This window comes from Schistocerca americana, chromosome 3, assembly GCF_021461395.2.
Source record: "Schistocerca americana isolate TAMUIC-IGC-003095 chromosome 3, iqSchAmer2.1, whole genome shotgun sequence".
NCBI lineage: Eukaryota > Metazoa > Arthropoda > Insecta > Orthoptera > Acrididae > Schistocerca > Schistocerca americana.
In genome coordinates, this window is record NC_060121.1 from 889,241,620 (window position 1) to 889,349,961 (window position 108,342).

The 108,342-nt window shown below is 39.5% G+C and overlaps 1 protein-coding gene across 1 annotated transcript; it reads left to right on the plus strand.

The window, feature by feature from the left end:
- The first annotated feature begins 1,742 nt into the window (after positions 1 to 1,742).
- LOC124607305 (aprataxin) lies at positions 1,743 to 74,735 on the plus strand. The gene is made up of 4 exons (XM_047139599.1): positions 1,743 to 1,981; positions 61,365 to 61,504; positions 69,904 to 70,037; positions 74,425 to 74,735. The coding sequence occupies exons 1-4, from the start codon at positions 1,781 to 1,783 to the stop codon at positions 74,586 to 74,588; spliced, it is 639 nt and encodes a 212-aa protein (XP_046995555.1). The 5' UTR covers positions 1,743 to 1,780; the 3' UTR covers positions 74,589 to 74,735.
- Positions 74,736 to 108,342: the final 33,607 nt, after the last annotated feature.

Genomic DNA, 108,342 nt, shown 5'->3' on the forward strand with positions numbered 1-108,342 from the left:
TGTCCATTCTTTGGGTGGCCGCATGTTGATCAACACTGGTCGCTAATTGCATGTATTATCTGAATGTCACTGTCGTATGTTTCCAGAACTATTCGTCTTATTTTTTTCCACCTAGATACACTAGTTTATAGGCACTCTATCCCTCTTCCATATTCTCATTGTTATTTTATGATCCTGTTCCAATCATCAATTTCCTGGACCTATTTGTAAGTTTCTGGTAATTATCTTCTAGTCCACTCACTGATGTACTATTAGTATTAACCAGCACAACATTAAGACCTCTACATTTCCTATGTGAATCATTCACTATTTGAAGGTCACTTGTATAACATAATATCACCAGTTTATTTGTAAACTTTCTATATTTTTTCTAAATTGAATTTAAAAAGCTGAAGTGGTGGAGAAATAAAACGATTATAAAGAAGTAAACTAATAGAAAGCGGGAGGACGACATTAGGAAACTTACGTGAACAATATACAAGAGCTGAAGAGCGTAGCGCATGGAGGCCTCTGAAGGAAGATAACATCCAATAGTGGATATCAAATGGCTGGACCTGTTGCTGACACTGATGATCTCTGTTGTTGGGCTTAAGCCCGCTCCACACGCAACGATCTGTCTGCGGAGACATCGGCGCAGATGTCTGTACATGCAAAAGATCGCTGCAAATGTGGTGTGTTCACACGTCACAAACCCCAATCTACTACTCGTCCGCCATCTGTCGGTGTAGAAAAGAAATATCAGTGGCAAGAGACTACGCTCTCCGTAAACGTCAAAAATTTAATTCAGTTATTTTGAAATATAGAAATGGAGGAAGTTCTGTTGTGGTCTGTGTTCGCGACTTGTGTTGCAAAAAACATTCAGACAAACCGCAGGAAACAGAGAAAGCGGGCAAAATGGTGTACACAGTGGCTGCTACAGTGAAAGCAGTTTTCTCACGTAAATTTACTGCGAGATTTGCGGGGCGAACCTTAAGAAAGCCAAGCAGATCAAAATACCATAACGCTGGCTGGTATACTTGATCTACTTCTACACCAGTTCTTCTAGATTTCTGAACTTTGGATAACTCTTTTCGGTAAACAGTTAGCAACGAATTTTTTTTATTACTCTGGATGGATGTCCTAGCAAACAAACTCATGTTATGCGACTTGTTGGTCTGAGTGTGGCGGGTGTTTTGAGTGCTGAATTTGAGATGAGCAAAAGATCAGCAAGTGATGATGGACCACAGTCGAAAAAAACACCTGGATTTCTCTGTTTGCCGAGGCGTCAACTGCCCGCAATTTGTCAATTAGAGCATTGTATGGTGCTGTCTTTTTGTCTCGGTCACTATATTCTTTACTTTTAATCTTCCACAAACATGGGTAGTTTCTATATATTTCAATGAATTCACTAACAAACTCTCGAGAACACTGACGAGTATCAGCCATTTTAATGCCCTGTGCGCACAAATACAAACACTAGACTGAGCAAACAGCTGTTTCGCGCCAGATTTGCGGCGATCTCCTGTCCACAGGCCCCAACTTGTCTGCGCAGATGTTGTTTGAACCCACAGATTTGAGAGGTTTCGCTCAAACCTCCAACTTCCAGGTTTGCACACACCTAAGGGTGGTGAAAATCTTCTGTCCGCACGCAACGATCTCTCTACGCAGTTGCGATGTGCGTAGTAATTTGCGCAGACAGATCGTTGCGTGTGGATGGGCCCTTACCGTCGACCTATCATATCACAACAGTCGATACCTAATTGCAAAGTTTTGGATGTCCTAGCAAAAACAAACTCATGTTATGCGACGTGTTGGTCTGAGTGTGGCGGGTGTTTGGAGTGCTGAATTTGAGATGAGCAAAAGATCAGCAAGTGATGATGGACCGCAGTCGAAAAAAACACCTGGATTTTGGGCAAATGGCCTTTTAACGGCTATGAAGGACCCTACTTTAATTGTGAAGGAAGATAGCAAAGTTGTGGTTATAAAAGATAAATATCCAAAAGTGAGTTGTGCTCTCCGTATTCAATTAAAGTGTTTCCTTTTCAGTGGGCCTAGTAGGCAGTAAGAAGTAGCGAAATATACGCTTTAGTTTTCCAGTGCTGTCTGTACACATGTTGAAACTGGGTCAAAAGCTTTGACATTTATAAATCCCAATGGCAGTGGTAATGCATACTCATTCAAAATACCCACATGTACGAATGTTCCACCCACTTCTAAGTCCAACTTGTTTACGCTGAAGACTACGAAATCTTGTAATTATTTATAAAAATGAGAAAAATTGTTTCATAATCTCTGAATCCCTGTGCGCTTTTTGTGCAGAAATTTGTCTAATGTTGGGTATCGTCAAATTGGGTAGACACGAAGAATAATTCTGCTAATTTCATACAATTTTTCGCTAGAAGTTATGAAGTGGCACTCCTTTTGTATTTTTCGTAGTTGATACACGAAATACGTACATCATATGCGCAACAGCAATGTAATGCAGCTTTCCTGAATGTTTGTTGCAGTGTGAATGATTCACAGTGTAAAGTGATAAATATGGAGTGAATGTTGACCTCAGGCTATGAAGCAGATCTGTCAAGTACTACCACCTTTTTCACCACATGACAACCAATTTGTTACTTTCCAGTCTACCCTAGACCTCAAGCTATATTACAGATCTGTCTGTCACAGCCAAGATTTACGGGGTAGGCACTAACACATGCTGTTACTTCTCCATGTTGCCTAATATTGTATTTACTAATGGAAATTTATTGAAATCATCTCAGAGCTTGTGGTTTTATCACTCAAGTTTTAAAATAGTATTAAATGTTTTCAGTGTTATGTTACCCTCCTACAAGCATTATCGACCAGCACTGTTTACTGTATTACTGCCATCTGGGATAAGACTGACCCCTTATTTCATGATTTTGTAAAATACCTCTTGCAAATATATCAATTTCTATTAGGCCAAATGAAAAGTTTTATAATTGTACATTATTTCCATACAAACACCCATAATGCACACTAATATTTTTCATTGTTTAGTAACTAAAATAATCAAAAGGGGTCAATATTTCAAATCTGTTGTATTGTAAACGTGCAGAATGGTCACGAGATAAATGCTACTGTAGCGTACTATAATAATGACCCCTGTAAAGGGATCTCAATGATTCCCATTGATAATTGGATGTTTTGTAAAATATTGATAAGCTAGGTATTGTTGAAATACACATGTCTGCGAATAGAACTGTCCGTCCTTAAAACACACTACAAAAAACTGTTAAGAATTCGTTTTGGGCCAAGAAAGTTTTCCTCAATTTAATTTATAAGCAAATATTTAGAGCTTGCTTTAGAAAAATTTAACTACAAAGTGTGTGAAATCATATCAACAAATTATATTGTATTATTTGATACTTTTGTTTTCAAGATGATATATAAGTTTATCCAGAAATGGAAAGAAAAGGGTGAAATTGGCTCCTGGATCAGTGTTACTCTTAGGGGAGGGGGAGCTTCAGAATCACCCCTGTTGACACTATACCTATACCCAAATGGAAATGTAAGTGGCTGTATGAACTGAACTATTTAGCATTCACCCATACAACAAAATGTGTCTACACTTATACTCTGCAAACCACTGAGAAGTGATTGGCACAGGGTACATCCCACTGTGTCCGCCATGTTTGAGGATGAGTTACACACTGAAGCAATTTGGCCTTTCATGTGACACTTGTTGCAAACAGCCCAATGCTTAGGGTACACTGCACACTCCTATTGGATGAAGCAGTACAGGCGAGATGAAAATGGGCACACGGCCACTTTTGTGATGCGGCCTGTTGCTGCTGTGGTCATAACCGACTCTGCTCCATGGGACACTGAGTCTAAAGGTTACTGCTGCAATGACTTCCTCGTCATCATGAACACTAGCAGTGTGCCTAGAAGGTTGGCTGAACAACTTCCAATACCTCCCCCGACGCATCAATCTGATCGCCTGTGGCCCGTGACACTTCAAAGGACTGTGCTATATTGAGCACATCCATAAGTGTCAGATCCTCACATTCAAGGGCATTTTCACAGATCTCCCCATCCAGGGCCAGATGAACAATAACATGACGTGCCATGTAACCAGCGTAGGATTCATGATGGGTACTAGTGACAAGTTTATAATGATGGCGCAACCTGTGTAATTCTGCAGCCCAGGCTTTGCATGATTCGTTTGGGCGTTTCTGACAGTGGTAAAATTCTACGTGCATCGCAGTGACTTGCATACGTTGAGAGAAGCTTGCATATTTCATCAAAAGATGCTGCCCAGTTCTTGCAAAGGTGCAAGTTGGCACGACAAATGAGAAACACACAGTGAAAGCCAGGAAAGAAAGAAAGCCTTATACAGATTTGCATCTCCCACGTGAAAAACCTTGAAATGTTGGCGTAACCATGTCTTATAGGATTCCCAATCTTCAGCCGATTCAGCATATGGTGGAAAGGGCCACAGTTGCACTGATGGGAGAGTAACCAGCCACAAACCAGCAGGTGCCACTTGCTTGAGAGTGGTGGCAAGAGCCTGCTGCTGTTCCGTGAAAGTGCTGGGCAATGGTGCATTGGAGCATTTCTTCCATCAAGATTTTTATTGGGTGACTTAGCACTGACACTAACACATGGAGAAAATGTAACACTTTGTTGCCAAGTTTGCTGTAGCGAGAACAAACACGATTTATGAAGGGTTGTACTTCATAGAGCAACTTGTAAGATACAATGAAGTACAGGTTGTGTGTAGCACTGACACACTGACTGGACAATGGCAATACGGGTTACAGAATAGATCGAGCACTCATTTGCAATTGCTTAAATAACAATAGTTCTTTGGCGGCTTACCATAATGCCCCAGGGAGTCAACACAGTTGGCCTCCACAAGCAGACGTGTGAACTGTATGGATGTGCAATGTCTGAAATCGCAAGCTCATGAAAAGCAGTGAAGATCACATAATACTGTGTACAGAAAGCTGGTTGAAACCTGTAATTGATAGCAGTGAGATTTTTGGAGGAAATATAAGTGTATATCGAAATGATAGGCAAATGGGAAATGGAGGTGGTATATTTGTAATAGTAAACAAGAAACTTAAATCCATTGACGTAAAAATTGAAGCTGCATGTGAGATTGTGTGGGAAAGACTCAGTATTGTCTGCCAGACTTATCGCTTGATGTAAGCATAAACTTTAGAGAAAACTGCAGTTCACTTGTATGTAATTTACTCAATCATGCTGTAAACAATTGGTGGGGACTTTAATCACCCAATAAATAATTGGAAAAATTACAGTTTTGTTAGTGGTTGGCATGATGAGACTTCCTGAGAAAGAGTACTAAATGCCATCTCTGAAAACTGCCTAGAAGTGATAGTTAGGAATCCCACTAATGAAGGAAGTGTATTGGATCTAATGGCAACAAATAGACCTGACCTCTATGAGGATGTGCACATCAAAACTGGCATCAGTGACCATGATGTGATTGTGGCTACAGTGGTTACCAAAGTACAAAGGACAACCAAAACAAGCAGAAATATAGATATGTTCAGTAAACTAGATAAAAAATCAGTAGTGTCGTATCTCACTGAGGAACTTAAAACTTTCAGCACAGAGCAGGAACATGTACAGGAACTCTGGCTCAAATGTAAAAGAAAAGTTTACCATGTACTGGATAGATATGTACACAGTAGAACAGTTCATAATTGGAGAGAATCTCCAAGTTATACAGTCACTGTAAAGAAACTTCTAAAGAAACAGAGATTACTGCATTATGGGCATAAAACAAAGTGTATGGCTGTATAGAGAGAAGCTGAATGAATTGCCTTTGGCTGTCGAGAGTGCAATGCATGATGCATACAATGACTGCCGTAGCAGAATACTGTTAAGTGGTCTTTCACAGGACCCAAAGAGATTCTGGTAGACTGTTAGTCGCATTACATTAATACTTGTTCCATAGTCATGAATACAACATATTGTACTAATGTGGAACATGAAAGTTTAACATAACTTTTCTTTACATAATATAATTATTTTTTTTATTTTTACTACTTCATATCTAAAAATTCATCTACTGAGTGGCAAGAATTGTCATTCAGAGATTCTTTTGTTTTTAAATGTTGGTTGGCTATCTGGCAGACTTTTATTGCTATTTGGCAAAAAAGACCAAAGACTTCTGTGGCACCATAATTCACCCCTTTCTGTGTTAAAGTTAGTGTACAGTCCCTAGTGAATGCGACAGGAATTGAAATTGAGGGTAGTAAAACAAAAGCTTGAAATGCTTAACTCTGTTTTTAAATGTCTTTTACAAAGGAAAACCCAGGAGAATTACCCCAATTTAATCCTCGTACCACAGAAAAGATGAATGGAATAAGTATTAATGTCAGTGTTGTTGAGAAGCAACTGAACTCGTTGAAACTGAACAAAGCTCCAGGATCTGATGGAACCCCTGTCAGATTCTATACTGAATCTGCCGCTGAATTAGCCCCTTCTTTAACTATAATCTGTCGTAGATCACTTGAACGTGAAACTGTGCCCAGTTCTTGGAAAAAGGCACAGGTCACACATGTCAACAAGGACGGTAGTAGAAGTGATTCACAAAACTACCATTTAATATCCTTGACATCAATTTGTTGTGGAATCTTACAGTATATTCTAAGCTCAAACATAATGAGGTATCGTGAACATTTAATTAGGTATCTTGAACAGAATGACCTCCTCAGTGCCAGCAATCATGGATTTTGAAAACATCTACAAAGATACTCTGCAAATCACATTTAAGTGCTTGGCAGAGGGTTCATCGAACCACGTTCATGATTCTCTATTATTTAAATCTCGTATAGCACGCAGAAAGAACGAACACCTATATCTTTCCGTACGAGCTCTGATTTCCCTTATTTTATCACGGTGATATGTAGGTCAGCATCAACAAAATATTTTAGCATTTGGAGGAAAAAGTTGGTGATTGGAATTTCTGAGAAAATTCCTCTGCCCTTCTTTGAACTTTTTTGATGTACTCTGTCAATCATATCTGGCAAGGATCCCACACCAAGCAGCAGTATTCTAAAAGAGGACAGACAAGCATAGTGTAGGCAGTCTCCTTAGTAGATAAGTTGCATTTTCTAAGTGTCCCGCCAATAAAATGCAGTCTTTGGTTAGCCCTCCCCACAATATTTTCTATGTGTTCCTTCCAATTTGAGTTGTTCATAATTGTAATTCCTCGCTATTTAGTTGAATTTAGGGCCTTTAGATTTGACTGATATATTGTGTAACTGATGTTTAAGAAATTCCTTTTACCACTCATGTGGATGACCTCACACTTTTCACTATTTAGGGTCAATTGCCAATTTTCGCACCTAACAGATATCTTTTCTAAATTGTTTTGACTTTCTGATGACTTTACTAGTTGACAAATGACAGCGTCATCTGCAAATAACTTAATACTGCTGCTCAGATTGTCTCCCAAATTATTTATATAGATAAGGAACAGCAAAGGCCTGTAACACTGCCATGGGGAATGCCAGCATGCAATTTCACTAGAGGCTGCACTTCTGTGGTACAGTGTGAAAAACCTTCCACAGATCTTTGAGGTAATTCATAATGTTCGAACACGGTGTACATTCTAAAATCCTGCTGCATATCGACATTAATGATATGGTCCCGTAATTTAGTGGATTACTCCTACTACCTTTCTTGAATATTGGTGTGACCTGTGCAACTTTCCAGTCTTTGGGTATGGATCTATCGTCGAACGAATCGTTGTATATGATTAAGTATGGAGCTATTGCATCAGCATATTCTGGAAGGAACTTAATTGGTGTACAGTCTGGACCATCAATCATGTGAAACCCACTCACATTTTTCTCATGTGACATACTGAAAGCTTTGGATTAAAGCAATCAGGTAGAGGCGGTATTTTTTTGATACGCAAAAAGCATTTCACTCAAAACCACACCTACTTTTGTTGTCAAAAGTATGATAATATGGGGTATCAAGTAGGGTTGCCAGATTTCAGTGAGGGAAAATAGGAATACATTTATCAACTCTGACATTTTTTAGAATAATTATGTTTACCGCACTTTTTTCCATAGTACACTCAATACAATGGAGTACTTTTCAGTTAGCACGCAATTCTCAACATTTTTTTCAATTCTCAACATTTTTTTATTAGACAGTACTGTCTTATAAAAATCACTGCAACTTTCATCATAATTAAAATAAGTGTACAATTCATTTTATATTGGATCAACTAAACATGTTACGCTCATCCCTCCATTTAATGTTCATAGTGGAGAAAACACTCTCCTTGAATGCATTTGAAGGAAATATACTCAAAACAAATGTAACTACATCTAAAACACTGCACAATTTTATGTGCCAATCATTTTTATAATGTAGACCCATCTCTGTGGTCTTGTCATAGTGGCTAACTTTGCTTTTAAATGCCCATTGCCTTCCCTCCAAAACAAATCAGTAACCATAGCAACCTATGAATACATATTATGCATGAAGGAAATCAACAATACAAAGTGATTCAGCTAATTTCAAAGTATTTTGAAACTAAGGTGTCCCCCCCCCCCCCAAGTGATATGCAATCCATTAAGGAAAAAACATTACTCTCATCAAAATCAAACCATGTATTTAAATATTTCAGACAAACTTCATATATATGTCTGCATTCTTCCAGTTTCGTTTGTTTTTCACCTGGGATCAGATATTCCAATTTATCTAGCAACTGTTGCACCTTATAGCCAAAAAACAGATCGTTTATCCTATGTTCTAACTCCATTTTTATTTTCTCCAACACATGATATACTTCACAAATTGTCAGTTCATTTTTTTCTAAGTTGGGTTCACCCTTTGAAAAACTGTCAGTCAACTGCAAGGAAAACTGTAGAAATAATTCCATTCAAGTAAGTTGTTTTCCTGAACCAGACACACCTATCAAATTGTTCTTAATGAAGCTGGGGCAATCATCTACACTAGGAAAGTATGATATAATTGCAGGCAGATTTTTCAGCAACCTTTCTGTGGCAGGCTTTATGCATAAACAACATGTAGGTACATGTCTCAACAAAGCATTGTATTCTGTATCAACAAATTGAAAGAAATCTTTCAACTGAGGTACCCTTTTAACTGAATTTTAGGAATAGTTGAAAGTCAGAATTACTAACATTTTATCAGTTGACATAGTGTTCATATCAGATTTACAGCAATTATGCACTATATGTGCGTAGCAGTTTGATTCCACTACACCACAATTTTTCTTTTTAAGTGAACATAAACAGAGTTTTTCTTCCCATAGTTTGCATTTGTATAGTCTGCAGTAAAACTTGAAATCTGGGACAAATTCGGCTTGTGTTTTGGAATCCTTTTCAAGATCTGCTCAGACACTGCAGATGCAGATTCACCAGAACCCCCACAGAAATCTAGAATTCTGTGGGACGTGCTTGCTTGCATATCAAAGTATCTTACACAAATATGATAACACTTTTGATTACCTTTGTTGGAAGTGTCAAACCCCACACCAAAAAAAACTTGCTGTCCTTCAGCTTCTGAGTTAAATTATTGATTCTATTTGGTCCCAAAACACCAGTAATTAATGCCTCACATTTGAAATATTGAAATTAGCATGCACCTACTATGTACCTTGTTGCTTCAACAGAGTTCACCTTGTACTAGAGAGTTTTCATCAGTGTGGTTTCTACCGATGTCAAGCGTCTTGTTTGCGGTTGACACTGTTAAAATGATGCCCAACATTGGTTATGCCACAATGTGAAATGGAAAATCCCTCTCCAGTTTTTTCAACACGTAAGGTATTCTGGAAATTCTTTTTCCTGAATGATACACTTGTGGTCTTCTTTTCTGGTGTGTGCTGGTTGGAATATCTTATTTTTGTTTTGTGGAATTTTTTGCAGTCCCATCCATTTTGAACACACTACTTCCACAAAGAAATAAGTTCTAAAACGTGAAATGTATGATGGCTTGCAATAAAGTGTTGAACCTGCTCCCAAGATGAACAAAACAATGTGCTGTGTTGCATGGAGTCGAAGTACAGCTTGTTCACAAAAAGAAAAAAAATTCTATGGGGGTGTGGTGCTAGGAGAACAAGCCACACTCCCGTCACGCAGTGCTAGTACTACGCTCGCACTTACATAGCGATATCGACTTATGCCAAAACAAGTCTCCAATCGAAATTGAAAGTTTCATGTTGAATGATGGTGCTTTTTTGCTCCTAATTCCATATCACAGACAATTCGAAATTGAAAAGACCCAGTAATAAAACTTAGCCGAAGTTGACTGACTTCTGCCGAGCCAGAACTTGGCAGGTCTCGTTGATCTCTTTGTTAATAGACTGCACACACTGCACATCACATTTGTCCCACTCTGTCTCAGCTGACATCACATGTACACCCTAGCGTGAAAAACATAATCTGCATAGTAAAATCTGCTACTGGAAGATTAAAAAATATAAGTCATTAAACCTCATGTTCAAAATAGGAACATTTGGCGCACAGTTAAAGAAGTGCACTGTACCCGGAACAAAACAGGGAAATTTCATATTGTTCTGGCTAACACCATACATATGGCAAACCTAGAATCAAGTGAAATTTGTGACTGGATTGAGAACTTTTTTGTAGGGGGGACGCAGCATATTATTGTGAATGGAGTCATTGTTGGATGTAGAGGTAACTTTGGGTGTACTAAACACAAGTGTGTTGGGACCCACCCTTGCCGTTCATGTTGTATATTAATGACCATGCAGACAGTATTAATAGTATAAACAGGATTTTGGCAGATGATGCAGTTATGTATAATGAAGCTCTATGTGAAAGAAGTTGCATAAGTATTCAGTGTGATCTTGATAAGATTTCAACATGGTGCAGAGATTGACATCTTGCTTTAAATGTTTAAAAATGTAAAATTTTGCAATTCACAAAATGCAAAAACGGAGTATCTTATGACTATACTGTCAGTGAGTTACTGTTTTAATTGGCAAAGTCACATAAATACCAGGTAAAGCAGGTGGTAGACTTCAGTTTATTGGTAGAATACTGGGGAAATGCAGTCAATCTACAAAAGAGGGGCAGCACAAATTGCCACAGGTTTAAGTCCATGGGAGAGTGTCACAGATATACTGAAGGAACTGAACTGGCAGACTCTTGAAGATAGATGTAAACTATCCTGAGAAAGTCTATTAACAAAGTTTCAAAAGCTGGCTTTAAATGGTGATGCCGTGAATATGTTACAATGCTCTACATATTGCTCACATAGGGATCACTAAGAAAAGATAATAATAATTACTTCATGCACAGACACATTCAAACATTCTTCCCACTCTCCATACGTGGATGGAACAGGAAGAAACCGTAATAACTGGTACAGTTACCTCGTGGTGGTTTGCAGAGTATAGATGTAAATGTAGATGCAGAAGACACATCAATTTGTAGCAATCTCCTTTGTGGACTGATTGTGTTTCACCAGTATTCTGCTAATAAAGTGAGTTCTACCATTTGCTTTACCCATGATTGAGCCTATGTGATCATTCCATTTCATATATCTGCTAAGTTACACCTAGATATTAGTCAGCTGACAGGCTCCAACCATGAGTCACTGATAATCTAGTCATAAGATCCCATGCTGTTTTGTTTTATATAAAAGACTGTGGTATCTTATGCAGATGACATAAGATAATTTATCACAAGATGCCATTAGCGGTCTGTACAACATACTGTTGTGTGTATCTGATTCCATTTATATGCAAGGCACCCAAATGCCTTACTGATTGCAACATGTGTATGTGCCTCATTAAAAGTTCTCCATACTAATGTAATGTTTTAATCATTTGTTGTTTTGCATCACCTGTAACTTCCTGGAAAAACAATGATATACTTAACTAGTTCCTATGATCACAGGTACTAGTTCTTTGACTAGGAAAATACTTATTTCCTGGAAAATAATAAGATAAAAATCAACTTGCCGTTGGTCCTGGTATAATGTTTTCACTGCAGCATGTAATATATGTATCAGCTGAAACAGTCTTAGCTGATGAAACCTACTAGTACATCAAAATTGGTTGAAGTAAATCCTGCATGTACACAAATTAGAACTGTATCCCCTAGAAGTGGCATCACATCTAAATTCTTTGCTAGTGGTTTGTTGTGTGCATTAAAAATCAACCACAGAAGACAAACCTGTACTCAAAATTCATCTTTGTTAATCCAGTCACTTGGCACGGTACAGTGCACAGAAGGCAATTCAGTACAGGTGTGGGAAGTGAGGGTGGACTTTGATGAATTCTGAATATATTCTTATAGAGAAAACATCTCGGGAAAAGCAAAATTAAGCATAACTCTTACAGCACAGTTATGCAACTGAACAGAATGAAAAGATGCTCTACATCTTGCCCAATGCAGTAACAGTCTAAATCAGAAAGTGTTGCAATGAGTACCATATGCAACGTTGATTGAAATCCTGCAACAACATACAATGTACAAGGAAAATACTTTTTTTTTAATCTGTTGGCAGTACTGGAGTTTCACCTCCTTAAGGTAAGTAGTGGTCAGCCATTCTCAATTATTTTGTTTGAGCTATTCATTCATCTGATGTAATAAAGATCTAAGTAAAACATAAGTTCCTCAGCAAGCTAGTTATTAGTGCTGCTGGTCCATAATCCTCATTTCTCACTGACTGCTGGATATAATCCTCTTTCAGACTTTTCTGTACATTAGAATCTTCTCCTTTTTTATCCACATTTTACAAGTTTTTTGTACTCACTTTTGCCCTGCTTGTTTCTTTCTGACCCTTGTTATCAGGAAGAATCCAGAACGGAATGTCCTTTGTCCATCTCCCATTATTTTGCATCAGTGTCTGCCCATTTTATGATCTCACCACCTATTCTTTATATTACATGTTGTTGTTATTCTGTACATTCTTGTTATGTGCAGCAAGCACCCTTCTTTTGGTTGTTGGACACCCTTCAATTTTTGACTGTCTTCACATCTAATGTTTGCCCAAATTTCACATGTGTGAGTCAATACTGGTAGAATACACTGGTTATGGACTTTTCGTTCAAGCCTGGGTGCCTAAATCCTACATAACGGAGGTGCAGTCATCCCCCCCCCCCCTCTCCTTTGATGTTCTGCTCGCTAATGGAGTGAGGGAAAATGATGGTCTATATGCCTCTGCATGGTCCCTAATTTCATCTACATTGGTGGCAATAGAATCGTTCCGCAGTCAGCTTTAAATTCTGGTTCTCTAAAGTTTCTCAACATTGTTCCTCAAAAAAGAATATCGCCTTCCCTACAGGGATCACCATTTGAGTTTCCAAAGTACCTCCACAATAATTGTGTGTTGATTGAACGTACCAGTCACAAATCTAGCAGTCGGCCTCTGAACATCTCCTCCTTTTAATCCGACATGATAGGGATCTCAAACATTTGAGAAGTAGTCAGGAATGGGTCACACTATAGTATCTTGTGTAGGTGTGGAGAGCACAATTTATTTGGCTTATTACACTGACCCAGTAGAAACATACAGTAAACACGATAATGTAGAAGATCGATGTCACACGAACGGACAAAAGCAAGTCATCAACAGATAGTGGCCTGTAAGTGAAAATTCCATCAAGCAAATATACAAAGAGAATGAGTCTTTGTGTGGTAGGTGCGCAGATCGGAGGTCACGGGGTCCCACCAGATGACGTGACACGAGCTCTGGAAGTGAGACCTCTTCCGAAAGAGTCTTCCGGAGACAGCTTGTAGGCTGTGGCATGAGCAGTGGTGGGGGCTGGAGGTAGGAATCATTCTTAGACACTGTGACAGCTCCATGTCACTGTTGTAGTCTTTTAGTGCGTTCTGTACATCATCATCTTTACAGATGACCCACACTTTCCTAAAATTCTCCAGTAAACCAAAGTCAGTCATTCACTTTCCCTATGACAGTCCTTACAGGCTAGTTACATTTCATATATCTTTGCAATGTTACATCTTGATATTTAATCAACGTGACACTGTCAAGCAGCATATTATGAGTACTATATTTGAGCATTACAGGATTGTTTTTCCTACTCATTTGCATTAATTTACATTTTTCTACATTTAGATCTAGCTGTCATTCATCACACCAACTAGAAATTTCGTCAAAGTCATCTCGTATTCTCCTATAGTCACTTGACATCTTTCCGCACACCACATCATCAGCAAACAGCTGCAGATTGCTGCTAACCCCATGACCATCAGACCATTTATGTATATAGAAGATACAAGCAATCCTTTCATACTTCCACGTACTCCTGATGATATCCTCGTCTCTGATGAACACTAACTGTCAAGGACTGCATACCGAGTTCAAAGTCTTCAAGATACTCACATATTTGGGAACCTAATCCCAATGATTCTTTAACAGTCTGCAGTGGGCCACTGTCTCAAATGATGTTCGGAAATCTAGGAATACGGACTCTGCCTGTTACCCTTCATCCATGCCTTGCAGGGTATTGTGAGAGAAATGCCCAGCTGAGTTTCGCACGAGCAATGCTTTCTAAATCTGCACTGATTTATGCAAAAATATGTTGGCATTTACAAGTTTTTAATAAAGCTATAAGATTAAAATACACCTAATCCATGCACATGTTGATACCACTGTACATCGTGCAAACTGATGAAAGGCAGTACACAAATGTATCAAACAATTATCTTGATGAAGTGTTTCATCATTAAGAGAAGCAAATTTGAATCACACTCTAGCTCATAAGTTTTAATCTGCAAGGAAGTTTCATGCTAATAACAAATAATGAGTAGTGCTAATCTGCTAGGAAGTTTCATGCTAATCACAAATAATGAATAGTGCTAATCTGACAATTATGAGCAGTATATGTAGATTAGGAGAAAAACAGTCACTTTGGAAAAGCCACTGATCCACTTATACTACTCAGCTGCTGTTTGTATCCAATACATCAAAAATCTGTTTATGTGGCATTACATACACCACAATCAGCTTACTATACGCTGGTGAAGTACAATCTGTGAGACTTAAACATTAAAAGTTAAGCAGAATTTACAGCCTGGAGTTCAAATTTTCTCTTAAACTGTAGGAGTGTCTAATGAGATATTATTTTACTTGGATTTTGAATATCTGTGGATTTTCACTTTCTTGTTTGGTACGTTAGTAACTTTGTGTAGACTTTGTTTGGACCAGAATATAAAATTCCATTCTGAGTTCTAGATTAGGGGTTCATACTCTATCAAGACATTATTTTTCCTTGTGCTACTGTGGGTGTGAATTATACAGTTCATCCTAAATTCACCCCTCTTATTAACAAATAATACAAATAAGAAATATATTACTTATTGATACCTAAATGTAAGAATCTGTAGGTCCTTGAACAGACGTCTGCAAGGTGTATAGTTATCGAGTGTAAACATTATTCTTATTGCATGCTTCTGCAAGCATTACACAGAAGAATATCAAATGTCCTTATAATAGTATAAAGCTGACAGAACAGACTCATAACTGACACTAATATTTTCGTAAACTGCGTGAAAAGATGCAAAAATTTGTTGGTCATGGCACAGATAGGGTGGTCCTTATATGGGAATTATATGAAAATGTCAAGTGATTTGTGCACAAAACTCCTTATTTTTCTGTTTTTGGCGCACTTTGATAAAATGCCACATTTCATTGCAATTAATTAATATCAACCCATGGCTTAAATAGCTAAATAAGACTTCAGTACTGAAATAAGTGTGTGTATTCTTCTATTGGCCTATACAACTGAAATCGGCCTATATATATTTTGCAGATATGTGTAAACATTATTACATGGGAAAAATTTAAATATAACTATGTGACAGAACACACAGAATGTAGCATAAATCAATAATAGTGTAGCACAACTTACATTTTGGTGTCTCTTTTTTTCAGTTGGAGTATTGTCTCCAGTGACCTTGTTCACATTAAAAATGAATTCTCTTTGTTCTTTGTCAGCCATTAATAATCCACAGAAATTTTGCATTACCTTCACCCCTCTCTCTGTTGTATCATTTCTCATCTTAAGATTTTTCAAAGTCTCTTTGGCACTAAGGTAGCAATTGTTTGAATCTCAAGAAATAGCAATTTTATTTAAGAAGTCTAATTCTATGGTTGACTTCAACACGTCCAAATTCTTGACTGAAATGAACTCATCAATTTCTTTACCTGTAGTAATAGATTCACAGCATAATCTGTTTGGTAATATTCTGATACACTCTGAATAGCGTATGTGAAAGTGCTAAATGGAAATTTATAAAATTATATTATGTCCAAAAAGTTTTGTAACTTCAACAGGTAGAACATTGTACTATATGTGTTTTAGTGTCATTGCTAATGAGGTCATCAAACAGTGATAATACACAAAAATATCTCTTCATTTAAATACCACAAGTGCTGACAAAACTTCCTCAGAGTGCTCGAAGAAACTATTGCATTTACTTTTTTGTTCAGTTTTAGTTCTTGTAAAAAGCACAAATCATTGTAAAGTGCAGTGATTGTTGAGGAACTCAGAAACTGCCATTTTGCATATAATTTTAAAACATAGAAACAAGCATTCTTTAGGCCATCCACTTCACTAACACTGAGGCACAGCTGAGAACAATAGAATAAGCAGGTCAGTGGAGACCAGAAAAGGTCACAAATTTTTGTACAGTGGTAGAAAATAGTGCCATGAATAACATACTAAAAATCCCTGCTAGCTGTGTGTTGAGGTGTGGAGTGGTGCGGGGGAGGGGGCTTCAAAGGTTAGGTTTTTTATGGTTTTATTGAATAACTCAAAAACTGCAGCTTCTAGTGAAAATATTTCCCAGGATAAAATTAAACTAGATTAAATTTCATACAAAAAGGTCATATTATTTTTTTTCTCTACGACTAGAGTTGTGGCATGGAAAAATAAGGGATTATTAAAAATAATGTTTTAATGACTTAAAATTAATGTTTATTGTTAAATGAAGTGGATTAAGATCAAATATCAAATGTGTGTACTATGTCAAAGTGCAGTAGAGCCTTATTAACCCCTTAATGCCAAGTGTCACAAATTCACATCATACCAGTGTTGTGCTAATAACTGGAAGAATAACTTTTTGTGAATGCAAGTGTTGATAGGTGCTGATTCTTCATGAAGCTGCCAACACTCTGACAAGTGCTGCATTCTCCTGAGTGTTTTGGGTACCTCTAATGAACTATGACTCTTGATTTTTTTCTTTAATTTAGAAATTTATTCAGGCATTAGGGGTTAAGGGGTAAATTATGTAAAAGGGTGGAAGGTAGAATGTGAATGAAGATTGGTCGCCAGACTGTGTTCATCAGCTTTCCTCCTTCACAGGTCTGCAAACTGAAGAGCGAGCAAATGAATCTCCACTCTGTCTCCTCCACTATGCCACGAGAAACAACTACAGGTTGTTTCATAAGTTATACCGACCCTCCACAGCACTATGCAACGTACAGATATCACTAGGGGGAAGTAGGGGTGAGGGGGGACATGGGGGCTATTTTCCACAAACTGCATCAGTAACTCATATCTGTATTCCACAAACGTGACACACAGGTGTGAGATACTGCTAATGCAAGAAATACATATGAAAGGAATCTACATAAACCTCTGCACACTGTTCTAATTGTTAGAGGGGAAATTAATTCTTATCATCCCTTATGGTGGCTGTAGTGTTCTTCTGGGAAAGGCAACATCCCCCACCATGAGTGTGCTCGCTTTTCATTTTGCAAACTACACTTCGCCAGCACTTCCTGTCTAGTTCTCTTGTGTGAATATACAAAATAACTTCACTGAGTGCATGTTTATATATTGGAGCTACTTTCAGTTTATTAAATGAGCACTTATTTGCTATTGTTAAGTGAGCTATAATGTAAAAAAGTTAAACAGCTGGAGTTATCAACTGCATACCACACTAAAGAGCCTGTCCCAAGTGTAACATGCTGTCAGTATGTATTTGACAATTTTGATTTCATTCTTTCCTGTCACTGGCTGGAATACATACAGTATGAGGGGTTTCAAGTGCATCATCCAAGCCTCAGCTCTCCCCAAATCTCAAGACGCCCAGAGGCTTAAATTTTCTCTCTCTGCAACAGAAGTAGGTCACCTAAGTGTTCTGGAACTTCAGGTATTTCGACATAAGTTGAGTAATGCATTACAGCAGATTATTGTTCTAGACTTGAACATGATTATTCCATCAGAGGTGTTAGCAATTCGTGAATGGAAGAGATTTATGCAGTCTACCAGTAACACAATTAATGGTGGGAAGTACAACAACTTTGTGACCATTCATTAATTTATTGCCAAGTGACTATGACACAATTACATAGCTTTACAATGTGTTGTTGACAGCAGAAAGCAGCAAGTTGTCATATTTGCCCATCCAATCCATTTCCAACCAATACTTCAAAGGTCGCTGACAGCATCACACACAAAAATTATACACTTCACAGCCATTGTTTATAGGAACATGTTGTTGTTGTTGTCTTCAATCCTGAGACTGGTTTGATGCAGCTCTCCATGCTATTCTATCCTGTGCAAGCTCCTTCATCTCCCAGTACTTAATGCAACCTACATCCTTCTGAATCTGCTTAGTATATTCATCTCTTGGTCTCCCTCTACGATTTTAACCCTCCACGCTGCCCTCCAATGCTAAATTTGTGATCCCTTGATGCCTCAGAACATGTCTTACCAACCGGTCCTTCTTCTTGTCAAGTTGTGCCACAAACTCCTCTTCTCCCCAATTCTATTCAGTACCTCCTCATTAGTTATGTGATCTACCCATCTAATCCTCAGCATTCTTCTGTAGCACCACATTTTGAAAGCTTCAATTCTCTTCTTGTCCAAACTATTTATCGTCCATGTTTCACTTCCGTACATGACTACACTCCATACCTCCTGAAACTTAAATCTATACTCGATGTTAACAAATTTCTCTTCTTCAGAAACGCTTTCCATGCCATTACCAGACTACATTTTATATCCTCTCTACTTCGACCATCATCAGTTATTTTGCTCCCCAAATAGCAAAACCCCTTTACTACTTGAAGTGTCTCATTTCCTAATCTATTTCCCACAGCATCACCCGCCTTAATTTGACTACATTCCATTATCCTCGTTTTGCTTTTGTTGATGTTCATCTTATATCCTCCTTTCAAGACGCTGTCCATTGCGTTCAATTGCTCTTCCAAGTCCTTTGCTGTCTCTGACAGAATTACAATGTAATCGGCGAACTTCAACGTTTTTATTTCTTCTCCATGGACTTTAATACCTACTCTGAATATTTCTTTTGTTTCCTTTACTGCTTGCTCAATATACAGATTGAATAACATCGGGGACAGCCTACAGGCCTGTCTCACTCCCTTCCCAACCGCTGCTTCCCTTTCATGCCCCTCGACTCTTATAACTGCCATCTGGTTTCTGTACAAATTGAAAATAGCCTTTCGCTCCCTGTATTTTACCCCTGCCACCTTTAGAATTTGAAAGAGTATTCCAGTCAACATTGTCAAAAGATTCATCTAACTCAACAAATGCTAGAAACGTAGGTTTGCCTTTCCTTAATCTATTTTCTAAGATAAGTCGTAGGGTCAGTTTTGCCTCATGTGTTCCAACATTTCTGCGGAATCCAAACTGATCTTCCCCGAGGTCCGCTTCTACTAGTTTTTCCATTCGTCTGTAAAGAATTCGCGTTAGTATTTTGCAGCTGTGACTTATTAAACTGATAGTTCGGTAATTTTCACATCTGCCAACACCTGCTTTCTTTGGGATTGGAATTATTATATTCTTCTTGAAGTCTGAGGGTATTTCGCCTGTCTCATACATCTTGCTCACCAGATGGTAGAGTTTTGTCAGGACTGGCTCTCCCAAGGCCGTCAGTAGTTCTAATGGAATGTTATCTACTCCCGGGGCCTTGTTTCGACTCAGGTCTTTCAGTGCTCTGTCAAACTCTTCACGCAGTATCATATCTCCCATTTCATCTTCATCTACATCCTCTTCCATTTCCATATTGTCCTCAAGTACACCGCCCTTGTATAGACCCTCTATATACTCCTTCCACCTCTCTGCTTTCCCTTCTTTGCTAAGAACTGGGTTTCCATCAAAGCTCTTGATATTCATGCAAGTGGCTCTCTTTTCTCCAAAGATCTCTTTAATTTTCCTGTAGGCAGTATCTATCTTACCCCTAGTGAGATAAGCCTCTACATCCTTACATTTGTCTTCTAGCCATCCCTGCTTAGCCATTTTGCACTTCCTGTCGATCTCATTTTTGAGACGTTTGTATTCCTTTTTGCCTGCTTCATTTACTGCATTTTTGTATTTTCTCCTTTCATCAATTAAATTCAATATTTCTTCTGCTACCCAAGGATTTCTACTAGCCCTCATCTTTTTACCTACTTGATCATCTGCTGCCTTCACTACTTCGTCCCTCAGTGCTACCCATTCTTCTTCTACTGTATTTCTTTCCCCCATTCCTGTCAATTGTTCCGTTATGCTCTCCCTGAAACTCTGTACAACCTCTCGTTTAGTCAGTTTATCCAGGTCCCATCTCCTTAAATTCCCACCTTTATGCAGTTTCTTCAGTTTTAATCTACAGTTCATAACCAATAGATTGTGGTCAGAGTCCACATCTGCCCCTGGAAATGTCTTACAATTTAAAACCTGGTTCCTAAATCTCTGTCTTACCATTATATAATCTATCTGATACCTTCTAGTATCTCCAGGATTCTTCCATGTATACAACCTTCTTTTATGATTCTTGAACCAAGTGTTAGCTATGATTAGGTTATGGTCTGTGCAAAATTCTACCAGACGGCTTCCTCTTTCATTTCTCTCCCCCAATCCATATTCACCCACTATGTTTCCTTCTCTCCCTTTTCCTACTCTCGAATTCCAGTCACCCATGACTATTAAATTTTCGTCTCCCTTCACTACCTGAATAATTTCTTTTATCTCATCATACATTTCATCAATTTCTTCATCATCTGCAGAGCTAGTTGGCATATAAACTTGTACTACTGTAGTAGGCATGGGCTTCGTGTCTATCTTGGCCACAATAATGCGTTCACTATGCTGTTGGTAGTAGCTAACCCGCACTCCTATTTTTTTATTCATTATTAAACCTACGCCTGCATTACCCCTATTTGATATTGTATTTATAACCCTGTATTCACCTGACCAAAAGTCTTGTTCCTCCTGCCACTGAACTTCACTAATTCCCACTATATCTAACTTCAACCTACCCATTTCCCTTTTTAAATTTTCTAACCTACCTGCCCGATTACGGGATCTGACATTCCACGCTCCGATCCTTAGAACGCCAGTTTTCTTTCTCCTGATAACGACGTCCTCCTGAGTAGGCCCCGTCCGGAGATCCGAATGGGGGACTATTTTACCTCCGGAATATTTTATCCAAGAGGATGTCATCATCATTTAACCATACAGTAAAGCTGCATGCCCTCGGGAAAAATTACGGCTGTAGTTTCCCCTTGCTTTCAGCCGTTCGCAGTACCAGCACAGAAAGGCCGTTTTGGTTAGTGTTGCAAGGCCAGATCAGTCAATCATCCAGACTGTTGCTCCTGCAACTACTGAAAAGGCTGGTGCCCCTCTTCAAGAACCACACATTTGTCTGGCCTCTCAACAGATACCCCTCTGTTGTGGTTGCACCTACGGTACGGCCATCTGTATCGCTGAGGCACGCAAGCCTCCCCACCAACAGCAAGGTCCATGGTTCATGGGGTTAGTACTGTACCCAAAGTATAGGAACATATTTTAAATAAAAACTCATGTAACAATGGCAAATAAGCACTCGTGTAACAAACTGAAAATAACTATACTGTTGTATAAAACATGAACTCAGTGATGTTATTTTGTCTACTCCCATAACATAACAGAACAGGGCAGGAAGCTGCCGTACACGACGACAAAGATTGAATGTACTGTCTAGCAGCGTGGAACTGTGTAGAGAGATTTACAAAGATTCTGTACATAGCCATTTCTTGCATTAGTATTGATGGTAACTAGTACCATGATTTCGTGTAGCATTTCTGCACAGTGTGGAAAATAAGACTCCCTCCTGCCATATCTGTGCACTGTCATGTTTCGAAGATTTTGGTAAAAGGAAATGCACGACTACAATCTGGTGACCTACCTTCTTTCATTTGTCTCCACCATGTTACCTCCCCAAAACACTATTTATCCATTAAGAAGGCTCTGCTGCACTTACAGGCAATATACACATTTAATATCTGTTCTCAACCCGCTTAATTTAAAATAAATGTTAATTTTATTCAATTAAAACAATATTTTTAATAATCCGTGATTGGCCCTTCCCCTGCAACATGGAAACTGTTACCCGTAGAGAAAAAAATGAATACATCCTTTTTTTGTTTATAGGGAATCTGATCTAATTTAATTTTGTATTGGGAAATAGTTTTGAAAAAGATTTCATTTTTCGAGTTATTCAAGAAAACCACAAAAAAGTGATCTTTAAACTCCACTAACGCCATGCTCACACCCAACTGGTGGTATGCTGGTCATGACAACCCCTCTTAACACTGTACAAAAAATGTGAGACTATGCAATATTCCCCTTTAATTTTCCTTTGTTGACTGGACTAGAAGGACATCTTCACTGAATATTCCTTTGGCCATTGAGCTTGCATGATGCAAAGCTCCAGACAGTGCCACTTTAAGTCCACAGCTGTTCCCAGAAACATGATGCACTGTTCAGAGAGTGCACAGTACGGTAATCGTTTTTCAGTTGCTCTCCTTTTAGTAATTTTTTGAAGAAGTTAAGTGATCCATTAATTCTGAGATCCTGTAAAGACTCACATAGCTGTCAGTCTTCATAACTTGTTTTTTCCATGCCGTTTCATATTTCTCTAAGTTGTTGTTGTGTGTTTTTTTTTTTTTAAAAAAAAAGTTGAACTGTGACTAGCTGCCACTTGGGTATCACATTTTTGAACACATTTCATCTCAGTAGCTCATACATGTGACTGTTCCAACAAAGTAACAGCTCCACTGAAATGACATTTGTTGGTACCAGGTGGTATCACAACAAAGAATTTGAATTTTATCGTCCATTCTTCAACTTTTAGGGCATTGTAAACTGCTGTGATTATTCTTTTCCACTAGAATTCAGTAATGCAGGCACACCAATTACACTGTCCAATCACATGTGACCACCTGTTAAAAGCCAGAATAACCACTTCTGGCAGCGTGTACTGCTGCAAGATATGTAAGAACAGTGTCAATGAGGTTCTGGAAGGTATGGAGGAGATGTGGAGCCATGCCGGTACCATAGAGGCATACTTATGTTGATCCATCCAGAATGAAGATCACCCAGGGAAAGACACGAAAACATTCCATGAACCATAATGTTCCTGTCCTTATTTGTTTCCAATGTTTCATACCGTACATAATGACGGTCACCTGTCTAATGGAGAGTAAAACTTGATTCATATAAAAAGGCCACATCGTGACACTCGGTGGACATCCAATTGTAGTACTGGCATGCAGGTCCCTATCTTCATAGCCGATAAAAAGCTGTCAGCACTGTTGCATAACCAGGCACCTGGTGGTGGAGGCCCATACACAGCAGCATTCACTGAACAGTTGTTGAGGAGATATTATTGGGGTAGCATCTTGGCTCATTGGGGTGGCCAGCTGTTAAACTGTTGGTCATCTGTTTGCCCATACACATCCCTGGAACAGTAATTCAACCCTATCATCTATGGCCTGTGAAGCGCTACATTTGCCTTGGCTCTGGTTTTGAATAGCACCATTTTGCTATGCACAATATACTTTAAGCAGGGTGGCATGTGAACAGCTTACAGACTTAACCATTTTGGAAATGGTTCAACCCTTGATCTGAAAGCCAAACTTTCCTAGTAAATGGGCTAAAATATATTAGCATTATTACCCGCTCCAAAAAACTCAGTGTTTGTTGTTGTCTCCTCATGTAGTTTCTAATCAGATTCTTGTTAGCCTTGTTGAGCAGAACTATATTCTTATGTTGTCTAATCCTGTAGTCTCTCTCTCTCTCTCTCTCTCTCTCTCTCTCTCTCTCTCTCTCTCTCTCTCTCCCCACTAATTATTCCTTTCTGTACCATCTCTTCATACTCTAACTTGTTTCCTTATTCCTTTCTTGTTATTTCAATGTATTTTACACTATTACTTTCTCCTCCCTACGCACCCTTTCACTATCCTTCATATTTAGTTCATTTTCCTCCTTATCCTTCATTGTTTTATGCTGTTAGGGAGTTCCAAAATAGCACACACTCAGCATTAGGGTGAATGTCATTTAGAAACAACCTTGTGGATAGGTCATATCTCCAAGATATTCTTCCTTCTGTGAGTGTGTTACACACACAAGGTATACTGGAGAGCTTCTGGGGAGTTTGGAAAGTAGGTGAGATTCACTGGTGGATTTGAAGCTGAAAGGATAGGTAACAAATTGTGTCCTGATATCTCATTCAGAAAGAGATGATGTATAATCACTTGCCTCTGTGGTGCTACTTTCTGTGTAGGGAGGGATGAACTTTCAGGTAAAACATCATTCAAACAGCACACACATCCCCATATTCATTGTATGTATACGCCATAATTTCTTGTTAGCTCTGTAAAATCACTATTCCATAAAGTTAGTTTTGTATGGATGTGTTGTTTTGGTGAAAAAAATACAGGGTGGGTGTTTCACAATTCATGTTACAAACTTCTAGAGGTTTTACCGGGGACTTATAACATCAAGTTTTACATAGGAACCCATGTCCGGACACATCATCCAATGATGACACAGAGCATCAAAATTATAGGCAATGGTGCCTGCTAATGTATGAATATTCAGGGTGATTTCATGATGATGATACAAACATTCAAGGGTGATGGAGAAGGTAAATGTATCATTTGAGGTAAGGGTTCTTGTAGCGGAAACAAACAAGTTGAAAGTTATAAGCAAAAACACTTCTGAACCTCTGACAGTGGAGTACATATATCGGTACTGTTTCTGCTAAATTGTAACATAAGAAACTTTCAGAATTGGTATTATGGATCAAGACAAGAAAAAAAGTCTAGTAAACATGGGCTGTAAAATGTATACCTGAGGGGCTACAAGCACTTGTTCATCTTCACTAGTGTGAAGCACTTCTCCTGTATTGAACAAGTGCTCATACCTCTTAAAAGGTATGCATATTTGAGTCCAAGTTCACTAGAAATTTTATCTTGTTTTGGTCCACACTGCCACCTCTAAAAGTTGCCAACCCTTAGGAACAACAGAACTAATACATGTATTCCACTGTCAGAGGTATCAGAATGCTTTTCACCTATAACTTTCAACTTGTTCGTTTCTGGTACAGGGACCCTTACCTCAAATTGTTGCATTTAACCTTCTCCATCTATCTTGAAAGTTCGTACCATCATCATGGAACCACGCTGTATATACATACATTAACAGGCATTGGTGCCCATAACTTTGATGCTCTGTAGCATTGTTGGATGATGTTTCCGGACATGGGTTCCTACGTAAAACTTTATCTACTAAGTCCCCTCCACAACCTCTAGAAGTATGTAACATAAATTGTGGAACACCGTGTATAACTACACAATGTCAAAAAATGCTAGTGACCATTTTATTTATAAAACATCTGAGTTCTTTCCAGTAGAGTAAGCAGATAGGGCTTTTGGTATCAAAGAAATTTTGCCTTGAACCGTTTCCTGTTTTTTTTTCTTTTTTTCCCCCCCACAAAAACAGTAACAAAAATGACTGCAATGAAATGACATAAATAAGGTAACAGATAATTGCAGTCATAAATTACAGCATTCAAAGAATGAGTCTTTAGCAGTAGCACAATTTAGCACCTTCACTGTAACCTTCAACTGGTGGCAGTTCAGCATGCACATTTTCTTCTTCTGCAGCCGGTTCCTCATCATCATTTCCCAGACTCAAATTAATCATTCAGTAAATCCTTGATGTGTGTTCCTTAAAGGGTAAATTACGTGGACAGAAGAGCAGTCCCGAACAGCGACATCGCAAAATACTTCACTGCCTTGTTATTTTTGTCAGTTCTAGCCTTCTAAACACATCCATAGGGAGTTTAAGACCCTCCTTTATATCAGACACCAGATGTTTGTCCCCATATTCTTGTATCTGCTGTACTAAGTTGTATCAGAATTAACACAGGTTTTGGAGATACTAACATTAGGTAGGACAGCAATGCTACAAATACATACTGAAGGTATAGCATTTCATAAAAAATAAGTCCTGTAGGACTCAGCCTGATGTTAAGTGTTTCAGTCAGATGTCATTTCGGTAGCTCACGCATCAGTGTCACAGCTTACTTTATTTAGCAGCTTCGAATCTGGTCTCTCTGAGCTGGGTGGACTAAATTCCAGACTTTTGGACAGAAAAAAATTCTGAACCCATGAATTGCAGAGTAGTAACTAGAATAACAATACGAAAATGATAGACTGCTACTCACCCTCCTCCTCCTCCTGAAGGGGGATTTTTTTGTCTGAAATCTAAAAGTTAAGCAATCTTTCCATTGTGTCAGTCTACATCAATGCCTCATCTGTTGGGTGAGTACTGATCTGTCCTTTCCATATTGTTGTTATTCCATAGTGGACTTCCATTGTTAAGATAGTAGATAGAAATAGACTGTAAGACTAAGTGCATTGTGGAACTGCTAACAGAAGTAGTGGAAGCTATTTGGTGCATGGAAACAGGAAGTAACCTTCGTAATAATCAGATAACAGTAGAAATTCTAAAAGCAGGGAGCTAAAAGATTATGAAAGTGAAATTTGCACTGTTATTCTCAGAATGCTTGTGTAAGAGCACAACAGAGATACACTTAGTTGGAACAAAGCTGTATTTGTTGTAATCCACAAGAAAGAAAGCGGAGATTATGTAAAGAACTTTAGATTCATTAGTCTTTTGTCAGTGGTATACAAGACGAAATTTTCACAAACATCTTTACTTGTTGTTTAGGAAAAAACCTCAGGCTTTTAGATCTGTGTGTAGTAGAATATACTACTGCTGGCTGAGAGCAATGTTATATAGAAACAGCAAAGATTGATAGTTTCTAGTTTGTGTGTGTGTGTGTGTGGGGGGGGGGGGGGGGGGGTGTTGGGGGGGGGGGGGGGAGGAGGGAGTTTATAGACAATGAGAAAGTGTTAGCCTATAGAGTCTGTATTGTCAGCACTTGAGAACCAAAGAATACAATCTACCTATATCAGTTTGTTAAAGAATAAATACAGAGTAACGCTACAGCCTCCATTTCACTAAAACCATTTTTTGCGGCCTTGGCTTAGGTCTTCAAACCAATAATTATTTACGATGAAGACAGAATAATCCCAAACACCTCTTACCTAAACCACTATTGATTTGCAGATATCTGCTTTGGATCATGAACACCTTCAGCAAAGGATGGAGAATGAAACACAAAAGAGCAAGGATAGTGGCAGATTTGAAGATTAATAACAGTAAGATCAAAATAATGTATAATCAGTACAGGTGTTGGACAAAAAAATGGAAACACTGCAAGAGATGGTTGCTTGAAGATATATGCAGATGCTAGTCAAGCCTGTGGGTTGAGCTGTTGTATTTGATCATGAACGGCATCAGTGCATTGTCCTCAATACATTGCATGGTCAGTACCAGTGCTCTGTGTAGCCTTGAGTGCATTACGTCAGAGCTGATTGAATTTGAACATGGGCAGATTGTTGTTGCTCATATGGCGGGTGCTTCCGTAACCAAGGCAGACAAAGTGTTTGGTGTTTCAAAATGCACAATATCGAAGATTTATGTTGCACACAGGGAAAGCAGAAAAATATCATCCACTCACTCATAGTGCAGACGAAAGTCTGTGTTGAGCGATCATGGTACACTGTCATTAAAAACGATTGTGACGAAAAATAAGGCGGCAAGAGCTGCAAAAGTCACTGCAGAACTGAATGTCACTCTTGCGAAACCTGTCAGAACCAAAACAATAACAATGGGACTCCATAAGCAGGCCACACTGGAGTTCCAAAACCACTCATCAGTGATGCAAATGCCTGTAACAGGAAAATGTGGTGTCAAAGCCATCAAACCTGGACTATGGAGCACCAGAAGGAAGTTGTTTGGTTGGATGAGTCTTGTTTCACAGTGTTTCCAACTTCTGACCGAGTTTATGTCTTAAGAGGAAAATGTGAAAGGGATTTGGTGATGCCCGTATTGCGGCATTCCATAGGGCTCAGGGTTCTTCTGGAAGGTCACGTTACTGCCAAGGATTATGTGACCATTTTGGCTGATTGGGATCATCCGTTGGTACAATGTTTGTTCCTCAGTGATGGTGCTGTGATCTAAAATGCCAGGGCCCCTGTTCACACAACTCACATCATTCAGGACTGGTTTTGTGAGCACGAGGAACCACAGTCACCAGCTCTGTCTGATTTGGAGAGAAGGGTGCACGATTGCTATCCACCTCTGCTGTCGTTATCTTAACATGCCATTATTTTTCAAGAAGAATGATATGGGATTCCATTGAAAAACAGACAGGACCTATATCCATTTGGAGATGACTGGAAGCTGTCTTGAATGCCAACATGTTTCCTACACCATACTAGGCACAGCAATGTATTGTAGTTTTGGTGTTCTCATTTTTTGTCCATCATCTGTTTGTCAGTAGGAAAATAGTTAGGATTAATGTCAAAATTATGGGAACAGCTGACAAATTTGTATACTTGGAATCGCTGAAAACAATAAGTGGATGGACAACTAAAGAAATAACTATGAGGGTAAAAAATGGCTTGGAACTCTGGGAAACTGAGCACTGTATTCAGAAGAAAATTCCAAATTTGCCTCAAACCATGTGCGCTCATATGATTATCTGCCACTATGCCTTACAAATTCATTTGTCCTACTTTCTCCCTGCGAAAATAAAAAATGTAACAGGCATATACTTGAAAGACTTTCCTGAGCCATGTCTTCAATTGCCTGAAGGTGCTAAGTGATTTGTCGACGGCGCACATTTTTGGTGGAATTATATACTTCAGCAGAGCCCATTTGATTGATGGGAAACATGTTTGTGGAAAACACTTCTAAATCAGAGCCGTTATTATCCTATTAAAGCATACCAGCTTCTACTTTCCTCTTCAACACACTGTCATAAAACACAGACAGTTACTTCGTAGTTTTGACCAAAATAGTGTCACATGTATTTTTCACAATCTTTGGGATGAATGAAAACTGCTTTGTAAGGTATATTACAGTTTCCTGTACACCTTGACTCAAGTGACACAATGACACAGTCTAACTACTCTGTAGTAACTATTTCACTTGCCGCAGGAATTTTTGCAGAAGGTATAGCCTTTTGAATGTTGGTTTTTAGAAGTGTCTTTAAAATTTAGATTTTCTCTTGTTTCGTGATGGGTTGGGTGATGCACAACCTGGAAGTTTATGCTTCTCTTAGTGAACCTGGTCTGGCACAGGGTTTTAATCCGCCAGGATGTCTCAAATCAGTGCACACTTTACTGCAGTCTGAAAATTCATTCCGGTATACTTTACAGAAGTAGCCTGCAGTGGCTGATTTTTTTTTTCTTTCTTTCTTTCCCCCCCCCCCCCCCCCCCCCCCCTATCTGACTTATTCCACATCCCCAAAAGCTCTTATTCGTAAAGAGATTAACAGAACAAGATCTATAATGAATACAAATTGAGCACACAACATTTCTAATTTCCTGCCAACTTTTTCTGCAAATGAACAATGCAGCCCTGTTCACTGTTTTTAGGAATAGGTCATAACTGAATTTGAATATGCACATAAAATCATGGGTTTGCTTTTATAGTAGAAAGCTACTTCTCTGCGCGCGCGCGCGCACGTGTGTGCGTGTGTGTGTGTGTGTGTGTGTGTGTGTGTGAGAGAGAGAGAGAGAGAGAGAGAGAGAGAGAGAGAGTGAGAGTGAGAGAGGGGGGGGGGGGGGGCAGAGAGAGAGAAATTAAATTTTGATCTGTCTTCTCAACCAGAGTTTGATTTTCTAGACTTTACACTTACATAACAATTTTCTTCTTTTCACAGTAACTCATTTTATCTTGTGTGCTGATAAGAAGAGGAAAACAATTAGTTGAATTGTATGTAATAATTCCAATTTTAAGATGGTAATTGTGTTTCCTGTGAGTGACCCTAAAACAATGAAAAGAACAAACAGCTCAAAACTTTGAAAACTTGCACCCCATAATTATTATGATGAAAAGTTTTGCTTAGTGTGTTTTGGGTTCACATTTCCTATAACAGCTTGTTTGTATCAACATTTATGTAACTGATGGAACTGAGAATCCCATATTCAACTTCCTGATGTATGTTCAATACCAACATATAAATAGCACTTTAGCAACACACATTTTGAGGCATTACAGTGCTTATCAATTGGCCATGAGTCATTTCTGTTGTACCCTTCCTCTGATTCCTTGATTTTGTACTTCTGTCCAGCTGCTGTCCTGACTTTGTTTATCACGGGAGTCTAGTTGTTGAACAACTCGAAAACTTTATGGGCTTCAGGCTTTTTTCAGAAATCAGCCCACTGTCCTATGGCTAAGTCATTAGCTGTTTGGAATATTTACCTGAAACACTGAATCAGCTGTTTTGCACATAAACATTCCGATTTGTTAACTGGGTTTCATTCATTCTAAACAGATGTCCATGGATTTCACCTCTTTCTTCACTTCTGTTTCTTGTTTTCAAGTAGCAAGCGTGATGGCACAGTGGTTAGCGCACTGTAATTTGGGAGGATGACGGTTCAAATCTGCATTTGGCCATCCAGATTTAGGTTTCATGAAAAGGATAGCTGCTACACACCATAGAGCAGAGATGCTGAATTGCAGATAGGCACAACAAAAAGTGTCACAAAATGAGCTTTTGGGCAACATGCCTGGCTTCAGCTGTCAGATCCTGCAGTCACGTGTGTGTGTGTGTGTGTGTGTGTGTGTGTGTGTGTGTGTGTGTGTGTGTGTGTGTGTGTGTTGACAAAGAACTTGTTGTGACAGTCTTTTTGTTGTGCCTATCCGCGACTCAGCATCTCTGCTATACGGATAGTAGCAACTATACTTTTCATAATACTGTTGCATTCCATCCTGGGTTTTCCATTGTCAAATTTAGGTTTTCCCTGATTTCCCTAAATCATTCCACACAAATTCTGGGTTGCTTCCCTTGAGAGTGCTTGGCTTTTTTCTTCCTCATCCTTGAACCAATGCGAGCTTATGTGCTCTGTCGGTAATGACCTTAGTGTTGACGGGTCATTAAAACACAATCTTCCTTCCTATGTTTTCATGAATTGTATCAGTCATTTGCTAACTTTTCACTTTCTCTCAACAAATTGTCTTCTGAAGGATGTCAGCCAACCTCTTTGGCATCTGTTAGTCCAGCCCTCCCTTTATTGCAGACACACAGGTGCTTGGTTGCTGTACCCGAGTACATCCAATTAGCAGAAACCATTTCTTCTTGCTTGCAGTTGTTAGCATACTTTCTGCCAGTTTGAGTGTGCAGTATCCTGGCAAGATGTTAAAAAAAAGTACCTGATTTTTCAGTTCTACTGTAGTGTTTGTTACAATGATGTTGATGGTCTTGCTGTTTCAGTGTTGACCATATAGTCTGATATCTGATAGTGTCTTGCAAGGGCACCAGGAGAGTGAAGACATTACTCAAATCATCAAAGTGATCCCTTTTCTAAACCCTTTTAACTGGAGTTAGTACTTTTAATTATTTGCATGCCCTATGAATCGTAATTGCAATATCTCACCTTTGTACCAGTTATTTGGGTTTCTTCCTGGTCCATTCACGTATGGGAAGTGGGAAAAATGATTGATAGAATGTTCTGTGTGTGTTGTAATTATTCTAATCTTATCCTCAAGATCCCTATGTGAGCGATACACAGGGGGGTTGCAGAACATCTCTGATATTTAAGAAAAAGCCAACGTGCTGACCCAGCTGTGAGTAATATGAATAACAGATTTCACGACAGCACAAGCGAAATACAAAGTATGAACCACCATTTCAGTGGCTCTCCTACACTCGATGAAGATGAAGATAATCAAACACCTGGGCATCTTTTAACGCTTGTTCTTGAAACTTTGTTAATAGACTTTCTTGGGATAGTTTACGTATATCTTCAAAAGTCTTCCAGTTCAGTTCCTTCAGTATCTCTGTGACACTCTCCCACAGATTAAACAAACAAGTGACCATTTGTGCTGCCCTTCTCCGTATACATTTAATGTCCTTCATTAGTCCTATTTGGTACAGGTCCCACACATGTGAGCAATATTCTAGAATCGGTCACATGAGTGATTTGTAAGCAACCTCTTTCGTTGACTGAGTGCACTTCCTCAGTATTCTACAACCTGTTTACCCATGACTGAGCCTTTGTGATCATTCCATTTCATATCCCCACAAAGTATTATGCCCAGATATTTGTATGAGTTGGCTGATTGCAACAGCGACTCATTGTTATTGTAATGATAGTTACTACATTTTTTCGTTTTGAGTGCAAAATTTTACATTTCTGAACATATACGGCAAGTTAGCCATCTCTGCACCACGTTGAAATCTTTTCAAGATATGACTGCATATTTATCCACCTTCTCTCAGATAATAGGCTACTTCATTACAGATATCTGCATCATCTGCCAAAAGCTTGATTTTACTATTAATATTGTCTGCAAGGTCCTTAATATATAACGTGAACAGCAAGGGTCCCAACACACTACCCTGGGGCACACCCGAAGTAAGTTCTACATCCAACAATGACTCCCCATCCAAGATAACATGCTGCGTCCTTCCTACCAATAAGTCATCAATCCAGTCATAAATTTCACTGGATCTTCCATGCGATTGTACTTTTGACAATAAACATAGGTGCAGTACTGAGTCAAATGCTTTTCAGAAATCAAGAAACACTGCGTCTACCTGATTGCCTTGATCCAAAGCTACTAGTATGAAAACTACAGTGTAGAATATGTCTTCTCTACGATTATTACAAATGAATACTGTTGCAGTTACAAATCTTGTAATTTAAATGTCATTTATGATTTCGTGATTACATAAAAATATTTCCGCTAAAAGCTGTTGTCTCTCTTTACAATATGATAACCAACTTGGGGAACTGAAGTTGAACTTCTTGAAGTATTCGTAGTCATGAAAGCAATTCGTGTTTCCAAGAACGGGGGCGGGGACACTGTAATACCTATTATCAGCAAATTTCCACCCCTCCAACTAGGTCAAAGACTATAGGGAAAGTCATCAAAGTAGTGAATGCCATGGAGAAGCCTCGGTTTGCTTTAGGCCTCTAAGTTTAGGATATACAATAAAGCAGTGCTTTACAAAGCAACTTTTCTCGATTTAATTTGGGAAATTTAGAGATAAAACAAGTGAAACAGTGTCTCTAAGCAAATTACACTCCTGGAAATTGAAATAAGAACACCGTGAATTCATTGTCCCAGGAAGGGGAAACTTTATTGACACATTCCTGGGGTCAGATACATCACATGATCACACTGACAGAACCACAGGCACATAGACACAGGCAACAGAGCATGCACAATGTCGGCACTAGTACAGTGTATATCCCCCTTTCGCAGCAATGCAGGCTGCTATTCTCCCATGGAGACGATCATAGAGATGCTGGATGTAGTCCTGTGGAACGGCTTGCCATGCCATTTCCACCTGATGCCTCAGTTGGACCAGCGTTCGTGCTGGACGTGCAGACCGCGTGAGACGACGCTTCATCCAGTCCCAAACATGCTCAATGGGGGACAGATCCGGAGATCTTGCTGGCCAGGGTAGTTGACTTACACCTTCTAGAGCACGTTGGGTGGCACGGGATACATGCGGACGTGCATTGTCCTGTTGGAACAGCAAGTTCCCTTGCCGGTCTAGGAATGGTAGAACGATGGGTTCGATGACGGTTTGGATGTACCGTGCACTATTCAGTGTCCCCTCGGCGATCACCAGTGGTGTACGGCCAGTGTAGGAGATCGCTCCCCACACCATGATGCCGGGTGTTGGCCCTGTGTGCCTCGGTCGTATGCAGTCCTGATTGTGGCGCTCACCTGCACGGCGCCAAACACGCATACGACCATCATTGGCACCAAGGCAGAAGCGACTCTCATCGCTGAAGACGACACGTCTCCATTCGTCCCTCCATTCACGCCTGTCACGACACCACTGGAGGCGGGCTGCACGACGTTGGGGCGTGAGCGGAAGACGGCCTAACGGTGTGCGGGACCGTAGCCCAGCTTCATGGAGACGGTTGCGAATGGTCCTCGCCGATACCCCAAGAGCAACAGTGTCCCTAATTTGCTGGGAAGTGGCGGTGCGGTCCCCTACAGCACTGCGTAGGATCCTACGGTCTTGGCGTGCATCCGTGCGTCGCTGCGGTCCGGTCCCAGGTCGACGGGCACGTGCACCTTCCGCCGACCACTAGCGACAACATCGATGCACTGTGGAGACCTCACGCCCCACGTGTTGAGCAATTCGGCGGTACGTCCACCCGGCCTCCCGCATGCCCACTATACGCCCTCGCTCAAAGTCCGTCAACTGCACATACGGTTCACGTCCACGGTGTCGCGGCATGCTACCAGTGTTAAAGACTGCGATGGAGCTCCGTATGCCACGGCAAACTGGCTGACACTGACGGCGGCGGTTCACAAATGCTGCGCAGCTAGCGCCATTCGACGGCCAACACCGCGGTTCCTGGTGTGTCCGCTGTGCCGTGCGTGTGATCATTGCTTGTACAGCCCTCTCGCAGTGTCCGGAGCAAGTATGGTGGGTCTAACACACCGGTGTCAATGTGTTCTTTTTTCCATTTCCAGGAGTGTACATTCTGTGTTCACTAAGGTGGGGCCCTTCCACGTCCTTGCACCATGGTGTTCCTTAACTCATTCTAATGCGCTTTAATGTTAAAAAAGAACGTCCCCATTGCAAAAGAAAAGTAAATGCCTAACACTATTTCTACATTTGGGAAAGACTCAACTCTATTGACGTTTCTTTAAATAGTTTACAAAACGCAGTTCCAGGGGCTCGTGATTTTCTGCTATAGCGGCAGCCACATCTGTTTTGAACAGCTCAGAAAATTTCACCAGTTCGTCTCCCAGAATTTCTTCCAAATCGTCTCGATAACCAGAGTTCTTTTAAAGATCTTTCCTGCGGATCAAGTATTAAATTTCAGAAATATTCCAAAGACACTAGTCATTTTATGGTACACTTCCATGTGTTTCGCTAATGCAGACAACGCATTACCATTTATGACAATAAACAAGTGAATTTTAAAATGTTGCCTAGGTGTTTGATTTTCTCCAGCTTCATCGAGTGTAGGAGAGCCACTGAAATGGTGGTTCATACTTTGTATTTCGCTTGCGCTGTCGTGAAATCAGTTACTTATATTATTTGTAGCTGGGTCAGCACGTTGACTTTTTCTTAAATATCTAAAAATATGGACTGCATGGACTTGAGCGCACCCGTGTATTTTTTCCATTAGAAAATATAAACGTTATAACAATCACCATTTTTTGTACAGTCACCTCATTAAATTTGTACAAAACAGTCAAGTTAATGCAACGATTGAAATGAGGCGTGCAACGGAGCTGCTGAGTTGTTTTTTTAACGGTTTAGTGTCTCACGAGAAATTATTTTCTTCACTTTTTCCACAGGTAGTCAAGTTAATGCAACGATTGAAATGAGGCGTGCTACGGAGCTGCTGAGTTGTTTTTTAACGGTTTAGTGTCTCACGAGAAATTATTTTCTTCACGTTTTCCAAAGGTTTCACCAGGATAGGATGGATGCCTGCTCGGTGTGCAACCTGCAACCAATTCCACACCGCTGTATAGATGATTTAAGGAATTCAACAATAATATTTTACGAGTACTATCTGATCAAATACGGGTAATAGATATCTACATTGTTATAAACGTTGCACATGTAGAAGCTATTTGTTTTCCTTCGATTGGTAACGCGTATAAATATAACAAATAAGCTTGCCTTATTCTTCAGTGTTTCTCGTTTTCCTGTCACCAAATTTCGCACTCACTAGACAAAATTATATTTCATACCCTTAATGCTTTCTAATGTTGGTAAACGGTGACACTGAATCCTGTTAGTACATTGATCAGCACAAAAGAAGAGCAGAAACCGCGAAACTGCTCGTGATACAACAGTAAGTTTCAGCAAGAAAGCAATCTTCACTGTAGTTGGCTTGTATCAAAAGCAGCTGTAAGTAATGTAAATACATTATAGAAGGAATGAACGACTGTAACAGTAGACTTACAGAAATAAATACGGAATCCGTTAACTACCTTCTTATTGGTGATCAACAACACCCTACACCAATCGATCGGGTTATTACGACTAACTCGGTAAACGTTAGGGAATTCCCCTATCAGTTTTGCGGTGTTGTCAATTTGCGACACACAATGTATGTTGTGATCAGTGCTCACTTTTAGAAATGGCTGAATTTGTTGCTACTCAATCACTCATTTACATGGGGCTCCCAAAAGCGGATTTCATAAATCGGTTTCCCAGTGCCACTTCTGGGTGTTAATGCAAACACTTCAAAATTGGTTTCGGAAATCCACTTCTGGTTTCCGGTTTATCAGTTTCGCAATCGATTTTCTTTCCCATGTAAACGCAACCGGTTTTGAAAAGTGCTTGGGTTGTCAGTTTTCGTCTTATTTTTAAATATTTTCGACTAATGTGGACGGAGTGGCTTTTTGTACATTGAAGGATAAGTACAAATAGTATACTGAAGCTGTTTACACCTCGTCTAATTGAAGAGAAATAGTAATTGTTCTGACTAAATCATAAAGAGTACCACCTGTTTTCCAAGCGCCATATTCAACTGGGCTATTCTGCGTTCATCATAAGAATAAATCTGACGTTAACAAACACAAATGCGATGACCTGTCAGAAGTCGTAGCACAAGTACACTGGTGTTAAGCTTCTGGAAGTAGGTCCTACTTACGTGTTAGATATATTATTACTAAGCTACGTTAAATAAAGTTCGAAGTTATTCAAATGTATTAACAGCCTTCAGCGTTTTTCTTAATCAAGCTTTACCTATGTAGTTTTTATTTCAAAAAACCTGTGTAGTCACAACCTCTGCACTGTTGTCATGATGTTCTAATACGCAGTATGAAAATGGCTGAGGCTGCTTCCCGTTCTGTGGTGAAACACGCATCTGGAACGCGGTTATAAAATGCCGAGAAATAGGTTGTTCTTAACGTTTTTCATACATTTACAGAGATAATCGGCCTTGACGTTTTCCAAGGGACTATATTAGATACAAATGAACGAAAGAATACGGGTTGAATATAGCACAGACGGTAGGGTAATGGACTGACGACTTCGTCAGATTATCGGTAGCTGGTTGCTATGTCGTGCGAGTCATTTTTTTTTCTCGTTTAATCTGAAGTATCTACATCTCGTATTTGTAAAATTCATTGTCATTTTTATGAATAATGCCCGTCTTCTTGTTTTCGGTTGCATATTACACGCGAAAGTCCTGTTTTCATTTCAGATATAAATTCGTAATTGTCGATATTGTATGAAAAACTGTTAATAAAGGTTGTTTAAATTAAGAAAATATAACAATTTATTTTTTCTTTATTTGGACTGTGTCCATTGTTTCATACCACCGATGTAGATAAGTGTCGTAGAAACACATAAAACAATTATTTTCACTGCATCGAGCACACCATACAAATGTTGCTTTTTTTTACGTTTGCCACTGTACCATTACAATGCGAACCCTAAAGAACTCATATGGAGCTAAGATAAGAGATTCGGCCCGAAAAATAAGAAGACAGTTTAAGCTGCCAGAGATGTTGGAACTAACGCATGCAGCTTTTTCACAAGTCACTGCCGAACGTAGGGAATATAGAGCGGTACGTCATAAAATGAGAAGAAAATGCGACGCCTGGTTAGCTTCGTAGATTCCATTATTGATTGAATGTTATCAACGTAGTAGACGACAGTTCCAGACCTGAAAAGTGTATCTCAGATTGGGATAAGGAAGGAGCTAAGAGATTACCAGACGACTGTTGTAATTAATAACTTCCGTGGATTCAGGATTCAACAGCACAGCGAAATCGCTGCACTGTACTTTGGCATCACACATAGCTTGCTCAGAAAAATTACCCTTAGTAGAAATTTTCATCACCCTTGTTTGTCATTAGAATAATGTGGCAGGTGAGAAAGAGAGCGTTTTACGCTTTCCGTGTGGTCACCTAAGAAGCGCGCGGTTATGGCTGGAGTTTTGACGAATGTTATTTCGTTCTCTTTAATAAAATAATTGACATTCGAAAATATATATATATATATATATATATATATATATATATATTTTTTACTCGTCTCGTTTTACGTCTGAACTGTAATTGCTCACATCATTGCAGGTTAGTTGGACCAGCTGGCTGGTCAGTGCTGTCCAAGTTTAACGCGCCAGTAAGGCTGTTGTTCCGCGTTATCGCCCAGTCTATGTGCGTGTAACCCAGCATAAAACATACTTGACTGTACTGGCCACAGCTTGACTTCCGCTCCATGTGAAACGAAATCCAGTGAGATTCAAGCAAACGCGGAAGAAAACATGGCGTAATGTTTCAGTGAGCTTTTATTTCTTCTTCCTGAATTTCAGTTGCACTTTCTTTACTTCTTGCTCTATCTACATAATGAACAGCAATTTCTGGCCCAGCTATTGACAAATATATGTCCGTCTTTGATTTAATGCAAAAATGCTATATAACATTATATTTGACAATATAAAGTAAATACAACATCTACAAAGTTTCTGAGAATACTTGTTGATGAAAACTTAAATTTTAATGACACGCTGATAAAACTTGTACAGAAACTCAATTCAGCGTGCTTTGTTTTAAAAAATACCTCAAACATTTTTACCTCAGAAAGTTGCAGGTTGGCATATTTGGCTGTTTCTAGTCACCTGCAACATATGGAATGGTGTTTTGGCTACCACCACTTGCCATCTAAAGCAAACTTTATCATTACAGAAGAAGTCAATCCAAATAACAACATAAATCCACCACAGACACACTGAAAACCTATGTTCAGAAAGTTAAAATACCAACAAACAATATCCACACTATATAGCCATAAGCTTAGCTGCATGCAGTTTAGTGTAGTTGTTAATGTTGCTAGCTGGGGTGCTGCGAATTGCGAATTCAGACCTGACCACAAGGAACTGTTTGTTATTTAGTTTCTATCATTTCTGGAAGGTTCTCAATAGTTCTTGCATTTGTATATTCTAGAATATTTTATGTTGGTATAAATAGCAGCACACTCTGTGCAGGAATTCAGTCCAGTTCTGTTCTGACTGTATGTTGGTGCTTCAAAGCATCATCATTAAGATTTTGGCTGCAATTAGGCAATGTAAAAGCTATTGCTTCACGGACAGGAACAGTAATACAAACAATAAATCATTCCCACAGTCTGCATATTCAGGAGACTAATGGATTCAAAAACAGCAGGCACCTATCAGTGTTTGTGGAGATGCTGGTTGGAACATGACAAAATGGCTGAAAATAATCTACAGAGTTGCCATACACAAGAGGTGGGCTAACTTGATGTGTTTGGCAATGTGTTCTTTTACAATGAAGAGAAACTGCAATAGCGGGGATAAATTCCAGGTCGAATTCAAGAAAACATTTGGTGACAATCGACAGCAAGTTCGCTTTGTGGAAGAATTGTTGAACAGTGTCCAATATCATGGAAGATACCACAGTCCTCTGTGCAGAATGTTTTAGCCTAATGACATGTTGTGAATCCAAATATGATGTAAGCTGACAAAATCTGACATTTGATGAAAGGAGTCAAAAAAGACATATACCAGGTGCATCTGGTAAAGGATGTCACAACAACAAGAATTCATCAAGTGTGCCAGTGCATTGAGTACATGGAGCAGAAAATAGATGGGAGGTATGACCAATTCCCAAATGTGGTACCTGTGGCAGTTGCAGAAAACCACTATGACTTGGTCTTTCTCATAAACCATGTTGTGAGAGAAGAGATTCAGCATTTTATAGCAGCCAGAACTGAGGGGCTGATTAGGGAAGAATTAGCAACCACATGTGTTGACCCCATAAATCAGGAGATAATAGAGAATTTTGAAGAAGAAGTGTATCAATCTTTAGCCCCAATTCCCCCCGCCAGTCAAACACGCAGGAAGAGTGGTTTCGGGCTCATGCCACGGCCGTCAAGGGACAACCCAGCACCTAACCAACGTAGGTACAACCAAATTGTCTGCCAAGTATAATACACCACAAAACAGCTGACAGGAGGACAGCACGCCAGTATGTTTCCAGTGTGGATGTCCTGGATACTTTGCATGCTGCTGCAGAGAAAGAAAAGTTTTTGACAACTAGTAACCAGCCAGATACGAACCGTCCCTTCAGATCTGTTCACGGCAGTCAACAACAGATGATTGTGGTCAACTTGTGGGATGAAGCCCGTTGCCTTATCCTGGATGAGGTTACTCCTCAACACAGTCAGAGCCATTCCTCGTTGCCAAACAGAAGTACCAACCGCTTGCCTAGTCGTTGAATGCAGGAAAACTTAAGTGATGTGACCATTTATGGAGGTGAGGCTGCCGCAGAAGAAAAGCCTAGGCCTACATGGACGACAGTCACTACATTGTCAGGAATTCAAATTGATGTCATCGCTGACAGCCAATGTGTCCCAGCACTAGTTGTCTGAAGAGTTTCATTTTCTATAATGTTAAATGCTTACCATAATCAGGTGAAGAAGACTATGTTCCATTATGCAGAAGTGGTTATGCTGAGGGTTGCGAATGGGAAATAGTTCAGCTAACAGGAACATGTATTACAAGAATAGCTGTCAATGACAGAACACAGATTGCAAAAAGCTACTCAGTCTCACAAAAGAAATCTACATACCAGCAACAATCATAAACATTGTAGGTGCTCAAGGAGAACTGTGGATTACTAATTGTCATGAGCAGCCACAACTCATCCCTATTGGTATGTGTCTAGTAACATCTGAACCAGTCCAGGAAGGGCAGCCCAGTGCCATTGACAAAGAATCTTGCTCTGCTACCACTACAGACAATGCAGAGGAGAAAGCTCCTATGGAACTGCCGGTGGTATCTGACGTGACCAAGAAACAATATCTGTGAGTGTTGGCTGTTCTGCACCAATTGTAATTGCTTTAAAATCCACAGTGGAGATAAGACAGACCTAGTGGGACATAGTAAAACACCATATCAACACTGGGCATCATCCACCAATTAGCCATTGTAGCTTGCTGAACAATTGATAATCATGGAGGAAGTGGTGAAGATGATACAAGGTGTATAACACTAGCTTCATTATACGTCCCTCTTCCATAACGACCTAACCTCAAGTCATGTCACGGTAAAAGTCACGTATAACACTAGCATGCCATGACACGAGATAATGTTACCCTCTGGGAGGATTTTGAGTTTTGACCATGCGTGTGTCTAATGGATGAATGTATCGGACAGTAATTTTGAATATATTGTAATTGATAGAAAAACTAAACAGGCTTTTACTTTGGGGATAATGAAAGTAGTAAAGTTCATATACGAATGAAAAATCGAATGGTTGCCAGCCCAATTAGGCACATTAATTTGAAATATTATGTTCAAGAAAATTGAATATTAGTTGCTGTAGTGACCTTCATTAAGACTCCCTTTGAATAGCACACTGGATACACACGAATACAGGGCAATCTAAGTTGTATATTGTGTTCGAACATTATGAATTACCTCGAAGGAAACAGTCTATTGTCACACAGTCAACATGGGTTTAGAAAACATCGTTCCTGTGAAACACAACTAGCTCTTTATTCACACCAAGTGCTGAGTGCTATTGACAAGGGATTTCAGATCGATTCCGTATTCCTGGATTTCCGGAAGGCCTTTGACACTGTACCATACAAGCTGCTCGTAGTGAAATTGCGTGCATATGAAATATCATCTCAGTTATGTGACTGGATTTGTGATTTCCTGCCAGAGAGGTCACAGTTTGTATTAACTGACAGAAAGTCATCGAGTAATACAGAAGTGATTTCAGGTGTTCCCCAAGGTAGTGTTATAGGCCGTTTGCTGTTCCTTATCTATATAAATGATTTGGGATACAATCTGAGCAGCAGTCCTCGGTTGTTTGCAGATGACGCTGTCGTTTATCGACTACTAAAGTCATCAGAAGAAGCAGTAGTTACCATTAATGCACAAACCAATAATCATGGAAAGCAAAATTGTACCCCACTCATAATAGTAATAACAGTTGCAATCACGGTCATTATGTGACTCGGTACTGAGATGTTACTGCAGGAAGCACTGATCTAAAGTTGGCCATGGAAAGTTTTCTGATTTAACTGACTTATTAGTACCACAAATAAGATTAAATAATACTGCAATTACACTGTTTATATTCCCATTTATAGAAATGTATCAGATTTCTTTAGTAGCGATAGTATTCCAATTATCTTTCTAATATGAGAATAATTGGGTGGGGATCCATAAACTGACACTGTATCACTAGTCAAACTCTATGATCATTTCAATAGTAAGATTCAGTTCAACTAAATTTAATTCTTAGCCCCATGTGGAATAGTTTGTTTTCATCCTCCAAAGCAAATTACTCAACACTGAGCTCAATTAACCTCAAAAAAATCATTCATGATAGCAATCAAGGCTAAATTATGTTTCAGATAAGTTTTACTTGTGTGCCTTTTTCATCACCTGTGAGGCAGGTATTCTAGACAGTAACATTTACACAGTCTGGCACTGAATTCTAGCACATTTAATACACAAAGGTAAATCACTAATTCGTTAGAAACAGGATACTCGGTTTCGTGAACACTTAGGAGGGGATCCTGTATAGGCTCATGATTAGGATAAAAGTTACAGTTCTAAACACAGGTTTATAGCACTTAGATTATTATTGAAAACTCTCACCCAAATTAACTGGTCCATGCTCTGATGCATATCTGTGTGTATGAAGTTGATGGAGCAGTGGCAAAGTAGTGGTAGCAAGCGACGTGTTGGCTAACTGTACTCACGGCTCTTGATGTTTGAATGCTCTTTGCAATTTCTTCTTGGTGACGGATTTTTAATGTGTTAGGGCCATACCTTGTTGCCGAGAGTACCATCCAACAGCCAATTCCACATCCGAGGCAATATTCCTTGCAAAATAGCTTCCAATTGCCTCCTTTGGCACCTTCGATGTGTACCGTGCAACAGCTAGCCACTGATTGCGTACCGTTCTCACCAAGGAGCCACCCAGTTTGACCGCCAAAAGCACCTTTTACATCGCTCCAAGCCACTTCTGTTGCAGATGGACTTCCCTACATATTTTACGTTATACAATACAAGTGTCCTAAGCATGAACCAGTTTCCAATATACAATGTTTTCTTTATAAACATAAATATATTATAAAATTTCATTATTTTAAACATTATTTAGTTTTTTGTATACATACATTACAAACTTTAAATTTCCTGTCGCAAATCAATGACTTTAAGTAACATAGAACGAACACTTCATAATCACAGATACACAGTTACGTAGTATAAACCTGCTTCTAATTGATGTAGGCGTTACAGGTACCATCAGTGAAACTCGGAGTCCGTGGTGCTCTCCTGTGCCCCTTGTGAGGGAGGTGTATTAGGCACCTTACAATTCTCCATTGAATACCGACAACTGAACAAAATCAAGAAAATAGATGTCTACCCATTGCTGCACATTGATGGCACTGTAAACTGCCTGGGAGGAGCAAAGCATTTCTCAACTATGGACTTGGAGCCAGGCTAGTGGTAAATCGAGATTGACAAGGCTGGCATTGTGCAGGCCCAGATCTGGGAGGGGGGAGAGGCAGAGGTGCAGGTGCAAACTGGGGTATCTGCCCCAGGCAGCAGTTTCAGGGGGCACCAAATTCATATTCTTGAAGAAGAAGAAGGAAAAAAAAAACCTTGTTTCACGATGTCCCTAGCATTCAGCACAAATTATACTATCTAATATTTGTATGATTTCATAACATCCCAGTTGGTTTTCAAACATTGTTGTTGTTGTTGTTGTTGTGGTGGTCTTCAGTCCAGAGACTGGTTCAAAGCAGCTCTCCATGCTACTCTATCCTGTGCAAGCTTCTTCATCTCCCAGTACCTACTGCAGCCTACATACTTCTGAAACTGCGTAGTGTATTCATCTGTTGGTCTCCCTCTACGATTTTTACCCTCCACGCTGCCCTCCAATACTAAATTGGTTTAGACACTGGACTCGCATTCGGGAGGACGACGGTTCAATCCCGCGTCCGGCCATCCTGATTTAGGTTTTCCGTGATTTCCCTAAATCACTCCAGGCAAATGCCGGGATGGTTCCTCTGAAAGGGCACGGCCGACTTCCTTCCCAATCCTTCCCTAATCCGATGAGACCGATGACCACGATGTCTGGTCTCCTACCCCAAACCAACCAACCAACTAAATTGGTGATCCCTTGATGCCTCAGAATATTTCCTACCAACCGATCCCTTCTTCTAGTCAAGTTCTGCCACATATTTCTCTTCTCCCCAATTCTATTCAATACATCCTCATTAGTTATGTGATCTACCCATCTAATCTTCAGTAAACATTATTGAACACATTCTAAGTTGATTTTTGAATATGTGCACAGAGTACATGATGTCTTGGCCAGGGGAATCCATGTCACATCAAGAAATAAAAAAAACTTTCCTTGAGAAAAAAGGGGACGGATCTGTGAGCTGAGCTGAATAAACCCGAACAGGTGAATGTCAATCGCTCTCTGTTTATGTGGTTGATTGGGTGTGTGGATGATCAGCATTGTTATAATTATTAGCAAAATCCATAGATTCAGACTACCAGAGTGGAAATAAATGAGTAACAGGAATAACAGACAAGAAAGATTACATGTTATCCTTTTACTGTATCCAAGACAATGAAATTTTGACAAACTTTTGGCTAGATTGCTATACTGCCAGTTGTACAGTCCTCGATTGGCAGCTGCTTTACATTCTATTCTCCTGATGCAGGATCTCGGCAGTGGGTGAAATGATGAACAGACAGGGATGGACTTCCCAAATTTGCGATTTAATTTTATCTTCGTAATAATTTTTTATAACACTTTTAATGTACGATTGAGATTTTTACAATGCTGGTATGACAGATCCAAGAATATGTTTATACCCTACCATTTTCCAAAACAAACAGTTGAAGATAGAGGGATTAATAAACTGAAGAGCTTATTTCTTCTTTTGTTTCATGCAGAAGCATTTGTTTCATGCAGAAGCATCAAAACATTATCCTTGCCACAAAACAACTCGTTAATTTATCTTTGTCAGGGTCTGTAACCCATTGGTTTACATGTATAAAAAGGAAAGAACAGAAAAATAATATGATTCAACTCAACTGATGGCATAGAAATAGGTCTAAAATTGTCTACATTATCCCTTCCTTTTCATAAAGCAGTTTTACTTGTGAGTAATTTAATTGTTCAGGAAAGTGACCATTCCTAAAGGAAAAATTACAAATACGGCTAAGTACAGGGCTAACAAGTGCAGCACAGTACTTTAATATTTTGCTAGGCACTCCAACATATCCATGAGAGTCCTTAGTCTTCAGTGATTTGATTATTGACTCAGTCTCCCCCATGTCAGTATCACAGAGGAGTATTTCAGACAGCAATCTCTTAAAGGCATTTTCCAAGAGCGTTGTATGATTCCTTGTAGAAACAGTTTTTATTTAATGCACCCGCAATGTTCAGAAAATGATTGTTAAATATTGTACATATATCTGGCTTATCAGTAACAGTAATATTTTTATTACGAAATGACTTTGCATTGTGGACCTTGTCCTGCTTACCAGACACTTCCCTTTCAACTGAACATACGGTTTTAATTTTATTTTGTGAATTAGCTATTCTGTTTGTCTACCACACACTCTTTGCCTTCCTATTAACATTTTTAAGCATCTTACAATACTGTTTGTAATGGGCTACTGTACCGTGATTGTGACTACTTCTAACATTTTGATATAATTCCCACTTTGCTCTACATGACATCCTTATCCCACTAGTCAGCCACCCACACTGCGTTTTGCTGCTAGTACCTGGTTTAGAACATTCTGATGGACAGGATCACAAATTTAGCATTGGAGGGCAGCGTGGAGGGTAAAAATCGTAGAGGGAGACCAAGAGATCAATACACTAAGCAGATTCAGAAGGATGTGGGTTGCAGTGGGTACTGGGAGATGAAGAAGCTTGCACAGGATAGAGTAGCATGGAGAGCTGCATCAAACCAGTCTCAGGACTGAAGACCACAACAACAACAACAACGATGGACAGGAACTTACAAAGAGTATGAGAAATGTATTAAGGATAGCATTATATTTGTCATCTATGTTATTGGTACTATGAACATTGTGCAACTCTTGTTCCTTAATGGGATTTAAAAAAAACTCTATTAGCTTTTGTACATAGTCTGTAATTATATATAACATTTGTTTGAGTACAAGAACCTTCCAAATTTTGTGCAGCATAGTCTGAAAGGCCATTCTTCCTTTTACTAACAGAATGCCCATCTAGTAACGAAGAATGAAAAAGAATATTGTCTATGGCTGTGCTACTGTTCCCCTGCAGCCTGGTTGGAAAAAAAAAAACAGAGTCTGCATCAGTTGACTGATCAGTGGAGCAAAAATGGTTGTTCATGATCCAAGCTCATCTACAGCCATATATTCTGAATAATTTCCATGATCTAACATCCAAGCACCCAAGATTGATTGAAACTCTAGATAGAGTTAGACACAGGTTTCACTGGCCGGGTCTCTATTGAACTGTTAGACAGCATGTGGCACACTGTAAGGAATGCCAGCAATGGGAGCTCATGCTGCAGTTACCTCCAGGGCACCTTTTAGCACTTATGCCTGCGGCAGCAACATTCCACCAAACCGGCATTGACCTGTTCTGGAGGCTCCCAGAGTTGGCAGACAGAAATTGATGCATTATAGTCTGCAATGATTACCTCACCTGCCATGCTGTGACTAAAGCTGTGCCGACAGCCAAAGATGTGGAAATTGCAGGGTTCCTTGTAGACGACATCAGTTGGAAGCATTGATCACTCTGAATGATAATCACTGATTGTGGAAAAGTTTTCCAGTAGAGACTTGCATCATAGGTAATTTCACATTGCAGTGTCACCCCCAGGAAGACAACTGCCTACCATCCACAAGTGAATGGTGTTGCAGAATGTGTTAATAAGATGTTGGCAGATATGCTCTCTATGTATGTTGATGTTGATGTTGATGTTGAATAGAGCAATTTAGATACTGTACTGCCCATTGTGGCATTTGCTTACAGCACACCACAGGTTTCACTTTGTTCTTTCTGCTTCATGGTTGTGAGGCTGAAATCACAACTTTTACAGTGACCCGGTTTCAACCAGATATACTCAAAATGTATGTTATTACAGATGGATAGGAAAAACAATCCTTTAATGTTCAAATACAGCATTAGCAGTGCACAGTCATGTTGATTAAATATCTAGGCACAACATTCCAGAGCTATATGAAATGGAATGAGCACGTGAGGACAGTAATGTGGAAGATGAATGGTCGGCTTGGGTTTGTTAGGATAATTTTAGGAAAATTTAGCTTGCCAGTAAAGGGTACAGTGTATGGAACACTAATGCAACTCATTCTCCAGTAGTGTTTAAGTCCTTTGGATCTACACCAGGTCGGATTAAAGGAAGAAATCGAAGCAGTTTAGAGGCATACTGCTATAGTTATTACCAGTAAGTTTGATCAGCATGCAAGTATTGTGGAAATGCTTCATGAACTCAAAATTTAGAAAACTGGCGTTTGAGGCTGACTGCAGAATGATTCTACTAGTGCCAATATAAATTTCACATAAGTACTATGAAGATAAGAGCAATTAGGGCTCATATGAAGGCATACAGATGGTCTTGTCCTTGCTCCATTTGCATGTGTACAGGAAAGGAAAAGGCTAGTACTGGTACAATGTACCCTCTGCCACCTGTATATTGTATTGTACAGTGGCTTACGGAGTATGTATGTAGTTATAAATGACTATGTGAAACACCACATCACCAGACCAAAGAAGTAAGACGGTTGCCTCACATTCGGATCTTGGACTCCTAGGAGAAAGATTGAGTGTGCTGTAATGCCAAACCGTGATGAGTGGGATAGAGTGTGGGAGACTTAGTATGGATTTTTATGCATGAGCAGAAAATGGGACTATCCAAAAAGTCACTAAAGCGCTCATTTGAGCCATATTGCATACGTTATTGTATGTTGGACGTCACATATGAAGTCAAAGATTATAATGCTTCATGAAGAACACAAAAGTGCAGAGGCATCATCCATGTTCTCCATATAAAAATCTACCACACTTCTATGGTGCAGATCAGTAATGGGGGCGTCTCGTTCAAGGGAACTGAAGACATACTTGACAATGCTAAGCTTCGATAGGAGAGACTACCTATTCTGTTCATCATATTGTAGAGGATGTGACAGTGTGACCACAGTGTGAGGAGCCGCCAGTGTTGCTGTATGTTGCTGTACAGAGGAACATTGACCAGGTCTAGATGAAGGATGCTGTTGTCAGGACCAGTGGGAACTTTGGAAAGAGTGGGCTGTTGTTTCTGCAGAAGTGGGAGCAATGCCGCAAACAGTGTTGTGTGCAATGTGGCATAGCATTTAGCATCGCTGGCTGGTGTTGTGCAAGTCTCTAGTTGAGACCTCTTCACAAGAAATTATTTAGCTTTTATCATTTCTACACTCATGCTCATAAGTTAAGGATGATTGCAGAAAGTGGTGCCACACGATGTGGCACTACACAAAACTGGCACTAATAGAATAAGCACATAGGGAACACACATGACACAGATCTGTAAGTCCACGGTATTGGTGACAAGTTGAGAAAACCATCCTGAAACACATGTGCTACAAAATGCCACTGTTTCCTGCGCATGTACCCTGATGTCAGTATGGTATATGATCACCATGCACACATGCACATGCTGCACAACGGGTTGGCATACTCTGGATCAGGTGGCCGAGCAGCTGCTGGGGTATAGCCTCCCATTCTTGTACCAGTGTCTGTCGGAGCTCCTGAAGTGTCCAAAGGGGTGCGAAGACGTGCAGTGATACATCGACCGAGAGCATCCCAGATGTGCTCGTTGGGGTTTAGGCCTGGAGAACAGGCAGACTACTCCATTCGCCTGATATCTTATGTTCAAGGTACTCCTCCATGATGGCTGTGCGTTATCATCCATCAGGAGGAAGGTGGGACCCACTACACCCCTGAAAAGGTGGACATACTGGTGCAAAATGACGTCCCGATACACCTGACCTGTTACAGTTCCTCTGTCAAAGATATGCAGGGGTGTACGTGCACCAATCATAATCCCATCCCACACTGTCAAACCGCGACCTCCATACAGGTCCCTTTCAAGGACATTAAGGGGTTGGTATCTGGTTCCTGGTTCACACCAGATGAAAACCCTTTGAGAATCACTGTTCAGACTCTACCATCCGTGAACATAACCTGGGACCACTGTTCCAATGACCTTGTACTGTGTTCTTGACACCAGGCTTTACGGGCTCTCCTGTGACCAGGGGTCAGTAGAATGCACCTTGCAGGTCTCCGGGTGAATAAACTATGTCTGATCAGTCGTCTGTAGACTGTGTGTCTGGAGACAACTGTTCCAGTGGCTGTGGTAAGGTCCCGAGCGAGGCTACTTGCAGCACTCCATGGCCGTCTGCGGGCACTGATGGTGAGATATTGGTCTTCTTGTGGTGGTGTACACTGTGGACGTCCCGTACTGTAGTGCCTGGACACGTTTCCTGTCTGCTGGGATTGTTGCCATAGTCTTGAGATCTCACTTTGTGGCACATGGAGGGCCAGTGCTACGACTTGCTGTGTTTGACCAGCCTCCAGTCGCCCTAGTATTCTGCCCCTCATAACCTCATCAATATGTGTTCTGTGAGCCATTTTCAACACACAGTCACCATTAGCACATATGAAAATGTCTGCACACTTACTCACTGCACTGTACTCTGACATGCACCAACACACGTCTGCATATGTGGACCGCTGCCAGCGCCACCGTGCGATGACCGCAGGTCAGATGCGCCGCATGGTCATACCCTGAGGTGATTTAAACCCGCAAACCACCCACCAGAGCATTGTTTCACTATGTATCAGTGTTATCCTTAATTTATGAGCATGAGTGTAGAAGATTCTTAACAGTTATTATGATTGTAATACTTGTATATTTTGGAATATTTGATGTTTGTGTAAACAGCAGAACACTCCATCCATGATTTCAGTTCAGTTCAGTTCTCTTCTGGTTGTACACTGGTGTTTGTAATAAACGTGCTTTCAGTACTAAGTGTTGTTCTTTAGTGATGACCCTGCTTTCAGATCTGGACACGATTCTGATTATGGCGTGAAAATGTATACACATGTGTTTTATACATTTGTACTACACAGAGATTTTGAGACTAATACTGATATACATAGCTGCAACAACCAAAATACTGTAACACTCCATACATATAGTGTTAACACATGATGGTGTGTCAGTCATATTGGTGATGAACTTTACAACAGACTGTCAGTTTACATCAGAATGTTAGAAGAAGAAAATAACTTTAAAGCAGAACTTAAAAAAATTCTACTCAAATAATGCTTTTACTCTGTAAGCACTCTTTACTTTTACCTTTCTCCGGTATGTTTATATTAAGCCAAAACTGAAAATATTCTCACCCCGTAACATTTTCATTACATTTACATATTGAAATGATAGCCTTTCTCCAGTGTAAAACTTCTACTGAATCATTGATATATAGAAAAAAAGATTTGCTGCCTAGTGATTAGAAGAGTATAGGCTTAAAAAGAACAGATTATCCATCTATAACAACAGAAGCTTCCATACTTATAAATTTCTATTACTATGGATGAAACACTTTTATTAACATGTGTGTATTAACTTACCGTCATGTTCCATTTTCTTTGCAATGAAGTCATATAAAATTTATTTGTAGAAAATAGAGTTCCAAGTGTAGAAATTGGAACATTTCCAACAAATCCTTCTGTTTGAGTTCAATAGAGGAGTGACAGCCACAGAGGCAGACAGGAACATTTGCGCCATGCCATTTGACAGTGCACAGCAAGAAAATGGTTTTCTCATTTTAAGGAGGATCGTTTTGATTTTAGTGACCCTCCACATTCAGGAACACCTTCAGGGTTTGATGAACATTTAAACACATTAATCTGCAGTGGTCCATGTCAGTGTACTTGAGAACTGGTGAACGCGATGAACTGTGACCATTCCACCATTGTGTGTCATTTGCATGTTATAGTGAGGGTTCAAAAATCAGATGTATGGGCCATATGTGCATCTCTGCTTGCCCGTCATTGTGTATATCTATATTTATCAGGCAATAACATCAACAAAAACAGAAATGATAGAATTTCCATGCCATGTTTTGAAGATGACAGACCACGGTAGTGATGTTCATTGTGTCATATGACCGAGACAGAATTCGTGCTGCAATTTATATCACTGTATCAAGAGTTTCCACAGTTATGGAAAGTAAAGTTGAGTGACTATATGGATAAAAATAAAAAGAATATTATGTGTGCACAAAATGGTAAAAGTATTGTGCCTTTCACAACCCAGCATCATGCAGGAAGAAGCGAAGAAAAAAATATTCTTCGGACATCATACAGGTGAGAGAGCAAAAAATTAAAGAAATCAAAGCTCTTAGGTACTTCTGCTGACAATTGGTACTGTAATGAACAGTCTTTTTTAGAAGACCAAATGGAAGAGGAGGTTGAAATTACCACAATCTAAAATGAGGTAACTAATCTTTTATTTATATTTTTGTTTGGATTAAATCTTGTCACATTTTCTATAATGACACAACTGATAGTAACACTTATAAAAATGTTATTGTTGCAAGCTTTTGGTTTGCAAGGGAACTGCTCCATCCATCACGAAGTATTCACAATAGTCTTCTTGTACTTGCCTTGCTAGCAACAAGGAATTCCCTGCTTTGGATGACTGTACTGGAAACATCTCACTGTGATCATTCCTCCAGGCACCAGGTGTAACAGTACCTGAAGCACAATGTTCAATGTCTATCTCACCGCACTGAATAAATTGCTATTTTTTGATTAATAAATTGTGCAAATGGCAGCAAGCCAATACAAATATTTTTGCTTTCTCTGGTGACAAATTAATTGGTTTTCTAAAAGTATCGTTGAATTTTGCCGTGAGGATGCCTAAAGCTTTTTCTGTGACCCAACAGGCACGAGACAAATGATAATTCAAAATCCTTCTCTTGTCATTTAACACATTTTTGTTGTATGGTTTCTTAAGATTTGTATGCAACTGAAATGCTTCATCATCTAGAGACATGTATGGAAACTTATTTTCTTTATTTGGCAGTTCCTATGAGAGTGGAATCTGCAATTGGCTGTTTTCCAGTACTCCAAAATTTAGTATCTTTTTTACTCCTCTATCAGATAGTCTACCATTAGCAACAATATCCACCATAATAAACTCATATTTTGTGTCGGCTACACCCATTAGCACAATGCTGTATGTCCCTTTGTAATTACAGTAACAGGAGCTGGAATGTTGTGGTTTTGTAATAGTGACATGCTTTCCATCCGTAGCACCCAATGAAATTAAAGAAATTCTAACGGCTTCAAAATTCTTTCATTGTATTCTTCCAACTATCTTCCATTTTCGGGAGCTGAAAGAAATACATCCATTGATAAATTAACAGATATAGGAATACATTGCATATAAATTTCTTTATTCATTGTTACAGGAATCACCAACAGAGCCATCAACATCCACAAAAGTTCCTACAGGTGCAAAGCTCCACAGATACAGGGTGGTGCACGAAATGTGTTACCAATTGTTTCTTTCACAATTTACAACGCACATTAGTTATCCTGCTGGGATCTCTACAGCAGTACCAGCAGAGCTTGGAAAAACAAATGAGTTACGAAATTACGTGTAATTCGCGATACTGCCGCTAGAAAACTAGTAAGCAGCAATGGCTGACAATGGAAGACTGATGACACAGCAACAATTGACAGTTGTGTTACTTTTTCATGAAACAAAAAACCTTGTTGTGACTCAGAGGCTTTTACGACAACAGTTTAACACACAATGGGTCCCTTGCAAGAAGACCATCCACAGGTTGCATGATAAGGAACAGTATTGGAAGCGAAGCGACCTCGGCTTAATCCTGTTTGTTTGCCGGAGAATATTGAAGCGGTATGAGTTGCTGTACAGAGGAGTCCCGGGAAATCGTGTAGAAAGGTAGCAGAGCAACTGGGAATATCTAGACGGTCCGTTCAACGCATTCTTAAAAGTGACATCCAGGTGTACCCATACAAGATGACCTGTGCACAGAAGCTCACTGAAGAACACAAGCAGCAGAGACTACTGTGTGCTCAGTGGGCGGAGGATAGGGAAGAAACTCTCAACAACGTTTGGTTTTCAGACGAGGTGCATTTTCATTTAGACGGTGTGGTTAATAAACAAAATGTACGCTTTTGGGCCACTGAAAACCCACAAGTGCTTCATGAACGAGAACATTATGCTCCGAGGTTTACAGCGTGGGCAGCAATTTCCAGCCATGGACTTATTGGACCCTTTTTCTTTGAGGGAACTGTGAACAGCGAGCGGTATTTGAGCATGCTTCGCAATAGCTTCATTCTACAGCTTCTTGCTACTGCCTTGCCCTTCAACACGCAGTGGTTCATGCAAGATGGAGCAAGGCCACATATACAAACACTGTGTTGGAGTTTCTACACGAGCATTTCGACATGCGGATCATTTCACTCAGGTTTCTAGGTCACTTCAATGACTGACAAAATTGGCCCCCCAATAGTCCAGACCTCAATCCATGTGACTTTTTTCTTTGGGCGTACCTAAGGGAAAAAATTTTCCCAAAACGTCCACGTGATTTAATGCAGCTCAGAAGACTTATTCTTCAAGTTTGCAGTGAAATTACGGAACACGTGTACCGTAGGGTAATCACTAACTTCAGTGTGCGTTTGAAGGAAGTTAGGAAACGAAATGGTGGATATATTGAGCATGTGCTGAGTTAGAACAAATCTCCATGGATGGCGCTTCATTGTAGTGCATGTTCTGTTCAGATTGTATTGACAATAAAGTTTATATTAAAAAACAAAATGGTAACACATTTCGTGCGCCACCCTGTAGAAGAAGAAGGGGAAGAAGAAGAAGAAGAAGAAGAAGAAGAAGAAGAAGACAGAAAATCTGCAGCAAGAATTGATGCAGTTGGCAAAGGAACACACAAAAAAAAAAAAAAACCAAAAAGTGAAAGAACTTTGTTAGCAAAAACTTGGGCCATGAAACTGGAACGTATGGACATTGGCCAAAGAAGACTGGACAGTGGCCAAAGAAGACTGCCTAAAAATTTTATTAATGACATCATATTTGAAGGAGAAAGTGGGCATCTCCACAGAAATTGTTACCATCAATGTAGGCAATAAAGTACCCAGGACACATGTCAAAAATATACAGAACAGTGACATAAGCACTTCTTCGAGTGCATAAAGTTTTTTCTCCACCAACAATGGAGCTTTTTGTGGATGACTTACAACAAATAGTTGAGATAGATGTGGTGGACGACAGTTATTCATTAGATGACGGAATCACTTGTATTTTGTGTTTGTTTGTGTATTTTGTATTTTTTAAATGTAAGATAACTGTAAGATTGTTGGAATAAATGAATAAGAACACTTACCTGAATGTTAGCTTTTAATGCTTCATTTATTGCTTCAATGTTTCCGTAATGATGTGACTCAATGTGCGAGGTAAAATGCAAGACACAAACATCAAATCTTCAAAACCTGCTCCAGTTGCCAAGCATCTCAAATTTATTGATAATCGTTGGAAAACTGATAATAGATTTTTTTGCATAATTGTGTCTTCTTTTTCTGCGCAAGGGCAAAGTAATTCCAACAAGTTGTTAAATGTTTCATGGTCCATTCTGAGAAAGTTGATGTCATCATCAATTTCGAAGTGCAGTATTTCTTTTAGGAGATTTACTTGGATATATTTATCTCTCAGTTTTAACCACTCCTTACACCAATATCTAGTTTTCTTCTTATTTTTTCAGCGCAGTGCCAAAGTTAGAGCCAAAAATGCTTTGTCGGCATTCGTAACCATTTTCACTACCCACGGACATGAGCAGCGTCTGCTTATAAAGTGAGGTTACATTGACAGACATTGTTTCTATGTGTATGGGCTTGGTTTGACAAATCCGTGTCTAATAAGAGTGATTTTGTCAAACATGATTGATCATTTATGGGTGATATTAAGCTCTGTCTCCTTTTCTTATTAACATCAATTTTAACTTTAAATTCTTTGAAAATTCTCAAAATAATATTACCTGTGAATTATTGTTGTTATGGTTTTCAGTATGAAGACTGGTCTGATGCAGCTCTGCATGCAACTCTATCCTGTGCGAGCCTCTTCATCTCCAAATAACCATTGCAACCAATATTCTTCTGGATTTGCTTGCTGCATTCATCTCGTGGTCTTCCTCTATAATTTTTTAACACCTACACTTCCCTCCAGTACTAAACTGGTGATCCTTTCATCTCTCTGAACGTTTTCCTATCAAATGATCTCTTATTTTAGTCAAGGTGCGCTACAATTTTCTTATCTCCCCAATTCTGATCAGTGCCTCCTCATTATTTTCATGATCTACCCAGCTAATCTTTGTCGTTCTTCTATAGCACAACATTTCAAAGACTTCTATTCTCTTGTCTGAACTGTTTTACTGTCCATGTTTGAATTCCATACAAGGCCACACTCCTGATAAATGCCTTGAGAAAAAATATCCTAACATTTAAATTCATACTCAGTGTTAACAGCTTTCTCTTCTTGCCACTGCCAGTCTACATTTTATATCCTCTCTGCTTTGGCCATCATCAGTTATTTTACTGCCCAAATAGCAAAACTCATCTACTACTTTTAGTGTCTGATTTTCTAATCTAACTCCCTCAGAATAGTCTGGTTTATTTCAACTACATTCAATACCCTTATTTTGCTTTTGTTGATGTTTGTCTTAGTCTTGCTTTAAAGATGCTGTCCATTCTGTTCAACTTTTCTTCCAAGCCCTTTCTTGTCGCTGGCAGAATTGCAATGTCACCGACAAATCTTGAAGTTTTTATTTCTTCTCCCTGAACTTTAATTCCCACTCCAAATTCTTATTTTGTTTCCTTTACTGCTTGCTCAATGTATGTATATAACAACATTGAGGATAGGCTACAATCCTGTCTCCTTCCCTCAACCACCGCTTCCATTTTGTGCCCCTTGGCTCTTATAACTGCCTTCTGCTGTCTGTAAAAGTTGTCAATAGCCTTTACCCTTGGTACCTTCAGAATTCCAAATAGAGTGTTCCAGCCAACAATGCCAAAACCTTTCTGTAAGTCTACAAATGCTATAAATGTAGTGACGCCTTTTCTTAACCTATCTTGTAAGATAATTCATGGGGTTAGTATTTCCTTGCGTGTTCCTACATTTCTCCAAACTCTGAACTGATCTTCGCAGAGGTTTGATTCTAAAAAATTTTCCACTCTTTCCTAAATAATTCATGTTAGTTTTTTGCAACCATGACTTATTAAACTGATAGTTTTGACGATTTTCAAACCTTGCAGCAACTGTTTTCTTTGGGATTTGAATTATTATATTCTTCTTGAAGTCTGAGTGTATTTTGATTGCCTCATATATGCTGCACACCAGATCAAAGATTTTGTCATGGCTGGCTCTTCCAAGGCTATCAGTAGTTTTGACGGAATGCTGTGTATTCCTGGGATCTTGTTTCAACTTAGGTCTTATAGTGCTCTGTCAAATTCCTCTCACAGTATCATAGCTGTCATCTCATTTTCATCTGCATCCACTTCCCTTTCTATAATATTGTTTTCAAGTTCTTCTTCCATGTATAGACCCTATATACACTCCTTCCACCTTCCAGGTGTCCCTTCTTTCCTTTGGACTGGTTTTCCATCTGAGCTCTTGATATTCATATAGGTGCTTACCTTTCCCACAAAAGCCTCTTTCATTTTCCTGTTGGAGATATCCATCTTTCCTGTAGTGAAATTTGTTTCTAAATTGTTACATTTCTCTTCTAGCCATTTGTGTTTAGCCATTTTGCACTTCCTGTCAATCTCATTTTTTAGATGTTTGTAATTTCTTTCGCCCATTTCATTTGCTGCATTTTTATATTTCGTCATTTCACCAGCTAAATTCAGTATCTCCTGTGTTATCCAAGGATTTCTACTAAGCCTTGCCTTTTCACTTATTTGATCCTCTGTTGCCTTCACTATTTCATCTCTTAAAGTTACCCATTATTCTTCTTCTGTATTCTTTTCCCCTGTTCTAGTCCATTATTGCTTAATGTTCACTCTGAAACTCTCAATAACTCTTGTTCTTTCAACTTAACCAGATCCCATCTCCTCAATTTCCTACTGTTTTGCAATATCTTCAGTTTTAATCTGCAGTTCATATCCAACAAATTATGGTCAGAATCAACATATGCCCCTGTAAATGTCGTATAATTTAAAATCTGGGTCTTAAATCTCTGTGTTGCCATTATGCAATCAATCTGAAACCTTCTGCTGTCTCCAGGTCCCTGATAATGGAGTTTATAGATGTAAGCATTGTGGTCATATCTCAAAGATTCGATCAACACAACTCTTCACACTAGTTTACCCTGTGTGAACCTTATCATGTCTAAACAACTACTGCAACCTAACAGTCATTCGAACTATTGTACTGTGTCCAGTCTGTGGTGTCTTCCCCTACAGCTTTCACTGTCAACACTTCCTTCCATTTCCAAATTAATTATCTACATCTATATTCTGCAAACCACCATGAGGACCATGGGTATGTCCCATTCTACCAGTTATTCGGATTTCTTCCTTATCCATTCATATGTAAAGCATGGAAGAATGATTGTTTGAATGCCTCTGGCATGCAGTAATTATTCTAATCTTATCCTGATGATTCCTATGTGAGCGATACATAGGGGATTACAGTATATTCTTAGAGTCACCATTTAAAGTCAGTTCTTGGAACTTTGTTAATAGACTTCCTTGGGATAGTTTGCATCTATCTTCAAGAATCTTCCAGTTCAGTTCCTTCAGCATCTCTGTGACACACTCTATTGGATTAAACAAACCTGCTGCCCTTATCTGTATATGTTCAATATCCCCTGTTAGTCCTTTCTGGTATGGGTCCCACATACTTGAGCAATATTCTAGAACTGGTCACCTGAGTGATTTATAAGCTATCTCCTTTGTAGACTGATTGCATTTGCCCAGTAGTCTACCAATAAACCAAAGTCTTCCACCTGCTTGACCCATGACTGAACCTATGTTATCATTCCATTTCATATCCCTACAAAATGTTATACCCAAGTATTTGTATGAGTTGGCCAATTCCAATGGCGACTCATTGATATATAGTAACAGGATACTGCGTTTTTTCATTTTGTGTTGTGCAAAATTTTAAGTTTCTTAACATTTAGAGCAAGTTGCCAATGTTTGCATTACCTCTAAATCTTGACAAGATCTCACTATATATTTATGCAGCTTCTTCCAGATCGTACTACATTATATACATCTTCATTGTCTGCAAAAACCTGAGATTACTATTACTATAGTCTGCAAGGTCATTAATATACAACATGAACAGCAAGAATCATAAAACACTTGCCTGTGGCACACCCGAAGTTACTTCTACATCCGACGATGGCTCTCTAACCAAAATAACATGTTGCAGCGACCCTACCAAAAAGTCCACAATCCAGTCACAAATTTCAGTTGATACCCCATATGATCATACATTTGACAATAATCTCTTGATGCACTGGCAGGAGTGGCCGTGTAGTTCTAGGCGCTACAGTCTGGAACCGAGCGGCCGCTAAAGTCACAGGTTCGAATCCTGCCTCGGGCATGGATATGTGTGATGTCCTTAGGTTAGTTAGGTTTAATTAGTCCTAAGTTCTAGGTGACTGATGACCTCGGAAGTTAAGTCGCATAGTGCTCAGAGCCATTTGAACCAATCTCTTGATGCCTCTGAATGCATCCTATCAGTCTCTCTCTTACTTGTGCCATAAAACTCTTTCCTTTCTAATTGCATTCTGTACAACTTATTAAATTACCCAAACTACTCTTTTAATCTCCAGAATTTTTCTATAACACCAAATTTCAAAGACTTCTGTTGTTTTCTTGTTGGTACTGATTATCTACATTTCACTTCTATGTAAGTCTAGAAGAAAGGAAGATATGGAAAACACTGACAAAGATGAGGAACAGGATGGTAAGAAACATGTAAAGACATCAGGGAATAAGAGGGAGCTGTTGGGGGTAAAATGGTAGGGGATGACAGAGATTGGAATGTATCTAATAAATTATTGAGGGTGTAATGTACAAGTAGTACTTGGAGATTAAACAGTTTGCCACAGGAGAGGAGGTTGTTGTGGGCTGAATCAGACCTATCAGAGGACTCCTGAGGAAAAAAGGCTACAATCCAGATAAAAACGTTTAGTTAAATCTTGCAACACTAACATAAGGACAATATGAAAAGGATAGACTACTCCTCACCATATAGTAGAAATGTCGTGTTGCACACAGCATGAATGTGTGTGTGTGTGTGTGTGTGTGTGTGTGTGTGTGTGTGTGTGTGTGTGTTTTCTTATCAGAAGAGGGCTGTTTGACTGAAAGCTTACATAATTAGTAGTCTTTTGTTGTGCCTTTCTGCTACTTAACATTTCCACCATATGGTGACTAGCAATGTACTTTTCCATAACATTGCCATTATTCCCTCCTGGATTTTCCATTGTTTGACTTTTAATGATTTTCATTTTATACCCAATTCTGAAGACACTGTGTGTTCAGTTTAGCTTATTTTCCAGGTCCTTTGCCATCTCTAACAGAATGTTAGTATGATTTCACACTCTTAAGTTTTTACTTCTTCTCCCTGAACTTTTATTCCCTTTCCAAATTCCTCCTTGGTTTCCTTTAGAGGTTGCTCATTGTTCTGAACCCGATGCACTGCTACCAGTGTCATCGTTTCAATCACACTAGAATGTCTTGTTGACACCCAGCCAAATGTGGCATTAGGAAAATAAATCAAGAATGCTGTGATGTGAAACGGACGTAGACCGCATGGGGGTTAGGCAGGCAGCACCAGTTCTCGACACCAGTAGCCCCCTTCCCTGTGCTCAGGCCCTTCCCACCACTGGCCGTGACATACCTTATAGAGGCACGTGATTGGCCATCCTTTTGGGCCTGCGGCAGATGCGTCAGCGGTCCAGTGATTATAAAAGAATGAACTGGACGTAAACTTGACACTTTCATGCAGGTGACAATACATAACCACTGTGACAGCACAACGCTATGACTTGGCTAATAACATGAGAAGTTTTCAGGAATGATTTTCTGTGAAAAAGCTTGCTTTCCCTCTTGTCTTTTATTTATTTTTATCGAGGTTGTTAATTTAAATTAAACTGTTATATATGCAGCTGCTCTCATGTAAGGCATCTCTTTTTGTAAGTGTAATATTTAGCTCATGTCGTCCACTTTCCTCTTCTACCTCATCCCTGCGCCCCTCCCATGGCCCACTCGTTCGAGTGAGCAATGTTTAATCTTAATGTTTTCTGGATTGTTGCCTTTAAATTTGCTTACTGTTTAGCTTTGACACTTTCAATTATGTTACTACTACACCATGAAAGATGACATTTACTCTGTGTTTGTACCTCAGTCTCCATGCATTATATCTTTTTGGATGTTGTGAATTTTAAAATTTTCTCGGGGAATTGAATGTTCAAACAAATTTTGGGCTTGCAACCAGTCGTCATTTTGTACATCCCATGGTATTTCAACTGGGCACCTGCCAGTCTTATTTAGGTCAGTCATCAAAGACAGTCTCAGTGATGGCTCACCTGAAGATGAAATATCATGGGATGTGTTAGATGACAACTGGCACTGGGCGCAAGCCCAAAATTTGTTTGAACTTTTTGAATGTTGTATGTGATAATGTCAGTTGTAGCATGACGATGGCCTTGTGTACTGAAAACTGGTTAACAAAATAAATAAATACTGTGGAACATTTACAGTTATGAAGTTGTTCCACGAAGCAGCAATGGAAGAACCAGTCAACAACTGAAGTTAATGTCTCTTTATAAAAGATGTGAGTTTTGAAATTTTGATTGCTTGCTGCTTTGTACTGAATGCTTATTAAAATAAACAAAAAACCCTTTCATTCCAGGCTGAATTCCATTATCTTGTACTTCCAAAGGAAGATATACATTCCTTGACGAATGTCACTAGAGCTAATCTACCACTTCTTAAACACATGGATAAAATTGCTCAGGAAATATCAAGAAACCATGAGGAAAGACAGTTCAAGTTAGTATACATTTTTGCTGCTTCTGGTGAATGTAGGAAGTACAATGTAATAGAAAATGAGTTGGTCTTAAAATCATGTTATATGCATGTTGAATAATACTTAAATTTAATGTTTCGGTTGGCCAAGGCTCAACCCTAGGACTGCTATTGTTCCTCATATACACTTTGTGATCAAAAGTATCTGGACACCCCTAAACACATACGTTTTTAATATTAGGTGCATTGTGGTGCCATCTACTGCGCTAGGTACTCCATGTCAGTGACCTTCAGTAGTCATTAGACATCGTTAGAGAGCAGAATGGGGTGCTCCACGGAACTCACAGACTTCGAATGAGGTCAGGTGGTTGGGTGTCACATGTGTCATATGTCTGTACGTGAGATTTCCACACTCCCAAACACCCCTAGGTCCACTGTTTCCGATGTGATAGTGAAGTGGAAACATTAAGGGACACATACAGCATGAAACTGTACAGACCGACCTCGTATGTTGACCGACAGAGACTGCCGACAGTTGAAGAGGGTCGTAATGTGTAATAGGCAGACATCTATTCAGACCATCACACAGCAATTCCAAACCGCATCAGGATCCACTGCAACTACTATGACAGTTAAGTGGGAGGTGGGAACTTGGATTTCATGGTCAGTGGCTGCTCATAAGCCACACATCACGGCGGTAAATGCCAAACGATACCTTGCTTAGTGTAAGGAGCATAAACATTGGACAGTTGAACAGTGGAAAAATGTTATGTGGAGTGACAAATCACGGTACACCATGTGGCGATCCGATGGCAGGGTGTGTGTATTACGAATGCCCGGTGAACGCCATCTGCCAGTGTGTTTAGTGCCAACAGTAATATTTGGAGGCGGTGTTGTTATGGTGTGGTTGTGTTTTTAATGGGGGGGGGGGGGGGGAGGGGGGGGCGGGGCGGCTTGCACCCGTTGTTGTTTTGCATGCCACTATCAGAGCACAGACCTACATTTATGTTTTAAGCATCTTCTTGTTTGCCACTGTTGAAGAGCTATTCGGGAATGGTGATTGCATCTTTCAACACAATCAAGCACCTGTTCATAATGCACAGCCTGTGGCAGAGTGGTTACACAACAACAGCATCCCTGTAATGGACTGGCATGCGCAGAGTCCTGACCTGAGTGCTATAGAACACTGTTGGGATGTTTTGGAATGCCGACTTGGTGCCACGCCTCACTGACCAACATCGATACCTCTCCTTGTTGCAACACTCCGTGAAAAATGGGCTGCCATTCCCAAGAAACCTTTCAGCACCTGCTTGAACGTATGCTTGCAAGAGTGGAAGCTGTCATCAAGGCTAAGGGTGGGCCAATACCATATAGAATTCCAGCATTACCGATGGAGGGCGCCACGAACTTGTAAGTCATTTTCTGCCAGGTGACCAGATACTTTTGATCACACAGTATATGTAAACAATCTTTCATGCAGTATGTAACAAGCAACATCAGTTCTTTTTGTGGATGACACTAATATTGTGACTAATCCAGGCATTTATACAACAGAAGAAATGATAAATATTGCTCTTAAAAGCATCATTGACTGGTTTTCTGTGAATGGGCTGACTCTAAATTTTAGAAAGACACAAATACTCAGTTTGCACATCTGATGGTACTACATCAATGATAAGCATAATACATGGTGAAGGAATAATACGAGGGTTGTTTTTTAAGTAAGGGCCGTTCGCGCATATAGTCCCGTAGTTCGCGCGGACGCTGCAACAAGCCACCGCGCCACTTGCCGGCATCCTTCCTGTTCACACTGATGCAAGTTGCAGCTCTGTAGCTGATGTGTACACATCGCTGTGCTACTTTATAATGTTTACGATTATTGAATCGCCCGCCACGTGTGAGATACGGTCAGTGATACGTTTTTTGACCGCGAGAAGCCTATCAGCTGCAGAAATTCATCGTCAGTTAACAGAAGTTTATGGCTTGAATGCAATGAGTGAAGGTAAAGTGCGTCGATAGGTTAGAGAGTTTAAAAATGGCCGTCAAAACGTCCATGACGAAGAACGCTCAGGCCGGCCCTCTGTGATCACTGATGATTTGGTGGCTGCAGTCGAAACAAAGATTCATGAGGACAGAAGATTCACAATTTCCACTCTTTCTTTGGAATTTCCACAAGTTTCAAGATCGGTTTTGTACAAAATTGTGTCTGAAAACCTAAACTTTAAGAAACTGTGTTCTCGGTGGGTACCCAGACTCCTCACAGAGGACCACAAAGGGAAGAGATTTGCCACTTCATTGGACTTTTTGATTCTTTACGAGGAAGAAGAGGATGACATGTTGAGTCAAATTGTCACTGGAGATGAAAGATGGGTATCCCATATCACTCCCGAAAGCAAGCGATAATTGATGGAATGGTGACACACAACCTCACCCGTCAAGGTCAAAGCCAAACAGACTGTCAAAGCGCAAGATTATGGCAACTGTGTTCTGGGACCGGCGCGGTGTTTTGCTAGTGAACTTTATATGCCACGAGGAACGACAATCAACTCAGATGCCTACTGTGCAACTCTAAAGAAGCTCCGCAGAGCAATTCAAAACAAAAGGCGTGGCATGCTGACAAAAGGAGTTTTGCTTCTGCACGATAACGCTAGGGCTCACACCTCTCAAAAGACTCGGGATTTGATTGATTCTTTTGTCTGGGAAGTTTTGGACCATGCACCATACAGCTCCGACCTTGCTCCTAGCGATTTTCACCTTTTCCGGTACTTGAAACACTATCTTAGTTGTATGGTATGACAAGTGCTTAAATAAACAAGGCAACTATGTAACAAAATAGGTAAAAGTGTGTAGAATCAGAAAATAAAAGTTTTTTTACAAACGTATTTGTATCTTTTTTTAAAAATAAAAACGGCCCTTACTTAAAAAACAACCCTCGTACATAATGCAGAAACTTCAAAATTCTCAGATGTTCACAGTGATGAGAATTTAAATAGGAGAAAGCACATTATGAAACTCCCCAAACAACTTATTTCAGCCATATTTTCACTTAACATCATTGCAAATCTAGGGGATAGAGAAATCAGTATGACGAGACATTTCACATGTTTTCATTCAATAATGTCATATGTAATAATGTTGTGGGATAAAATTTTAAGAGAGAAAGTGTTCTTTGCTCAAAAATTTGCTGTAAGAATAATATGTGGTGCTGACCCATGTATGGTGCTCATCCACAATCACTTCTATTGCTGCTTCCAGTATATTTATTCCCTCATGAAATTTGTTTTAAATAATCCACAGCAGTTTAAAAGGAACAATGATGTACATAATTACAATGCCAGAAGGAAAAATGACATTCATTACTCTGTATTAAGGTTGTCTTCAGCACAAATATAGGTGCACAAAGCTGCAAACAAAAATTTTAATCACTTACCCAGTGATACAAAATGAAACATCAAAATAACTAAGTGCATTAAAAATTTATGCTTAAATGTAGACAGAGCATTATAAAATGATTATCTTTTTTCATTAACCCATACTTTTCTGTCACTCTGTTGCTATGACTTCTGCTCCCCCCCCCCCCCCTCCACCCCTCAATCCAAAACAACAAAAATTAAAAAATTCTCTCCTACCCAAAAGTTTTGACAAAGTACTGTATGAATAAAATGTTCTCGGTTTTCAAGCCGCATCAAATTGAATAAAATCCTCGAGCTTTTGATGACCATCTCTGCCATCGTCGTCAGGAGTTCACTGACTGCCAGGGCTGCTACGGTTTCTCGCTTATGTAGGCATGATGACATCAGCAGCAGCCAATCAGATAGACCCAATGTGGCACGCGCGCGCTTAAGTCGACCCGGGCAGCTAGCGGCGCTATTGCCCGTGGCCACACCGGTGACATCAGGTGGCGCCAGGGGGAGGTGCCACGTTTGAAACGGCCGCTCCCACGTCACACATGTCTTTGCTTTCTTTCAATGTCCAACACCCGCCCCCATGCCCTGCTGAGTGTGTACCCCTGGTCTCTGTTGAAATTGTTGTTGTTTAAACGAATATCAGCTGCTTCTACCCTGGCGCCACCTGACTTCACCGGCGCTCGCCACATTCCGTCTATCTGATTGGCTGCTGCTGATGTCGTCATGCCTACATAGGCAAGAAACCATAGCAGCCCTGGCAGTCAATGAACTCCTGACGATGATGGAGGAGGTGGAAATTGAAAGCTTGAGGATTTTATTCAATGTGACGCGGCTTGAAAACCAAAAACGTTTTATTCATGTATGCCGTTGCAAAAGACTCAGAGGACACAAAGTACTGTATATTTGACAAGAGTAATAATTTACACTTCAAGCAAGTCTTTGCTTACATAGGGTATCTGTGTCAACACTGTGTTCTCTCCTTGGCTCTTAACTACAGACTGTGTTTTGTGGCAACATGCTGTCACCTCTCTGACTGAGCTTTAAGCTAACTCCTTATCACTTAGTGCCTGTGTGCAATTCTGTTGTCCCTACTGTCAAAGGGCAACCCAACTGACATTTTTTCCTCCCTGTGAGAGATTTGATGCATTTATAGTCAGTTACTTAGTAATGTAATAAGTGTGTATTTTGAAGTTTCTCCAGCACAATGAGCACCTCATGAGATTTTGGGATTATAGCCACATGATACTGACTTATTACATCGATGTTTTGACAACCAGACAGCCATTATCAGATGAATTGTATGACTAGAAAATTAGTGTTGCACATCACTACATTCATTACAAAAGTTGAAGTGTTGGTCTGAATGAAACTCTTGGCCATGAAAAGATCCTTGTGGGATTAAATTACAGTATCTGCAGAAATACGTTTGATGTAAGTTTTTATTAATTGGGATGGTGGCTTTCAGCTGCATGAGTTGAGAGACCCAGTCGTTTGGTTATTTGTTCACAAAGCAAAATTATATGCCTAGTGCCATTTAATGTGTAGAGAAACTACATAAAAGGACATGTATGCATATTTGTGCTGATGTCCACTTAACTTCATTATATCAAACAATGGAAAATCCAGGATGGAATGTAACAAAGAAGTTTGTAACTTTATTATATAATGTAACAGAACAACAAATTACATCAAGTGGGAAACGAAATGCAGTTCTCCAAACTAGTCCAAAGAAATTGACCCCAAAGATAATGCACATGGTGTCCTGTTGACTGTCGATAGTCACTCCCACACAAACCCCTATCCTCACCCCTAAAGTGTGGAGTGCTAGGTAGGCCAGGGTACTTAAACTTCATTTCCCGGCCCACACGAGTGTGGATGTAAGGGGTCGGGTGCTGTTGGGTTGTTCTGCTCTTATAACTGGTCCTAGGGTGTGAAAGTTGGGCCGGTTACAACTATCTGACTCTGGCGTGATTGTTGACCTGGTGTGAGGTGTGCATGAAGTTGACTTTGGGGTGGTGAGCGTTGCTGGCAGCATCCAAGCAGTTTTTACCCACACTGTGGAGACTTTGGTCCTCTTTCTGTGGAGGAGGACAGTCACTGTGTGTTTTTCTCATTGTAGTAATCAGTACAGGCCAATGCACAGTGGCTGCAGAGGATGTCGTACCAGATCTATGGGAAGCACGGTGTGTGCAAAAACTGGGTGTGTGTGGTGTGCTGTGATGTCAGAGTTGCACAGAAGGTCTCTGCATGTTTTCTGATTTGCTGCAAGAGACAGGTTAGCTGTGTCTTTTTTGGGAGATGCATGGGTGCAAGAAATTCTGCTAGGATGCGTAATTGTTCTCCATACACGAACTCTGCCAATGAACAGCCCACATCAGTTTTCAAACAATCTGTAAACACAACAAAACCAGTGGCAATGATTGAGTCTAAGAGTCTTTGTAGTCCATCAGGTAGGCCTTTAACGTGCAGTGCCACGTTTCCACCAAGCTGCTGCTGGCTGGGTGGTAGCTGGTTGTTCAGTTATGTCAGAAACCACAAAATGTTGCTAGAACATTGTGGACTCAAAATTGGCGTCCCTGTTCAGTGGGAACGAGAAATGGAAACCCAAAACGGGGCACCCAAGTTTCCATGAATTCTCACGTGGTAGTCTTTGCGGGAATGTCTCTGATCAGAATGGCCTCTGCCCACCATGTGCAACAATCCACTGCCATAAACAAATACCTGTAGCCTTCAGAAGTGGGAGGGGCGCAGCCAAATCAATGTGGATATGCCCGAAACATGCACTAGAAAATGGGAATTGTCCTACTGGAGCGTGCACATGGTGTCTTACTTTACTGTGTTGGCACTGAAGGCAGGAGTGGGCCCAGTCCCGTGTATATTTATTGACTGATGGCTACACAAAACAGTCTGTCACCAACCTCACTGAGATGTTAGTGTGTGGGTGCGCCAAGTTGTCAATGCTGTCAAATTGTCGTCAGAATTGGGGAGTAATGTATTGGCATGGTCTAGCAGTAGAAATGTGGCGCCATACTTAGACAAGCCGCAGGGCACGTCCATAAGTTGTGAATGCAGGCTGATGGAAGAGTCTGCAGCAAAGATTGTAGTTGTGTTCCCAAAGTTGGAGCACTTGCAAGTTCAGAACAATCCAGCATCGAAGTTTGCCCATTGATGTGTAAAAAATAGTCTTCCACAATAGTGTCAGTTCCGTGGCTATGGCACACATCTGTAGAAAATCGTCATATGTACTCCATTTGGCGAGCCTGCTGAGGAGAACATGAACTGCTGATTTTTTGGAAACTTGACACGATGGGTTTGTGGTTGGTAAATATTGTGACAGGTCTGCCCTCAATAAAGGGGCGGAAACGCTTGACACCCTCATAAATTTCAAGGAGTTCTGTGGCATATGCACTGCAGTGAGTTTGGCCGGCATGTAGCTTCTGAGAGAAAAAAAACTTTGTGGTTGCCAATGTCTGTTCACCTTCTGATGGAGTGCTGCATCTATTTTGAGCTGGCTTGCTTTGACTACACAAGCTGTGTGGGCTCCTGCTGCATGAGCATCCTGCAGACTGTTTTGCAGCTTTGTGAAGACTGACTCTGTCTTGTGCATCTGTGGAAGCAGGTGTTTGGCATTTTTGTCTCCTCTAGCCAATGCATTGTGTAGCACTGTCTGAATGACGGCCATTCTGGGGAGTTGGCATCGATAAAAAGCATATCATTCTCAGGAATCGCCTGAGTTCTTGATAATTTTGAGATTGAGGGAGAGTATGCAACAATTTCTCTCTTTCACTTTGAGACGTAGGATCCCATGGCGCTGTGAACTGTGGAGTTTGCTGTATCATGTCGAGTTGCTTCTTGATGTTCTGGATGGTGCCGTCAATGTCAAATAGGAAGTTTTGCATGGATGAGGTGCTGGTATGGGATGATGCGGGGTATGTGTAAAGAAAAATTGTCCACTGCCACGCCACTGTAGTTTTGGGCTCATCACTTATGTAGGGAAATTTTCACTCCATAAAAGGAAGAGTACCCATATTTGTGCTTATGTCCACTTAACTTTATTATACAGTGTGACACAACAACAAATTACATCAAATGGGAAATGAAACATCCTTCTCAAAATTGGTCCAAAGAAACTGGCCTTGAAGATAATGAAGATAGTGTCCTGTAAACTATCGATAGTCTCTCCCACAAATTCTTATCAATTTAATTACTGAGTTTTAACTTTGTGGTTGTGCACACAATAACACTGTGGCCTATGTGCATCTCAGACGCAGCATAACATGACAAGAGACGTGGTTGTCTAACTTGGACCTGTGCACATGCACTGTTGTGACAATTTTTAGTATAAACATAGCAAAGCACGCTAATAATCTTCACTCCTAAAATTAATCTGTAGGTTGCTGCCTAGTTTTCTGCTTAAAGAAAGTGGCAAGAAGTCAACCTCATCTAACTGCAATCCCGTAATCTTGTTGAATTGAATGAGAAGAAAAAACTTCCTTCTCATCCCATACAATATGTCTCCCCTGACCCGTGGTTCTGGGTTACTTTCCCGAAATCAACCCCTTGTCCTAGACCTCTCCAGTCCTTTTCCTTCACCCTCCTTCCTTTTCCTTCAACCCTTCTGCCTGAAGAAGGAGCCACTGGCTCCAAAAGGTTGCCAGTTACAACCGTCTTTTATGTATGTGTTCTGCCGCCGCTTAGTGAGTAGATTTTTTATCTATCCAATTAGACAATAAATGCTGCATTTTCCAAAATATCCATGGCAGATGGCTATTCTCTGACACTCATACTTACATTGAATTTGTGCATGAAAACAGTAGTTCATAACTCTTCTTCCATACAATGAACAAGAAAGGTTAAATAGCATTGTATGAAGGCTAACAATAACAGTCTGGAAAAATTGATAGTAGTAATCTACAGACTTGCTGGGCACATCTGTAGATTATTTGTGTTATAGTTTTGTAGCTAAGTAAGTACAAATAAAAAATGTGAAATGTATATTTTTTAAATATTTTGCAGGATTGGTTACCACGCAGTTGCAAGCATGGCAAGACTACATTTGCATGTGATCAGCGATGACTTCAACTCACCTTCTCTCAAAACAAAAAAGCACTGGAACACTTTTACGACTGACTTCTTTGTTCCCTCAGCAAGTATGTACTTTAGGGATCATCTGTTGTGACCTTAAGAAATTTAAAGATGATAGTAGAGCATCTACATGCCCCCCTCCCATACTCTGCTAAGCCGATCTGCCATTTTATAGTTGGTGAAAACAATATTATGCAATGAGATAGAGTAGATGGGATTGTAATAGAATTTTTAAGGATACACAGAGGGATTTAGATGAAACAGACATTCCAGCAGATACTTAATTGTGAAGGAGAAAATGTTGCTGCTTAAAAAAAATCCTTTTTTTCTCGTTTTTTCCCCCTGCCCCAATCCACATTTTTATCCTCTTTACCTCAGTTATTTTGCTGCCAAAATAAAAAAAATTACCTCTTTTTAGTGTCTTGTTTCATAATCTAATTCTCTCAGCATCGCCTGATTTAATTTGACTACATTCCATTATCTTTTCTTTATGTTCATCTTATAGCCTCCTTTCAAGACTGTCCATTCCATTCACCTGCTCTCCTAAGTCTTTTGCTATCTCTGAGAGAATGACAATGTTGTCAGCAAACCTTGATGTTTTTAATATCTTCTCCATGAACTTTAATTGTTTCTGCCAGTTTGTCATTTGTTTCTTTACTGCTTGTGGAAATGTACAGATTGAGTAACATCAGGGATAGGCTACAACTCTGTCTTACTCTCTTTTCAACTTTTATGTCTTTTGACTCTTATAACTGCTGAGTGGTTTCTGCAGTGAACTGGTCAGTTGACAATAGCACATTCCTTGTGTTCATTGTAGGTTCTACATCCACATCACTGAAAACTTTCAGCCTGCTGGCTGACCTGTGATTGAAACATGACACCAGTTGGTAAGGGTTGGAAGTCCAAAAATATTGTTTTAAGCAAGTGCTCCAACACACAGTTATTGAAACTTTCATTGGGATTTTGATTTCTCCCATGGGTGCATTTAGCAAGCAGGTTTTTGTTAGCTATGTGTCTGTAGACAGGTTTTACATCATCTGCTATTGACATTGATGGCCATGTCTGTTTTCATCAGCAGTTACACTAGCTGTTTGGTGCTTATATTATGGCTTAGATCCCTTTGAACAGAGAGAATGACAGGGTTCCTCTGTTACGTTTAAACTTATTCCTACCGTTAAGCTTCCTTATTCTGCCCATATTTATTATCTGCAGAGATAAAATGTAACTTCAACACAATTCCTAAAAGTAAGTGCTATTTCAGATCATTACGATCACTAAAACGAAAACAGAATGCTGAACTGATGTTCACCTATTACCTACAGCAGCTCAACACCATCCTGACCAACCTGCAAAGCAGTGGTCAAAGAATAAGTAGAGTGAAGCCAAAGGAAGTCTGCTGCAGCTGTGACAAACTTAGCTCAATTGATAGCAGGGAGAAGGGACATGTCATTTAGAAAATACTCTTTCTTTTCCATTAATATACACCAAACATACAAAAACCATACATATTCTGATTCAGGAAGGACTAGGGTGTAACCTAACACAACAAAAAAAGCTTGTTATTCTGACAGATTTTCTGTTCATGTTTCCCTTAAGAATTTATGTTTTGGAAGGATTTCTTTCTTTCTTTCTTTTCTTTTTTTTCTCTTTTTTTTCTTCTCTTTTTTTCTCTTTTTTTCTTCTCTTTTTTTTCTCTTTTTTTTCTTTTTTTTTCTTTTTTTCATCAGTCTTGAGACTGATTTTGTGTCAACTGTGACTTCTGCTCCTCACCTCGGACTAGCACTTAAACTCTGTATCCTCAATTACTGTTTGTATATATTCTAATCTCTCTCTACTCCTCTGTCTCCATGGAAATCTTTCCCTAATGTCATTAACCCTTGTACCACCACCTTGTCCATTCTTCTAATTAGTATTTTACTCATAGCTGTATTATTTTCCTCACTGATTATGTGGAGAAGCACCTCGTGTCGTACATTTTCAGTACACTTAATTTTCAGCAATCTACTATAACATTACGTCTGAAAAATTTTGATTCTCTTCATTTCCAGTTTTCTTGTACTCATTGATTCACTTCCATACAGTGCTTGTCTCCAGATGTACCTTCTCAGAAATTTATTTCTCAAATTGAGGCCTACATTTGGTGCTATACCTCAGTTGGAATAATAAAGTGATTGACAGCTAGTTGTTTATGGGGCATCTACCTTAGCAACAGCCAAATCAGCGAATGAGCTTGGTCATGCCTTCTGCCTCTTCACTGTTGTCGTATCACTCTGCTACCTCAAGAAGTGCCAATTTCTGCAGTCAGTTGAAGACGACACTTCTGCCGAGTAAAGAATTGTGGTTCATTTTTCTCTGTGTGGTGCATTTATTTTTGTGCCAAAATGTCTTAAATTAGTTGGGAAAATTTGCAAAAAAGTGATAAGACTACTACCACCCAGCTAAGCAAATTGAATACTGCACATTAATGGATAGAAGGTGAATCTACCTGTAACAAAAATGGCCAGCTGTTGCTCCTGCAGCCATGTTGTGTGTACAAACAAATGGGAACTGATAACAGTGGCCAAACCCCCTTGCCCAACTGTGTCATTTTGTTATTTTGATTCACACAGAGTAGACTTCTTTTGACAAGAAATGTGTCTCTGTCTGCACTAGATTCCTTCTTACATAATCCTTGCTTTGTCCATCATATATTATTTTGCTCATGAGATAGCAGGATTCCTTCACTTCATCTGCTACATTGTTTCCAGTTTTGATGTAAAGTTTGTCTCTAATCTCATTTCTGCTGCCCTTAAATACCTTCATCTTTCTTTGATTTATTCTCAATCTGTATTCTGTGTTCAATGGACTGATCATTTTATTCCATTCCTTATGTCTTGTAATTCCTCCTCACATACATAGATGCAGGGCAGTGCTGAGGGCATGGTGAGATAGGTTCCTGACAAAGGTGCAGGTACAGAGGGGGTCAAAAACTGACCAAAAAAAGATGATGGTTTGAGTTCTCTTATGTCTTGTATTCTTATATTCTGCTTGCAAGTAGCCTTCCCCGTGACCAGCAACTGGAAACATATGTCGAAGGCACACTTTAATTTTCACAGGGTCATTTAACCCCCAGACCTAGTCTGCTAACAGATCTCCTAAGCCATTTTCCTTCACATACTCCCTTCCACCCCCAAGAAGCAGCTGTGAGAGACTTCCCCCTTTGTCACCCATTACCACCCCAGACCGGAACAGCTGAACCACATCCTTTGTCAGGGCTTCTATTACGTATCATCATGCCCTGAAATAAGGGGTATCCTACCAAAGTTCCTTCCTACCCACCAAAAATAGTGTTCTATAGCTCACCCAACCTCCACAACATCCTAGTCCATGTCCATGTCACTTTCAATCCCATATCCACGTAGAAGACCTAGGTGCAAGACCTGTCCAATCCACCTACCCAATATTCCTGTTCCAGTCCTGGCACAGGCTTATCCTTCCCCATCAGAGGAGGGCCACCAGTAAAAGAAGTAATGTGATATACCAGCTCTGCTGCAGTCATTGCATAGCTTTTTATATTTGTATGACTACCAACCAGTGATGAAAAGCCTCCATCAAGCTATGGCCAATAGCACAATAGACCATCCTGAGGCACAACATGCAGCTGAACTGGATCTTCCCTTCCACTACAAGCATTTCTGAACTGCGCAGATGGAGCTAACCTTGCAACACATTCTCCACTCTCAAAATCATCCTTATCTCAACCTGCAGAAACCTATTGTCTCCACACCGTTCACCCAAGAGTGTCCGTCCCCTCTGCCCAATCACCTCTCTGTTCATGTCCCCTCACCCTCATAGGGTGCCGCTCTCTGCCAATGCTACCACCTGCCTTTCCCCTTCCCTGCTCCTTTCCTCCCTCCCTCCCCCCCCCCCCCCCCCCAACCCACCAGCCACCTTCCTACCTCACAGCCTCCCAATCATATGCCTAGCAGGCATGTCATGCTCTGTACTCTCCACTAGACAGTGCTCTTCTCCCCTGCATGTCACCCCTCTTCCCCCCTCCCATTGTATCCTGCTATCCCTCCCCCATAACTGTCCCAGGTAGCTACTTTCATTCAAGGTGAGAGTTGTATTCCAGTCTGAGCTACTGGAGATATTGGTCATGTGTGCATTGTTGATATTCCAACTGGGAGTTTCCTTTCTTAGGCTAGTTAGTTAGTTGGTTAGTTAGTAAGGAAGTAAGTAAGTAAGACAGTCAGTCACTTCCATACTATGTGGAGTGTAATTGCAATGCCCCGCTATGATAACTGCTCTTTGTCAAATGTATGCTTCCATAACATTCTACTGATGAATGAATGATAGATACATTGTCATATACACAGTTATTTTCTTCAATAAATTTGTGTATCTTCATTTCTCTCTGTGGAGACGGCATAATTTATTAATTTTGGTTTCATGGGCTATTTGTTGTTTCAGAAGTGTTGGCAGAAGTTGAAGAACATGGTAAATTTAACCGCATTTCTAGTGATGTTGCAAAAAAGTTGATGGACACACCACTGAAATGTAATAAGTGCAGCTTTCAGTCACCAACTATTCCAAAGTTAAAACAACATTTACTTACACATATAACAAAAAAATGAATCAAACTGGACTTCAAATTGGGAATAATGTTCCTACAGTGATTTTTTGTTGTTTTATTATATGGTACTTCCACTGAAACTGAAATTTTATTTTGAATAGAAAATGTGAACTTTTGTCATGGATTTTATTTGCATAAAATAAATTGTATTTATTATGCAACAGCATGCACTTATGTTTTGGTCTGCAAATATTACTTTTATTATTGAATAACATTTATTATTGAATAACATTAACATGAATGGTCCATTGATCGTGATCGGGTCGAATATCTCACAAAATAAGCATCAAATGAAAAAACTACAAAGAACAAAACTCGTCTAGCTTGAAGGAGGAAACCAGATGGCGCTATGGTTGGCACGCTAGGTGGCACTGCCATAGGTCAAATGGATATCAACTGCATTTTTTTAAATAGGAACGCCCATTTTTTATTACATATTCGTGTAGTACGTAAAGAAATATGAATGTTTTAGTTGGACCACTTTTTTCGCTTTGTGATAGACGGCTCTGTAATAGTCACAAACATATGGCTCACAATTTTAGATGAACAGTTGGTAACAGGTAGGTTTTTTAAATTAAAATACAGACGGTAGGTACGTTTGAACATTTTATTTCGATTGTTCCAATGTGATACATGTACCTTTGTGAACTTATAATTTCTGAGAATGCATGCTGTTACAGCGTGATTAGCTGTAAATACCACATTAATGCAATAAATGCTCAAAATGATGTCCGTCAACCTCAATGCATTTGGCAATATGTGTAACGACATTCCTCTCAACAGCGAGTTGTTCGCCTTCCGTAATGTTCGCACATGCATTGACAATGCGCTGACGCATTTTGTCAGGCATTGTCGGTGGATCACGATAGCAAATATCCTTCAACTTTCCCCACAGAAAGAAATCCGGGGATGTCAGATCCGGTGAACGTGCGGGCCATGGTATGGTGCTTCAACGACCAATCCACCTGTCATAAAATATGCTATTCAATACTGCTTCAACCGCATGTGAGCTGTGTGCCGGACGTCCATCATGTTGGAAGTACATTGCCATTCTGTCATGCAGTGAAACATCTTGTAGTAACATCAGCAGAACATTATGTAGGAAATCAGCATACATTGCATCATTTAGATTGCCATTGATAAAATGGGGGCCAATTATCCTTCCTGCCATAATGCCGCACCATACATTATCCCGCCAAGGTCACTGATGTTCCACTTGCCGCAGCCATCGTGGATTTTACGTTGTCCAGTAGTGCATATTATGCCGGGTTACGTTACCGCTGTTGGTGAATGACGCTTCATTGCTAAATAGAACGCGTGCAAAAAATCTGTCATCATCCCGTATTTTCTCTTGTGCCCAGTTGCAGAACCGTACATGATGTTCTGAGTCATCGCCGTGCAATTCCTGGTACATAGAAATATGGTATGGGTGCAATTGATGTTGATGTAGCATTCTCAACACCGACGTTTTTGAGATTCCCGATTCTCATGCAATTTGTCTGCTACTGATGTGCAGATTAGCCACGACAGCAGCTAAAACACCTACTTGGGCATCAGCATTTGTTGCAGGTCGTGGTTGACATTTCACATGTGGCTGGCTGAACATTTCCTGTTTCCTTAAATAATGTAACTATCTGGTGAATGGTCCGGACACTTGGATGATGTCATCCAGGATGCGAGCAGCATACATAGCACATGCCTGTTGGGCATTTTGATCACAATAGCCATATATCAACATGATATCGACCTTTCCCGCAATTGGTAAACTGTCCATTTTAACACGGGTAATGTATCACGAAGCAAATACCGTCCGCACTGGCGGAATGTTGCGTGATATCACGTACTTATACGTTTGTGACTATTACAACGCCATCTATCATAAAGCGAAAAAAGTGGTCCAACTAAAACATTCATATTTCTTTACGTACTACACAAATATGTAATAAAAATGGGGGTTCCTATTTAAAAAAACACAGTTGATATCCGTTTGACCTATGGCAGCGCCATCTAGTGGGCCAACCATAGTGCCATCTGGTTTCCCCATTCAAGCTAGACAAGTTTCGTTCTTTGTAGTTTTTTTTCTTTTGATGCTTATTTTGTGAGATATTTGGCCCGGTCATTATCAATGGACCACCCTATACATTAACCTGACAAGAATTAAGAAAGTAACTATATTATATGTACTCAGAAAATAAAAACTAATAAAAGTAAGTAACATAATAAGGTCCTATATTTATCTACACTGCCCCATAATTTCTGTAATTTCTGGTAGTGACAGCATGCCGGCAGCATGTTCAGTATTTGATGGATGCAGTGAGCACATCAATACGACTGCCTGCAGGCTTGTGGTGTACATTATGAAAGCATCTGTTGCTCATTGCTATTTCCTCTCACAGGTCAACCTACAAAAGTAACAAAAAATGAGTACATGCAAGAACTTGTAAAATACTGATGAAACCATTACATTACTGAGAGAGAAAATGATTTCATGTATGATTTAGAACCATCAGGAGACACAAGACTCTGTTCTCATCTGTTTTCATTTTCAAGTGACAGCAACTATCGAACACTAATGGTAGTTCCACAGGGCACATACAACGATATACCGGGTGATCAAAAAGTCAGTATAAATTTGAAAACTGAATAAATCACGGAATAATGTAGATAGAGAGGTACAAATTGACACACATGCTTGGAATGACATGGGGTTTTATTAGAACAAAAAAAAAAAAAAAAAATACAAAAGTTCAAAAAATGTCCGACAGATCGCGCTTCATCTGATCAGCATAGTGATAATTAGCATAACAAAATAAGACAAAGCAAAGATGATGATCTTTACAGGAAATGTTCAATATGTCCACCATCATTCCTCAGCAATAGCTGTAGTCGAGGAATAACGTTGTGAACAGCACTGTAAAGCATGTCTGGAGTTATGGTGAGGCATTGGCGTCAGATGTTGTCTTTCAGCATCCCTAGAGATGTCGGTCGATCACAATACACTTGCGACTTCAGGTAACCCCAAAGCCAATAATCACACGGACTGAGGTCTGGGCACCTGGTAGGCCAAGCATGACGAAAGTGGCGGCTGAGCACACGATCATCACCAAATGACGCGCGGAAGAGATCTTTCACGCGTCTTGCGTTATGGGGTGGAGCGCCATCCTGCATAAACATCGTATGTTCCAGCAGGTGTTAATCAGCCAGGCTGGAGATGATGCGGTTCTGTAACATATCAGCGTATCTCTCACCCGTCATGGTAGCAGTTACAAAACTAGAATCACGCATATCCTCGAAGAAAAAAGGCCCGATAACCGTAGATGTGGTAAATCCAATCCATACCGTGACTTTCTCATCGTGCAATGGAGTTTCCATGACAGTTCTAGGATTTTCGGTAGCCCAAATTCTGCATTTGTGGACGTTGACAGACCCTCAGAGCGTGAAATGAGCTTCGTCGGTCCACAACACGTTACTCAACCAATCATCATCTTCCGCGATCTTTTGAAATGCCCACACCGCAAATACCCTCTGCTTCACTAAATTGCTAGGTAACAGTTCATGATACCGATGGATTTTGTACAGATAGCATCGGAGGGTAGAGCTCAGTGCCAACCAAACAGTAGTGTGTGGAATGCCGGTGCGACGTGTGACTGCACGAGCGCTGACTTCCCTGTGTATAGACGAACCCGCTACAGTCACCATTTCTTCCTGAGCTGTCTCAGCAGCATTACTCCTTGTGCTTGGTTGGCCACTATGGGGTCTATCGTATAAACAACCCGTGGCTTCGAACTTCGAAATCATTCTCGCCACAGCTGCATTTGTCAACAGAACTTTACCCATTCGAATCCCCTTCCTATGGCAATAGGATCGTAATGCTGAACTAGCACATTCCCCATTCTGATAATACAGCTTCACTGAAAGCGCCTTTTCAGGTATCGTCAACATGCTGTGACTGCTGGTGCATCTGATTCTCTCTCTCACTACAGCTCCTTTTATACACAACTGTCATGCGCAGTCACTGACGTTTTGGTGTCCAGTGCCGTCTGCCATCTGTCAGACATTTTGTGAACTATTTTTTTTTTTTTTTTTCTCTAATAAAACCCCATGTCATTCCAACCATGTGTGTCAATTTTTACCTCTCTATCTACATTATTCCGTGGTTTATTAAGTTTTCAAATTTATACTGACTTTTTGATCACCTGGTACTTAAAGCAATCAGTACTTCATATGTCATGTGAAATTCTTTTGCAAAACTGGAAGACTGATTATTTAGCTGTGCATTGCAGAAAGTTTCTGATATAACATCTTGTGAAACACCATTCGGCAAGCTACTACCTTTACTCCTTTCATTATTCACTCTCACAAGTTGAATAGACCACTATGAAACTATACGAAGCTGCAGATATTAATATGAGTGCTTTATACAGCCCAAGAATTTCTTCGGGTTTAAATTACTTCTCTCCTTTTCAAATGCCAGAAGACTGTAGAAGATTGTTTCCCATGTGCTTCTTTGAGAGCTCTAATAATAATAATAATAATAATAATAATAATTTTCAATAATTGTTTTGCACTTGGGAGTGTATTTTCAAATTACTTCTTACTTTGGAGCTAAGTAGATCATAATTACTGTTCTGAAGGCCCCTGATTGATGCAACCTGCCAAACCCTCTTGCTTTTCTTTGTTTTCCCTATTTTCTTGTTAGATTTCTTCCATGACAAATGTCGTCCTCTGCTTTCGTACTTGCTGCCTACCACATTGTAAAACAGTAATATGTAAAATACACAAAATAAGGGAAAGGCAATCATCCAACATAGCTTGAAAATAAATGAATATATGCTCAAGTCAAAAACATTATGGGTTTTCTTGTGCGATTTGCTGTGTGTTTGATATGACACATGATCATCATGTCAATTGAAAATTATGAGCTGCATCTCAGATGGCAGCCTCCAGAATTACTACCATGTTGGTAACATAATCTCAAGTTTCCCCTTTGCTATAAAGCCCAATACCACTTTAAATCTCTTCCACCTGTGTTTTGGTTTTAGAATGGTGTGTGCACATCTTTGAACTGTACTGTACTATCTTGTGGCATTCCAGAAACCACCTTGCTTCTTATTATGCCTCTCCGTTAACCACTGAATTGCTTGTGACACATATGTGTCACTGATTTGCACATGCTGTCATAACTATGTACATGTTATGCAGCAAGTGTCAATAGTGCCAGTGACTGAATGTTGTGGGTATAAGTGTAGAATAGAATAGAATGTAATGTGTATTGTTACATGACATGTTATATACAATCGTTTGATCGAGACATTGGTGACTCGTCAGTGAATAATTCTATGCCTGTCTAAATATACCTTAAAACAAGATACATTAAAATAAAGCATATGGATGCTCCCAGAAGCACATTACAACATAAAAAGATAACTACATGTTGGATTTCTTTCTGTTTCTTAAAATTTTCCGCAGTGGTTTAATTAAAATTTTTCTATTTAAATATTTTTCATGTTTGTTTCTCTAGTTTATAAATATGGACATACTTCATAAGAGCACGTACTTCCGTAAAAGTAATATATATGGACACACATAAAAAGAATGTATACCTCCATTAAAAGAGAACATAAGCATACACATAGAATGTAATGTAGAAATATCAGAAAAACAAAACAAATGTAGTATCTCCTACTTGTCTTCCTCATTTATAAAACCATCCATGTTGTAGTAATATTTGCTTTTCAAATATTTTTTACTATTTGCACCTGTGGGCTCTAGCTTGCAGTCCTTGAACTTTGAATGCATTTTACTGCTAAGCTTAAAAGCCACATAATATGGAGTATTTTCAAGTAATGTTAAGTCAGTGGCAAGGTAACATGTAATCTTGTTTGTGCATTATTTCATAAGCATCTGTAAATGACTTTCCCTCAAAAAGATGTGGGTTTTCTTAGCTCAAAGAAAAGTGTTTCATATATAAACATAGAAGGAATCGAAACTTCCTGGCAGATTAAAACTGTGTGCCGGACCGAGACTCGAACTCGGTACAGCACGCAGTTTTAATCTGCCAGGAAGTTTCATATCAGCGCACACTCCGCTGCAGAGTGAAAATCTCATTCATAGAAGGAATCGTCAGTAATTCAAGGCTTGCAAATAAAGGTTTGATTATTGTCTATTGTTTGTTCCAATTGTAACTCTGATAATTTTTTTCTGTAGCTTCAACACTCTGAGCAGGCTTCCTTTTCCAACTCCCCAAAAAAGTATGCCATATTGTAATATAACATGGTGAAAATGATTCTGTGTGGTGAAGTTTGGGATGCGTATCATTGCTTAACACAAGAAAAACAGAACACCACATCATATTATGGATATCTTCCAGCAAATAAATAATATGTATCTTGTGTAAACCGGGTTGCTGCTTCTTAATGCTCTCATAGGTTCATCTTGATATTACTGCATCGTCACTCAGGGATCATGCAATGGTAGAAATAAGCTCCAGGAATTCATGTTCACAAGAGTTTTATTTTGCACGCTAGATGTTTGGCGACGAACTCAAACTGCCCTGAACTGAACCAAAACTGACTTATGGTGGCGTACAAATCACCCCTCTTCACAATATTTTAAACAATTACTGACATTGTTACGCATTAAATTTTTAGATTTATACAATTAAAATTTTTATGTACATCTTCCCAAATTGCATAGAAATTTATATAGTTAAAAGTGTATAATTGCATACAAAGACAGGACAGAATCTGTTTCTATTAAGACTATAAATTACATGTTTTATCATTGCAACAATATATTTCATTAATTTGCATATATCATTTTACTTACTTAAAGGATAATCACCCTATCATTTTCAGGTGAACAGAGGGATTAGTTTTATTGAATGAAAGGCCTAGATTCAATTAATCAAATTTTGTATGATTAAAATTTTGCATTTCTGTATAGATGTAATTACAAATCCATTAACTAACACCAATTAAAACATGAGTGCTTAATTCTGACTGAAAAATTGTCTTGTCATATTTCTATTAGGGATACAATTTGTTTTTGGCTTCAATACATAAAATAGCTGTCTTTCGATGACTAGAAATATCGGAACTTTAATTGTTAATTACTTCATAATTAAAATAGCAATTATTCCTACCATGTGCCAGAAGTTTGAACAATGTACAAATTGTTATGGTACATCAACTTTTAGTCCAACATGTTTCCTTCATTCTGCATGTTGGTGAGGCCCAACGTAAACAGTGTCAAAACAATAGCTTAAATTAGTGCAAATTACTAATTTGCTGCAAAAGAAAATCTTCACTGTATTCGAATCCAGATAAGCAGAGGAGACAAAATCAAAGCAGCAGTTTAAACTGATATAAATGACTGATAATGCATATATGTCCTCTTTGGGAGAGTGGGGATGAGACTGGAGAAGTGTACAGGATCCCAAAAAGGGTTGTGGTATTACAGTATCTTGCAACTGGTGTAAAATATGCATGATACCCAATTTTCTAACAATTAAGTCAGTTACTTTATTTAGAACCCTCACTGCGTAAGCAAAGCTATTTAACCACCTCAGTAAGCAATCCATGCGAACAGTCCATGTCAAGTTTTGGTTTTGGTTACTCCAAGAAATTTAACAGATTCTGCAGTGATCAGTTCTATGCATTCATAACTGAACTGTGTTATATATTCAACAGTTTGTTTGATCCTGAAGTGTACAATTAGTTTTTGTTAGGTTGAGCTTCATAGCAGTATTATTTATCCAATTTTCTAATTCTCGAAGAGTTTTTTTCGTTTTCTGCGTTAACTCTTCAGTGTTTTTACAGCAGACTACTGCTGCTTAGTCATCTGCATACAGAATTGTATCTGAAGTTACCTTACCTGGCATATCATTTATATGATGTAGAAATAGTAATGGGCCTAGTATGGACCCCTGGGGTACACCTGCTTGTATTTTATTCCACTAGAGAAAGATTTCTTGCCCTTACATTGTATAATTACCCTCAGTTTCCTGTTTTTGAGATAAGACATGAACCAACTTAAAGAATTTTCATGGAGTTCATAAGAAGCTAATTTGAGAAGCAGGTGCTTATGGTTTGCCATATCAAATCTCTTACGGAGGTCACGGAAGATACCGGATACGCTCTCCTTGTTATTGAGGCATTTGCTTATTTTATTGATTAGTTATTAATAGCATACACAGTGCTTTAACCCTTCCTAAATCCATACTTAGCGTGAAGAATAATGTTATGTTTTTGTTATATCTTTCTAGTTGGTTACACACTACTCTCTCAAAATTTTAAAAATAATTGATAGTATTGATAATGGGCAAAAATTTCCCATCTCCTCTTGTCTACCCTATGTTGATCTCCCGCATACTACAGTCTGTCCAGAAAGCAGCCCTCATCAAACAATTGATTTATTATGTTACAGACTTGGGGTACAATATTATCACATCCTGCCTTTATTATTTTTGTTGGAACTTCATCCCAGCCCACAGATTTGAGATTTTTTTAGGGATTTTATAATTTTAGCCACTTCATATCAGGATACATGGGTAAATTTGAATTCTGATCTGTGCCGCATCACATTGGCACTTGGGTGTGGAGGAGGGAGATCGTAAATTAGGTTATAATTTATAAAATACCTGTTGAATTCTTCACGTATATGTCTGGAGTTTGGAATCATTTCCCCATCTGTTTCTAATTTATGATTAAAACTTTTTTTTTCTTTACCTATTTCAGTCTTGACAATTTGTCATACAGCTTTTGGTTTATTTGTGTCATCTGATATATATTTACTGTTTGCCATGTGTTTTGCCTGGTTAACTACTCTACCAGATATTCTTTTGTATTTATTTACATAACTGACAGACTCTGCATCATGGTTGTTCTTTGCAGTATCCTCTTTCTAATACTAGAGATCCTGATGCCTTCAGTTATCTATGACTTTTTTTACAATTTTTGTCACATGCTGTTATGAGTGGGAAACATTCATTGAAAACACCAGTGAATTCTGATACAAAAGCATTGTAGTTTGTGTTTACTGAGCACCACTTGCTGAATGACCAGGAAGTTTCATTTAGTCTTGAGACAAATGTACTCACATTTTGGTGGCTGAAGTTGCTGACTCGTTTCACTGTTACAGTCTTATCTAAATTTGGCAATGAGATAAAAAGGGCTGAATGGTCCGATATACCTAATTCTAAGATGAACTTTTTTGTTGCACCATAGTTGATACTGCTTATTATATTATCTATACATGCTGCACAAGATGCTGTTATTCTAGTGTACTTGCTAAAGTTTAATGTTAAGCCATTTGTAGATAACATGTCCTCCAAAGAAACGGCAAACCTGTCATCACCTCTTAAACACTTACGTTGAAGTCAGCACAAATTATGACCTCCTTACATAACTTTTCTACCTGCAACCTACACAGCAAGGTTTCAAATTTGTCCAGAAATGCACATGTAGCTGAACAGTCAGGGATATAATATATGCCAATAATTAAGCTGCCATATTCGAAAAGTTCAATGTATCATTGTTTTCTCACAACATGAATAAACAATGTGACCTACAGCACTTCATATAGTTGTTAGTCACACTAATAAATATTAATATTGGTCTTACATGACAGGGGAAATACTTATTTGGCAGTATTACAGTGCAGGGTCATGTTATGAAGCTGTTCAAAGATGTGCCTTCATGGAATGTCAAACACAGTAACAGAAACATTATATATGAATTGTGGTAAAAAGGGTAAATGTGTGGCTATGGTTGATCCTGGGCCTTCAGAATCTCAAGTCCAAGAAAATCATTGTTCATGTTTCCTGTGCTTGCCTTTCAAGAGTGAAAATGTTGAAGATGAGGTCTGTTGGTAAATAAGTGTCAGAAAATTTCCAATCTGCTATCAATCCCCTTCAAAAATTGACATACTGATGAGAACCTTCTGCTGTTCAGAGGCTGCTTTGATTTCAAGCAGTATATTTGTTGAAAAGAAGTCAGTTTGGAATAAAAGATGTTTGTTTCCTGTCACTGTGAAACTAGGCTTCTTTGTTCATATGGTTGTGATGACTGATGTAGTTACTATAGAAACTCATTTAGAAAAATTAGTTACAAAATTATTTAAAAAATTCAATGTAGTAACAACACTTTTCGAAACTTATTTTTGAATGAGTACACACACTATATTTTAGCAACTGGTATATAATTTCAGATCCATTCCGGTACCAACTATTATTTGAGAAATTTAAGTGAATCATCACAAAGAATGAACAAAGTCAAGAGAGTCCTTCAGTGTATTCTGGAAATTGGCATGAATGTCCTTTGCTTTCATACCTTTCTTTATGAAGTACTTAATCACTGCTTGAATCTCGATTCCCCCCCCCCCCCTCCCCCCCCGATCTTCGCAAGGCACTACACGAGAACAACAACAGAGCCAATTCACCACCATAGCTCTCTTCCAAGAGCACTGACGTGGCACACATAAACAACTCATTCCGCTAGCGCTGACCTCTCGTGGTGATTACGAGAACTATTCAAACCACCCTCATATGAAATATAACTTTATTTCATTGTAAAGTTTTTATTAAGATTGATAAACAGGTGCATAGACATATCAGTGAAGACAATTTCGTGTGAATGACCAGCACAGCTGAGAAAGGCATAAGGTGAGCCATGCCACACACAGCAGGCACACCACTGGCACGATCTCGGCAGTGAAAATCTCTGCTCAGGTATTCCATATACGTGCATATAGTGTACAGTTTACTAGGCACCAGTATGGAACTGTATAGAAGGCATTCTGGGAATAAAATTGTGAGAGAGTAAAGACTGCACCAGGTAAGTAGGATGAAAATAGAGACATATGTCAATTGAAAGACATGATTACAATAATTTGGCTCAAATTTCTCTAATTGTAAAAGCAATGAAATTCAATCTTGTACTAATGTAAGGGCTAAAAAGACATCTGTTTTCCCATGCAACAATTGCCAGTGGAACTGGGAAAAGGGTGTAGGGTGGGATGGTAATGGTAAACAATGCACCCATCTCCACACCATATGGTAAACAGCAGAGTACAGGTGTAAAATAATTCAACTTGAACTATCCCACCACGTGATGGAACTATAATGCTGACGGACTATGATCAATCTTTATTGCCGATAAAAGTGTTTAAGGAAACTCATGCATGCTGTCAACATTACCATCTCCAGTGGCATGATAGTGTTACTATAGTGTACGCCAGTTAGTGATGTTGCAGCAGATGTGCAAAGCTTATCTGCTTGCATTCCTCCGAAAAATAGCTTCCTCTAAACTGTGACATTTCTTGCAAGGGCTCCTTCATATTCTTCACTTATTCAAATGAACTGAAATCTGCAAACTCTGCTTCCTGATTTGCAACCTGAAAATTGTTCACATATTAAGTTTTTATTTTTGTTTACCATCTTTATTGATTTAGCAATAGTTTATGAAATTTACTATGCTGGGAGGCAAGACTGTCAACTCCATCATGTATTGCAAAACAAGTTCTGCAGCTGCTTCGCTTCTTATTGTCTGAAATGTAATTAGGTTAGGTAAATAAACAGAAACACAGATATTGGTCAGATGACAATCCTCACTGGATGGATCCATCTAAAGTAGATGTGCATCAAAGATGATAGATAGATTGGTGCGGAATATGGTGTTATCCTGCTGTTGGGCTTTTCTTTGTTCAGGGTATACTGGCAACAGGTCATTATATTATGTGCAGTTGTTATATGAAGACATGCTGCTGTCTGAAGATGGGATATTTTTAACTTTCAGCTCAATAGTGTCCCGTTTTTGTTATGGGCTAAATGTCCAGGTACACACAGGTATTTATTTTCCCTGGACCAGGATATGTTGAAGAGATCTTATTCTTGGTCTCCTTAGAAAGTAATTTTTTTGAAGCTTGTGCTTGCATTGAGTATGTATGTCATTAAAGTTGTGGAAGAATGGGTGAAGCAGATAATAACCACCTCACAACATGCTGAGCACGTCTTGAGCTTTTAAATGTTATGTCCAACATTTCCCGTGCTCTGTACAAATAAAGAATAAATAAAGGTATATTCAAGGGAAACACCCCATTATTTCCCATGTGCAATTCTCTGTGTGTGTGATACGTCATATGACTCACTTTCTTTATGAATATTAAGAGTTAAAGTAGCAGACTGCAAAATGACTGCCATGTTGGTAACACAGCCACACAGGATCTCTGCACCTAATTCCACTTGACTTTATATTCCTGTTTATCCCCCTATTTTCAGTTTTCTAATGGTCATTCCACACCAATTGGTCACCTTGTATGTTGTGAACAGCAGCAGTTCTATGCAAGAATTCTTTCCTCCTTGAAATGCTCTTCTGTTTCATTCCATAGGGGTGCCACCTTCCAACAGACTATTCCTATGAAATGAATACTATTAGGTGGAACGGGCACTGTTAGGTTCACAAACAGGGTTTACTATCCCAATTACAAACCAATTAAACTTCCAGACAACAGTACGTTCATCCAACCAGGTGTGACATGAACAGATTCTCATTATGATTCTGAGTCAAATTCAGTTATTTGTTGTACATAGATCTCCTTAGCTACCAAGTCCCATGATCACGGAACATCACCATGGATGGAGCTCCATGGCGTGCTGCACATCTCTGCAGACTGTGAGCCCCTGCCTACTCTGATATCACAAGCAGCCATCCAAAGGCCCCAGAATATCCCCGCCATGAATCATTACCACACCAGTCCAAACAGAACATAATTTTCTTTTACTTATGACTATTATAAACAATGTAGGAAAAACAGATTGCTACTTACAGCAAATAGGGCACATTACATTTCAAACAGGCACAATTAAAAGAGACATCCATAAACCTTTTGGCCACAGCCTTTGTCAGCAAATGAGAATCACACACCATTCATACACACAAGCAAACACACCTCGTGCCACATGACCACCAACGCTCGCAGCTCAGGCCGGACTGCAACTGTCATGTGAGATGCAAGCAGCAGTCTGGAGGAGGTGGGATAGGGGCATGATACTAGTGTACGGCTGGGGGGACAAACAAAGAGGGTGGGAGATGAGAATGGGGAGGAGATGACGGGGGAGAGGGGGTGGAAACTGTTGGGTGGAGGGAAAGAGGACAGTATAATACCGTAGGTTGAGGCCAGGATAATGACAGGTACAGAAAATTAGTTGTAAGGATAACTTCCATGTGTGCAGTTCAGAAAAGCTGTTGGTGGAGGGGAGAATCCAGATGGCATGGGGAATGAAGCAGCCATTGAAATCAAGCATGTTATGTTCAACTTTGTGTTATGCCACAGGGTGGTATGCTTTCCTCTTGGCCACAGTTTGGCGGTGGCTGTCCATCCTGGTGGACATCTGGTTGGTAGTTACACTAATATAAAAAGCTGTGCAATGATTGCAGCAGAGCTGGTAAATGACATGGCTGCTTTCACAGGTGGCCCACCCCTGATGGAGCTGGATAAACCTGTGACACGACTGAAACAAGAAGTGCTGGGTGTGTGGACTGGGCAGATATTGCAACTGGGTCTTCCACAGGTATATAATCCTTGTGACAAGGGGCTGGGATTGGGGGTGACATAGGGAAGGGGTAGGATGTTGTGGAGGTTGAGTGGGCGACAGAACATCACATTATGGGGGGGGTGGGGGGGGGGGTTGGAAGGATTTCGGGTAGGATGTCCCTCATTTCAGGGTATGATGATTACCAATCTCACAACTTTCTTAATTACTGCTCACTAATTCATAACATATGCTTTCTCTCATACATATTCTCACTGACTGCATCTTACATTACTACTGAGGGAAACTACCTGCTCATAAAAGCACTCTTCGTGTAGCATAGCCACTCAAGTCCCAATTAAGACTCTGGGATCTGCAGCTTGTGGTCTAGTGGCTAGCATTCCTGCCTCTGGATTGTGGGGTCCCGGGTTTGATTCCCTGCTGGGTTGGGGATTTTCTCCACCTGGGGCTGGGTGTTTGTGTTGCCCTCATTGTTTCATCATTCATGAAAGTGGCAAGACTGGACAGTGACAAGATTGGGAATTTGTCTAGGCACTGATAACCACACAGTTGAGCACCCCACAAACCAGATGAGGTCATCATCATTGTCATCATAAACACATACTGTCATACCTCTATCATACATCCAGTGTGTCCCTTATGTTTCCATGTTTATCACCATTATTATTCTAATAAAAAAGTTCCATCATGAAATCTGAACTGTGCTGTACAGGCCTATAGACTCCTCCAGGCAGAAACCAGAAGATATCATTCCTGATGGTCTGACTAAGACTACACCTTCTTATCCATTAAAGGTTCCTTCATATGCACCATTTAATACCAATAGTGTGCCCTTAATCTAAATTGATTTAATAGACAATGCAGCCTTAAGTAATGTACTTCATTCATGCAAATAATAATAATAAACTCGTCTAGAAATTTCATCTCGAAAGAAGAACCCACTGGACATTGTTGCTCCAATTGTCATAGTCTCATCATTTAGCAATTATTGACATTTTCTTAATAACTGTTTTTCTTAATAACTGTAAAGTTAATACTTAATTCTGCCTTACCAGGTGCCTCACAGGTTGATATCAACCATGACTTTCACAGTTGCCATTCTATTCCGGTCAGGTTTCAATTCATCACTAGTCTTGTATCTAATTTCCATAATTTGTCACTTCACTCCTTCACATGTGGATTATCTTTGAATACTCCATTGCCTGTAATTGACATCTTGCCCTCTAATGTAATCTTCCCTTAAAATGTTTGTGGGTTTTGTTGAGACCCACTTTGCCTTACATTTTAACACAATGTGGTAAAGTGAAGACTATCACTCTCTGACTACAAAAGGTTTCAAATCTTGTATGTTAAACATTCCTTTTTCTTTCCTTGTAATCGGGTATGTGAACACCGTTGCTTTTGGGTTAGGTATATATGTTGTTATATATGGCCCTTTGTAGAGATGTTAAAACTTGGATATTAGTCCTTCACTCTTTGAATGTCTGTTATGCTCCTTTACTAACACCATTCGCCTAATTTATACACTATTGCATAACTTCTTTCTCATCTTTTTTTCTCTATTGCCTGCTTTAATTAACATCTCTTTTGATATTTGACTGTATTCTGGAGTAATCAACACATTCTTTGAAGGCCAGTTGATGTACTTTATCGAAGGCTCACCTTCAATTTGCTCACCCAAAATCTCTACAGGGGCTACCCAGATGACCGAATGGGGAGTTCGTTCAGTATTCTTTCAAAATCATTCACCATATCAATCCAGTTGGAGGGCTTACTGACACAATACATTCAATATAACTGTCCTAATTCCCGCATCATGCTTTTGGTGGGGTTAGCTTATATTTGGTACTGGGATACGAGGATATGACATTTTTTTTTCTTCCCCCCCCCCCCCCCCCCCCCCCCTCCATGCTAGGAACTCTTTAACTTGTCTTGCCATAAATTGTGTTCCATTATCCATTTTGGGGATGTTCACATTATAACTGGTATTGGTGATTGGTGACTATGATGTGATTGTGGCAACAATGATTACCTAAGTACAAAGGACAACTAAAAGAAGTGTGTGTGTGTGTGTGTGTGTGTGTGTGTGTGTGTGTGTGTGTGTGTGGTTGGTATACACACACACACACACACACACACACACACACACACACACACACACACACACTCTTCTTTTAGTTATACTTTGGTAATCTCATTAGAGAGAGAGAGGGGGGGGGGGGCTAGATTGGGGAAGGGTGGGGGGGGGGGGGGGGAGGTAGAGTAAATTAGATAAAAAAATCAGTAGTCTATCTCAATGAGGAACTTGAAACTCTCAGCACAGGTCAGAAGTATGTAGAGGAACCTCGGCTCAAGTTTAAATGAATAGTTGACCTCTCACTGATTAGATATGTACATAGTAGAACAGTTCGCAATGGGAGGGAACATTCATAGTATACAGACACTGTAAAGCAATTTCTAAAGAAATAGAGACTACTGCACAATAGGTGTAAAACAAAGCATAGGACAAGAGATACAGAGATGCTTAATGAAACACTTTGGGCTGTCAAGAGAGCAATGCATGCTGCCTCCAGTAACTACCATAGCAGAATATTGTCAAATGATCTTTCACAAAACAAAAGGAAATTCTGGTCATACGTAAAAGCTCTTAGTGGTACCAAAGTTTGTCCCCAGTCCCTAGCGAATGAGACAGGAACTAAAACTTAGCAATGCAAAAGCTAAAATGCTTAATTCTGTTTTAAATGTTCCTTAAAAAAAAAAACAGGAGAGTTGCCCCAATTTAATCTTTGTACCACTGAAAAGATGAATGAAATAAAATGATAAAGACGAATAAAATTAGTGTCTGTGGAATTGAGAAACAGCTGAAATCTTTAAAACTGCACAAATATGCATGGGCTGATGGAATTCCTGTCATATTCTGTACTGAATTTGCAGCTGAGTTAGCCCCTCTCCTAACTGCAATCTATCATAGGTCACTCAAACAAAAAATCATGCCCTGTTCTTGGAAAAAAGCACAGGTCAAACACATCTACAAGAAAGGCTGTAGAAGTTACCCACAAAACTACTGTCCAATAGTCATGACATCAATTTGTTGTAGAATCTTAGAACATATTCTGTGCTCAAACCTAATGAGGTATCTTGAACAGAATGACCTTCTCAATGCCAACCATCACGTATTCTGAAAACATCGATCATGTGAAACCCAACTCTCACTTTTCTCACGTGACAAAATGAAAGTTTTGGATCAAAGCAGTTGGGTAGATGCAGTATTTCTTGATTTCCAAAAAAACATTTGACTCAGTATCACACCTACGCTTATCACCAAAAGTATGACCATATGGGGTATCAAGTGAAATTTGTGACTGGACTAAGGACACAGCATGTTATCTTCAATAGTGAGTCATTGTCAGATGTAGAAGCAACTTCAGGTGTGCCCCAGGGAAGTGTGTTAGGACCATTGCTGTTCATGTTGCAAATTAACCAACTTGCAGAAATATTAATAGTAACCTCAGACTTTTTGCAGATGATGCAGTAATCTATAGTGAAGTACTACCTGAAAGAAGCTGCATAAATATTCAATCAGATCTTGATAAGATTTCAAAGTGGTGCCAAGATTGGGAACTTGCTTTAAATGTTCAGAAATGTAAAATTATGCACTTTACAAAATGAAAAAACATAGTATCCTGTGGCTATAATGTCAGTGAGTCATTGTTGGAATTGGCCAACTGAAACAAACACCTGGGGTCACACTTTGTAGGGATATGAAATGGGATGATCACATTGGCATAGTCGGGTGGTAAAGCATGTGGTAGACTTTGGTTTATTGTAGAATACTGGGGAAGTGCAATCAGTCTCCAAAGGAGATTGCTTACTAATCACTCATGCAACCGGTTCTAGAATATTGCTCAATGTGTGCGACCCATAACAAATGGGTCTAATAGGAGATAATGAATGTATACAGAGAAGGGCAGCATGAATGGTCACAGGTTTGCTTGATCTGTGGGAGAGTGTTACTGAGATGTTCGAAAGCAGCAAAGTGGAAGACTCTTGAAGATAGAAGTAAACTATCCTGAAAAGGTCAAGTAACAAAGTTTCAAGAACCGGCTTTAAATGATGATACCACAACCCCTGCATATCAGTCACGTAGGGATCTTGAAGATAAGATTAGAATAATTACTGCGTGCACAGAGGCAATCAAACACTCATCCTTCTCACACTCCATACATGTATGAAACGAGAAGAAATCCTAATAACTTGTACAGTTGGATGTATCCTCTGCCATGCACATGACTGTGGTTGGCAGATATGGATGCAGATGTAGATCTAGGTGAACTGATAACACAGTACTTACATCTAGGATGTGGTCACTTTGGTGCTAGAAATGTAACATGCATATTAAAAAGTATTATTACTTTAAAAACATGCACTGACGAGTTAAAAAAAATTAACAATAATGTGAGACATGTCAGAAGGAGAAAATACAGTCTGGGAAACTACACATCTTACTTCACCTCTAATACTCAATGAGTTAGGGGATTTAGTAGTAGTGAACTTCTATGGGCCACTGCCTCAAGGGAGGTATGGCATTGCTTTTTGCCATCCTGGAATGCTTGTCAAAATTATTTAAATTCCATCACTGAGAAATGGCATGACTCATAGCATCACACTGAAGCTTAGATATTGTTATTTGAAGCGAGTAGGGAGGTCAATTGAAAGAACTGAATTATTAGACACTTGAATATAGATGCAATCTGCCACATGAAAACTGTGTAGGTACATGACAAAAGACCCCAAGGATATTGTAAAGTTAATATTTATTAAAAACAAAAAATGAAACACTGATTGACCGTAAGCACTGGCAAAGACGTTAATTATGAATACACAGTAAGGCGCAGACAAATGAAAAAAAAACATTCATTCAATTTTTTGTACATGATTTTGTTTCTCACTCTCTTGTATGTAGAAGTAATGTTAAGAAGTGCCATTCAGAGGATGATGGGCTACAAGTGTTTTCTATTGTACATGTTTCAAAATAAGAAAAAGATTTGATAACAGTGTTAAGTATTTTTTATTCAAGTGAAGTGAAACTGAGTTAGGAGTCCACTGGCTGTGGCTACAATTGAAACGTAAGAGAAGTAGTCTGATAGTCTAAAAAAATTGTACAGGCACAGAACATTTCAAATAATGCAACTGTACTATACTTTAAATTTTTTTCTTTCCATTCATATGTATTTCTTATATTTCTCTATTTTTATTAATATAACACAAAACCTACATTGAAAGTTTCTACAACCAACTTTAAGTTATGAAACAAAGAATATATTACAACCCCCTACACATCGCTCTGACGGGGATTGCAAAGACAAGACTAATTATGGCATGCAAAGAGACATTTTAGCAATCACCAGAAAACCCCACAATTCTTTAAAGAATCAGTCTGCCCTGTATACAACAGTTTCAAACTTCTGATAGTATTAAAGTGAGTTAAAATATTAAATGTTTGAAATGAAGCATGTAATTAAAAAAATTTTGAAATTATGGTTAAATTTTGTTGGAAGTCACTATGTGCACTCATTATCAAACACTGGAAGAGTATAGTTGTGTAATTTGCCCTCCATTTTAAGTAAAAGCTAGTTTTTCATGCATTTCAATGTTTGTGAGAGCATATCTCCTGAACTGTGTTTCATAACTGGTATAATTTGCAGAGCCATTCAGTGGTATTTGTGAATATTGCCTGAAAAATTTATTACAAATTGTCAGTAATAATGAAAATGTCATCCCCACTGCAGCCGTTTTACTGCTAGAACAGTAAAAATGTAGTAAGCAATAAACTTTTTTCCTTTCATAATTTTGTGGTTGGTGTCAGCAAGAAAATGTTTCAGTAAGGCCTTCAGTTACGTGGAAAGTTTTTTTGCAAGTCACCCAGTGCTCTCATTCTCAAATACTGAAGGAATATAATCTGGGAATCTGCATGTAGTGAGTTATGCTGCCTCAAATGCATGCTGGTACTTTTACACAGTATCTAGTTGTGATACTTGTCTTACTGTGTTAAACCTTTAACACAAGACTATACCGCTTAATGAACAGAATATGACAGTATATTAAAATTTTAAATTCAGTCAGTAATTATATGAAATACTGAAAATAAAATTTTTGTTACGTCTGGAAGCTGTTGGATGAGTCACTACAACTGGGTTAGCTATTTAGTAGTATAGATACTTCCTGTGCTCCATATGTAAATGGAACAGGTAAAAACCCTAATAATTGGTACAATGGGGTGTACATTCTGCCATGTGCTTCACAGTGGTTTTCAGAGTATAGCCACAGATGTTGATACAGAAAGCATTCTCATAGTTAAAAAAGACATTATTTTTTCTCATGCAGCATTAGCCAATGAAATACGGAAAATTGAGTGGGGATGGGGTGATAATGGCAGATTTTAGTATAAGACAGCCTGCAAAATACAAATGTAGAGTAATTCAACTTCAAAACAATTATTCAGCCACATATTTATGAAATTTGTAAAGCACTGAAAGTGGGACTGTAATCTGACAAATGAAAACTCTAGGCTGCAATGCAAACATTACACAGCTTTTTATATCAGTATGATCACCAACCAGCTGTTGACCACCAAACCTTAACTGAGAGCAAAGTAGATCACCCTGTGGCATAACATGCAGCTGAATATAAGATATTTGATTTCAATGGGTGCGTCACTACCTGAGCCATCCAGATCCTCAACTCCAGCAGAAGCTTTCTGATCTGCCCAGATGGGAGTTATGCTTACAACACATTCTCCACTCCCGAAATTATCCCGGTTCGGCCTACAATAACCTAGTGTCCCCATACACTCCACCCAATAGTTTCCATCCCCTCTGCCTTATCACATCCCTCTGCTCTCATCCCCTCACCTTCTTAATGTGCCACCCTCTGCCAACACACCTGCATATCTTTCCCCATCCCCACTCCTCTCCTTTACCACTCCTGGTTTCCCCTCACCCCTTCCCACCCCCTTGCCCCATAGCCTCCTGACACTGTGCATGTTGGCAATCTAGTCCCTGCATGCTTCACCAGCCAGTGCTCTTCTCTCCACACACAAATACCTTGCTATCCCTTCCCCCTCCAGATTGCCGCTTCCATTCTACGCGAAAGCTACATTTTGGTCCAAGCTGCCAATGTGGTAGTCAAATGCATGAGGTGTATTTACTCATGTGAATGAATGAGTGTGTGTTTTCTTTTTCCTTTTCTGACGAAGGCTTTGCCCAAAATGTGTAGTGTAACTCTCTTTTTGTTGTACCTTTCTGCAACACAAAATGTCATCTTCATGGTGAGTAGCAATCCGTCTTTTTGTTATAGCATTCGGCTGTAATCTAGCAGATCAAAATATGCTGTTGGGAAAACAAAAAAACCAGCATTGACAAAAATTTGACTAAATACCTACCACACAAAAGCCACATCCATAGGCAGTGGCTTAAAGTCTGTTAAACTATTGAGCATCTGGGATTCTTGTAAGACTCATTTGAAAAATGTCTAAAAATTTCCTGTAAGTTGATTTATTGTCTTAAAACACAGAAAATGGGTGTCAAGCCCATTTTAAAATCCCGATGTCTATTATGCAATATATCTCTGTTACAAGTTCACACCCTGAAATCAGCCAGAAGATATTTAGTTAGACACGACATTTTGAACATCCTAAACAGTCACTGACCCATGACTACTTGTGAGTTAACACATTCAGTCATTTCACACTCTTAAACATCCCTAGGTCCACCGTTTCCGATGTGATAGTGAAGTGGAAACATGAAGGCACACGTACAGCACAAAAGTGTACAGGTCGACCTTGTCTGTTGACTGACAGAGACCGCCGACTGTTGAAGAGGGTCGTAATGTGTAATAAGAAGACATCTATCCATATCATCACACAAGAATTCCTAACTGCATCAGGATCCATTTCAAGTACTACAACAGTTAGGCAGGAGGTGAGAAAACTTTGATTTCATGGTCGAGCGGCTGCTCATAAGCCACACTGGTAAATGCCAAACGATGCCTCGCTTGGTGTAAGGAGCGTAAACAATGGACTGTTGAACAGTGGAAAAACATTGTGCGGAGTGACGAATCACAGTACACAATGTGGCGATCCAATGGCAGGGTATGGGTATGGCGAATGCCCGGTGAACATCATCTGCCAGTATGTGTAGTGCCAACAGCAAAATTCGGAGGCGGTGGTGTTATGGTGTGGTCGTGTTTTTCATGGAGGGGGCCTGCACCCCTTGTTGTTTTGAGTGGCACTAACACATCACAGGCCTACATTGATGTTTTAAGCACCTTCTTGCTTCTAACTGTTGAAGAGCAATTTGGGGGTGGTGACTGCATCATTCAACATGACTGAGCACCTGTTCATAATTCACGACCTGTGGCAGAGTGGTTACATGACAATAACATCCCCATAATTGATTGGACTGCACAGAGTCCTGACCTGAATCCTATAGAACACCTTTGGGATGTTTTGGAATGCTGCCTTCGTGCCAAGCCTCATCGACCGACACCGATACCTTTCCTCAGTGCCACACTCCGTGAAGAATGGGCTGCCATTCCCCAAGAAACCTTCCAGCACCTGACTGAACATATGCCTGCGAGAGTGGAAGCTGTCATCAAGGCTAAGGGTGGGTCAGTACCATATTGAATTTCAGCGTTACCGATGGAGGGCACCATGAACTTGTAAGTCATTTTCAGCCAGGTGTCTAAATACTTTTGATCACATAGTGTACGTCACAAATTCCCCCATTGCACAATAACTTTCTCATGCTTACCTTTACATTGTTTTAACATAATATCACAATCTCACTTTACATATGTGCTCTATTCAGTCTCTGTTTCTCCAAAACACTAACACAACCAAAGCATGATGAAATAGTAATTTTCCAAACTACCTTTTATTCAGTCTGAAATCTGTGGTAATGAAACTAAAGAAAATTTCAGAAAATTAGATTACTTGAACCTATCCTCTTAGTTGTAGTTTCAATTGATAGCATATATGAATACCTTGCAGTGCCTAACTCAGTTTGACAATGCCAGCTTGGTTATTATGTGTTTTAGGTAAAAATTTATATCTCCGAAAGTATGCAAGTTATTGCTTTGAAATTTTAACAGTATGTTTGTTATTCATAGAATTTGGCATGCTAAGTATGAAAAAGATTAATTAATATTTAATAGTACTACTTCAGATTCAATCAAGTACTCAGCTCACTCAGCCCAGTAGCCACTGTCAGCTGTGCCAGCATTAGAGCCAACATCTGTGCCCTTCCTGCTCCACAGAAAGCTATGCTTTCAATACAAGATGACAACCCATAACAAACTGCTGTCTTGGTTCTTTTTTTGTGGTAATGGAATGTAACACATTTCAAAATTAGTGATGAATATTCTTTAACATTTGGGCTCCCCTCCTTTCAAATACCTGTCATTTATGTGATGCCCCGGGACATTCACTGAAATGACACTTTTGATATACCTTAGATTAGGTACATTGTTAATTCCTTTGCCCCATCATGAGGAGATTCCCCAAGGGCAAGAAACATCTCACAAGAACAAATATGTGTAATACATATAATTTACAACAGAACTGACAGCTAATGTTCCTTCCACACATCCTGTGATGTGACACAAATCAAAAAAGTTTTTCTTCATTTACACATTAATTAAGGAGAGACCAGAACCATTTAATTGTGTACATACTAATGAGTATAAGATAACATCAAGGCTATTGCAGAAGAGCATCATCAAAACACAACAGTTCATAAGGCCTCCTTATGCAGATGACATTACTTTGCTGCAGTCAGCTACTGCATAGTACAGGAAGATTCCAATTATCTGTCTGCAGATTATCAGTTTTGTGTATTATCAAATGGTTCAAATGGCTCTGAGCACTATGGGACTTAACTGCTGAGGTCATCAGTCCCCTAGAACTTAGAACTACTTAAACCTAACTAACCTAAGGACAGCACACACATTCATGCCTGAGGCAGGATTCGAACCTGCGACCGTAGTGGTCGCGTGGTTCCACACTGTATCGCCTAGAACCGCTCGGCCGCTCTGGCCACCTGTGTGTATTATCCATGCACAATTTGGTGGTTTTACCAAAATTAAATTTGAAGTTTTATGTTATTATTAGAATGTATATATTTTCATTTAAAACACACTATGATTGAAGTGCTTCACATTTCACCACCAAAAGATGATGGGGGCTCCAGTCCTGCTATGGGACACTACTGAAATATTTTTCTGTTGTTCCCCATTTGAGCTTCAAGTAAATTGAAGGAATCTACCCTTGCAACATATCCATGGTCAATTTCCAGCCTGTATGTTTACCTAGCCTTTTCCCTAGACACTAAATGTTGTTGATTTCCATCTTGCTAAAGCCAACAGTAAAAGAAAATGGTTTGGGTTTTCTTCTGAGAGAGTTCCCTTCAGACCACATCTATGTGGTGATACAAAATAAAATAAAAGCAAACTTTTAAACATTGCCTGGAGGAACAAATTCTTCATCATAATTTTCTAACTCTGACACCTCTATGATAATGTAGTTTTTAAAATGGTTGATTAATATTTGTCACATTTCCTCTTGTTATTGAAGAACACTTTACATGTGCTTGGAAGATGACAGATAACTGCAGACATGCTGTTCAAAGAACTGAGAAGAAGTAAGAAGTTATAGAAAATTTAAAATGGGCAAATCTGCAGTAAGCATTTGTCAGAATTTTGGCATACAAACAAAGAGACATAAAGAAAAACTGATAATTTTTGCAACCAAAGCTGACAGCCTAGCCAAACCATTGCAGCATAAGTGCCTGTGAAGTTCAACTTTTGCGAAACTAAATGAAGCATTATACTTTTGGTTCAAGCAGAAGAGATTCCCATGTAGAGTTCAATGGCAACAGAGATAAGGTCTGACTGAGGGATATAATGGAACTGAGGTTATATATCCAGCAAGGAGCAGCAGCCTATGATATGTATAAGGGGCATTCAAATGACACCTGGTTACTAGTGTAAAATAACAGTATCGATTTTAGTAACTCAAAAATGTAGTTACACATGGTACACATACTCAAAGGTGGTTGCCAAAACTGTTGGCACATTTATCACATTGCAACAATAGCCAGTCGATTCCATCTGTGAAGAAGTCAGTAGGCTGCTTTTGGATCCAGGCCTGGACCCAGTCACACACTTCATTGTCCATTGCGAATCATATCTGCAAATAGCTAGTTTTAGAGGTCCAGACACATGAAAGTCACACGGCGAAAGGTCAAGACTTTACAGTGGATGTTCCAGCATTTCCCACCAAAAGTGCTGCAATGTCATCTTCATTGCATTGGTCATGTGAGGGCAGGCATTATCATGCAGGAGGATAACACCATTGGACAACATGCCTCGGTGTATCGAATTGATGGCTCATCTATGGTTCTGTAAAGCGGCTTGATAATGCTGGACATTTATGGTGGTTCACCGTTCCAGGAACTGGACAAGCAGTGGGTCCTTGGGGTCAAAAAATAAGGACATCATGACCTTAGCAGAACTGGTGTGCATGGCCTTTGATTTCTATGAAGGTGGTGAAGTCACATGTTTGCACTGCTTGCTCTGACACTTGCTTTCCAGTTCAAAATGGTGACACCATGTTTTGTCCCCTGTGACAATACATGACAGAAAGCCATATTACTCCTCATTATAACGTTGCAGATGACACAAAGACAGCGCCATTCGAGTATTGCGCTGTTCGGCGATCAGTTGGTGAGTGCACAGATTTTTCAAAAGTTCAAGTGTTGATGCATTATGGTGTGGGTGGTGCCCACGCTAATACCCAGTAACTGATGGATCTCATCTATGGTGATTCTGCGGTTGTCCAAGACTAAAGCAGTCACTCCCGCAACCATGTGTGATGACACGATGAGCCTGTCCAGGACGAACATCATCTTCCAGTGACTTGTGCCCCTCAAGGAATTGTTTATGCCATTCCACAACACTTGAACAACTCTGACTGTACTCACTGTACACAGTCTTCATCTGTCGATAAATTTCATGGCCTCCAACTCTCTCCGCCACCAAAAATTGAATGTTGTTCATTTTTGGAACACAACCTATTACCAGCTTAGAGACAGAAGTGATGACACTTTCTGCAGGACATGACCATCATTTTGCAGCACAATGCTCAAGCACGTAGAGCGCAAGCTGTTACTGATTTGTTTGACTGATGGGGCTGCTAAGTGCTATACCACCTACTGCACTCCCCTGACTTAAGTCCTTGCGAGTTCAACTCGATTTCTAAATTAAAGGAAACACTTCACGGCATTCGCTTCAGAACTGGTACAAATTCATCGGGCAATAGACGGTGCCACTTGAACTGTCAACACAACTGGCACTACTAAGAGTATCCTACAACTTCCACATTGCTGGCAATGTATTATACACGATGCTGGTGACTACTTTGAAGGTCAGTAAAACTTTGAAACATGTATCTATTTTATACAAGCTGTAAATAAATAGTTGCCTCTAATAAAGTTCCAACCCTCATATTCTACTGTTTTCTTGTACAGAGAACCTTCAAAACATAGCATTATAAATATGGAATATTTGCTGAGTAGGAAACTAGTTTACATTCAGAAGCAGAAATATAAAGACTGAAGAATGAATAAGTAAAATGCCCTAGTTGTAGCAAGTGCAAGTGTGAAGATTCGTCAAGAGTGAGAGTGAGCAGCTGATTGTGAAGTATTCATAATAGTAAGTCATAGTAATTTCCCAGTAAAAATATCCTGCATTGCGCACACTGTACAAAATATTTGCTTGTTTACCTGCATCTATTGCTACAGTAGAAAGAAGTTTTTTCAACATTGCAGTGTACAAAGACATGGCTGAGGTCGCCAATGGAGGAGGATCGATTTAATGGCTTAGCTCTGTTGAACACTCACCTTGACATTGATTTTCCTATTGACAATGTAATTAACAAATTTTCCAGAAGAATAGGTGCATAGAATTCATTATTTAAGGAAGAGAACCACAATTGTAACTTTTTTATATCATAAGATAGCATTGTCTTGTATATGTGTATAATCAGTTTAATTAAAACTTTCTTAAACTTTGCATGTGACTCGATTATTTTTTATTACAGTAAAAGCAAAGGTAGCTTAAGATATCTTTAGTTTCCCCTCCTTGAGGTTTTTCTGTATCTGCCACTGGTTTCTACTACATGTTTTGTCTAGTTTTGTGGTGAAATAACCTCTTTCAGGAACTGCATTCTGAAGTGAAAAATGAGATAAACAGATAATCGTCATCATAAATGTACATAAATGACAGAATCCTTTGTTTGTTGTACGTGATGTCATCCATCTAGATGAAAACTTATATAGTGTGGGGTTTCAGGCACTGAAAAAGACAGTGTTGCTCGAAATGCCACATTAAAGTGTAGAGGGTGGAGATCCCACCAGAAGAAATAACTTGCACAGGAAAATGAAATTTCAAGATGAATGCAGAAATGTATCTTGTACTACTTAGATAGGAATCCTATGTTACATGTGTTTGAACTTTGTTTTGATTCGCACCTAGGGAGTATCTCATATATGCTTTTAGGATATGTTGTTGTAACTGATACCTAACATCACTGTAAGTTTCTATATTTTGAATTGTTTGTTTCTAAAATGTTACCCATGATTAATGATATACCTTTATAATTTTATATGTTTTGAGTGTTACACATATTACCCATGATTTCTCTTATGTGATTTGGTGATTTAATGTTTTTGGTGCTTCACACCACCTGCATCCCACTATTTTTGACATTTACACCTACATTTGATAGTATATCTCTGGGTACTGGTTTGTAATTCTTTTATCAATTGCCTACATTCCACCTTCAGGATTGTAGAAGAGCATTTCACTAACCTTTGGTTAGTAAACCTCTTCGGTTGTATTTAAATAGCACTGCCATCCCATTCTTATCTGAAATTGCTTCCTCATGTCAGCATTCTATGAAGAGGTCAATTTAGCTAAAATTTTTAACTTTCTGGACTTCATACTGTTCCGTCTATACACAGTTCTAGCAGTAAACTGCTCTTTAAAAAATTAGTACAAATGAGTTTACTACCTGAGATTAAATTTCACATTAGTATGCTACCCAATTTACATTAGCATCAAAGGGAGTAAGCTGTTTGGTAATAATCCAACTTTGAAATTTCGTGATATGAACTGTGTAGTCATGTTGCACCAAATATTCTTGAAAAATTTACTTCTCTCCTACTTCTGAAAAGCTATGACGTTTATTCATTCTGATTCTATAAAATTATAGCTCTACTTGACAGCAAACCAAAGTACTGTTAACAACACTTCATTCAAAGTGATTTGTTTATAATTAGCTAAAATGTAATTTAAATTGTGCTGTAAAATTCATTGAAGTTGCATATGAAATTAAGTAAACTTTACCAAACTGGATATCAGAACATGTAGGGCAATATGTGGCCCATTTTTTTGCACACACACACACACACACACACACACACACACACACACACACACACACACACACACACACACACACAGAAAAGCACATGTAACTGAGCCACACTGCAAGCAGCAGCACAAGTGCATGATGGACGTGTTGACTGGGTGGGGGTAAGGAAGAGGTTGAGGCAGGGAGGGAGAGGGACAGTAGGGTAAGGGTGGCAGACAGTGAAGTGCTGGAGGTTAGACGGAGGGCAGGTGAGAGGTGGGGAGGGGTAGGGGGTAACGGAAAAGGAGAGAAGTAAGAAGAGTGTGTGCAATGGTGGAATGAGGGCTGTGTAGTGCTGGAATGGTGACAGGGAAGGGGCTGGATGGGTGAGGACAATGACTAATGAAGGTTGAGGCCATGGGGGTTGCAGGAACGTGGGATATATTGCAGTGCAAGTTCCCACCTTCGTATTTCAGAAAAGCTGGTGTTGGTGGGAGAGATCCATATAGCACAGGCTGTGAAGCAGTCATTGAAATGAAGGATGTCAAGTTTGGCATTGTGCTCAGGAACAGGGTGGTCCACATGTTTCTTGACCACAGTTTGTCAGTGGCCATTCATGCAGATAGACAGCTTGTTAGTTGTCTTACCCACAGAACGCAGCACAGTGGCTGCAGCTCTACTTGTAGATCACATGACTGGTTTCACAAGTAGCCCTGCCTTTGATGGGATATACGGTGTTTGTGACTGAACTGGAGTAGGTGATGGTGGGAGAATGGGACAGGTCTTGCATCTAGGTCTATTATACAGGTATGAGCCATGAGGTAAGGATGGGAACAGGGGTTGTGTAAGGATGGATGAGTATATTATGTAGGTTTGGTGGACAGTGGAGTGCTACGGTTGGAGGGGTGGGAAGGGATAGTGGGCAGGACATTTCTCATTTCAGGCCATGACAAGAGGTAGTCGAAACACTGGTGGAGGGTATAATTCAGTTGCCCCAGTCCTGGATGGCACTGAGTTATGAGGGGAATGCTCCTCTGTGGCCGGATGGTGGGACTTTGGGAGGTGGTAGAAAACTGGAAAGATAAGGCACTGGAGATTTGTTTTTGTACAAGGTTGAGACAATAATTATGGTCTGTGAAGGCTCCAGTGAGACTGTCAGTATATTTCAAGAGGAACCATTCATCACTGCAGATGGGATGACCACGACGTGGCTAGGCTGTGTGGAAGGGACTTTTTGGTATTGGTGGTGGTTAGTAGGTCTGATATGGACAGAAGTACTGATGTAGCCATCTTTGAGGTGAAGGTCAGTCCAGATTGCAAAGATGTCATCAATGAATCTGAACCAGGTGAGGGGTTTAGGATTCTGGGTGTTTAGAAAGGACTCCTCCAGATGGCCCATGAAAAGGTTGGCATTGGATGGTGCCTTGCAGGTGCCCATAGCCGTATCCCAGAATTGTTTGTAGGCAATGCCTTCAAAGTAGAAGTAATTGTGGGTGAAGATATAGTTGGTCATGGAGACTAGGAATGAGGTTGTTGGCTTCGAATTTGTTGGGCATTGGGAGAGGGAGTGTTCAATAGCAGTAGGGTCATGGGCATTGGGGTTGTTAGTGTTCGTTACTATTGATGCAATCTCCCTTTACACTTTCTGAAGCAACAACACCTGAGGATATCAAAGTTGGCTATCTCATTATATGGAGCAGCTAAGTTATTATGTGAACTTTCATTAACTATGATTGAAATTTTCTACTTTTCACTCATCTTCGTACTTGTGAATGATGGAGGCCCAAACTATTAAGTTGCTCCAGTCGTATTGCTGAGAATTCACTAGTACCACTGTTCACTGGCCAACTATAAACAGAACTAGATAAACTGTATATTTTTTCTCACTCAGCGTCAGTGGTAATTAAAATGCTTCCCTCCTCTCTTACATTTAAGGGTGGAATTTTACGATCCACAAAAGAACTGTCCAGTGACCTTGACATCCATTTGTTATTGAATCTTACGGCATTTTCTGAGCTCAAACATATTGAGGTGTCTTGAACAGAATGAACTCCTCCATGTCAAGCAGCATGGTGTCCATGATTGTATGGCTCACAGCTCATACTTTCCATACATGACATCCTGAAAACCATGGATCAAGGTAACCAGATACATTCTGAAAAAGCACTTCACTCAGTCGCACAACTACACTTATTATCAAAAATATGATTTTATGGGGAAGCGAGTGAAATTTGTGTCTGGGCTGAGTGTTTCTTTGTAGGGAGATTGCAGCAAGTTATTTTGAATGGAGATTCACTGGCAGATGTAGAACTTCTGGTATGCCCCATGGAAACATGTTGAGACCCTCACTGGTCATGTTGTATATTGATGACCTTGCAGACAATATTATTAGCAACCTTCAACTTTTTGCGGATGATGCAGTTATCTATAATGAAGTTCTGTCTGAAAGAAGCTGCACAAATATTCAGTCAAATCTTGATAACACTTCAAAGTAGTGTTAAGATTAGCAACTTTCTGTAACTGTTCTGAAATGTAAAATTGTGCACTTCACAAAATATAGTGTCCCATGACCATAATATCAATGAGTTACAAGTGAGATTGGTCAACTCATACAAATTGTGGGTATAACAATTTGTAGGGATATGAAATGGAATTTTGACGAAGCAAGCTGGGATAATTTTACTTCCCCTCTTGTTTTGCCATCTGCCTCTTTAAATTATTATTTCACTTTTAACTAATTACAATTAACATACGTGAGCATAATTTGCATTTTCATAAAAGAAAGGTTGGCCCTCAGTTTTAAAGAATATAACACCAATTCGAATTTGGTGTTTAGTTTTATGTATGTAATTTATTTTCTAATTTATTTTGACTGTTCCTAGTTAGTATCTTTCGTTATAGGGCGAAATTAGTAATTGTTTCGTAACTTAAATTCCGTTGTTGACTCGTAAACAAATGTAAATTCTGTACCAATTAGAAACATTTGGAGGAACAACTAATAGTGTTCTCAAAGCATCTATTTGAAAACATGTTAGCAAAGCCAGCCCTTAAATAATTCCAAAGTAATTAATAGTTTTGTCAAAAGTATTGATTGTGTAACGATATCTGTTAATTTCATCATTTAAACAAATAATTTGTCCTAACTCTTGTAGTTGAAGAAACTGTTAAAAAGAACTAGTTTTCAATGTATACAGTTAATCAAATGAGTTGAGTTAAGTTTTAATTGTAATTTCTGTAAATTAAACATCAAACAATGTGTAGTTTCAGTACCTATTATTGTGAGAATATATAAGGGCCCAATTTTTGGTCCTGAGACAGTCAGTCCACAGCTAAGTTTCAGACAAGAAACCTGTATTGGTTAAATTAACAACAATGCCTCCACTTAACTGTGAAATAAATGTTACACCAATAGGCCATGTGTTAAAACAATGACAGTGTCTGTTCCATACATACCTTATTATTCTACAAGAACAGTGAACTGTGTGGTCAGGCTTTTACTGCTCCTAGATGTTCAACAGGAAACTATTGTAGCAGTATGTGGATGTTTGCCTGCAACCTATTAATGAGGCTTATCGAAAGTTAAACAATATAGCACTGTGTATTATTGGGGGGTAGTGAACAGTTAAAGTAAAGAACTGTGAAACGCAACTGTGTACCTGTTGGCTACATTATATACAGTAATCAGTGTTGAAATTAAAAACCACATTTTTCAGCCATTGTACCAATGCAGTACATCGACACCGAGGACAATCGGCAGAGACATAAACCAGGCGAACATCACAGACTTATCACATAGTCTCAGTCATAGGTAAAGCAGGCAGACTGGAGAAAAAAAAAAAAAAAAAAAAAAAAAAAAAAAGGCTGATGTCTGTTTCATGATTTTTCTGACATTTTGCCAGGATGAGTGGCTGGCATTGTCGAAACTAAACCCACCACTGTTTGTGGCAGACTGGAATCAAGCTCATGGCTGCAGATTGTAAGTATCTGTCACACCAACACATGAGGGCTTTTCCCTGGTATTACCACTTTGTCTCTCCTCTTGCTACCTGAAATGGCCATTCACTGGAGAAAGGGAATCCAGTATCTATTAGCCTCGAGGAAAGCATCTGGATGGAAGCATCACATGGTACAGTGAATGACCATTGCAGGTAGTAATGGGAGAACCACAGTGATAATGACTAGGGAAATTCTCTCAGACATCTGTGCAACAGGTACATAGCATCTGTGGATGAGGCACCAGCAATGGAGCATGAAGCTTTGACAATGCCCGTCACTCATTCTGGTGAAATATCTAAAAAAATCATGAAATAAATGTCACCCAAAGAAACCAAGACAGAAGCAAACAGGCAGTTTGTCAACAGATGGCCACAAAAGCCTCAAAAGTTTTTCATCCTAGAATGGTTCTGAAGTGTGTGGGATGCATACCAAACAGGACTAACAGGGGCTTTTGAATGGATATGAAGGAGGACAGCACAAATGGTTACAGATTTGTTCGAGACACGTGAGAGTGTCACGAAGATGCTGAAAGAACCAAACTGGCAGACACTTTAAGACAGAAAATCTACTCAAAAAGTTTCTAGTACCAACTTTAAGTAGTGAATCTAGGAATATACTCCAACCCCCCCCCCCCCCCTCCCTCCCATCCCCACATATTGCACATGCAGGGATCACAAAGACAAGATTAGACTACATACAGTGTGCACATTGGTATATAAGCAATCATTCATCCTGTGCTCTATACATGAGTGGAGATGGAAAAGAGCCCTAATAGCTGGTACCATGTGACACACAGAGTATTGATGTAGATGAGAGACAGAGCTTAAGCACAAATAAAATTTCTATATATATGGGGGTTGGACAAAAATATGGAAACACAGGAGAAATCCCTGCTTGAACACAAATGCTGATGGCTGCAGGTTGCAATGTTGTATTTGGTCAAGGACAGTGCCTGTGAAATGTCCTCAATATGTTGCAAGTAACAGCCATGGTCAGAAAAAGAGTTCTGTGTTGTTGTGAGAGCATTATGTTGGAGCTAAGTGAATTTGGACATTGTGCTCATATGGTGGGTGCATCTGTAACCAAGGGAGCTGACATGTATGGTGTCTCAAGGATCATAGTATTGCAGATTTATACAGCATACAGGGAAAGTGGAACATCATCATCCACTATGTCGCAACACAGACAAAAGTGTGCATTGAGCTATAGTGAGAGATGGTCACTGAAGAGGATTGCAACAAAAAATAAGAGGACAGCTGCAAAAATAACTGCAGATCTGAATGTCACTTGCATAAACCTTATAAGCACTAAAACAAGATGAAAGGAGATCCATAAGCAGGGAATTGCAGGGGTAGCTGAAATTCCAAAACCATGAAAACGTGGTGCTAAAGCCATAAAACCTGGACTATGGAGTAATGGAAGAAAGTCATTTGGTCAGATGAGTCTTGTTTCACACTGTTTCCAACTTCTGTTCAAATTTATGTCCCAAGAGCGAAACATGGTGGGGTTTGGTGATGATTTGCCAACCATCTCATGGTATTCAATTGGCTCCTGGTTACTCTGCAAGGTTACATTACTGTCAATGGTTATATAACCATTTTGGCTGATCATGTGCACGCCATGGAGCAATTTTCATTTCCCAGTGGTGCCACTGTGTCCCAAGAAGACAGGGCCCTGTTTGCAAAGCTTGAATCACCGATGATTGGTCTTGTGCTACCACTGTCACCAGATCTCAAT

Excerpts from the sequence above, each read along its gene's own strand:
- LOC124607305 (XM_047139599.1), top strand. The coding sequence starts at position 1,781 with ATGCGACGTGTTGGTCTGAGTGTGGCGGGTGTTTGGAGTGCTGAATTT. Across the intron at positions 1,982-61,364 it reads TAAAAGATAAATATCCAAAA|GCTGAATTCCATTATCTTGT; the intron begins GTGAGTTGTGCT and ends CTTTCATTCCAG. Across the intron at positions 61,505-69,903 it reads CATGAGGAAAGACAGTTCAA|GATTGGTTACCACGCAGTTG; the intron begins GTTAGTATACAT and ends AATATTTTGCAG.